We start from the raw sequence: 122,417 nt of genomic DNA on the forward strand, positions 1-122,417 counted from the left end.
AGAGGCATACACACTATTAGCTAGAATATAAGACAGGACAATCTTTCTAGAAGGTATGTGGTAGGCTCAGTCGGTTAACCATCCAACTCGATCTTGGCTCAGATCTTGATCTCAGGATAGTGAGTTCAAGCTCCATGTTGGGCTCCATGCATGGAGCCTATTAAAAAAAAAAAAAAAAAAAAGACAGTACAATCATTCTAGTGGCCAACTTGGCAATATGTATCAACATTTTAAATGTACATCGCTTGGTGCCAGCATTTCCACTGCTAAAAACTTACCCTATGAACATATTTGCACAAATCTGCAAATGTGTAAGTATATTCATTGCAGCCATGGTTGAAATAATATAAATTTAAAAATGGTTACATCCATACCCTGGAATTCCATGCAATCATTACAAAAAATGTAAGAGGTTAAATGTGCTGAAGAGAGACAGTCAATATATTATTAATTGAAAATTCAAAACACTGAAGAGTATTGTTTAATATTATCCCATTTGTGTAAACAAATAATATATACATGTATTTGTATATGTATAAATATTACTAAAAGGATATGCCCAAAATATTATCAGAAATTATAACAATGGATAGTATAAAAGCCAGAAAGAAATAGGAGAATTTTACTTTTTAGTTCATACTCTGGTAGTGTTTGAATTATTTTACTATAAAATATATTATTGTTATGATTTCTAAAAGTGCCTTCCACCTTCTCACCACCTTCTTATTTTATCTATTTCAGTTTAGCCAACTCGATTTTCTCAGGACTAAACTTATTTATTCCATATTAACTCTGAAATTCATATGTATTTCCCAAACTCATTCTCTCTAAGCCACTCTTTCACTTTAAGTATGACCTTTCCAAGATCTTTAGCTTATTGTTAACCAGAGGAAACTATCAGCACATGGGCCCCCAATCCAGGTACTGAATTACAAAAGTACATTTGGTGGGAAAAAAAAAAGCTTACTCAATTGCATCAGTGAAAACATCAACAAATGTTAGCAATGCCACAGTGTCATGATGCAGGAGGTCAAAGACCCATGCACTCTGCACCAGGAGTCACAGTGGGACTTAACTGGGGCAGTTCTGGTTCTGCGTTAGGACCAGGAGCACTCCAATCTCAATGAAAGTGCGTAAGACACCGCTATTATCCCCGGATCATTGCCATGGTAGACCCAAACAACTCCAGTCTATCGTGTCAATGTGTATTTGGGGAGTCTTTAATGCACGGATCATTGGCAAGCTACACCATAAAAGCCCTGTAGGAGCCATGGCCGAGCGTGGAGTCAATGCACACTCGGGGACGCCCCCATGCCTGGATCATTTGCAGCGCATCGTGTCAATGCATACTCGGGGAGCCCTTACTCCGCAGCCTGTGCGTGCCGAGGCACAATGTACACCAAAAATCCTTATGAAATAGTAGTTACAGTGCATACACAGTATTCACTCTTCTAAACGGCATGTCAGCAAGTTTAGTGTGCCACAAATAACTCCTAAAAGGCACAAAACACTCCTAGCGGCCCAACTTCACGCACAGCCGGCTGGTCCATGGAATTGTTGCATGACTGTGGCAGGAGTGTGGGGCTCTCTGTACGGTGAACAAAGGGAAAGGGACAGCTAGTTCTTGCAGTCTAAGCCCCGGCTTCTATTCAGTGTTTCATTCCGAATCCCCACTATTTTCCAATCATTTTCCTGGGCGTCTGCTACTTAAGATTCCAAGAACCTTCCCTCTCTCTCTCCCTGCCCCGTTCCAGAGCATCTGAAGAGTCAGGTGAGAAGGATGGCTAGAGGCAATCTCCTTGGGACCTAAGGCTCTATCTAGACCACCACCTTCCAACAGAAATACAATGGGAGCCACTTAAGTCATTTTAAATATTCCTTGTAGTCACACTTTTTAAAAAGAAACAGATTTAACAGATTTTAATAATATATTTTACTTCACACAAAATACTATCTTGTCAATATCCAATCAATGTTTTTAAATGATTGGGAGTTTACATTCTTTTAGACTGGCCACATTCCAAGGGCTCAATAGCCACACGTGGCCAGTGGCTGCCCCAGTGACAGCTCGGCTACCGGCTACCGAGGCCCGGGAAAATGAATCCCAGTAGCTCGGGGTTCGCAGGCAAGTACCTATTTCCAAGCAGGGGTGCGTCTCTCCTTCCACCTCATTTCCCTACCAGTGCACCTGCTGAAGAGCCTTTTCTTAGCACCCTCAGCGGGCGGCCCTGTGTTGGTTTTGCGATCATAAAAACGACCGCAAAGATGCGCTCGGGAAGGGGAGAGAACTACTCTAGGCCCAAAAGATCCTGTCCCCAGCAGGTCCTCCTCGGAGACGGTGACGGAGAGGAGGAGGAGGGGGAGCTGCCGGGGGAGGGGAAAGGGAGCCCAATGGTGCCAAGCCCGAGGGCGGCGGCCTCACGGCCACTAACTTCGTCCGCAAACGTGCGGGCCGCGGGGCTTGCGGGGTCCCCGAACGCCGGCCCGGTGGGGGGGGGGGGGAACGTGCGCTGGTATCTGAGGCCGAGTCTTCCCGGAGACACAAATGGGGAGGGAGGCGGAGACAAAGGCGCGGGGAAAGAAAAGGAGGAGGGCGAGGGCGGGGGCGGGATGGGGGGGCGGCGGAGGCGCAGGGCTGCGGGGCGCGGGGCGGGGGCGGGGTGCGGGGCCGGGGGCGGTCAGGGTGGGGATGAGGCGGCGGGGCGCAGGGCTGCGGGGGGCGGGGGGCGGTCGGGGTCGGGGGTGGCGGCGCAGGGCTGCGGGGTGCAGGGCTGCGGGGGGGTCGGGGGGCGTGGCTGGGGGCGGTCGGGGTCGGGGGTGCCGGCGCAGGGCTGCGGGGTGCAGGGCTGCGGGGGGGTCGGGGGGCGGGGCTGGGGGGGTCGGGCTGGGCTGCGGGGCGCGGGGCTGCGGGGGGGGGTCGGGGGGCGGGGCTGGGGGCGGTCTGGGTCGGGGGTGGCGGCGCAGGGCTGCGGGGGCATCGGGGGGCGGGGCTGGGGGCGGTCGGGGTCGGGGGTGCCGGCGCAGGGCTGCGGGGTGCAGGGCTGCGGGGGGGTCGGGGGGCGGGGCTGGGGGGGTCGGGCTGGGCTGCGGGGCGCGGGGCTGCGGGGGGGGGGTCGGGGGGCGGGGCTGGGGGCGGTCGGGGTCGGGGGTGGCGGCGCAGGGCTGCGGGGCGCAGGGCTGCGGGGGGCGGGGCGGGGGCGGCGGGGCAGACAAAGCGCGGGCGGGGGGGCGGGCGGCCGGCGGGAGGGGGCGGGGGCGCGCGCTCATCCGGGGACTGGCGGGCCGGCGGGCGGCGGAGGGGGGAGGCTGGGCGAGGCGGGCAGGTCTATTTGAATATCAGGCTCTGCCACACTCCGGGCGCCGCTGACAACTTCATTACCTCCGCGTATAAAAATGACTGCCGGCGAATGCAAATGGCTCGGCCGTCTCGCCGCCTGCCTCCGCTCTGCCGCGGGCTGCGGACCGAGGCCCCGGGAGCCGCCGCCGCCGCCCGACCCGACGAGCGGCCCGCGGCAGCCCGGCTCCTCCCCCCGCGCCCCCCCCGCACCGCCGGGACCGGGACCGGGACCGGGACCGGGACCCCGGACCCCCGCCCGACGCCGGCTGGGAGGGCCCGGGCGCCTGAGAACGGCTGACCTAAGAGGTGCTCGGGAGTGTTTAGCAAACGCCCTGCCTCCTAACTGTCATCTAATTAAAGTATGGCAGTGCCGGGAAACAGCCCTCGGTGGGTGGGTGGATGGGATTCGTAACCTTGAACCCTGATGGAAGAGGTTGGACCCCACCGGTCCCCGACCGCGCGGGCCCGTGATTAATTTGGACGAAAGCATCCCTAAGGCCCCATTTGCGCCGAGTGAGCAAGCGGGGAGGGGCGTGTGCTGCTGCCTGCCCTCCGCTCCCCAGGCCTTGGGGTGTGCCTGCCTCCCGGGAGACGGGGTGCTCCATCGCTGTGCGGGACCTCTCTCCCAATCCATGTGGGAATAGAGGCAAGTCTTGGACAGAAGGAAACACAGTCCTTAGAGAGCCTCCCTCCCTCCTTGGGCATATAGAACCAGAGGAGAACTCATTCCTTAGCAAGAAGTCACCTCCTGCCTTGCGACAGCTCCAGTTATTACATGTGGACTCCCTGAGAGCTCCTCGAGGACAGGGGCTAGGTCATTTTTATTGATAACATCAACAATAGTAAACATCTGCTGAGGGCTTATTATGCACAAGACATTATGCTACTCCTTTATCTAGATTATCTTTGCAGCAACACCCCTATTGCTCCCCTGAAAACCGAGGCTTAGGGAAGCCTTATAAGGGGCCCAGGGTAACCCAGCAGGAAGGAGTGGAACAGGGATGGAAAAGCAGGCCTGCCTCCCTCCAGAGCCTGTGTCCTGGACCATTCTGCAATATTCATTTTATGGGCCTTGCAGCTGGCACTGCTGTTCTGCACCCCCTTCCTTCAACTCCCGGTTCCCTTCAAGACAGTTCCTAACCTTATGGCCCAGAGTAAATCCCAAATCTGTTACATTCCACCACTTCTTTTGTCTGGGGCTTGGTTCAGAAAAGAACATGTGACCAGTCCTGGCCAATGTCATGGGAGGGGACATCTCTGGGGGATTCTGGAAAGTGCTTCCTTGCCCCAAAAAAGGGACACACAGAAGCAATTCTCATCTCTTCTGCTGGATGATATCTTGGTGCTCTGAGAAGTCTGATGGTGTCTACCACCTAGTAGCAATGGAGGAGCCAGCCAACAAAACTACTTTTTGTAGAGATAGATTTGCTGGATTCAGTGATGCAGGCAGGCCGAGTCCAAGGCCTCAGAGGGAGGGTCCTGTAGGACCAGCTAAGAGGATCCTTGGCTTCATACATGATAGAAACCAAACAAGCCAGAGAAAGTGAAAGCAGTTTATTGAATAGGGAGAGTGACCGAGGGTAGCAAACAGGGTGTCTGGGAGACTCAGAAAGGAAAGGAGAGTGAGTCTCATCATCACCTGGGTTGAGGGGTTTATCCTGGAAAGGAGTCTAGGGTATGTGTTCCCTCAGGAATCAAGGATAAGGTCCAATCAAAGGCTAGTTTTAGGTGAACAATAGGCATTATTCCATAGAGTACTGAAAGTGGGGGTACTGATGCCAGCGTCAGCTGAGGCTTGTTTGAAGCTAATGTCCTGGAACGTTAGAGATCTGGCTCTTCTTCCGTGTTTTAAAACCTAGGACAAAACTCAGAGAATGATTAACGGCCTTGCTTCCGCCTTGAAGTGGGAACATAGCTTCTTTGGCATATTCAGACGCAAAATATGGAACATGAGTAAATAGGTCCTAGCAGAAAACCAGCAAAGATGGAGCCTTTCTAAAAGGGAGTCCCTTCAGCTTCCCTACCACCTCAGTAAACTCAATAAGAGCTAAAGCTTAGGAAAGTCTCATTCTTTTTTGTTTTTTTAATATTTTGTTTATTTATTCATGAGAGAGGCAAAGACATGGGCAGAGGGAGAAGCAGGTTCCCTGCAAGGAGCCTGATGCAGGACTCCATCCCAGGAACCCAGCTTGAACCGAAGGCAGAGTTTCAACCACTGAGCCACCCAGGCGCCCCGGGAAAGTCTCATTCTATCCCCATATCTACTAGCAGTGAAATCATGCTGCCTCATGTATATTCAGGCTATATTTAAGTTCATTCCTTTCTGGAATGAGAGAAAATAAGAAGAAATAAACAAAAACCCCAAAAATTTGGTCATGTCTCTACCCTGTTCTCTTTCCCTTTCTTCATCAGTAAAATGACGGAAGAGAGTCGGCTCCAGATACTGAAAATGGAACCTCACCCTTCCAACTCCTCTTCCTGGGCACTCACCTCCAACCCCATTCAGTCTCAGGGCCCTAAGCAGCTTTTCCCCAATTTCCTTTTCCTTCAAGACAGTCCTTTGCCTACACAGGCAAAGCATCTCTTCCCTCCCGGAGCATCAGACCTTCCATTTAACTGTCCTGCACGCACACATGCAGGTGTCTGACCTTTGAAATGTTCTTTGCTGGCATTCAGGCAGTCTCTTTAGAGAATTTGTGTCTGCTTTTGGACATTTTCAGAAACAATGGCTACTTAACCAGTCACTTAGTCATTTCCTTTGTCAGCTGCTTTAAAACATAGAATTCAAATTAGAATGGAAAGTTGATTTTTATTGTTTCTGTTTCATTAAAACCATGCACACTCTTCACTGAAATATGCACAAAAATATACAAAATACATGCTATGTGCTTTAACAATCCTTCCAGAATCAATATGGTGACTGGCTCCAATATCTCTAATATTTCCCACTGCCGAGGAAAAAAAGCCCTGACCCATTAGCAAGACATTCAACACCTGCCATGATCTGTACCTAACCAGCTCCAGCCTTATCTGTCTACCATCATAAACCCCTAAATCATGCTCTTGCATTTCATCTTCCTTAGTACGTTCATTGCCCACAGTCTAGAATGCCCTTGAACCCTATCTCCAACTATTCAAATACAACTGCTCTTTCCAGGTCCAGATTAAATACCACCTCTTCCAAAAATCCTTTCCCATTCCTCATATTTAGTAACACAAAATTTTGTTACTTAGTGTTTGTTCTTAGTAATATTTAGCAGATGTTTTGAGTGTACACCCAATACTCTTAAAATAGTGTACATGCCCAAATAGCATAGGCCTAAATATTATCAGCAGAATATATAAACCTCATTCCCAACTTAAGGATGGTCTCTTAGATGTGATAAAGTTTCTTGCACCTCTTGTTTTCATTAGGACAAATCTGATGTAAAGAATAGAAAACTTGCCCCTACTAGTTCAAGCAACAAGGAAAATGTAGTATCTCATGTAGGAATTCTCAAGGTGGCAGGTGCTGAGGCTGATTAATTTAATGGCTCCATAATGTTTAGTGTCCTCAGGGACCCAAGCCATCCTCAGCTTGTTGGCCTTGTCGTTAGCTAGTTCTCCTCAGGGTCTCAAAATGGCTACTGTAGTTCCAGGCATCACCTCAAGACAAGCTAACAACCAGCCAAAAAAGTGGAACTGTTCTTATCTTTAATTTCTTCTGAAGAATCGGAAAATTATACCAGAAAATTACCTCAGAAGATCTTTTTTCATATGCCCTTAGCCAGAGTTGGATCATATGCCTATCTCTAAACTTTTACTGGCAAGGGAGATGAAACTATCATCATTGATGACTAACCAGGATTTATCCCTGAGTTATATTGGGGGACTGGGGGGGAAGGCAGGGGATAGGACAGGCAATATCAAAACAAAAGGTAAGTTTTAGCTAGTCCCTCAAGCATCTGTTATGCATATAAACCATCTGAAAGCTTACTGGCTTAAACAATCTTCTTTTCTCAAGATACTGGACTGGATGAGGAAAGGGGTGATTCCCAAGGGAGAAGGGAGGGTTGGTGGGTAGGCAGCTGAAAGTATCTCTTCCATGCAACTTATGATGGTTTATTTGAAAGTCAGAAATAGTCATTGAGATTATTCTTGTAGTTTGTTCTTTCTACAAAATACGTGTTAAGATGGTATATATTAGTTTAGTCAGTAGCAAATTGATTGGCTAATTCAACTGATAATTTTCTTAGTGGGTGGTAAAAATCATGTTTGCTCTTTTGCTTTTCTTTTTTCCTAAATATTTCCATGTTACAGACTCCACATAGGAGTTTGCCTTTAATAACACTAATGCTTGACTGTATTAAGCCATTTCTGCCCTAAATTCTTTAGGCTGTAGACATCTGAGAATTAAGGTCAGGAGGATAGCAAATAATTCCTTTGATTGAGCAAATAATTTGATAACTGGATTATTCACCATCAGAATATTACCATTTTGAAAGCCTGTAAATCACAGAAGCTTTTGAGGATAAAATTATTAAACAAGCATTCCCCCTTTTAATCAGGGCAGGCAGGAAATCGCAACATAACATTCTTTATTTTGTAAAGTCACTTCTTTGCCCTAAATAGGCTTCCAATTCTCTTTTAACTTTCATATGTATGAGGCAAGAAATTCTTTGGTGGCAGCTATAGTTAGATTCATATCATTTACTAAAATAATACATGGACTTCTTTTGTGATGGTATCTTCCATCTTCTAATAAATGTATAACTGCCTCTATAACAATACCCAGTCAGATGATGAATGTCCGTATAATAATACTACCTCTCTCCCCCATTTTTGTTCAAGAAGCTCATGGAACTGCTTGCACAAAATCAGATGTATTTCAGCGTCATCTCTGTGAATCGTAGACCATGAGAGCCGGAATCACAGCCTTCTAATCTGATCAAGTGAAGAAAGTGAGGCCCTAGAGTTCAGAGAACTTTCTGGAAGTTGTCAGGCCATCAGTGGCAGAATAGGATCTCATCATCTTGTTTTTCTGGTTGATTGTCCTCTACACGACCCCATGCTATTAATGATTCTATTAATGATTAACGTTTAAGGACAGAACTAACTCTACTCAGGTTATCAAGTCAAAGTCCTGAATAAGAGTAGGCTCTGGAGTGCCTGAACAGCACCTTGGGTTAAGACTCCAATTCTTGATTTCGGTTCAGGTCGTGATCTGATCTCAGAGTTGAGGGATCTAGCCCCACATGGGGCTCTGCGCTCAACAGGGAGTCTGCTTCTCTCCTCCCTAGCCCTCTCCCTCTGCCCCAGCCTCCTCCCCTCCTGCGCATGGAAACACACACTCTCTCTCCGTCTCTTACTCAAATTAATAAATAAACAAATCTTGAAGGAAAGGGTAGGTGGCATCCATTCAGCCAGGTCCCATCAGGGGCAGGATCTAGATTATATCCTCCGGGTGTACTCTCAACCCCGGCCCGGTACTACCTACATCCCCACCCACAGATATCTAAAGTCTCCTCAAGTCCCTGTTTCATTACCTGTCCCAGCAGCCCAGGGAAACCCAAGGTCCAAGAAATGTCCTTGACAAGGTGCTTCTTTCCTCTACTCCCTTTCAGTGTGAGATGAAAGGGACAAACGGAAGAACACAGCTGTAATCCATTCCTTGCCATCATATTACCATCACCATGAAATTGAAGACGAATTTTAAGAATAGATGCTTTCAGTTCAATCATAAAAGTGGGTATTTACTTCTCAATGGTAGTTGAATTTTCCCCCTTCAATATTGTTTGGATTTAGAAACCCTGGGCCTCTATTTTTTCAATCTAGAATTATTCCATTTGCGGCATTCACTCAAACCCACAACTCGTTTGTTCAAATCATACATTTCTAAACAGCAGAAAGGAAAATGTGCTCCAATACACGAAGATTTTTTAAACAATTCAAGCACAACTAAGAAAATGAAGCCTAATTTCTCCTCTTCATCCCTTGCCTCCTCTTCTTTGACCAACAATTGCTATAATCCACACTAATGAGGTAGACTGTGTTAAGAATTTTCTTCACTTAACATTTCTCATTATTAATAAATTTTACACTGACAACTATAAAGTGAACACTTTGGATTTATGCACCTAACCTAATTACATATGCTGCATGTACGCATTTCATTATTTACTTGACAGATTCATTCCTTGATATCATAAATAATTAAACAAGAATCAAATATTAACAATCAGATACGTGTTAATTCTCCTCAAATCTGTAGAAACAAACTATATTTTTATCTTCAGTTCAACAAGCACTGATTAAAATTTCTTCATTAGTCAAATTTCGTAAGCAAAGTTCTTGATCTACTTTTCTTACTTTCACTGAAAATTAAACCTGGAAAAAATTATTCCAGGATTACTTTATGGGGGAAAATGAATATAACTGTATTTCAAACAAGCCATTCGATTTGTAATATTTCTCAAGCATGGCTGTATCTTTTTATGAAACATTAATCTGTGTGTTTGTTAGGAATTTTCAAATACAGGTTTTATTATAAGCCAGGAGACAGCACCATATTGGTTGCTGGTAGTATATTACCAGAGCTTCTTGTCTAGTGGGAGGATGGTTTTAACTAAACAGTTATTTTTATAACTTGTTTAAAGAATAATATCCAGCCATTCTGGATAACAGGAGAACTTAATAATGGGGCTGAAAATTTACCCTTAGGTCAAAGGATAGCTGTTGCTTTTTCTGCTTTAATGAGCTAGGTTTAAAGTTTTTTTATTCAAGTATATCAGCATCTTCATTGATCAAACTATTCTCACATTTTATCAAATTTGCTTTGGTAGAGCATACCATACAATTTCATCATTTAAAAAATATTAAAGATTCATAGATAGCCACATTACTCATAATACAAGATTAATGCCAGGCTGACAGGTTTTTGTAAAGATCTGACTCTTTTTTTTTCTAAGTGCATATACCATATCTATGTGAAATGTACCTCTGATGTTGCATATTGATTACTCCCTTCTCTTCTCTTCTGATGCTAAAGAGAGAATATTATGGAATGATTGTCAGGGTTAGTGTGTCTCTGACCTACACATGTACTATAAATAATTTATGAGCTGATTTGAAATACAGCACCAAGGAACCAAGTGAGGACCACTGCCAGTGCCTAGAATGACACACACCCAGGGTTGACAGCATGTATACCCAGATTTTGAGGTTCTGTTAAAATACACAAAGAGACACAAATGCTCTAAGTGCCAGAGCTGACTGAATGAAAGGAAGCCATGCTTCTTTGTTAGAAATTTCAAGTAGCTACATTTATCTCTTTTCATCCTGTCCTTTCTATGACATTAGATTTCCTTTTTAAATTATTTAATTAGATTGTCAAGTGAGTTCATAATGTCTAAAAACATTAGAGGATCTAAATTCGAGGAATATGAAGGTATATAAAGCAAAAAGATCAGGGCTTTCTTCTTATTTCTCCCATGCTTTCACAGCCAGAGGTTGTCTGCTGAGCATTCTTCCAGACTGTTCCATGCTCATTTAAAGATACAGAAGGTGGGGAAGAAGAGTCCCCCTACCCTCAAAAGTGGTATCACACTCTGCATACTGTGCCGCAATTTGCTTTTTTTACTCAACAGCCCCTGAATCAGCACATGCATTTGTAGTTCATATTTTAAACAACAGTATAATGCTCCATTTTATAGAGGTGCTATGGTCCATTTATCCCTTCCCTCATTAACAGATTGTTAAGCTGTCTCCAATTTTTCACGATTAAAAGACAGTGCCACATACACTGAACTTACATACTCATGCACTTGCTCAACTATTTCACTAAGAGAGAGCACCAAAAGTGGAATTGCCAGGCCACTAACTGATTTTTAAAATCTCCTTGATCCAGAGTCCCCAGCCAGCTCCGTCAGTAGAGCATGTGACTCTCCATAGCAGGGTCATAAGTTCGAGCCTTGCATTGTGTGTAGAGCTTACTTAAAAATAAAAATAGGGCAGCCCGGGTGGCTCAGCGGTTTAGCGCCACCTTCAGCCCAGGGCCTGATCCTGGAGACCCAGAATCCCAGGTCGGGCTCCCTGCATGGAGCCTGCTTCTCCCTCTGCCTGTGCCTCTGCCTCTCTCTGTGTGTGTCATAAATAAATAAATAAAATATTTAAAAATAAATAAAAATAAAAGCTCCTTCATCCATTAATTGGGCAGGATAAATTAATATTTCTATTTAGGATTTAAATACAACATTGCACGAATAGCTTTGCACATAACATGGAAGTGCATTGTCTTACAAGTATAGTTTTAAAACTTTAATAATACAAAGTAATTTGGGAAAATATCATCTAAACTTTTAATTACATCAATTTCATGTGTGAGTAGCTTTATGAAAAAGCAAGCTAAAATCTAAGTTGTTCCTCATGTTTTAGCAATATGTCATCAAGCCACACGTCTGTCTGTATTATTTTCAATATCAGCACCCAAAGCAGCCAGTCTTCATTTTATCGCTACTACATATAATAACCACTTTTATTTTTATTTTTTTAAAGATCTTATTTAGTCATGAGAGAGACAGAGAGAGAGGCAGAGACATAGGCAGAGGGAGAAGCAGGCTCCCCAGGGGGAACCCAATGTGGGACTCGATCCCAGGACCCTAGGATCACAACCTGAGCTGAAGGCAGATACTCAACCACTGAGCCACCCAGGTGTCCCTCATGACCACTTTTAAAGTGTGTTTATACAGATTGACAACTGTTAAATGACTGAATTTTAAAAAAATATATTCAAAGAAGTTTACGTTTAAAAACATTTCATCCACGAAATCTGGTTAAAAACAGTATTGTGTTTATTTGCAACCATTACAAGTTAAATATATTTGTAAAGTTCTCTGCTTTCCCCCCTGAATTGTGCAAAGCTTCCCTGCAAACAGCATAACGGTTACCTAGTGTGTCTGTCAAGTTCCATTATATGAAGTAGAATATGCTTTCAGAAAAGATGCCTTGCATCCGATGACAGGCACTTCCTATCTGCTAGGATTCATAAAAATTGGAACATTGATCATTTCATGTAGAGATTTTCTTTCACAAGAAGATAAAGGGAAACCTTGTTATGCCAAATGACTTACTAGTCAAAAGTATCCAGGACACTGAAACCTGGAAACTAGTTAATGGTTTGTAACAAGTCAGAAATAAAGATGTTCAACCAAGAAAATGACATAAAGCAGCAATGGCTACAAGAGAAAAGAGCAGCCTGTCAGAATCATGCAAGGGCTGTGGTGACAGGTAGACAATAAAATGGGATGACACCCGTTCCTCTCACTGGGGGTGTTTTCAACAGCTTCCTCTTGAGAGTTTCCATGCACTTCCTTTGCAGGACACCTTCCCTCCTCTAAAAAATGGCAGCAGACCCCTTGGAAGTCTTATTAAAATTCTCCTTCTGTGTCATAAGATATATTGTAGGAGGCAGAGGGCTGTACCTGAACAGTTAATTCTTCATTGCGTAAAGGAAAGTGGGGACAACAGTCATTCCAGTAAGGTAGCTCCTCGGCTGACACATCCCAGCAATACTGCCTGGTGGACATCAAGAAACAAGAAACGAGTCAGGGGGAAAATCAGCCCACAGTGCCACCGAAAATGGCAGACAGCACGCATCCCAACAGAAGCAATATGGTACATAATTAATATTTCATACTCGAATTCATATCCATTATATCTGCAAATGAATTCCACATACTAGCTGAAATCTCCACTGTGTATAGTCCAACAGCACATTAGGGTGAGCACTGTTTGCATTTTTAAGCTAAATTTTCTTTCATTTACTCTCTTCACAAAACAGCAGTGGTTAAGAGTGTACCCCTACTTACCCCATTATGGGCTCTAAAGGCTTTGCTATCCAAGAACAGAAAGAAAGCAAAGCACCTAGCTGGTGCCCCATGAGTTCTTTAACAACAACAATTTCAAGGAATGAATCTACTTGATCTAAAATAATACTAGCGATGTTTTTTACTTAACCCCATGTTACTGGAAAGTTATATCATTTCATATATGTCTATTTTTTTTCATATACATCTATTTAAAGTTATGATACCACTGAACTAATTTCCAAGACAGTAATAGCTGTTAGTACAGTTTTCTAAGCCATTTCTCTTTTATTTTTATTTTTTTCATTTCTCTCTTTTTAAAATTCTATTCCCAACATATTTTAAGTTGTATGACAAAGGGTTTTATAACCCTTCCCAGCGAATTTCTTTTTCTACTATTGTCATTTCAACCAGTGGGAGGTCCGTATTTCCCACACCGCAGTTCTACATCTAAAATTATTTCTGATATAGATTAGCTGTCCCTTAGTGAGCTATGAAAGACAAAATCTTAGTGTCCTTAACCCTGTCTTATTTGACAGCAAATACATATTTACATGAAATAAAAAGCACATATTTGTTCTTTTCGTACAGCTGTCAGCACAAACTCGGGTTGTTTAGAAACCTGTCCATACAAACAGAACTGGTGTTTAATACGTGACATATGATAAAAGGGCAACAATAGGAAAAATCAAAGATTATTTAAAAAGAAGAGTTGACACGCGTATTTGGAACAGAAGGTGATCGTGTTATGCCATAAATTATATAGTCCATTGACAACGAGAACTTCATTATTTATTCATTTGATTGTTTAAGAAAACATAGGTTTGATTTTAGTGGCTCGCTTTCCAGCGTATCAACTTTGGGTCCCCTTGCAGGGAAAGGTATAAGAAAATGTTATTTGTTGCCTTAAAATATTTCCAGTTAGAGTTTCTTTTCAGCTCTCTCCTCCAGCAGTCTTTCTAATAGCTAATGGGAACATATTCTGAAGTCAGGCGGGCTGAGCCTTCCAGTTATTCCTGTCACCTACCCAGGGCCCCTGAGCCATACCACCTCCACTTACCCAACAAAGTCACACATCTGCTTTAAGAAACTGGCAGCTCCTGAATCTGCAGAAGCAGTGATTTACCAAAAGATGGTTTCGGGGGTAAATTTACCTCCCCCAGCCTTCAAGATTTGCCCTATCCTGAGGACCAACTTCACCTGTCCCTAGACCCCCCTGTTCTGAAGCCCCAAGGACAGAACTTGTTCTGCTTCTTGTGAACAGCGCCCCATCTGCTGAACACACATTTTAATAAGTAAACTCGATTTCCCGGGAAATACCTATTGGTATTAACAAGAAAATAGCATCTCTACAAGATTCTCTGAAAAGAAATCCTGTCAGTGCCACTCATTCTACCTTCAAAGACAAGTCCCTGTAATTACTTTCTCCCCTTCGTTTCCTTGTCTGGATAAAGCAACAAGATCAGAGAGCCCATCCATTTTCCCCAGATACCTTCCAAAATGTGCGTCTGCTTTGCAGGCTGGGATCAGAAATTTCATTATCTGTATTTGTATTAGTAATTCACTGCACAAAGAGAACAGAGGGCAGAGGAGGAGAGCAAGCATGGAAGCAAACATCAGACAGACAATTGTATATATGCAAATGCTTGCAAATTTCTGCCAGCATCTCCATATCTATAACCAAGCAACATGGAAGCCTATTCATCCCTCATCTTCCTTGCTGCCAAATACGGTTGTGGTTTTGGAGGAAAATATTGAGAAAACGTTGAACTTTCAACCACTGGGACTAAATCTAACTCAAAGCCTACTATATAAAAGGCTAAATATAAAAGGCATAAATATAATCAGTGATTTTCTAGAAAGGCAGGAGAAATGCAACCTCCTGGCTACAAAGGGTGAGAAACAATATGCCCTGGGAGGGGGCAGGGGAAGAGAATGGTTGCATGCAGCTCTTCAGCCCAATTGACAGGGAACTGAAATGTTGCCTCTTGGCTTGGGGTTCTGTATTTGCATAAGCAGCCTGAGCAAGAAGGGGTGTGGAAAGCCTGAATTAGGCATGATGAAGAAAAAGCCCCAAATTCGAATTCATAAGTACAGTGTACTCCCTTTCAAATGAGAATGCACCCTGATTGAAAAATGACAGCAAAAAAAAAAAACAAAAAAAAAAACAAAAAAAAAAAAAAGAAAAATGACAGCAAGACTCATCCTGTATTTTGTTCTGTCTTGAAATCGATGAATCCCAAAAAACAATGGTTATAGAAATCTTGGTGACTCTCTTTTTCTTGTACATTTATTCTACTCACTGCAAGTCAGTAATAATAGTGATAATTCAAAGTACACCTGCATTTCACATGCAGTAATTCAGCTCACCTTCACAATCATGCTCTGAGATAGGATCGGTATTATACTCATTGTACAGGTAAAGAAAGCGAGGCTCAGATGTTCAGAGATTTTCATCACTAATAAATGACCGGACTGGAACTCATATTCTCATGATATACTGAGCCCAGGTGCTACCACATTCTGCTGCTGAACAACATTACCAAAGAAAATTTATCCCAAATATAATGGAAGCGGATTTTTTTTTTTTTTTTACCTCTCAGCAACATTGGGCCCTGCTGCCAGCCCATTCCTGCCTTCTTGAAACCCTCTGCTTTCTTTATTCTTGGAAATTGCTCTTTATTGATTTGCGTATTGCCTCATAGACTTTCTCAGTCTTTTCCCAGATTTCCTCTTCTTGGCCTTCTGTCCCTTTCCCTCAAGGTCTGCCATCAGTGAGCAACCTCATCCACTCCTCTTTTTTCATTTATTCATTTAACAAGTATCTTTTTTAGGCACCTCCTATGTGCAACGCACTCGTCTGGCCACATGGGATAAGACAGGGAATAACAGTCATCTCTCTGCACAAGAAAAAGTTTATATTGTTGGGTGGGTGCAGAGGAGACAGAGAAAAACGAGTTGGTAAGTAACATGGATATAGGTGGTGAGTGCTGCGGAGACTATAAAGAAGAGAAGAGGGATAGAGAGGGACAGGGTAAGGGAGTTGAGAGGACATTGCAATTTTGGGGTCACAGCAGGTCTCACTGACTAGACATTTGTGCAGAGATGACCTCTGTCAATTCTCCTCTCAGACGATTTTTGAATTTCCATCTTTGACCTCTCTGCTGATCTCAACCCCACACTGGAGCTTCAAAACACACCATCTCTTCCTGTATCCCCACCCCAAAGTCATCACTGCCATACTTGAATTTCATCCTCTCCTCCTCTTCCTCCTTCACCTCCTATGTGCTCCCTACTCTGATTAACAGCACCACCACCCCCCTTATATCACAAATATACAGTCAATAAATGTGTAAGAGGCTCCTTCGAAGCAAGTGCACTATGCTAGGTGCTTAGAGAATCCATTGGTCAATAAGAGCTATTTTCTTAAGAGCTGTGTCTAGGGAAATCATATAGGGAAATGAGTTAGGATTTATAAACAGACCTGTGTTAAATTCCAACTCTTCCATTAATTAGCAGTAGGTTCATTTATATACTGGGGATAATGGTACCTATTCGTAATAATGTTACAGGGATTAAATGCAGCCAATGCCAGAAAAGTGAGCAAGTGAATGAATGAATGAGTGAATAAATCGGTGAGTGGTGTGCTTCCTGCAGGGCTTGAGGTGGGAAGTATTTAAGAGATTTACAGTGATGTCATCAAGGCCCACTCTCTTCTCTCTCAGCTCTGTTCTCTTTCTTGTGGCTTTATTCTCAGGCAGGCTCCCTTTACAGTGGCAAGATGGTGTCCCAGGGTTCCAGGCTTGCACCCTCATCTACCCTCCAGAAGATAAAAGAGAACTTCTTTTCTCTATAACTGCACAGAAACCATTGGAGTCTTGTACCCTCTCCTGAACCAATGACCTGGGCCAGGGAAATAGCATTGTTCTGATTGGCCAAGCATGGAGGTTGAATCAGCTCCACTATGAACTGAGAGCAAAGAGCTGTTGCCCCTGAGGAAAAATCAAGACACTTGTAGGAAAAGAATGGACAGTAGGCAGGTAGAGCGATGCGTGCCCACTACTCTCAGCTGTGGCACCCAATTCACTCTGTCTCGTTCTATGGTCATGCTTCCATGTGTATCTGCCCCCAGATTGAGAGCCCCTGAGAACAAGGACTATCCATTTGTTATCCTTGTATCCCTGAGGCCGAGGACAATCCTTGGATATAGCACAAGCTCAATAAATATTTCTTGGCATGAATTGATTCATTACACTAGTTTAAACTAGTTCTTCTTTTGCTCCTTTTAAGTTCTCTGGTGTCTCATTCCCTCTCTATTACACAAAGATACACAAGGTCTCAAACAAACCTACACCTTTTAACACCTTACAAAGACAGAATTACAACAGTAGCAGCAAACAAACCATCTTCATAATTCATAAGAGTATATATTGACTCTTCATAATACATAAGAGTATAGAGTATATATTGACTCTCCTCTAGAATCATTTTCTCAGCTAATTTTACACAGTTGAGAAAAAAAGCAAGATTCTGTGAAGACTTTCTAAGCCACTTCATCTTGCTGTTCTGTTTTTGCTCAGCAAATGTTGCATTAGCTAAAAATTCAAGAGCAGAAGATTCACTATAGCCTTGATATAGTCGTCATCGTTTGGATTTTACTACCGTCTAGAAATGTCCTTAGTGTTTCCTGTGCATTTTCACTTCAATCTCCATGGCCTCTCTCAAGCACCCCCTCCCCCTAAATCCTGTGATCTCAAGTGCAGCCTTTTCTCCTCTGTCCTGGGCACACAGCTGCCCCTGGGACACTCTGCCCAGCCTTGCTCACCGCTAGACGTGGCCTGGTGACGGAGTTCTACCAAGCAAGACAAGGATATCTGCAACTTTCAGATAGCTGCTTGAAGGGGTCTGAGATTTTATTTAAAATAATCCAGCAGAGGGGGAGGGCATATTTGGGGCACGTAAATGGTACATGTTCTACAACATGAAGGTAACTTTCAGTGATGGGCACATAGGGTGGGGGAGTGTATCATACTCCATTGTCTTTACATGTGTGTATGCTTGAGAACTCTATTGACAAACAGAAATAAAGTAAAATAAAAGAAAATAATTTAATTAATTAATTAAAAAGTGCTTTGACCCAGTTATTCTCGCCTTTCCATCTCATGAGCTAGACATAGGAGGGAGTGGGGCAACGTTGGAAAGCTCCTGTCAGGGACAGCAGGACCACCTGGCAGCCTGTGTCCCCGGATGATTTCCTGGAGCGGGCCTTGCCTACCTGTGGCGGAGAGTTATTGAAAGAGAAATAGATTTCTCGCTCCCTGGAGCCACGCTGCTCCTTGGGCTCTCTTTATTATAATGACAGTGTGTTCTTTACATAATTCCAGCTCCTAATTTACTTACATTCTATTTCAAAACTGCCTCCTTCCCTCTAACAGACAGTATCATACACCTGCTTCCACCATTCTCTTACTTTTCTTCTGGTCCTCTTCGGGGTCGGAAGAGCAGCTCAACTCAATCCATGTTTACTCCTGGCTATGGTTTTTGCTCCTCTGGAGGTCCGGCTCCACAAGCTCCAGGAGTCCCTAGACTGCACGAAAACTAACCTTAAATCAAATTGCTCATGATACCACTCACTGTCGAAACCCTTACCAAAATGTCATGTTTGAGTTTGGAGGCCCCCTATTTACTACAGTTACAGACAAGCTCGATTCAGAAAAGAACCATCAAGTATTCCAGCAAAACTTAGGATGAAATAGCAATGTTGGGAACATTTCAACTAGAAAATAAAAGGTTAAGAAAAACATTTAATTTTTTTCCCCCACATAAAAATATGGCTGTATTCTAAACCCCCGTTGGCTGCATCCAACCCATGGACACATGCAGCCTTCCCCTCCCTAGATCCTGCACAGTCCAACCCTGCTTGCAGGATTTTGGAATTTCTGTGCATGGAGGGCATACCTGTTCCAGGGACAGACACAGAGTCTGCCCTTCCTTGGCATCACCCATGCTTCTTACACATTTACCCTGAGCTCAAGTGATCCAGCCATAGACTGGGCCTCACAGGCAGCATGAGGCATGTGGATATATATTTTTTAATTTTATGTATTTAGCACACACCCCCCCTACCCCCGGTGGCTCAGCAGTTTAGCGCCGCCTTCAGCCCAGGGCCTGATCCTGGAGACCCAGGATCGAGTCCAACATAGGGCTCCCTGCATGGAGCCTGCTTCTCCTCTGCCTGTGTCTCTGCATCTCTCTCTCTCTCCCTCTCTGTGTCTTTCATGAATAAATAAAAAAATAAAATCTTAAAAAAAAAAAGATTTTATGTATTGATTCGTGAGAGACCCAGAAAGAGAGACAGAGACATAGGCAGAGGGAGAAGCAGGGAGCCTGATGCGGGACTCAATCCCACGACCCCAGGATCATGACCTGAGCCAAAGGCGGACGCTCAACCGCTGAGCCACCCAGGCGCCCCAAGGCACATGGATTTAAAATAATTTTCTAAAAAAAGTTGTTAATCCTTTGGGGATTAGCAAAAGTCACAGACTCTTTCTCCAATGGTCTTTAGAAATAAGGTTGATTTTTACATCGTGGCTTTAGGTGAATTCCTCTGAAGGTCAGAGGCTGAAATTGGTAGATAGACCCACAGAAAGGAAAATAAAAATGGGATGCCAAGCTACCGTTTATTATTATTGAATCTAAAAAATGAGGAGTTTCAGGAAGCTGCATTGGCAGGGTTAGACTGCAGGTTTGCTCTGCTCGCTTCTGCGACGGGGGAAGAATACCTTGTGAGTAGAGCCAGCCGGCTCCCACCCTCTGCGCCCAGCACACCCACATCTACACTCTCATCCCCCCTTGCCCCCACCCCGGCCCTCCTGCCCCCCACCCCACAGAAGTCTGTCTTTGCCAGACTGCAGGAACTCTGGTTGGAATTAAAGTGGCCAGAAACCAAGAGGATTGGAGATTGCTGTCACCAATTTCCATGAGAGAAGAGCAAGGGATGGGTAGGACAGAATAGAGAAGAGGGGGAGAAAGACAAGAGCCAGTGTGGGCTGGGATTTGGAAGCTTGGACAGTCCCTGAAGTTGCCAAAAGTTTAAAAAAAACTGACAAGGAAAATGAGGGGTGTGTGTGTGTGTGTGTGTGTGTGTGTGTAGAGAGAGAGAGACAGAGACAGAAAGTTGGGTGTTAAAATTAGATTCCTTTGGTGCTTTTTAGGAGATGTTAGTAAAACCCTAAATTACTTTTCAGTTCCTCTTTAAAAGCCAGTCTTGGGGATGCCTGGGTGGCTCAGCGGTTGAGCTTCTGCCTTTGGCTCAGGCCGTGATCTCAGGGTCCAAGATCAAGTCCCACACTAAGGTCCCTGCGGGGAGCCTGCTTCTCCCTCTGCCTATGTCTCTGCCTCTCTCTGTGTCTCTCATGAATAAATAAATAAAATATTTTAAAAATAATAAGAAAAAATAAATAAAAGCCAGTCTGGGCTTCAGCTTTATATAGGGTTATATATGACACAGCAGCAGACATTTGGAGAAACTGCTAACCTGTCCACACAGTCAAATCTTTCAACTTGAAATCACCACCACCCCCAGTTTTTCAGATGTCACTCTACTGTATACACACTGCACAAGGCACAGTGTCTTATCAGAAACAAGTTGACCAAAAGAAATATTTTATCAAAATGTTTCATTGAATGGTCTCATTGATCAACGAAAACAGTAATCTCCAGCAAAGCATTTATTGACTGTCATGCAGACGTCACGAAGGGACAGTTACGTTACTTATCATCTCCAGGCCTACTACAGACGAGAAATAAGAAACAAGGCACTTGCAACAGAGGGTTCTCTCTCAGGAACCCCCAGGGTGACCAAAGTTTCCAAGTTCAAGGAGGTAAACATCTCTGAATTACCTGCTCCTGCTCTCTGAGCTCTTCTACTACTACTTTTGTTGGTTCTGCCGCAGGAAAGAGGCTTTAGGAGGGTCTGCAGGCCTTTCACCCACCACATGGCAGTAGTTACTTCATCATTGACTGTAGAATGTGCTCTGTATTAAACTATAGGCTGGTGCTGGGTAGTGAGGGGTGGGAGGCAGAGATGAAATGCAGTCCTCACCCTCCAGGAGCTTCTGCCTAAACAGAGGGACAGACGAGTGACCAATCATGCAGAGGAGAGGAGGGCAGAAAGGCACATGGGGATATGAGGTTGGTCATGGATCTTACTACAGAAACACCACGGGGAGGGTACTTGACCTGTAGTGGGTGTGGTCAGAATTGACATCAGTCATAAGCGCATAGGAGACATGACATGAGTGCCAAATAAATAGTAGGAATGAGCCAAACAATAAGGCATTGGGAGGGAAAAAGAAAAGACCCATCCAAGCAGAGGGAACATGCAGTGACTTCATCAGCACTCCAAACCTAGCCTCACGTTGTATTATTGTCCTCATGCTATAAAGAAAGAAAAAAATGCCATGAGGTTGAGTCACCCATTCTCAGGTCACTTATCTTGTAAGCATTGAAACTAAGATTTAAACTTTGTACCATACGCCCTGTCTCTGTATAGAACTTGCTCTCTAAAGGGGAATGCGTCTTACTTAGTGATGCCCACACCCCACCTCAAGAACATCTAGGATGAAAGCAAGTGTCCCTTATTCATTCTGGGAAGAGATCCAAAATATTACAGATTCAAAAATCATAGAATTTTAGATTCTCTTCTTCAAATCAGTTTAAGGAAACCGCATAAAGAAGACCTCCCTGCCCCCTCCCACACACACATAGAGATTCACAGTGTATATTAACATATAAAAAGCCCCAACAAGTCCTGCAGAAAAATTAATGTTAAATTTTGTTTAATGCAATGTGTCGAAAATGTAACTGACCATGGAAACTTCAACCTAATTTTCTTTTTTTTTTTTTAAATAACACCTTTTAAAATTACATGTTTAAAGACATTCTGCATTCTGTATTCAATCTTCTTATTGCAGTGATGAGGAAACTGCAGTCCAGAGGAGTTGGGAGCTACCTTTGGGTATGTGCTAGGGGCAGAGCCAGAACTCAATTCATCAGACTTCCTTTCAGTCAACACTCTCTCTGACAAATCATGCTTCAATATGTCCATTCCATACTTCCAATATATAAACAGTACACACAGCACATGAGTTGATAACCTTGTAATCGTCAACTTACAAATTACCCTTAAAAAAAAATACAAAGAAATCCGTAGGTGAGAGCTGAGATCATGTATACAAGTTTGAAGTGTGTTTATATACACTATTAATCGCCCTTGTCATGGTTTATATTAGTTATCCAAGTCTGGCTGATATCAACTGTTTATCTTCACAGCCTTCCCACTGAAATAATAATACCAATAACAACTACTAGCTCTCTCAATGTGAAGGATAACATTAATATACTGATGCCAATTTCTAGTGTTTATCTTTATGCATTCATTTAAATGGAACCAAAGCTGAAGAAATCAGTCGTTAACAAGATAATCACAAAACAAATCTTTGTACCAAGTACTCCGTTGCTAGATCAAATCCCATTATCAGTAACTAAAAAGAAAATTCTTTACTTTGGAATTCAGTTGGAACCTGACAGCACAGAAAAGGGAGGCGGGGAGGAGGGCTGGAAATCTTTCTGTTTTGCAAAGATTTATATTATAATAATATTTGTCATATTAAAATTTAAGTCATGCTCAAATGAAAGTTTTTAAAAGATAATATACAAGTGAAAAAAACACATTTCAAGAGCAATCAGCACCCAGCTTTCAAGAGTATTTATGAATAATATTGTATTAGGAAAGGTCAATTGGGCTTCCTGTCTAAAAAGTTAAATATTCAGTGCCTGCGTTCTGCATTTGTTACCAAAGGCTTCTTTATCAGTAGAAGGAGGCAAATGATACCCTGAAAATGTTTTAAACGTGCAACTTTGCTTATCTTCCTGTATTAATGATCCCTACGGCAGTTGTTATATTAACCTTATCACATAGCACAGCAATAGGGGAAAGTGTTATGAAAGGAAGGAAAAGAAAAGACATTTAGTTTAATCTCAAGACCCTTTTTTCAACCTAGCAATTTTCTGATTGTCAAGGGGGAAAAATGAAAGTTAGGTCTTTACTGGGTTTTCTTAAAATCTCAAAAAAGAAATTAGACATTTCCAAAGGGGTGATTTACTAGACATCGTATCCTGTGAAGAGGACAGAGATTAGATGATCAATGAAAGGCTCATTATGTGAGTCCTGGGTTTCGTGAGGTCCATGAAAGAGCTCTGAGCAGGAGACAGTGAGTGGCTCCTAAGAAAGCCAGGCTCTCCTTCAAGGCTCTCAATTGCTCATTTGTGGATATGACATTACAAGAAATACCATTTGCCCCTCAGAGGACTTCTATATCCTTCTCCACACAGTCTCTGTGTTCACATAGAGGAAATTCAAAGGCTCCATTTTTCATCCCTTTTAAGTTTGACAAAAATACCAAACCCGACCCTGAGACCCCTCTACCTTCTCATTCTCTCAAGGTGCTTGGGAAACCACCTAACTTTATGATTGAAATTAATGTTTTCATTCGCCTGCAAATGCTGGAGCTCAACACACATACCAGCAGAGTGAACACAAGCCCCTTCGGCTTCTTCAGCCAGGTAATAACGCCTCTTCCTTTTTTTTTTTTTTTTCTTTTTTTCCTTTTTTTTTTCATTATCCCTTTAATGCAGAGCAGGGCTACTGATTACAAAGAGGCAGTTTGACTCCAGCAATAGGTCTTCTTCACTAATCCTCACTGTCATGGAAATTCCAGCTGCTACAAGAATAAGAGGTTCAATCCATATTTGCCAGCTCTAATATGAAATCTGTCAGAGCCCAAATTAATGAGTTCCAAATTCCTTACATCACGATAACAGGTTAAGACTGGTCAATTAATTACATAAATCCTTCCCGATTCATTGTGCGTTTGCAGCCTAGATTGTGTCTTACATTACTCCATGACACAAGGCCTTTCGGCTCCTGTTGTTCTGCAGAAAGACCCCATTTAAGTGGAGGCTGCCTGCCACGGCAAAATGTTAAATGTCACACGTTAAATTTGCACTTTTCTGTAATTGCTTTTGTTAAAAAAAAATTAAATTAAAGCACAGGGCTCCCAGTACACCACGACCAGAGGGCTGGGATGGTACTGAATGGATCCCCAGGCACGCAAGTAGCTCCCTTTTACCTTTAAAGGCTCGTACAGTCTCTCGGCCCCAGCTGCCCAGGAGACGGTGGAGCCCAGAACGTGCATACTTGTGAAAATCAACCAAGGTTCCCTAGGATCTGTGGCTGCAAAAATACATGTTTGGAAGACTCTTTCCTTTATGAAAGGATTTAAAACAGCAGTCTTTACACAACCAGATTCCCTTCTGTCTACCAGCAAAAGTTAGATAAAACACTGTGGATCCAATCACCTGTCCAGGAACATACATTGTACGAATGAGGGGGTGTTACACTCGTGTGCGTCTTTGCCTCCCCAAAAAAGATGTGGCTGCTGGCTCTGCTACTTGGATTTGTAACTGGTCCACATCTACAGAAGGAAACTCATTGAGGATTAAGATCTCAAAGGAGTTCAAAAATCATCCAGGTCAAACGTTTTCCTTCTTAAAACATCAAAATGGGCTTGGGATCCCAGCTCATTTGAACTAGACCTAGATCTGCGGACTTGCAGCTTCCTAGCTGGGGCAGCCGGTCTTCACCCCAGGACATTTCCTGGTGGGTTGGACTTGCGTGTGCTTAGGTGCTCTGCACCCAGTGGAACCAGTCCCAGGTTGGTTCCCGCATCGTCTTCGCGTGGAGGGCTGGGAGGGTCCGCGAACACACGAGCGAGCAGGCGATGCTCCCCTAATCTATGCGAGGCGCAGGTTCCTTCCGCCGGGAACCCCGAACACCACTCCACCCCGCGGACGGCTAGCCAACCCCGGCGGCGCGTTCTCGGGCGGCAGCGGCCCTCGCAGCGCCGGCCCGGCAGCGCCCCCCGCTGTCCTCCCGCGGCCTTGCACCGGGTTTGCCGCCCGCCGCGCGCCTCCTTTTTTTCCCAGGCGGAGACCCGAGCGGCGCTCCTGGGCCCGCAGCCCGAAGCCGGGGGGAGGGGGGGGGGGGATTTGTGTCTCCACCCCCGCCCCCACCTCACCCCACCCCCACCCCGGCACACACAGGCATTAAACTCTGACCCAGGCCCGTTTCTGGGCCCGGAGGCACGGCTTCGACCCCGAGGCCCCGTCCCGCCCCCAAGCGCGACTGTCCCCTCCCTCTCCAGGCGGGAGGAGGCGAACTCCGGCGACGGCGCGTCCGCCCCGCAGGTTTTAAGGTCCTGGGGAGACTGGAGAGGAAAAGGGGTTAACTAATGGGTGCGGTGCGGGCGCAGATGACCCATGTGGGGCGCACGGGCCGTGCCCCAGGGGCGCCCGCGGGGGCCCCGCCAGGCCTCGCCGCCTCTCCCGGGCCGGCCGGCGGGGCCGGGGGGCCGCAGCGCCGCGAGCATCTGCAGAACAAAGCCTCGGGTGGGTCGAGACCGAGCATCGCCGCCGCCGCCGCCGCCGCCTTCGCCTTCCCGGGGCTCCCGCGCGGCCGACCCCGAGCCCACCGGAGCGGCGGGGTCGCGGCTCCGCGCGCGCTCGCAGGCCCAGCGGGGGCCCAGGAGACGACTGAGCCCGGAGGCCCGGGAGTGGGGGGGGGGGGGCGTGGGGTCGGGGTGGCGGAGGGCTCCGCTCTGCAAAGCTCCCTCCCACACCAACCTGCATCCCCACCGCCCAGCGAGGTCCCTCTGCCTTGCTGTTGTATTACTACTTTTCAGGCCGCCAGAGCTGTCACTGTCACATTGGGAAGGGGGCCTCGCGCTGCCCACGTTGGCAGCAGGTGGGGCAGGGGACAGGGCGCTGCAGGTTTGTGCTGTAAATCGCTGTCATTTCGCGGTGGTTGTTCCCACTCACCGCTTCCCCCCACCCCCCCCTCCACCCGGGTTTTTTTTTTTTTTTTCCCTTCTTTCTTTCTTTCTTTCCGCAGCGCAGTTGCTATGGGTTACCAGGGCGGTTGCCATGGGTTACCGGACCGAGGCCGGCTGGCTCGCTACCTGCCAGCCAGTCGCCGCCGCAGCCGCCGCCGGCCGAGCGCCCGGGCGGGAGGAGGCGGGAGCGCGCGTGTGCGGGACGCGGCGCGGGGGAGTGTGCGCGAGCCGCCGGGGCGCCGCAGCCAACGGGCGGCCGAGGCTGCAGCGGCGGGAGCGCGGCCGCCGGTGGGGAGGGGGCGCGGCTATAAGAAGACCCCGAGGTAAGAAACGACCCGACACAGCGACCGCAAGCGCCGCCCGCGCGGTGCCTCCGCGGCGCCCCAGGCCGGCGGCGTGGGGTTTGGGATGAGGCTGCCCTTCGGTGGGGGCGCGAAAGGCTACTTTCCTCTTTAGCATAAGCCATTTGCATAGTGTCTTTGAGAGTTGCCGTGCAGCAGAAAACTGTAGCTGATTTTTTTTTTTTCCCCTCTTCTCTTCTGGACCTTTTGAAAAGAAGTCTTTGGGATTTTGGAGATAGAGAAAAGGGATCATTAACTACCAAGAGTTTGCGCAGCTAAAATAAATTAGTGTCCGATGCACTGTTCATAGTAACGATGTAGGAAAAGTTTGCAACAAGGGCGGAGAGCAATCGGGTCTGACTTACAGGGACAATGGGGACTCGTTTGTGAGATGCATATGGCAAAGAACAGAGGCGAGATCCTTTGTAAATGTTTCAGATTTTAGAGAAATTGTTGCTTACACTCTTCGACAATTTTTGAACTTCCTGTTAACAGTGTATTAATGTCTTATGACCTTTATTTGCAAAGGACATTGTGTCTATGCTTTGAATGTCAAGTTGCAGTAATTAATTTCAGACGGCATTTCTTTTTGAAAGTGTGCGTATATATAATAAAGTAAGAAAAGGTCTGTATTCCAAACAAAAACAGAATTATGTTGAAATAAATGGTTTTATCCATTGAAAAGATGCTACATTGTATTCACAGGACATCGACTAAGCAATTTAAATGTTAGGAGGAAAACTAGAAACAGAATAAGCCTTTGTCTTGTTATTTTTGTCTTAAAACTGTAGAGGCCCTTCGTGGAAAAAGGGTCTTCTCCTTTTTCGCTGAAATACTGAAAACCTTATTTGTGCCACAGCAGCTCAATAGTGATGAATCCTTAAGGCATCAAAAAAACAAACGGAGTTCACAGTGGCATTCAATTTACTGTTGGCTATAACAGCAATTGTGACTAGACTAAATGAATTTGTTTATGTTCTGAATAGCCATAAAAGAAATTTTATTCTTTTACCTTACTACAGTAAGGTTATTGCATATCACTTGTATTTAATTATTCAATAAAATGTGCATTAGGCTTGAAAAGCTCCTGCAAGATATTTAATATTTTAAGGGATATAACTACTTAAAGACAAACATTTCTGGTTTTCCTTAGTAATTTTTAAAACTTGAAATTTTAACTGCTATCTAAATCACTTTCTTCCAAGTGAGACTTTAAAGAAGCCCTAAGTAACAGGTTGTTGATTTTCATTGTTGACACCTCTGGGTTATACATAAAGTCAGTTCTCCAACAATACACATAAACTGGCTTTATAGGTGAATCATTTACCCTTTCAGAATTAGCCAGGGAAATACAGTGTCGCTGCGTGTAAATCATAAAGCATCCAAGATTAGAATTCTTTAAATTTAAGTTACACTAAAAATAGTTTTAAATAAACATCTATTTAATTTAGTTACTTAGTAATTATTTTCTTTTCCTAAAGAAAGCTTTGTAAAAATATGCCAGAGAAAAGTAAGAGACCAGAACAAAGCAAGGAAGCCACAGGGGGCTGAAGTTCACCTAAATATCTCAGCTGCAGAAAATGAGTTTTAAGAAGCCAACGCTTAGATATCACAATCATCAAACCAAGGCTAAAAGCTTCACTTGTGCACAGCTATAGGGACTATTAAACCGAATCTTACCAAAGTTTCTCATTAAAATTTACTGCTCATTCAGAAACACCCCTATTTAGGTGTTAGTCAGAAGAAATATATTCTCTTGTATAAAATAAGTGATCCAACAAACTGAACTTGATTTTTTCACGTTTAATGTGAAAACGATGATCTTGTGAAGTTTACATACCACAGTATTAGGCATACTTAATATCAATTTTGATGGCTATGTTACATCATCTAAAAATAATACGACAATCGGTGGCACTTGACATGCTTTTCAAAACTGCTGTTTAAACAAATAATGTGAATTCAAATACATATTGCCAGCAAGCTAAGGATCGCTCTTAAATGACTTGATGGCAAACTTTACATGTTAGCAAGATAAAAAGAAGTTGCTAAATCTTTTTTTCCTCTGTATTGAAATAATAAGTCTTAGATGAATAAAGTAAAGTAATGAGATCCAAGATACATTAAATCAATATTTACAGAAGCTCAATGTTTTAGACCAAATAAAAACAAGAAGGAAGAATTAAGGAGATCATTCTTATTCTAAATTTAATTTTTTTTTCTGTTCTTTGTTACCAGCATTTCAAAGACTTTTTAATAACATGGTAACTTTTAAACTCCCAGTTAAAATAAAATGAGGTGAGGTAACATTTAATTAAAGCAACAAGTTATTCCAGTGTTGTAAAAACATCTTCCCGGTAGTTTCAGAGATATTTCATACCATTCAACAAAAAAGAAACTTGGATATTTATCTCAAGAAAATGCTGCCTCGTCTGAAATTTGAAGTTCACTGTAGTTTATCTCAGACCTTTTCTCTTTGAGTCACTAAAAAAAGGCAACATTTTATTAAATGATACCAGTCCTCGGTAGATGCTTTAAAAGAAAGGGCTTTTTAAAAATGAAAAAAAAAAATTTAAATTAGCAAGTTGATATTCTTTTCTAAATCACAGGAATATTTACTGATAAATTTACTAATTTTTATAAGATCCCACTTCTAACGTAAAAATAAGTGACAAGTAGCCACCACTGACACTGAAAGTTACCTAGTGGTAAGAAATTGCACATTTAGTCAAAAAATAAATAGTTAACCCGTAAATTCTAATCGCACAACAATAATGAAAACAAACTACTTGTTTCCAGAAACCATGTGTGAATCTGGATAATGAAAATGTATTTCTGAATCCATATATTGCAAATATAAGCAAAATGACTAACACTATTTCTGTTTTTGTGTAAGACATCAACATTATTTTAACATGTCTCTATGCATAAGATACACTTTCCATCTAAATGTGAAATAAAATACTGGAAAGGTGAAACTTCTTAAAATATTCCAATCAAACAGCGCAAAGCTAAGTGTTTTTCCCCAGTGCAGGGGGTGGGTGCCCACAAAATATCAGCCACATGTCTGAGAGAGGCGGCCTGGTCTATGCTGTCAATTTCCATCGTGGTTAAGATCATACAGGCTGTATTGATGCTAACACTGTCCCACTGATGCAAGAAGGAATGTGCTGTCTGGAATTTAAATGCAGGCTACCTATATACCTATCTTTTAAAATTCAGTAAAAACCAAGGAGATTTTTCTAAATGCATATATCATTTCATTCCAGGGCAGGATCTTATTTTACCAATAATGTTTGCCTATAAGGAGACTGCATTCACAGGCCTTTAGCTTTTTACAGGAGCTTAGCCAAAATAAGACACAACATAAAAATACCACTAATAAACAACCCAGCGTCTTTAAGAATTTAAATTCCTAATATCATGACAGTGAGCTCTAGGTAAGGATATATTAGCAAGCTTTCTTCTCCATGAGTGGACATAATTTGCTATTCCTAAGATGGTAACATTAGAATTATTTTTCAGGATTCCTGTGGAGCTGTGCTCATCGTACATCCATGTGAACTGCTGTCATCACTACTGTGTCCAAACCCAGAGGATGAACTGGAAAAGAAGAGAGGGGGAAAATAATAAAAAGAGGAAATTGGTTTTCACAACACACTCAAAGCCTGAGTAACAGAGGAGAACTTTAATTATCTCCAGTCACAAAGAGAGACAGGAAATTTGGACTTTTAATTAGCCATTTGGAGTGCAGTTGGATATTTTTTTAGCTAGATAATTTAAACGCGAATAATTCAAGTCTGACTAAATGAAAGTCACATAATCAGAATGCAGATAATTGAATTTCTACTGCATTCATTAATTCAGTGTGGAGGTGTGTGTGAAGACTACTATGATGAGCTGTCACAGCTCAATAAAATCTCAGTCAATTAATTTTTTCATTATCTTAGTATTACATCAACAAAAAAGTGAAGTGTGTAGATATATCTATACACATGCATATGTGCACTCTGTATTATGCAAACACATATACATTACATCGAAATGCAAGGAAATACCTTTCTGAATCATAATCTATATCGTTTTCTTTTTTTCCTTCTTCATCTTCTTCAGGGAAACGTCTGTTCATCAAGGCAAACTTGTGAATCGCGTCTTCTACAGAGTACTTGGTCTGCCCAGAAACGCAAGCCTCAATGTCTTCTGAATTCAAGTGGCTCTGCAAGAAGAGGTGAAGGCAGCTATCCGAGAGCAGGAGTGCGTTCTGTAGGACCCTATGGAAAAGGGAAAAAGGAGAAATGATCGGTGACCAGGGATGGACAGAGGGGTAGGACAGAGAGAAACGCTAAAAATGTGCCACTGAAGTAATCTCTTCACTATGGCAAACTTTGCATCAATTAAAGACATTGCCTATTAAAAGGATGAAAGCATATGTTAACTTTTATTCAATTATTTGGAAATTTAGGTGGGTAAAAACATGAAGCTAATAGTTAAGAACATCTGTTAAAAGAATAACTTCAAGGACATTTCTTCAATTTAACCATCTGTTGTGACCATGTGGATTAATTATGGAAAGATTTTGCTTATACTCCTAGAAATTTATTTTCCTTAAAAAAATTTTTTTTACTGCCAACCAGTACGTCTATTCTGTGATCTTTATGGGCTAGGCTGTCATGAAACATCAAAACTTTGAACAACTATTAAAAATTGTATTAAAAAGTCAATATATTTCTCAGCATGTCTTATATTTTAAAACTTTACAAGTATGCTTAGGTACATGTTTACAAGGGCTAACCTGAGAAGTGGCTTTTTTTTTGAATACCTAAGACTAACTAAAAATTTCTCCATAATCTTCGGTGGCACTGTGTTTCTATGTCGTTAAAATAAGCCACCAAATAAAATTACTCCCAGCCAATTTTACCATATATACACTTAAAATATGATAATTTTGTGATAAGTACTTATTAGCCTTCCCACATTCAAGGTCAAAGTTTACAGAGAGTACAGATTTCAACCAGTGAGTGCATCAGAACTCCAGGGAAAGCTAAAAACAAGTCCAACAAATCTGTACCGGCTCAAAATCATATTATCACCGAATGTGGTATTTTTTTTTCTGACCTGCATGTCTTCAAACAGGAAATTAAGTCAAAGTACACCCTTATTTTTAAACTAAAACTGGTTTTACCATTTTAGGAAAGAACTTGATATACAATAATTTAGTCTCTATAAATAGTTCAGTAATTATATAATACCAGGCACTCAGACCAGAGACCAGATAGAGGGGACAAAACTAAAACACTAAAACCGGAGTATAATTTTGCCCAACACAGGATTTTGCATAGAGAGCTCTATGAAAACCGGATCATGTATGTCAGACCAAATGAACCTTACCTTATATTCTGCATTTTTACACAAATAATTAGGAAAGCATATCTTTTTTGGGCATTTATGTCAATGTGCTTAAAACTCAAGGTCATTAGAAGATTTCCTTTCCTCCAAAATAAAACAGAGTCCTTTTCTTCAAGAAGGCAAAAGTCTAAACACGTAGAGCATGAAAACCAAAAATCTAGCTTCAACAGGCTTACCAATGTAGCTTGGGAAAATATTTTTACAGGCCTACTAAAAGGAAAAGTAAAACCTTTGTGCCTTTTAAAAGGGCAAAATCTCAAGCAAAGCAGCTAAGTACTTCCCCTCCCCTCCGTGTCCTCTGCCCTGGCTTCTCCCAGAAGATGACCATATCACATGATGAAGATTAATTTACCAAGTACAAGTAGTAAAGTAGTAAATCCCTTTTACTACTTTTTGAGATTTATTTTCTACATTTACAAATGTTTACCACTCTTGTTTTAAATACTTCAAGAGAGGATTTATATGGCAACGACCCATTAATATTAACTTGTGCTCGCCGTTTGCAGAGTTTCCTGTGTCTGCCTGTCAGTGGTCTTCCTGCCAGCCACGGTACAAGGAACTGCTCATAGGATTATACTCACTGCTTTATTTCTGTTGGAAATGTGTTTTATTTTCTTTATAAAATAATAGGTAATCTTTAAAATTGATTTTAGATGGTTCGAGGCATTACACCACAAAAGTAATGAGCACTAATGCCAATGATATTGGACACAAATTCATTTTAGCTTTATTTCATGTCTAAAGCAATTCTACTGAGCCTTGAACTGCTCACGCGCAGTTATTAACTTGCTAGTAACCTAACACATGGGTGCAGCAAACAAAAGTGATCAGAGTCCAGGTTGATCGGGACCTCAAGGCTACTGTCCTTTTTCTTGAGCTATAATTCAATTTCCAATTTTACTGTACATTAGACTCATTATTTCCCAGTGTTTTCTTTTCTGCTTATTACTGCCATCTGGAGGGCATGCTGGTGAAAAGCAAGAGGGAGCCTGCACACACCCAGCTCAGGATTCTGAAATGGAAGATGTGACCCCCGCTCCCAGGGAGGCAGGATCTGAACACTACATGGCCCTGGACTCACAAAACAGGACACCCACTAGGCACAGTTTGGTTATTGGAATGCCCTCTGCCTGGCTGGCTAAATTTACGTGGCCGTGCTCCATGGGTATGGGTTTTAAATAAGCAAAAGAAATTTTGAACATATTTATGATTTTTACTCTCAGGTATTTCATTTCGCAATTAAAAATACCAGATTTTGTAAATACTTTCCCATCTGGTTCGGTGAGCGTAGCTCATTCATTTTAAGTAGTATCTGGTATTTCAGAGAATGTTGTGACTGCCACCATCATAATATTAAATCCTATTTTTACTGTAGTCATATTTGTGCCACATTTTCCACAAACAAATCTAATAGCAGAAAATCAACTTCAAACTTAATACAAAGAGTACTTTGTAAAACCGTCAATAAAATGTCATCTTTATAAGCTTCCATAAAAATAAATGTATATAATTTTCAAGCCTTTATAAAAGCAGCAAAAAAAAGTCTCTGAAATTTTAAAGAAATTTCTGAAAAGATATTTACAACATGAGTCAAAAGTTATTCCTTTCCCCAAAACAACTTTAAACTAAACAAAGCAAATCCTGTTTTTCCCTTGAACTGGACACAGTAGAAAATCTGGTTTTCTTCAGCATGATTTTATTAGGTGTATTATATACTGGTCCAGCTGGGAACAATATATAGCTATGCAAAACCACTTAATCCTAACTAAGGATGCCCTGTCTACTGAACCCAATATAATGATATATACACATGTGTATAGAGTATGGAAGGTTAGCAGTGGGATGTAAGGGGAAAAAATTAATTCAGCCTGTTTACCTCTTACCAGGAGAAAAAATAAATAAAACCTACAAATCCTCACTGAAGACATTCATGATCTGTGCTATGGTGCCCTCTATTGAACACAAAGATTTATAAAAATGTGTGTGTGTGTGTATAAAACTAGTCTTTCCATGGTATCCTTTTGTAAAAACTCTAATATTCCTTAAATTTTTAAGAAATATAAAATTCTAATACAGAAGTTTACACTGTAAGGGACATGTAGTTATATTAATGAGATTAATTCAATAAAGAAGGAAAGCTGGCTCCCATTTGTGGTATGAAGCAAACATAAAAAATTACTAGGACTGCCATGTTTATAGTTGGTTACTTACCAACAGTTTATAATTTTAGTCTATAACTTTCTTTTTCTATGACTATTAATAGAAGTGACTTACAATTTGTAATTAGCCAGAGGGGTGGGGAGGAGTCCAAAAAAGGAGAGATGATACCCAAGATTGAGAGAAAATGAATATATCTGAAAAATGCCACAATTATACTTGCCAAATTTAGCCAGCATTTAAGAGTTCCACTAATTATAAACTTGCCAGTTCCTGGAATTCATATGATGTCTCCACCATTCCTATAATTTCCTTGTCTATAAAATTGAGATGACACCCAATTCCTAATATTATTGTAAGAACTGAGATAAAACATGTAAAAAGCTAAACACAGAGCAAGTGTTCAATAAATGGTACAACTTATTACTATTTGGCACCTAGTCAAAGAAACAACTTCCCAGTTCCTTCATAAAGGCTAGTCTGGATACGTACTTTGTTATTAAAGATGTATGATTTCACCTCAAGATGAAAAAACATATATATACTTATATGTGCACATATGCACAAAGACAGCAGCATTTTGGTTTCAAAGGGTGTGAACATATATAGTGTTCTTGGTTTATAACTTCAAAACCTCCATAAAAAAAACATATTTTAAAAATACATGCTAGGGGCGCCTGGGTGGCTCAGTCAGTTAAGTGTTTACCTTCAGCTCAGGTCATGATCCCAGGGTCCTGGGATGGAGCCCCACATCAGGCTCCCAGCTCAGGGGGTAGTCTGCTTCTCCTGCTCCCTCTACCCCTCCCCCTACTGGTGTACCTGCTCTGTGTCAAACAAATAAAATCTTTTTAAAAATAATAAAAATTAAAATACATGCTAAAAATCTACAACATAAACAATAATAATAAAAATAAAGTAAAAATCTACAACACAAGCATATTTCACATTTTAATGCTCTGGTGTCTTCCCTCTCAAGTTCCTAAAAGCACTCTACAAAAAAAAACAAAAAACAAAAAACAAAGTGCAGGCTATTGACAGTGGCCTTACTTAACGGGTAGCCAGTGGGGCCCCAGGGGATGTCCAGCTGGGGTCAGGACACAGTGCAGAAAACGTTTCCCAGACTGGGCCTGAGCTGAGGGGATTCCAGGGGCCAGGACCTGGAAGGCTGCTACTTCTACACAAACCAGACAGAGACAGGAGAGCTCTGCATCAGAATCTGAGGGTGAGGAGGATCAAGAGGAGCCCCAGTGTCAAGGACACCTAGGTCAGGCTTGAATCCAACCATGTGTTATCAAAGACTCCTTGCTTCCTTCGGGTTCAAACCACGTAGAAGCACCGGCTTTCATTTTTAAAGTGAAACTCATCAGCTTGGAGACTAATATTCACATACTAATAGTGGGACAAATAACAACACAAGAGAACGTGGTGTCTGTTCTATGACTGGACTTCTGGATGATAATCTGGATCCAATTTTAAGGAAACTAGCGATCCCCTGATAGGTACACAGCACTTTCCCACTGGAATGGGTGCTTCAAGAGGAGAAGGATTGTTGTCCCATCTGCCCAGTACCCAGGCTGGCCCAAAGTAGACACTTGACAAACAGGTTATCAGAGGCCTTTCCAAATGCATCATCCTAATGACACAACCAATGAGGTCAAGCAGCGTTTTGTGCTACATTATCACACCCTTTAGAGCAAACCAGGGCACATGAGAATTAAGTGATTTTTTCAAGGTCGGAGAGCCAGAAAAAATTGAGAAGCTGCGATTCATGGGAGACCTGGAACCCAGCTTCCCATGCTCTTGCTCCAGGATACCCCCTGCTAGGAGGACTGTATCACATTCAATCAGCAAGCAGCCAAATGACACAGGATGCAAAAACCACCAGGCACGAGCATTAACTCCTCTGCAGCCAAGTCACACTCACTCAGGCATCAATTTGGTAGATCAACTGGGGAAGGAAAGGTCATAGTCAAAATAGTGAAGTGATTCCTGGTCAGAAACACATGCCCTGTGCTGAACTCACAATATAAATACAGGGACACATGCTGTCCTTTGACCTCCAATCAGGAGACTCCTCTACAGAAGACAAGCAGCTTCCCAGCGCTGACAGGGACCACAGGATTTGCCTGTCCCTGTCCAGGCCTCACTGCTGACCGCCAGTCTGCAGCTCCCGAGCAGCATCTGCACTGACAGCCTAGTCGGCAAACTTGAACCACTGAAGCCACATCTTAAGGGAGACGCCATCAGCCACCTGGGTCTCATAGAGGCAGCAATTAAAATCAGAGCTGTCTCCCAAGGGAATGGGCAGAAAAGACTTGACCAGGTCTTTGTTCTCCATGCCTGTGATACCCAAAAGAATACCCCCATAATGGCTCCTGAGGACTTGGCTCACTTAATAGGTTCTTCTGGTGTCTTGTCATTTTTATTCCTCTGGCTTCCTTTTCCTTTCTGGTCCTCCCTCAATTTATAATCTCGCACGTTTCTATATGTCTCCATGACCCCTTCCAAAGAAAGACACTATATCAACCTAATTGAAATAAATATTAATATTCATGTGCATACTTAATATCCAAACCCTTTATGAGTGAGCCATATGGGGAGAAGGCAGTATGTTATTTCAGGCTAGCTCTAAGGTATTGTGTAGTGAACTCCAAAGGAGATTACTTCAGATCCTGAAGTCAATGGAAAAAGAGAGGTAGCTTAGGAAACTAGGCCCTGCCACTAATAGTCATAGGACTCAGCCTATTTCCTTATCTATAAAATAGGAAATTAGAAAAATTAGCTCAAAGCTAATTTCATGTCTAAGTGGATTAAAATAATAACGACCAATACCATACATTACATGTAGAACTGTTGTGAGCGCTTTACGTTCATTAACTCACCTAATCCTCTCGACAACTTTACAAAGTACACACTATTATTAACCCTGTTTTATAGATGGAAAAACACAAGCACAGAGGAGGTAAAAGACTTGTCCACATCTCTGGCTAATAAGTAGCAGGGCCAAGATTTGAACCCAGGGAGTCTGGCCTCAGTGTCTGAGTACAAATCAATGTGCTGTTTCACGGGATGGACATTCTAGCATTCCAGAATGGGGAAAAAAAGAGAAACTAAATTACAGTAATGCAAATTCAAGTCACTTTAACTGCAGTAACTACCATCACCAAAGAGCCCAGGGTTAGTAACCAAGATTATTCAAACACCAATAAATACTCCCTTATAAACATTCTCTCCAAAAGAATACAGTTAAACTCTTTCTTTAGAAGAGCCCAGAAACGATTAATTAGCAGCCCATCACAGAGCTGCTTTTTGGTCAATCCTAAAATGTTGTAAATTAAAAATTAAATAAATAAATAAATAAATAAATAAATAAATAAATAAATAAATAAATAAATAAAATGTTAATAAAGACAGTTTTTAAGAAATACCTTTTTAATAAAGCACATTTGCCTCTTGGCAAATTTTCCTTTTGCCAGCTAAACTCCCCAAGTAATTTGGCTCTGCTTTACAGCTGCAGGGACTACAGATTTATTATGTGACTCAATTAGCCATTGTTTTCCTTCTGGAAGATGTGGTCTGGGATGTGTACCATATGATGGGAGCCACAAGATGGAGCTCTAATATAGGAAATGAACTACTGAGCCTGGCCCTAGATTATTATCATTAGCATTTCAGAAGAGTCATATTTTCCCCCACATAATTATAGGACACTTGACTGTTGCAAAGCACTTTGCTCACAACTCCCATCTGGCCACAAGAGTTTCTGTGCACTTACTTTCTGAGGAAATCCTCCAAACCCTGACGCCGCTGATCTACATGCTGGCGATTATTCATGTTGAAAAATAGGTTTTTAGATGGAAGTTCTGGCAGTTGTCTTACGAGAAAGAAAAAAAAAAGTTTTTAATCATCAAATCAAGGTGGTTTGGTGAAAGCAAATTATATGATAATTATTGTGTAACTATCATATAGTTGTATATGTATCTTATGTCACATATGTTATTATAGTTCTATAATAAGGGTATGAGAAAATTAATTAAGTTAAAGAAAAACCCATTTTTAAACATTCCTGAGGCCTTCCATGGCCAGTACTTATCAAGTTGAGGAAATTTAAGTGGTAAATTTTGAATTCAGATGCAGTAACCACAGAACTAGCTAAAGCTAATATACTGCAATAAAAAAAAAAAAGCCTATGTACTATGTTGTCTACTGCACAACAAATTTTAAAATATTGAATGTAATAATAAAGTCTCCTCAATATCACTTATTTAAATCACTTACACCAGCAGTGCATTATTTTGGAGTCTCTGCCTCAGCCACACAAATTCTCTGTATCTTCTTCGCACACAGGATGTTTTCATTGTAAAACACATGCTATTGGTCTGTTTAAAGAAAAAAACACATATAAGTTTTCCTTGAGGAAAAAAAAAAGTTTTTTCTTGCATCTCTTACTATATGCACCCATATACATTTTTAATAGGATTTTTTAAAACCAAAAATACATTGGCATTTATGCTAGACTCCCATTTTGCACAAAACCCACCAATATAACATTGCTGAAGACAGCTGGGATGACATCAATGAGCAGTGTCATCCTGGGGCGAAGCATGACCCCACCAACTCCCTGAGTCCTGAGGCAGCCTCTTGCTCACCTATTAGCACTGCTATCAAAGATGAATCATAAAAATTAAACAAATCCTGAAGTCTAAGTGACCAATAAAAACTCAGGGTCATCCTTTCATTTTAACACCATCCATCCATCCGTGTGTGTAGCTGCAAAAGACCTTTGGGAATGAGAGACACATTCTTACAGCCCTTGACATGATGCAAGAAGCCGTCATATCCTTGATATGGCCATCGGTACAGATCACACAAATCACCAGGCATCCTGAAATCATTTGGGGCGGGGGGGGCTGAAATTACCATAGTTTAATCACAAAAGAGCTGCTACAGCACCAATCCAGACATTTCCCTGCACCCAAACCATGTTTATACTCTGAGCATCCTCAACAAACTGTTTCCCCAACAGATTTTCTTCCAGAGCCTATTGGTATCATCAATTTTACTTCCAATGTTCTAACTTGCCGAATGGTGGGTCTTCTCTCCCTTATGTTTATCTCATGTCTGCATCTTGGGGTCTTCTCTGACTGTACTGAGCTTGAAGCAGCAGCCCCCTGAGAACCATCAGGAGGATCAAGGTAGGCATGCCCACCCGGATGGGATTCTCCACTGCGTAATCTTGGTTGTTTGTGGCGGTGATCAGGATGTCTTGGGACAGGGGATACCTGGGGCTGATCATGTGGAGGAGTTTGTGTTCACCATAGCATCTGTACTGGCCCCTGTGGGTCGGGTCTACACAGCCCCAGAGGAAGTCAGAACTGGGCTGCCTGTCTAGACAGTGGGGAGTTCTTCGTCCTGTGACCCCCAGGTGTAGAGGGTCACTGGGGTGTACTGAAATTGCTTTTAAAACAGCAGTCTCCTCTACTAGACATGCAAGGTAGAGTGAGGCATTCAGTGCATGGGGACAAACATCTACGTGGGGAGCCTGCAAACCAGTCCCACTCTGCCACAGGACAAATCACTTCAACTCCAGTTTACCAAATGGTAAAATGCGGACCAAGTAGTACATACCTATTTCACAGGGTGGTTGTAAGGAGTGAGATAAGTACCTGGCAAATGTTATCTATAAATATTATTAATAGATAATACATGTTGTGTGTCCTTCCAGCTACCGTAAAGTAGACTTCGAAAAAGTGACCCATGGAATCCCCATCCTAAGCAAAACAGCAATGCTTCTCCTTCAGGTAAGACTGAACCCAAGACTGGTAAATACAAGTGTTTCTCCTTTCTCCTTTCTCTAAACAAGAGACTGGCAAATATCTGTCTATTGGTGTTGTAAGGAGATCTCTATTCTCTGTATTTATGTCAAAATTCTATTTCATAATCTTTACATTGCCAGATGAAAAAACTGTTTGCCCCAAAGATTTATATTCTCTCAAGATTATTATCATTCTACCACTTAATAAGCACCCAGCACTTGTTTTCCTTGGCAAACGTAAGTGATTATGTGCCTGAGGTCTTAAACTGTTCCTATGAAATGTATGGCATGGTTCCTGATACTCCTGAACTTGATAAAGTTCGGAAAGCCTCAAAAGGAAGAGGGGTTAAGACATCTGTCCCCAAAGTAACTACTGGTCTAAACCCCATCACCTTTGACAATATGGCAGCAAAACGTTTGTGGCACAATCTGTGCGTGGATTTCAAAGCACACCAGGGCCTCACTCTATAAAGTGATCAAGTGACAGCAGACCATTTACATCAGAACGAGGCCCTCACAAGGCCTGGGCAGATATCTTCTCAGTGCTCCCTCCCCAGAGGGGACCAGGCCACTGCAGGGACTCCTGATGCCTCACCTACAACTGAGTCAATTTCAACTCCCTTTCATTTCTCTGTTCTGAATTACTATGGATGTCAATGTCATGGATGTTGACTGAAGATCCATCTGGTACCTATACCAGACAGAGGTCCATTCATAAGTCCTTCATTTGCAGGACAAGGTCAGGAGAATATATATAGTCCACTAGTTTAAAATACCAAATAAATGCTAAGATGCCAGAGTCACCTGGTATCATTTCCCTTGAGGTTAATTTAAAAGGGTTAACCACCAGTTTCTCTACCTGCAAAGCTCTATGGGTATAGCATCTGAGGGAGGCTGACAAGAGCCCTCCAGGCCCTCCCACCCATTCCTAATCATAAACAAGTATGGACAGTTCAGACCAGAATATGCTGAGATCACTTATTTATTAAGCTCCTCTAAATCTATTTGCTTATTTCTGCTATCTACCAAGCCAAGATTTATACAATGTCAATTTATTAGCATTTCAGCAGAATGCCAGAAAACCATCAAATAATACTTGTGGAACCTATCATTTCTGGCTTGAGACAGACATTTCTGAATTCACCTCAAGCTATTTATGTAGCAGAGAAAAATCTATGCTTTCATTTACTCTCTGAGGATAATTAAATTTCATGTCTACCATAAAGAGTGATAAGGATCCACATATTTTTTAGAGGAAGTTAAAAAGGTAACTAGAGAATTTCATTTCATTTTCAAATGCTTAGTCTTACATACTCATGTTATAGTTTTCTACACAGAATCCGTATCTGGTGTGACTTCAGGAGTAAAACCAAAACAAAATAAAAATACAAGGCATACACTGGCAGTGACCTTCAACACAATCAATAAAAAGTAGTTCTAAAAAAACACAAAACAACCACCACCACCAAAAACAAAACAAAACAAAACAAAAACAGTTCTGAGTTTTTACTTTATTTTCTAAGTTGGGGAACTTGGGAAGAAAAAAAAGGGAAGAAAGGAGGGGGAAAAAAAGTTTTATGGCTGATGCTTGGGTGTCCAATATACCAGGTTAAGTATTTACAATGGGAAAACTAAAGGTGGCTAAATTTTACTTCATTTGAACTATATAGTCACAGATAAAATCTGAGCCTGTTTCTATGTTCCCAAGAGAATTCTGGACTAAATCTGATGGGGAAAGTGACATCTCCATGATCAGGGCCAATAAACTATAACCTGTGGGCCATATCCAGCCTGACACTTGTCTTTGCAAATAAAGTTTTATTGGAACACAATTACATGTACTCATTTACATACTGTGTATGGCTGCTTTCACCTACAAGAGCGGAATTGAGTAGATTCAACAGAGAATGTATGGCCCACAAAGCTGAAAACATTTACTACCTGGCTCTCTACAAAAAAAGTTAGCTGTTGAAGATGATCGTAGAAGGCCACACACCACACAGCATTATCCAAGAGATTATAATAAAGTATTATTTCCAAATAAAATACATCATTTCTATTTATTTACTTATGTTAATTACTCAGAATCTAGATTAAGGCAAAATAATTGCACGTATTCATTTCCTACTTCCTTATTCTACATATAAAACCACAGCACATCAGTTTTTCAGAGAACTCTATATTTCTCAAAACCTAAGATTTATCAGGTAATATATTACACAGAAATATGCTATAACAAATCATAAAGAAATACCATTAATGAGCTATAAATACTCTTTAATGGTGAATTTTAGATGTATTCACATATTCATACATGTAGGCAATAAACATTAAAATATTAATATTAGTAAAGATACAATAAGGAACTCAAAGGAGTAATTTCCCAGCTTTAGGAGCCATCTGACTACCCTGTTGGAGATACAGGCATTACTTGTCATCATTCAAATTCCACTCTTTGAATTAGGAAAATTTTTACAGATTTCAATTTTTAGTATAACAGTGCCCCTTAAGATGTATACCTAAAAATTACTATGACCTCTGTAGACTCTTGACTGCATACTTACATGAATACATATCTCATAGTCAATATAAGAATGCCAAAAGTCCTCTTTCTGAATCCGAGGATCTCGAACCCAGACGCTTACAAACTCCTGTAAAGGCATCATAAGAAAAGAGATGTTTCAGAATCGCAAGGAGGTCTGGAAAGAGCAGAGGGAAGTGATGCTACCAAAACAAAACTGAAATGAGCTGTGGTCGTTAATTCTTAAAAAAACAAGAAGTAAGGTTAATGAATCAGGCACCACAGGAAGTCCAAAAGTACTTCTGCCACAAATGGAATTTTCAAAATGATGCAAAACCAAGCTGGGTGTCCTTAAAGTCTTACAGGTTATATAATGACAAGAAAATATACTCGAATACGGATTTTTCATTTTTAATCATGAAAAGTATGTTCAGGGTTTTCTCAAATCATAAAAGCGGCCATTTCTTACTTTCTTCATCCCTCTACATTAAAACTAAGTCATTCCCTAGAACAAAATATAAAAAACTAGTGAAGATCATGTGAAGCAAGCAATGGAAGATGAAAATGACTTCATGTATGCAGCCCAGCTTCATGAGATTAAGCAGCAATAACTTATTAATAAAAAAGATAAACACCTTTTACTCAATACTTTTCTATTTTTAAAATATATTTTTCCATTTGGTGAATCATTTCGTCTTCATAACCTCATGTTATAGATAAAAGTTAGCAATGTTAAAAAAAATACACGGTAGATAATCTTGTTCCTTTTTAAATATAGTAAGAATTGGAAATAAAATTTAAAACACAATACTTTCCAAAAAGTGCCCTTTACTACATAAGCTTAGTTTAAAAATATGAAATCACGTGCAACAAACAATTATTATGTTTGGCACAATAAATTTTAAAGTAAGTTATACTCACTTGGTGATCATAAATTTGCTAAATGAATTATTTTATTTAAAGATTCCATTTATTTTAAAGATTTTATTCATTTATTTGAGACAGAGAGTGAGAGAGAAAGTAAGCGTGAGTGGGGGAAAGAACACAGGGAGAGGGACAGAAATTTCCCAGCTGAATGCAGAGCCCCAGTGGGGCTCAATCCCATGAGCCTGAGGTCATGACCTATGAAATCAAGAGTTGGACACTAAACCAAATGAACCACCCAGGCATGCCTAAAGATTTTACCTTTCAGTAATCTCTACACCCAGCATGGGTCTCAAACCCAACACCCCAAGATCGAAAATTCCACGCTCCACTGACTGAACTGGCCAGGCATCCTGAATTTTTTTTTAAGATTTTCTTTTTATTTATTTTTTTTAAAGATTTTATTTATTTATTCATGAGAGACACAGACAGAGAGAGGCAGAGACACAGGCAGAGGGAGGAGCAGGCTCCACGCAGGGAGCCCGACGTGGGACTCGATCCCAGGATTCCGGGGTCACGACCTGAGCCAGAGGCAGACGCTCAACTGCTGAGCCACCCAGGTGCCCTAAAGATTTTATTTTTAAATAATGACTATACTCTATATGGGCTTGAACTCACAACTCCAAGATTAAGAGCTGCATGCTTTACCAACTGAGCCAGCCAGGCACCCCTAATTGAATCTAATTTTAAATATTTTAACCTTTTGTCTAAAGAATGGGGTATCAAAGCTGAAATTTTAGGCATTTGTTACTGCTTTGTTTTGGTACATCGGAAGGACAGGCTAGGAACGCTCTAGAGCAGAAGCAGAAGAGAGATTATGGTGTGTTCTGGACAAAGCACCTCCATTCTGTTACATAGATTGTAAAGTGAGACTCAGTACAGAGGATTTTTTTTTAAGGTGAAAAAAATAGTTCGTATCCCCTCTTGCCACCTATCAAGTGTCACCTTCTAAGGCAACATAATACTTTATTCTTGAATTTGAGATTTCTGCCTCACTGCCTCCCCTCAGTATAAGGGGATTAGGAGTTCATCTTTCCAAGCTTTACTTTAAAATCTCTTCATTATGTATTTTTAAGGTCATTTAGAAGACAGACAATAAAAACAAGATGACCATACAGTGATGCTCTACACATTTTTGGCCTTTATTTCCCAAAAGCACATTAAATTATAAGAGAAGCTGCCCAGAGATGGAAACTGGAACGAAACCCAGGCATGATGCCTGAGTCTGTGCACATTTCACCTTGATCTCCTGTCTGTGGGTGTGTGTGTTTTTAACTCATTTCCCTGGAGTATTTTTCACATACCCAGCATTCTTAGAAGGAATGAACCGGTCATCAATGAATCAATGAACAGAGGGCAAATAGGTTAGGAAGAGAAGACCGGCATCCAGGGCAGACATTTACTTTTCCAAATCCCCCATCCACACATACACTCAGGGCTGCCTTCTCACTTTCCTGGTCCTGGGTACTTTCTGCCACAAAATATATATATATATATTTGAAAAAATCATACTTTATGACTACACTGACATAAAGATGAATATATCAATATTATATATTAAAACCTTTACTTTCATCTAAAAGTACATTTTACTTTTCTGATTTTAAAAGAAATCAAAACAGAGGCGCGTGGGTGGCTCAGTCAGTTAAGTGTCTGCCTTTGGCTCAGGTCATGATCTCAGGGGCCTAGGATGAGCCCCCACATCACGCTCCCTGCTCATCAGGGAGTCTGCTTCCCCTTCTCCCTCTGCCCCTCCCCCTGCTTGCTCTCTCTCTCAAATAAGTAAAATCTTTAAAAAAAAAAAAAATCAAAACATTTTCTTGGATCCTGGTCACCACTATGCCTAATGGAGAAGCCAGTGGAGCCCACACTGAACAAGGCACAACACGGGTAACAGCAGCCAAGGTTTCTCTATGCCACCCCTTCTGGCTCTTCAAGCCAGAAAGCACCTAGTCATCAGGTCACATGTAAGCCATGTGCCCTCACAGGGTGCTGGCAGCTCCACTTTTCCACTTGGAGAGGCAGGAGTTCTTGAATTTACCAAAAGGGAAATTAAAAATTTCCAATAGCGGAATGTTCTATATTAACAGCAGAAGCCATGTACCTGTTACTGAAATAGTGGGCTTTTACACAGATTTTTAAAAAATGAAAAGAAAGGAAACCCATTTGTCAATGTGCTGCAAACTTATGATTTAAAAAAAAATTTTTTTAAAAAGATTCTGAACTAAAACTATAAAACCCACAGCTACTACAGTGTCACAAACCCCCTAACCACTCAACACACTATTAATTAATAATGGTAGCAATGACAAATAGTTCTGAAAAAAAATCAGGGCTCTTTTCCCCTATTTGCTTGCTACTGTCCAACTGTTAACATGTAAGCTGAGAGTAACATATCCCTTTTCATGGAAAGAGCAGTGATTATGGTCACAAGACTAGGAATAAATTTTGATTTATCCACTTTCTAAATTATTAACTTACTCACTGAGCCTGTTTCCACATTTGGAAAATGGGAATAATGCTTGTTCCAACTTATCTCAGCTGTTTGTTAGGAGTATCAAATTATAAAACACTGGTGAAAATGCTAGGAAATTTTTCATTTAGCACTATGTGAATATAGGGGTGCCCCAGTGGCTCAGTTGGTTAAGTGCCAGACTCTTGATTTCTGCCCAGGTCTCAGGGTCACAAGATCGAGCCCATGTCAGGCTCCGTGGTAGAGGTGGAACCTGTTTAACCTGTTTAAGCTTCTCTCTCTCCCTCTCCCTTTGCCTCTCCCACCACCCCTGCTCATACCCTTCCTAAAAACAAAAAACAAAAAGCAAAATGTTTCAGTGCTATGTGAATGTAAAGTATTATTACATAGAAAGGAAAATGCTTATAAACCCAAAGCACTGAGACCTTCCCACAGACACAGGCAAGAAGCAATTAAGCTAAACCAACTGTATATATTTTTAAAGTACAAACTATTAATTTAAGAACCCAGCAGCAAACACTTTAACACTGTAATTTTTCAGTAAAACACTGACCTAAAGATTTCACAGTACTTGCTCAGAGCAAGCCCCTCATAATATTTGTAGAAGGAATGGACAGCATAATGACAAATTACAGTAAAAAAGTCCTTTCTTCATCTCCGTGGGTTGGAATTCTCAGACTCTGCTATTATTATCACTCATTAAGTCTAATCTTTACATAGGGTAGGGTATGCTGAATACATATTCTAAAACTATGCCGGGTGGGGGAATGGGGGACAGTCTTCTAAGAACAGCGATGCAGGGGATCCCTGGGTGGTGCATCGGTTTAGCACCTGCGTTTGGCCCAGGGCGCAATCCTGGAGTCCTGGGATCGAGTCCCACATCCGGCTCCCTGCATGGAGCCTGCTTCTTCCTCTGCCTGTGTCTCTGCCTCTCTCTCTCTCTCTCTCTGTGTCTATCATGAATAAATAAAAAATAATAAAATCTTAAAAAAAAAAAAAAAGAACAGCAATGCATTTTAAATGCACAAGTTTGGGGATGTCTGGGTGACTCAGTGGTTTAGCATTTGCATTTGGCTTTTAGGTCATGATCCCAGATCCTGGGATCTCCCTCTGCCTATGTCTCTGCCTCCCTCTCTGTGTCTCTCCTGAATAAATAAATTAAAAAAAATAAATGCACAAAATTAGCTATGGTGCTAAGATTCTAAATATTTTTTCAATCTTGAAAATCTTTAACTTGGAGTGCTAAATATCACTATTCTTTTGCGGATGGTGAGCTTTTCCCTTCTCACTCTCTTAAACACTGCTGTGGCCCCCTGAGTGTCATCCCCAGCTGTTGTTCCTCACACCCTGCTGCACTTCCAGGATGATCTCATCCAAACATATGGTTTCAAGCACCCAGCATGAGCTGATGATTCCATCTCCATCCCAGCCCAGGCATCTCTCCACATACATATCCAGCCTCTTGCCTAGTGGTCCCATGAGCACAGAGGCCACACTCTTGCCACACCCTCTTGCTCTCCATCTCATTTCCAGCCAACCCACCAGAAACCCAGTTACCCTAGACTTCTCTCTTTGACTCACCTCCCAAATCCACACTGACCAAGTTCTCAAGATTCTCTTTTTTTTTTTAAGATTTTATTTATTTATTCAAGAGAGAGAGAGAGACAGAGAGAGGCAGAGACACAGGCAGAGGGAGAAGCAGGCTCCATGCAGGGAGCCGGATGTGGGACTCGATCCTGGGACTCCAGGGTCACGCCCTGGGCCGAAGGCAGGCACTAAACTGCTGAGCTACCTGGGCATCCCCCAAGTTCTCAAGATTCACCCTCCTCTGAACTACCCACAACTCTATTCCCCCTGCAACTGCTTTAGCTCAAGAACCACTTGCCCAACATCAGTGCATAGGTGGCTAATTGATCTCCGGGCCTGTACCCAATTCATCCCCCACACTAAGAGAAGAATGGCCCCAAAGCACACATCTAGTAATGTCACATTGTCCTGCTTAAAACATGCCCCTTCAAAACCTGCCCCAAAATCTTCAAGATCAAGTTCAGGCTCCCTAGCTAGCCCAACAGAGTCTTTCATGATTTTCACTCTACTCATTTCCAAAGGCTTAACAAAGGTCCCCCTATAGGACATGCCAGTTTGCACCTCCATACCTTTGAATATACTATGCCCGCTTCCTGGGCTGCTGTCCCTACCCCCCCTTTCCTCTTTTTTGCCATCATCTTTCTCTTGCCTTCATTTTCTTCTAACGCAAATTCATTTTTCAAAATGCAATTCAGTGTCTGGAAATCCTTTGACTCACCTAGTCTGATTAAGCTGATACTTCTCTAAGCCGCTAATGCCTCTGGGCCCTGTCCCTGCTCACCACAGCTTACTGGGCTGCTCATGCCCGAAGGTCTCCTCTACCAGATGCTGAGCTCCTTCAGGGGAGTGCAGGCTCTCATGTAGGACATGAGTGCACAGCCAATGTACTCCATTAATATCACTTAATAAATAAATGAATGCCTGCAGGAATGAATGAACTGCCTTTAGGGAAAAAAATGAGATCAAACTTCAATTGAAATAAAATCCTCATCCACTTGGGTTCTTGGAGTCCGTGAATTAATGATAAGTTATTTAGCAGCTGGTTTAAAGTTTATCTTAATTTAACAAACCCCTTCCTCTAAGGGTGTGCCAATTAACAGCATATGGCTACGGGAGCAATGTTTAAGATCTATGAGAACAAACTGTTTTTGAGCACCCTAAAGAACTCCAGAAGCACCTATTTACATAGAAATAATTGAAAATCATTCTGATGGCTTCAATAACTTGGGTCCCCTAAGACCTGTACCAGACAACAATTTGTTTGCCTAGTTGGAGTTAAAATATGTACTTGAAAGTAATAAAAGTACATTTATTTTAAAATATTCTATGATTCAGATGGGCCTCCCCTCCCCCACCTTGCAATTAGTAGGAATTAGTGAAGTTTCACCATGCTTCCAGCTATGAATAGCACACCCAGGAAGCCAAGGTTCACCTATAATCTCTTAATTAGACGCATCCCTCACGATGCTGCCCACCATCCTTCAAAGGAATGTTGACAGTCTGTCAGCCACAGAGGACAGCTCCGAGTTCCATACCTAGAATCATATGGATTTCCTATGAAAATTGCTTCAGCAGCAGCAGTTAGTCAATTTAATAACCTTATTAAACACTTTAATGACTTCTTGGGCCTAATGACTATATCTAGTATGAAGGAAGAAGCCAGGCAGAGTAGAATTAAAAATTTAAACTAACTGATTCCTACTGTTCTCCATGTGGGAAAAGGCTTCTGAAGAAAGAAAGACTGCTAGACTCTGAAAAATCTAATTCCTGTGTTCTCTTATAATAATCACTCTTTGATTTCAATACACCCTGTCCCCCATAGCCCCCAACATCCCAGGTTCAACCTTTGTCTATTTATCTGTCTACCTGGTCTTTTTTCTTTTCCTTAGCCTGGACAGGAGATGAAATTAACAATAAAAATAATCGCACTGCATAGGGTACTGTGAGAAGTGTTTTATATATGTTTCTCTTTCATCTTTACAACAATCCTAACAGGTCAATAATATTAACATCCCATTATACATATAAGGAAAGTAAAGCTTCTAAAGCTTAAGCAACTGGCCCAAAGCCAAATGGCCAATAAGCTGAGCTAGGTTTCAAACTCAAACCTTGCTCCAAAGCCTGTGCTCTCAAACATGTTCTATCTAGCGGTTCTTTTAGCAATGATAAATCTCAGATAACCTCCATTTTCACTGTAATCGTATTATTTTGGAGGGGGGGAAAATTATCATCTTTGTTATCAGCTAAAATACCAGTTCAAAAAACATGCATCTTTCCAAGGCTTTCTATTCCACCTTTATATTTCTAGCCCCAAGCACAGCATTAGCACATAAGTCGTCATGAAATGTTTGAGAATTAACCAACCAACTGATTACAAAGATGATTCAAAAACAAAAGATGTACAAATGCTATATGCTGAAAATTACACGATGCAGTTGAAAGCAATCAAATCAAAGAGGTTTATACTTCTTTGTATATATCCATGTAAGTATATGTCAATACTGTGTTCACGAGCTGAAAGACTCAACACAGTAAGGAGATCAATTCTCTGCAAATTGATCTATAGGTTTAATGCAATTCTTGTATAGATCCCAGTAAGATGTTCTGAAGACATAGATGAACTTATTCTAAAATTTTCATGGAAAGGGACAGACCCTAGAATAGCCAAAATAATTCTGAAAAAGAACTAAATGAAAAGAATACCTCTTCCTGACATCAAGGCTTACTAGATAGCTACAGTAATCAAGACCATATGGTACTGGAAGAGGTACACAGATCAATGAAATAGAACCGAAAACCCAGAAATAGACCCATACAAATATGCCTAACCGATTACTGACAAACATGTAAAAACAATTCAATGAAGGACAGATAACCTTTCAACAAGTGGTTCTGCACCAATTTAACATCTACAGGCCCAAGATGAACTTCAACCTGACCCTCATACCTTTTACAAAAGTTAACTCAAAATGGATCACAGATTTTTTTTTAATTTTTATTTATTTATGATAGTCACAGAGAGAGAGAGAGAGAGGCAGAGACACAGGCAGAGGGAGAAGCAGGCTCCATGCACCGGGAGCCTGACGTGGGATTCGATCCAGGGTCTCCAGGATCGCGCCCTGGGCCAAAGGCAGGCGCCAAACCGCTGCGCCACCCAGGGATCCCTGGATCACAGATTTAAATGTAACCATAAAATGATTAGGAAAAAAATCTTTGGGACCTAGGCCTAGACAAAGAGTGCTAAGACTTGATACCAAAAGGATAACCCACATAAGGAAATGGTGATGTATGGGACCTCACCAAAACTAAAATCTTTCCCCTGCAAAAGATCTTGCAAAGAAGTTGAAAAGACAAATGACAGATGGAAGAAAATACTTATGAATCACACATCCTTCAAAGGGCTTGTACCCAGAACCCGTAAAGAATTCCCAAAACTCAACATCTGAAGAAAGGATTCCATTAGAAGATAGGCAAAACACCCAAAGAGCTATTTCACCAAGGAGGACACACAGAGGGCAAGCAAGCATGGGAAAAGGGGTGCCAGGTCATTAGCTATCAGGGAAATGCGGGTGGCCACACAGTGCAGTATCACTGCACCACCACCTGTTACTGGTGGTGGTATTGCTACAGTTTATGTTAGCCATTTTGATAGGTGTGTCTTTTTTAAATTTTCACTGTAGCCCTGCTTTATATTTATAGTGCAGTAAACATAACTATGTGCTAACTGTAAGAGTCTTTACTCAGATTACAAAAAGATGAGTAGGGGGGACAAATGCTAATAAATCAAGACCTCTAGGTATTACTAAGTATTCATTGTTCAGAGGTTTAATGAAAATTTTCTTTCACAAAAACGAAAAACTTGTTTCATTTTGTGTTCGCTTTCTCAGGACATTTCTTTTTCCCCTATTCCAAAGTATGTTTTACATGGTTATGCATTTAAACTGAGGACTCATTCATTCATTCAATTAAAGAGCACTGACTCTGTGCTAGGCACTGTTCTAAATTGCAGAATTTAACCAATATCTTATTCACCAGGGTTCTGTTCAGGACTCCCACATAACAAATCTTAAAACTAAAATTTAGCCCATTTTACACACTGCATTCTTTACAAATAACAAGCTTGAAAGGCAGAAGGAATGTATCAAGTAAGCTTCGTATTTCCTAATAATAGTTATGACAAATCACCTAAAAGATACAGTACAAGGGATGCTACTTGCCACTTTATAGCTTGGGGTATTTAAATACCATGCTCTGGCAGTTTTGAATGATGATTTTTTAAGAAAGCTTTTATTACTTCAGGAGAAATAACTTGGATGAGATTCACTTAGACCTGCCTTTTGTAGGACATACAACGGAGACCCAAGCCAAAGGCAGACGCTCTACCACTAAGCCACCCAGGTACCCCAATGAATAAAATCTTTAAAAGAAATAAAATTACACTGAATTATATATGCTCACATATAGAGGTTTCTAAAAGATTGTGCAGTAAATAAAGCAAGGTATAAAACAATATTTATATTATACTCCCATTTGTGTTAAAAAGTATAAATATGATATATAACATATGTGCCAATGACATTTAATATATGTAATAATGTATATATAATATAAAAATATATATTACATAATATATAACAAAAAATACATAAAAGTCCTTGTTTAGTTGGACAAAAAACTGGGAGTCTAGTAAGGAGGGGGGGCTTCATTTTCATGGTGTACTCATCTGCTTTTGAAGTTTTATATATATCCTTCTTTAATTACATACATGATTTATCCTTACAGTAATGAAGGATTCCTGATGTTGCAAGCTTCTTTACACAAGCAGTGTCCCAAATTAAGGAGTTATCTTTATATCTCATAACACATTAAGAAAAGTGCAGTGGAAAAAACTCATCTTTTGCAATAAGAAGTAATTGCCAACCTGTGTTAAACCACACCACAAGGACACAATAGGCAAAACTCAGTTTGTGAAAACCTCTATAAACAAAAGATGCAGTTTCTTCAACAAATAAATTGCAAAAGGGAAAAAAATGCAGAATGACAGACTTTAGTAAATATATGAACCAAATGCCATGTGTGGTCCCTATTTGGATCATGATTAGAACAACCAATATATATTTTCCACCCCACCAACAGAATCAGAAAAACTTGAACACTGACTGAATATTTGATGGTATGAAAGAATTAATATTAATTATTTAGGGTGTGATAATATGGTTGGTTCCTAAGAAGGGTCATTTGTTAGACATGTATATGGAAATATTTACAGATGAAAATACACAATGTCTAGAATTTGTTTCAAAATAATTCACTGTCTGATAGGAGGAAACAGATAGGGGTGGGGCATAATTTGGTCATTAATTAATAATGTGTTAATTGTTGAATGCTTAGGTACATAAGGGTTCATTATATTATTCTTTCTGCTTTGTGTATGTTTAAAATTTCATAATGAAAAGTTAAAACCAGAGAAAGTAAAAGGAAAGAAGAGTGGGAAGAGGGGCGGGGGGGTCATCCCAAGCAAAGTGCTTGATGAAAAGGAACAAATGTGGCGCTCGAAGGTGAAAGCAAGTCAGAAATCGATCTGAAATGTTAACCATTGTTCAACATTTATCGATGCCATTATCATAATGATAGTCTAAAACTTATCTATCTTTAAAAATAGGATTTTTTCATTACTGTAAGGATAAAACATGTCTGTAATTAAAGAAGGATATATATAAGACTTCAAAAGCAGATGAGTACACCATGAAAATGAAGCTCCCCTCCTTACTAGACTCCCAGTTTTTTGTCCAACTAAACAAGGACTTTTATGTATTTTTTTGTTATATATTATGTAATATATATTTTTATATTATATATACATTATTACATATATTAAATGTCATTGGCACATATGTATATATCATATTTATACTTTTTAACACAAATGGGAGTATAATATAAATATTGTTTTATACCTTGCTTTATTTACTGCACAATCTTTTAGAAACCTCTATATGTGAGCATATATAATTCAGTGTAATTTTATTTCTTTTAAAGATTTTATTCATTGGGGTACCTGGGTGGCTTAGTGGTAGAGCGTCTGCCTTTGGCTTGGGTCTCCACAGGGAGCCTGATTCAGGACTCGATCCCAGGACCCCAGGGTCACAACCTGAGCCGAAGGCAGACACTCCACCACTGAGCCACCCAGGTGCCCCTCAGTGTAGTTTGTTTTAAAAGTTTTAGATATAAAGAAATATCTCCATATATCCTACATCTAGTTTCCCCTATTATAATATCACATCACAATAGCAAGGAAGGAAGGAGGAAGAAATGACCAAAAAATTCATTTGGGGGAGTAGGAGAGATTTCTGTCTTGTCACTTCCCTTCAACGTCCCCAGGATCACAGGACCTAGGGGGAAGACTTGCTTATGGGATATTCTTTAATGATAGTCATTGGTTCCAGCCCAGTCAGTTTCCAGCTTCCCAGTAACAAAAGCATGCTTTCCTAGAGGAAGCCCAAAAGAGTACCATTAGTCAGTGCAAACATATCCCAAATATGTAAATGTTACGTTTTGAGGCAACACAAACAAAATAGCAGCACATCCCTCATATCCCTCCCTGCATGGCCCTGTCTTCTCCCTCGCTGACAGGGTCCTTGTGGCACCTGGAATTCTCCTGGGTCCACCTGGGTCTGCTCCATTCAGGATATCTGCTGCCATAAAGCTGCAGGATTTATTGCCACTAAGGTGCCAATGACCGATAGTTGCTGTCCAGTATGAAGTATGTACATTTTGAAGAAAAACCCTTGCCCTAAAGATATAAATTTCTCAAGGGAGAATCTGGCCATGGTGATCCAGGGCAGCAGGGGAGATATACATCCACCCCGACACCCACATACACAGAAGGGGTTTCAGCCCACCCTTCTGGTCATATCATATAGGCAGAACCATCCCATTTACACCAGGGGCAGAGGGACAAACCCAGTGCCTTGGAGGGACCAGAATGTGGGACCTTATAAAACATCATCCAGCAGGAAGGAACTGTTTATCGACACATCACACAAGAGGAGTTCAACATGGCAGGAAGCGAGGGTCTTTAATAATGCAGAAAAACTCAACTGCTTGCTCTGGACACTGGAATATAAAAAGAATGAAAATGCCTGATTCCATGGAAAGACAGTCTGAAACATGTTTTCTGACACAGTCACCTGCCTTTTCATTAGGATTCTGGGTTCTATCTCATTAAACAGGAGAGTTGATTCAGTTGGGCCCATCTAATTATTCTTATTAAAATATGTAACCATAATATTTTAATTGTAAATTAAAGTTGCACGCATGAATGAATCTGAATTCATTTTGATTTTACAATGGCCCAATGCCAAGGCCTTTTTATGGGAAAGATCCATCAGCTTGGATACTGCTCTCCTGGGAATCCAAACCAATGTGCAAATGGAACATGTTTAACTAACAAGGGAGACTCTCACTCCCTGTTCTCCTCTCTCTATAGATTTATTACAATAATAAAGCTATTTTAACGAGAGAGACTACATTTGGTTATCCACCCCCCACCATCTATAAAAAAATTTACCAAACTTCTAGGCTAGAGCTACCAGTTAGGTAGAACCAACATATCACTCCTGGCTGTCTCAGTTTTAAACAAGGATGGTAAATAGGTCTCAATCCATGTGCCAATGTCAAGATTAATTAGTAAAGTCTGCTATGGGCACCGAGTGGAAAGTGCTTTACACACATTGCTGCCTGAGTCTAGATACTAGAACAATCAGTGATATTGCATTTAGCCTTTACATATGCAGTCAGGTGGGACCTGAATTATTTCCACTAAACAACAACCAGGCACCAGGAGATTTAAAGGCTCAACCAAAATCTCCTCCACTTCTAACTACATTGACTACAGAGTAGGTGGTGAGATGAAAATACATTTTGTAATTGAGGCTTTAGAAAAGCCTCTTCTTGACTTCTAAGTGGAAGCCTGAGGATAAGGAGGAGTTAGCCAGTCAACATGGAGTGAAGTCTAGAGGAAGAGAGATTATTCCAAGCAGTGGGGAAAACATCTGTGAAAGCTCAGGGGCCCAGAGCGCACAGAACATTCAAGTCTGCAAAATAAGCTCCAAAATAAGAAGTGAGAAGTGCATCCGGGTAGAGAGAGAGGCAGAAAATGAGCCTGGGGAAAGAAGCAGGGACCGATCATACAGGGCTTTAGAAACCACATTTAGGAGTTTTGACTTTGCTCTAAGAGTAATGCGTTAGAAACCAGGAGATCATTCCAGCCACGGGTAGACAATGGACTGATACGCGATGAAAAGCACTATATTACAATACATCCAGAACCTAGCCTGACTATGCTTAGGTTCTTGCTGTCAGAGGCTAAACTTCCAAATATTAAACCTCTTTCTTCTTACTGTATTTTTTTCCTCTTCAGTTGAAGGACTTTCTAGTTTAAAATTTCTTAATGTTATATTATTATATAATTATTTATACTACAAAACTTTGGGGGGTGCTTGGTGCTCAGTCAGTTAAGCATCTGACTCTTGATTTCGGCTCAGGTCATGATCTCAGGGTCATGAAATCGAGCCCCAGGTCAGGTTCCACACTAAGCACAGTCTGCTTAACATTCTCTCTCCCTTTTCCTCTGCCCCTCCCCACTCCTCAAATCAATAAATAAAATCTTTAAAGGACTTTTACAAGATCAATAAAATACTTTATGTAGTTGGTTAAAATCTGAGTGGCTTTTATCAATTGAAGTGAGTTTATAATAAAAATCAAGTGATTAAATTATTAAGCAAAAAATTTAGAAAGTTAAAAATTTTTTTAATTTAAAATAAATCTTCTAATGAAAAAGAAAGTCTTTGTTGCTTTCATTGGCAGTTTTTTCCCCTTTGGAGAACAACTTTTAAAATGTGCCTTTGTGGGATGCCTGGGTGGCTCAGTGATTGAGCGTCTGCCTTTGGCTCAGGTCGTGATCCCGGAGTCCCAGGATCGAGTCCCTGCATCAGGCTTCTTGCACAGAGCCTGCTTCTCCCTCTGCCTATGTCTCTGCCTCTCTCTCTCTCTATCTCTCTCTGTGCCTCTTGTAAATAAATAAATAAAATCTTTTAAAAAATAAATAAAACGTGCCTTTGATATGTGCCAGTGAGCACACACTCCTACTCCCTTGGCACTGCCTGCCCAGCGGTCAGACCAATGCCTGCGTATAGTGAAGAATTCATCTCACCCAGGGGAGGTCTGGTCTCTGCCCTCAGCTACTAGAAGGTGATCTCTAGGCCCCTAGAATGTCCTGCCTAACAAGAGTACCTGCTAGCCCAGGTTTTGGCCACTAGACAGTCCAACAATGTGAATATGATGGGGGTTTAGGACCACATTGTACCAACTGCAACCTTTGGAGGAACCAGAGACTAATGATATTAGCATGACCCCAGGAGGTATTAGCATGACCCGAGGAGGACTGAAGACTAAAAAAGTCAGCCACAGTGTATGACCGAGCCCCAGTAAAAACTGGCCACCAAAGGCCCTGCTGAGCTCCCCTGTGCATATCATCACACATCAATAGGGGCAGCATAATTCCAGCAACTCCGTAAGGAGAAGACAAGTGAGAGCTCCACATTTGGACTTCTCCCCAACTCTGTCCTCTGCATCCCTTCCTTTTGTTTTTGTTTTTTTTTTTAAGATTTTATTTACGTATTCGTGAGAGACACAGAGAGAGAGAGGCAGAGACACAGGCAGAGGGAGAAGCAGGCTCCCCACAGGGACCTGATGTGGGACTCAATCCCAGGACCCTGGAATCACGCTTTGAGCCGAAGGCAGGCACTCAACCACTGGGCCACCCAGGTGCCTCTCAATCCCTTCTTTTGAGTATTTCTAATTTGTGTCTTCCCTGTAATAACCACAACTATGAGTATAACAGCTGTCTCAGGGAGTTCTGTGAATCTTTCTTGTAAATCATCAAAACTGAGGATGGTTTGGGGAAACCCTGAAATTGTAATTGGTGTGTGAAGTGAGAGAAGTCAGGTGGGGACTTGAAGTTTGGCCAACTACACAGAGAAGGTATTTCCCGAAACAAACAGCCTGATCTCAATATTATTTAATAGAGAGACAGGAGAAGAGTCTTGGTCCTGTATGGGGTTACCTCTGTAGAGAAAATAGAGGGACTGACTGGAAAGGGACACACAGTACCTTCTGAGGTGCTGGAAACATCCACACCTCGACCTGAGTGTGGTTACGCAGGTGTACACATAAGAGATAATCTGCTGAGCTGTACATATAAGATTAGGGCATTTGATGCGTTTTATAGTATACATGCTATACTCAGAAAGTTAAAAAACAAACCAAAACAGTCTTTGAAAATGGGGAAGCCAAAAAAATAGATAAGAAGAAGAAAAATTAAAAAAGAAAATGGGGGAGCCCAACCTGGAATTAAAGGGTCAAAGTGGGCTAGACATTAGAGGACAGTCTGAACCCAAAGACAGGGCTGAAAGAAAGGATGTGAGATCTAGCAAAGAAGCTTCTAGAAGGATTCTCTGAAATGCATTTTTTGGATTGTATAGTGCTTTAAACTTGGACAAGACAAAGGGCCACTTGGCCGTGTTTGTGTGTGTGTGTGTGTGTGTGTGTGTGTGTGCGTGTGCGTGTATATTCCCTAAAAAGCCCTTCTGCTACTATTCAGTTTCATTAGTGACAATGTATGTGGTACAATAGTAGGCAGGGTAGGACAAATGGGTACTTTCAAGGGGCGCCAGGGTGGCTCAGTTGGTCAAGCGTCTGACTCTTGATTTCTGCTCAGGTGATGATCTCAGGGTTGTAAGACAGAGCCCCTCATGGAGCTGTGTGCTAGTCATGGAACCTGCTTAAGATTCTCTGTCTCTCTCTCCCTCTGCCCCTCCCTCCCCCTCTCTCTGTCCCTCTAAAACAAAACAAAACAAAAAAAAAAAAACTTTCCAGAGAGGGCCACTCAGCAAAAGGTTGGTGTGGTGGCTGTCCTACCCACCTCCCAGTCAGACAAAGCTCTGGAAGCTGGGATTAGAGGCCTGGGAGATCAATCAGGCTTGGCTCAGGAAGGGACAGTGTTCTCTGAATTGTGCGAAACCAAGCCAAGAGATCTACTAGGCAATACATAAGGCAATACTGAAACTAATGGCAGACAGCTCCCCTGGGTTGTTACTCAAGGTGGGGAGATTCACATATGAGGCAACTGAGTAGAAATCCAAGAAAGCCAGAGGAAGGCTGTTCAAAGCAAAGGGTGGGAGTCAGAGCCTGGGAGAAATCTGAGTCATGGAACAAGATACTTTTATAAGCAGTGGGTGGGAGTGAGCTAAGAGCCAGCTCAGTCACTGGAACCAAGGAATGAGAGCCAAGAATGTGCCAATGCTGGGGAGTGGGGGGAGTGGGAGCAGGAGGGCAGGTGTTTTATTCTTTCGTTAGCCCTCCTCTGGGATGCCCTGGGAGTATCTTGACTCTCCACCACAGACTGATAGTTGATGAATGAAGAACTAACCTTTAGTGAATCAAAATGCATGGATTATTTATTTTCGAATTTGTGATGACATACCTCTTTCTGTTGTTCTGGAAACATCTTCAACACAGGACACAATCAATCTGAAAAATAAGATACCAATACTCAGTGATTTGGAAGTTCCGTACTGGAGCAGACATGCCTCTCATGGCCTCCCACCCAAATGCTCTAAGGAACCATCTCTCTGCATATCCACAGTCTCTGAACAATGAACCTCTGCTCTGTCCGACCTCCTGTCCACTGCTGCCCAGACCAAGGTGAACAGCAGTCTGCACTAGGGATTGGGAGTTTGCAACATGGCAAGTCCAGGGCAGTTAGATGATGACAAGCACTCACACTGGAAGGCCACGCAGACTCTGGTTGGATTTGGAGCCCTGGTGAGTCAGAGGCTGGAGGTGGGGAAGCAGAGTGGCCACGAGGGGCCAGCAGGGGACACTGATTGGCAGTGAGATGGAGAGAATGGAAATGCCCAGAAAGATCCACCACTGAGAACAGTTCTGATCCCTTTCCCAGCAACTAGACCTTCAAGAAATAAGTCATTCCTGTGATAGCTAAACTACTCCAGAGTTCAGACAAGAAATGATGCAGCACCAAGAAGGATGAAGGTCAGCACCTTGATTCCAGTCAGTACAACCAAACCGAAGGTTGATTCCAGGCCCTGAATGTCCCTGGGGTTGTCTACTGCATGTTAAACCCCTTACATAAGCCCACTGGAATTGATGCCTGGTCCCTGTTAAAGAAAATTAAAATCCCCTGACTATATTCATGCATATGTATTCTTACAACTGAAAGGTGGCTATGACTGCATGGTCACTATTTGTCTTTATTTTGTGACACTCTTTACCAACCATAAATATTTCCCAAGTCTACCAACATCCTTGGCACTATAGGGAATATGAAGAAGTAAGAACACTAGCCTCAGCCTCCAGACCTGCATGATGCTGCTGATCAGATGCCTCATGGCAGGCAGGGGGGAAGGACGTCTTACAGGAAGAGTGGACTGTAGGGAGAGGCTGGCAGATTTCCAAGGGGAAGACAGCTCCTGTCACCTGAAGGGCACAGGAGAACCCACAGAGAATGCAGGAATATCAGCATTCATGGAAGTAAGAGGGATTTCCAAGGAAACAGAAGTGGCAGTGGTGTCCACAAGGATGGAGAAAAGCGTGATGGATAGACAAGAGATGGTGGACAGGCCAGTTCCATTGAGGGAAAGGGACAATGGAGGGTGGGTTTGGTTGAATTGTTGCTACCAAAAAGATATATCCATGTCCTAACCTCTAGAACCTATTTGATAAAAGGGTCTTTGCAGACATAAATAAGACTCTCACATTTCATCATCCTGAAATACCAGTGTGGGCCCTGAATGCAATGGCAAACGTCCTTATGAAAGAAGAGGAGAAAAATCTACACACAGGGGAGAAGGCCACATGAAGATGGAAGCAGAGATTGTTGAGTTGCAGACACAAGCCAAGGACACCTGGTCACCAGAGGCAAGGAAAAATCCCCTAGATTTTCCTCTAGCCTCCAGAGGGAACACCATCCTGCCAACACCTTGATTTCAGGCATCTGGCCTCCAGGACGATTAAAGAATAAATTTGTCTTGTTTTAAGCCACTGTTAAGTGGTAATTTCTTTTGGCAGCCACTGGAAACTAATACAGAAAGGGTCTGCAGGGATCAGATAGGAGAGCAAGGCCAGGGTCACAGCTGTGGAAGCGATGAGAATGCGTTCATTTGTGCAGCACGCAACGAATACGGCGCTCCTAGTACGGGCCACGTGCTGGCTGGGAATGGGCATGCAGTGGAGTATGGCCTACACCCGGAGCTCCTAAAGAGGACCTCGGAACTATAATGCAGAAGCAACAGGAAAGGAAAGGACAGCTGTTGCAAGAATGGAGAGACAATATGGGGGTGGGGGAACTGGGAAGGCTTTACTGAGAATGTGGCCCTTGAGCTGAAGCCCAAAGGTTGGGGTGACTTAGCCAGGAATGTAAAGAGAAAAATATATTCTAAGCAGAGGGACTGGCATGCGCAGAGGGGCAGAGGCTGGAGGGAGGAGTAGCTTGAGAGACGGGCTCTTGAAGGGATTCCTGTATTGGATAAACCTTAGACCGAGGGCCGCCTCCGTCTCAGGACTGGTCATGATTCCCTACCCAGGCTGCCCTGCTCCACACAGCTGAGCCGCTGCCTTCACCCCTTCCAAGTCCCCCTGCAAACCCCCACTCCTCCCCATGATTCTGCTCAGAAATCACTCCCCCTCTCCTGCCCCAACTCGGCCCCTCACCCGGTTTCTGCCATCCTCAACTTCACTCACACCATAATACTTGTATATTCGGTCTCCCCAACAGATTCAATTTCTCCAACACAGCATATCTGTGTTTTCCTGGATAATTAAACTTCACAACCATCCTGGGAGGGAGATGTGAGCATCCTCACTTTATGGGTAAGAAAACAGACGGATCAGGTGGCCCAAGCTAGTGAGACAACTCCAGTCCACTTTCAACCCTGCAAGTCAGTCTCCTTCCCCATGCTGTTCTTTCCATTGCCTGAGGCTACATCCATGACTATGTCATATGAGCCAATGGGTCCAAGTCTGGATCTTAAGCCTCCTTAAAGGGTTGGAGCTTTTCCCACCCAGGCGGAAAGACTCAGCAATCTCAGCAGGGTGCTGGCCACCCCAAGATGTTACAAACCAAGTAGCACAGAAGTAGGAAACAGAACATTTAAACCAGTTCCAAAACATCACTGAGAACCACACAGTCAACCTTTAACATTTTTTTTCAAATATACTATTTATTCATGAGAGACACAGAGAGAGAGAGAGAGAGAGAGAGGCAGACACACAGGCAGAGGGAGAAGCCTACTTCCCACCAGGAGCCTGATGCGGGACTCGATCCTGGACCCCAGGATCACATCCGAGCTGAAGACAGAACGCTCAACCGCTTGAGCCACCCAGGCGTCCCAACCTTTAACATTGTAATCCACAGGGAGAAAGGTTGTTTACTCTACAGACTTCCACAATGTTCGAATTTTTCTAGTTAACACAAATTCATTTTATACTTTTTGAAGTAACAACTGTTTAAAGTAAATTAAACACCAGAACTCTATCAGGAACAGGGACTCTAACATAAATTATGGAAGCTTTTTATTTCACGTAAAATAAACAGCAGATTCAAATTATAGAGATGCTACCTTTATAACAGAAAATGTTATCTGGTACTAGACCTTGCCATGGCATTTCCTAATAGAGGGAAGGAAATTAAATGATTGTACATTAGTATGGTTTCAGATAAGAGGTCAGTTGTCTATAATTAAGCAAACCAAAGATGCTAATCAGAAACCGTCCTCTGAAAAACCAATGCCCTCCTGATGGGTTGTAGTATTAGATTTGTTTAGATTTCCAAATTCCCCAAACTAGCCCATGTGTCTGTCATTATGCTGTTCATAGAGAACTCTTGCCTGCCCAGAATATTTTCGTTCCAACAATTATGGAACTCTACTTCCAGGTGACCATCAACAAGGCTGTCTTTGGAGCACATTGTCTCCCCACCACCAATAGGGAACCACAGCACACCTAGATACTCACTTACTGAGACCCATTATCCTTCCTACTTACCTTCCTAGAAAGAATTATTATTAAATCTCGGGGTGCCTGGGTGGCTCAGTTGGTTGTGCAACCAACTTGACTTTAGCTCAGGTCATGATCTCAGGATCGTGGCATTGAGCCCTGCATCAGGCATCACGCTGAACACAGAGTCTGTTTATCCCTCTCCCTCTGCTCCTCCACCCTGAATTCATGCTCCATCCCCTCCCCCTCTCTCTAATAAATAAAGAAGTAAAATCTTAAAAAATAAAAAATCTTTAAAAAAAAGATTAAAAAAAATCTTTAAAAAAAAAAAAAAGAATTACTAAATGTCACCACCATTCCAAACAACAGGGATGACTTCTCAAACCTGTTGTTCAGGTTAGAATTGAGTACAGGGAGATGGCAGATACATGGGTTGTCCCCCTACTGGGAAACATGACGGCCATGGAGAGTCATCTGAGAGACTCATGATGTATCTTCACAACTCTATCACTGCCTTGAGAGTATGGTTTGCCAAGCGGGAAACTTCAGGAGAAAACTGCCTTCGTTTTCCATCTTGGAATATTTCTTCTATAAAATACAAAATGTCTGTGAAACAAAGAGTTCTGTAGAGCAGGGCTTGGCAGTTTTTTTCTGTAAAGGGCCTAGATAGTATATATTTGAGGGTTTGCAGGTCAAATAGTCTCTGTTGCAAACTCTTCAATTCTACAATTTGCAGTGAGAAAGCACACAGATGCTAAGTAATTGAATGCACATGGCTATGTTCCAGCAAAACTTTATCTACAAAAACAGTCGGCAATAGTTCACAGAGCCTTCCTATGGAGCAATCACGTGGTGTGTTTTCAATTCTATACCTTAATAAAGCTCTCTCTTAGATCAATAGGAAAAAAAATGTCACAATGTTAAACTTGGTCTATATGGCTATAAGGCAATCTCCTCTCTGATAAGCAAACTCCTGACTGAGAGTCTATGGACTATATACGTGAATGAGAGGGGGATTACGTACTTTTACAAAGGTGAAATAAGGAATGAAAGTATGGCTTACATCATTCTCTAAAATGAAAATGGGGGTGGGGTGAGCTTTCAGGAGCGTAGTTTTGGGTTTCCTTTACCATCCTGTATCAAAGGCTGATTAACCCAACAAACTTGTTAATCATGAACTAGATTGGAATTTTCAAAGCCATAAGGATATCCTAAACAGAACAAAATTGGTTTTATTGAGGATCTACAGTTATTGACTCACTGTAACAATATACAATTTCATAGACCAAATGGATATATTTTTCCGGATTTCCCACAACAAAGCCTAGAGAAATCTCATGTGCTCCTAGAGGAATGTGCAGGAAGATTTTTAACTAACCTCACAGTGGGCAGAGCTTTTATATGGGGGCAGGAGTGTATTTTTATTAGGAAACAACTGCTACAGCTTTCTTGCCTTCTTATTTATTTATTTATTTATTTACTATATTAGAAGGAGTAGTCAACCCTCCTTCAACAAATACACTTAGGGATCCCTGGGTGGCGCAGCAGTTTGGCGCCTGCCTTTGGCCCAGGGCGCGATCCTGGAGACCCGGGATCGAATCCCACGTCGGGCTCCCGGTGCATGGAGCCTGCTTCTCTCTCTGCCTGTGTCTCTGCCTCTCTCTCTCTCTCTATGACTATCATAAATAAATAAAAATTAAAACAAAAAACAAATACACTTAACCTCTTCTCCCTTCTGGAGATGTGGCCAGGTTCCAGGAGCTGGAGCTGGAGACAGGCCTGCAAGCTGGGTGTGGAGGAAGCAGTAAGTAAAAAAGATACCACCGTTCCATTAAGTATTGCCATGTCTCACCATCTCACCTGGACACAGCTTCTTCTGATGCATTTTCACCCTAGTCTTAGAGTCTTCAAAACAACACACTACCACTTTAATGTTGAAGAGAGTCCGCCCTGGGACAGCAGTGCTTAAGGAAAAAGGCATCAGTCCCCATTTCCTTTCCTGTTACAATTCTGCCTCCAGACAGAGTTTTTTGTAAAAACGTCAGACAAAAGCCTTGGTATTGAAGGGATGTAAGGGGAGGAACCCTGCTGAGCACTGGGGGGCCCACATGAGGAGTTGGCTCAATAGCCTGGGCCAGTTTCAGAAGAGGCGGAAGGATGGCTGCTTTCAGGGCACCCAGGAACTATGCTGTTTTGGGCTTCTAAAAAGCTTATTGCCCACCCTTCCAGAGGAGAACCTCGGTCCACCTATGCGCAGTCTGGTACCTATGGCCCCTGCAGTGTGCACAGAGGAGGGAGTGGTGTTCTGTGTACACCTGGCTGGCCAGCTCCCTGCCTTGCAGGGGAAAGGTTCGCCATGCCAGGGGATTTATGCTGTGACCACTGTGCTGCCCTGGGAAATGCCCTAGGGTGCTGAAGGCCCCAAGGAGTTCTCTAGGACCCCCTGGCATTACAGTTAGGAAATACCCCTCCACCCTCATGAACACGTAAGAATAGAAAAAATTGGGGCAGCCCAGGTGGCTCAGTGGTTTAGCACTGCCTTCAGCCCAGGATGTTGATCCTGGGGACCCGGGATCGAGTCCCATGTCGGTCTCCCTGAATGGAGCCTGCTTCTCCCTCTGCCTGTGTCTCTGCCTCTCTCTCTCTCTCTCAATCTCTCTCTGTGTGTCTCTCATGAATGAATAAATAAAACCTTTAAAATTTTTTTTATTTTTTTATTTTTTTAAAAGAAAAAATTTTGAGAAAACAGTGATAGATATGACCATATAAAAATTTCAACCTGCTGTATACTCACAAGGAATATAAAGACAAATGTTATATAATAATAATATTTATAATACATATGCCAAAGGATTAATATTTCCTAATATATGAAAAGCTCTTATAAATCCAAAGAATATTTCTGTAGAAAAATAAGCAAACATTATCAATAATTCACAAAACAAAAACAACAAAGGTCACCTCAACAAAAAACAAATAACATGATTAAAAACTGGGCAAAGGACTTGAATAGACATTTCCCCAAAGATGATATACAAAATAGCCAAAAAGCATATGAAAAGATAGTATCACCAATCATTAGGGAAATGCAAATCAAAACCACAATGAGATATCACCTCACATCCATTAAGAAGACTACTATAAAAAAAAAAAAAAAAACAGAAAACAAGTATTGGCAAGAATATAGAGAAATTGGAACCTTTGTGCCGATGGGAATGTAAAATGGTGTTGCTTCTGTTAAAAAAAAAAACAGTACGGAAGTTACTTTAAAAATTAAAAATAGGAGCATCTGGGACATCTGGGTGGCTCAGTGGTTGAGCATCTGCCTTTGGCTCAGGGTATGATCCTGGAGTCTCAGGATCGAGTCCCACATCGGGCTCGGGATCCCTCCCACATCGGGCCTGCTTCTCCTTCTGCCTATGTCTCTGCCTCTCTCTGTGTGTCATCTCTCATGAATAAATAAATAAAATCTTTTAAAAAAAAATAGGGGCATCTGACTGGCTCAGTTGGAAGAACACGAGACTCTTGATCTCAGAGTCATGAGTTTGAACCCCATAATGGGGGCAGTGATTACTTAAATAAATAAATAAATAAACCAACCAACAAACTTTTAAAAACTAAAATTAGTACTATTATATAGCCCAGCAATTCTACTTCCAAGTATATCTCCAAAAGAACTGAAAGCAGGATCTAAAAGAAATATTTATGCACCTGTGTTCATAGAGGCATTATTCCTAAAGCCAAGAAGGGTAACCAACTCAAGTGTCCATGGACAAATGCATCAGCAAGATGTGGTATGGTACATATACACAATTGAATACTACTCAGGTTTTAAAGGGAAGGAAATTCTGACACATTCTACAATATGGATGAACCCTGAGGACATTAATCTAAATGAAATGATCAGTCACGTACACAAAAACCAGGTACTTTATGATTCTATTTACTTGAGGTTTCTAAACCACCCAAATTCATAGATACAGAAAGTAGAAGGGTGGTTGCCAGCCGCTGAGGGGAAGGGGAAATGGAGAACTCTTGTTTAATGGGTACAGAGTTTCAGTTTGGCCAGAGAAACGGATGAAGGAAGCAGGAAGCGGATCTGGAAATGTTACACACCAATGTGAATATACCTACAGCTGAACTGTACACTTAACATGGGCAGGATGGTAAATTTTGTATGTTCTTACCACAATTAAACGTTTTGGGAAAAAGGTCAATGATCTATTTAAAATGTTTAACCTTAAAAAAAATAAAAATAAAAATAAATAAAAATAAAAAATAAAATAAAATAAAATAAAATAAAATGTTTAACCTTGCTATAAACCAAAATGCAAATAAAAAGTAAAATACCATATTTGTGTCTATTATATTAGAATTTTTAAATGATAATATCCCCACTGGCAAAGATCCTGCAAAATAGACCAATCGCTGCTGGTAGGAATATGAGCTATTTCAATATTCCTTAAAGATGATGTGGCCATATGTTTCAAAAGAATTTTTAAATTGCTCACGTTCTTTGACTAAATTATTCCACATCTGGGAACTCAACCTCAAAAACCAATCTGATATGTGAAAAAAAAAAAAAAATTCTGTCTGAAAAAATGTTTGCAACGCAATGTTTTTTAAAAATATATCAAAAAATGGAAACCTAAATGTCCATCAGTAGATTAGGAAAAAATGAATTATGGTAGAGCTGCCTAACAGACCAGCTTGTACCACTACAAATTATGTTAGAGAAGAATATTAAATGATAGGGACTGTTCAAGAAGTATTGTCAAATGATTTTTTTAAGTATGTTTCTATTTCTTTTTTTTTTTAAGATTTTATTTATTTATTCATGAGAAACACACAGAGAGAGAGGGAGAGAGAGAGAGAGAGAGGGAGAGAAGGCGGAGATGCAGGCAGAGGGAGAAGCAGGCTCCATGCAGGGAGCCTGACGTGGGACTCGATCCCAGGGCCCCAGGATCACGCCCTGGGCTGAAGGCGGCACTAAACCACTGAGCCACACGGGCTGCCCCAATGTTTCTATTTCTTTACTTATTTATTTGAGAACCGGAGCTTACACATGAAAAGTTAACAGTTGTCATTTCTGAATGGTAGGATTCTAATCCACTTTTTTCTGTTATTTTTCCAAAAGTTTACAATGCCTTACTTTTAAGTCTGAAAAAATACTTTTTTAAAGTACTTTTAAAATAACACAAAAAGGGATCCCTGGGTGGCGCAGTGGTTTGGCGCCTGCCTTTGGCCCAGGGCGCGATCCTGGAGACCCAGGATCGAATCCCACGTCAGGCTCCCGGTGCATGGAGCCTGCTTCTCCCTCTGCCTGTGTCTCTGCCTCTCTCTCTCTCTCACTGTGTGCCTATCATAAAAAAAAAATAAAAATAAAATAACACAAAAAATAATACATTTTTTAAAAGTAAAACTTTATGTGCTCAGTTACTTTTATATTCCCCTTTCCAAGGAAACAAACAACTACATTAATTTCGCTGGGTTTTACTTCCTTCTATGATGTTCATCAATTTTTCTATATAAATGAAAAATTACCTTCATCTCATAAAGATATGCCATCAGTGAGGTTGTTTTAGATTCAGTTTAACTCCATACCAATGTTTCTCATACCTGTTCTCAGTACCACCACCTTATGTCCTTCATGCTGCATTGGGCAGGTCTGGGGGTAGGACCATGGTCTCCCCAAAATCTTCTCTCGGGGGAAAGTGTCAGCCAAGCTCCTGCTGCAGGAGCAGCTCTACAGGGGCAGCCCTGCTCTGTATCATGGTGGAGGTGGGGCAGGAGCACCCCATACCTAGATACAGGCAACAGCATCAATGATAAGCATCAGACTCCAGTGAAGCCAGTCCATAGGTTAGTCAGGTGCCCGAGGCACCACCTGGCACCTAAAGAAGGAGTGGGCACCCACTCCTTCCCATATTTGGCCCAGGAAACACAGGGAGCCTTGCCAGTTCCCTGGGAAAGGATGAAAGAGAAAGGGAGGGTAATGACGTCACAGCTAGAGTTCTGAACACAACAGAAGCCATGGTGAAGATCAAAGTTCTCATGAGATATGAAAGAAGCTGGCCACCAGAAGAGCTGAATTACAGTGCAGGCTTCAGCTGCTGACATCCACAGAGCTGCAGCGCCCAGGGTGCCCAGTGACTTAATGCTCCAGCATCTCCTGGATTCCCCATGCACCCTTTACCTAAGGTAGTTTGAGGTAGATCCCAACTTGGGCAATCAAAAGAGCTCATCCAAATCAGCTATATTCTCCGTGAAAGAGCATGGCTGCTCCACTTTAGTCCAGTTTATGGGTTTGGTACAGCTTGTGCAGAACCACTATAGTTCTTCCCAAGCCCACCAAGTTCTTCCTCACTCCGATCTTAGAACTTAAAAAAGACAAACTAAGGGGTGCCTGGGTGCGTCAGTCAGTTAAGCGTCCAACTCTTGATCTCAGGGTCATGAGTCCAAGCCCCACATTGTGCCCCACGCTGGGTATAGAGCCTACTTTTAAAAAAATATGGAAAAACAAGCCGAAATCTGAAGTCCAAAGTTAGAAGCACAAATAAACTTACCCTTTAAGTTTTCCACAATTTATCACAAAAGAAAAAAGTTAAAGAGGATAAGGCATTTCTTTTTAAGGTTTGTTAGCAGCCAAAAAATACTGGTTCATAGTACCAAAAAAACAATGAAACCACTAACTTGCTAATCTCGACAACACAGGGGTTCTATTAATGGTCATGAAGATGATGCTAGGCCAAATTTGGGGGTTGAAATCCAGGGAGAAGAAAAAATACATCTATTTTTTTTTAAGATTTTATTTATTTATTCATGAGAGACAGAGAAGAGAGAGAGACAGAGACAGAGACAGGCAAAGGGAGATGCAGGCTCCATGCAGGGAGCCCAATGTGGGACTCAATCCCGGGTCTCCAAGATCATACCCCGGGCTGAAGGCAGCGCTAAACCACTGAGCCACCCGAGCTGCCCAAAATACATCTAATTTTAACCTCACAACTATTTTGGTGTATTTAGGAAAAGTACTACCTTAGATTTAACCACTCTGGACATATAGGCATGGATGTTGTGGGCCTGACCTTTACCTCCCATTATATACACACCAAGGACAGCCACCTGGGGGATAACGGGGTGGGGGAAGGTGGGGAAGGGACAAAAAATAAAATAAAAACCATGACCAGAAGAAACAGAATTAAAAAGAAGCCATAAAAAGCAGATGTAGGAGAGAGAAGTTGACACTAGAGCAGACACACAGGTAATACTACATTCTAACTTGTGACATCTTCTCTCCCCCAAAACAACCCCCACTCCAAGATCAAACTCAAGAATATTTTTCACATTTCCCAAATGGTACCCTTCCTTTTATATGCTACTAATGTTCTCCTAACTAGTAATGTGCCTGGGCTACTCCTTTTCCTCTTCTAAAGTTACAGTTAAGGGCTTATCTTCTAAAAAAAGCAGATAAGTCTTGAGGTTAGGGGAAGGGGTATTAGTAATTTAAATATTAGTGTGAATTCGTCCAATCAGATTGCACTCCTATTAGCCAGAAGCTATCTACAGCTATTCACTCCCCTCCCCTACCCCATCACCACACAGTTTGGATTAGGATGGAAGAGGGGAAACCATTGGTACTTAGGGGTGTGGAGTTCTTTGGAGGTTGATGTATCCCCTCAGTGCCCTGCCACAGAATCATGAAAGACCTGAGAACACAGCCCCCTGAAGAACAGCAGAAAATGCCCTGCTCTTCTTTCCTGCCAATAATTGGGAGGTCATTTTTTCAACTTACTCTAGCCCTTCACCTGGTAAGGGGGCTTTGCACAGGTATGATCACAACTTTTCATCAACATACTGCCTGAAAAACAGCATTGAAAAGATAAAATACCTATGATTAAATTAACAAAAGAAGTACAAAGTGTATACTCTGAAAATTACCAAAGATCATTGAAAGAAATTAAAGAATATCTAAGGGGCAGCCCTGGTGGCCCAGCGGTTTGGCGCCACCTTCAGCCTGGGGTCCCGGGATCGAGTCCCACGTCAGGCTCCCTGCACTGAGCCTGCTTATCCCTCTGCCTGTGTCTCTGCCTCTCTCTCTCTCTCTCTCTCTCTGTGTCTCTCATGAATAAATAAAATAAAAAGTAAAGAATATCTAAATAAATGAAAAAACACCATACTCATGAACTGGAAGACTTAATTAACATGGTTAGGGCAGCAATTCTGCTCAAAATGATCTACAGATGCAATGCAATCTTTATCAGAATCTCAGCTGACTTCTTTGTACAAACTGACAAGCTGATTCTAAAACCCCTAATTGCAAGGGACCTAAATTAGTCAAAACAACCCTGAAAAAGAAGAACATAGTAAGCTAAGACTCCCACTTCCTGATTTCAAGACTTACTACAAAGCAGCAGTACTTAAGACAGTGTGCAACTGGCACAAGGATAAACAAATAGATTAAAAGAATAGAATTAACAGTCCAGAAATAAATCCATACCTTTATGGTCAACTGATTTTCAAGAGGGTGCCAAAATAATTCAACGAGGGGGAAAAAACAACAGTCTTTTCAACAAATGGTGCTGGGTCAAGTGAAGAGCCAAAAGCAAAAGAATAAAGCTAGAAGTCTACTTACTTTATACCATCTATAGAAATTAACTTGAAATGGATCAAAGACCTAAAGGTAAAAGGAAAAACTATGAAACTCTTAGAAGAAAACACAGAGGTAAATCTTCATGGCCTGAGATTTAGCAAAGAATTCTCAGATATACCAATGCATAAGCAACAAAAGGATAAAACAGGTAAGTTAGACTTTGTGAAAATTAAAACTTTCTGTGCTTCAAAGCATACCATCAAGAAAGTGAAAAGACAATGCATGGAATGGGAGAAAATATCTGCAAATCATGTATCTGATAAGGGACTTATGGCTAGAATACATAAAGAGCTTGTTCAATTCAATAATAAAAAAAACCTTAAGGACCTAATGTATAACATGATGACAAGAGTTGATAACACTATATTATATAATTGAAATTTTCTAAAAGAGTAAAGCTTAAATATCCTTGCCAAAAAAAAAAAAAAGGTAAAAAGTGAGGTGATGGATGTGTTAAGTAACTTGAGAAGAGAATCCTTCCACAATGGATGTGTATTATCAAATCTTCACATCATACATTTTAAATTTCTTACAATTTTGTCTGTCAATTATACCTCAATAAAACTAGAAAAATAATAAAATATATATTACACATTACATATATAAATACAGTAATAAAAAGATCACTGATAATAAAGATAACAGATAACTCATTTCTTTTTATTTTATTTTATTTTATTTTATTTTATTTTATTTTATTTTAAGGATTTTATTTGTTCATGAGAGACACAGACAGAGAGGCAGAGACACCGGCAAAGGGAGAAGCAGGCTCCATGCCAGGAGCCTGAGTTGGGACTTGATCCCAGGTCTCCAGGATCACGCCCTGAGCTGAAGGCAGCACTAAACCGCTGAGCCAACCAGGCTGCCCAATAATTCATTTCCAAAACAGGCAAAGGATCCTCAACAGACATTCCTCCAAGGAAAATAGAAAAATGGCCAATGAGCACATGAAAAGATGTTCAATATCATTAGTCATCAGAGGAAAGCAAATCAAAACCACAATGAGACCCCACTTCACTCCCACTAGGCTGGCTAGAATCAAAAAGTCCAATAATAAATTTGGGCAAGGAAACAGAGAAATTGGAACCCTCAAACACTGTGGGTGGATTTATAAAGTGGTACGGCCATCTCAGAAAACAATCCAGCAGTTTCTCAAACCACTCTACACAGACTCATCATTTGACCCAGCAATTCTCCTAAATTATACCCAAAAGAAATGAAAATGTATGTCCATAGAGAAACTAGTATATAAATATCAGCATTATTCATAGCCAAAAGGTGGAAATAACCCAAATGTTCAACAACGGATGAATGGATAAACTGTGGTACATCCATATAATGGAATGTTATTTGACAATAAAAAGGAATGAAGTATTGATACAACTTGGATGAACCTTGAAAACATCAAGTTAGAAAGATCCACAAAATTTCACATATTACACATTCCATTCATATGAAAGTCCAAAATTGCGAACTCTTTTATTAAAACAGAAAATAGATTACTAAGTAGGTTGCTTAAGATTACTGGGTGGGGTGGTGGGTGGAGAGTAGAGGGGTGGAGTTTAGGGGTTCAGGGAAGTGACAGCTAAAGGGCAATGAAATGAGATGATAAAAACTTTCTAAAATTGGCTGTGGTGACAGTTGTATATATCTGCCAATATACTAAAACCAGTGAATAGTACACTTAATTGGGTAAGTTGTACAGTATGTAGATATTTCAATAAAGCTGTCTTTTTTTTTTTTAAGTGTTACCTGAAACTCTGAGCTTGACTCATTTTATTCATGGCCCCAGCATCCCTCATCCTGCAAACCACAATGTCTGCCAAGCTGAAGGCCCTCCAGGCATCATCCACCTCTAGGGTTCTCTCATCCCTGTCCCTACTTGGCTCTGACCCCAGCCTTGCTCTGCCATCCCCTCTTGCAACCCTTCCTCCCACTGTCCTTTGGGAACACTCCTCCTAGAGCCAACAAGTGCCCCACATTTGCACCTATCTCAACAGCTCTACCTCGGCGGGGCCCTGGCTTCTCCACTCTCCCCTTCCCTTGTGACCCTTACAATCAAAGCTGCTCATGTCCTCAGCACTCCCACTTCTAAGGACCAAGAGAAAACCAAATTCCCCTGGTCACTACAGTCTCCAGACAATAACCTACCAACAAGTACCTGGAACCTAAGAATGTGACCAACTCCCTCCTCCTCACTTCCTGGAGTGACTTCCTTCTCTCCAGTGTCCTGTTTCTCCTTTCTACATTTTTAAGAACCTCTGTATTCTTTCCCACTTTTTCCTGATTTCTCCAAGGAGGACCTCATTCATGAGTCATGACCTAACATCTCCTGGCCTTGCCTTAGGCTATTCGTTCTTGTACCCTAACCTCTTACCAACAAGTGCTTACCATGTAACCAGACCCAGACCAGGAACTGCTTTTTAAAATGCAAAATTAAAGTCTCCTCTGATTACCACACAGCCCACCCTTCCTTTTCTCACTTCCTCATTCTTATCCAATTTGTTCTTCCACTTGAATGAAAAACCTCCAGAACTTTGATCCTTCCCTTCCTAGACTTCCCTCCCAACTTCACTGCTCTGAACCTTTCAAATACTCTCCGTCCAGCATTCCTCATTTCCACAGACACACTTCTATTTATCAACCTCCAAAAATGGACCAACTTAAGCTGTCACCTCCATTTTTTCTTCTCTCCCATCTACCACTGAAGAAAAATCCCATCGTTCTGTGATTGGTTCCATTACTAGGTTATAAATTCCAACTTCGGTGAAGTTCTCCAGGGAGGAGTCTTCCACTCATGCCAGTATCTTGGGACCTTCAGCCTCCTACCTCCTACCTCCTCCCAGTCTGCCACCCCTCTGTCATCTGATAACTCTTATGTCCTACTTCATCAAAACAGTAAGACAACCAGGTATACATTCTTCATCTTATTCTCTGCTCCCTTGAAATCTACCCATATATTCACCCAGTTCCCTCAGTCTCAAAGAAAAGGATCATATTCTCCCCTGTCTTCATGATCTTATTTCTCCTCCCTCCTCTAAGAAATTGGTTCAATTGCCCCTCACCCTTACTAACTCCAACTGCTTCCTTCCCCAACAAACAAGTGCAACTTTTTCTCATCTCAGTGTAGATGGGCAATCCTGGTTAGTTCATTCAACCTAGTAAGGACCAGGCCCTGCTGCAGACATCAGAGATAAGGCAATGAACAAGACAGCAGGTCCCTGGTCTTACTGACCTCATAATGGGAAGACAGAAAGCAAACATGTGAGCAAATAAATGGACAAGGTAATGAGCGAGCTTAATGAAGAAAACAACAGAATGATGTAATAAAGATCGACTATGGGTATTTGGTGGGGACTACTTCACATTCAGGTGATCAGGGAAGGCTTCTCTGAGAAAGTGATATTTGAACTGAAATCTGAAAGGCAAGAGGGAGCCAGACACAAGGCAGTCCTGTGAAAGTACACTCCACGGAGGCTCACAACGGGGCAATAGGCTTTCTTCTCCCTACTTCTGCACTGACACCCCCAGGGCTGTCCTTGAATATGTAGTGAATAGTATGTTCCTGGTGGGAGACATGAGTAGTTTCCTTGGTGAGGCACACACGTGGCTTCTCAGCGGAAGCCACAGACTTACTGTCACCTTCCACTTTAAGTAGGACAATTCTCCAAGGAGCCATGAGCAGCCCTCTCTTCTCCCACTCTACCCTCATTCTGTTTTGGCTACCACTCCCCTATCACACACGCAATGGAGTCCAGAATCAGAACTGCCTTTGAGGGGACAGCCTGGCCACCTCCTAGTAGACATTTCCATCCAGACATCTGGTAGGCACCTCTCACTTACTCTGTCCAATCCAGGCTGGCTGTCACAGGATACCTTTCCCTGTGCACTTCTGTGGCCTAGCCCATTTAATGATTTTAATGATAATCGTGTCACCATCCACACAGTGCCTCAAATGGGAATCCCAGAAACTGTCTTTGATTCCTTCCCTTCCCTTACTTTCCAAATCCAATTGGTAAGTAAGCCCTACCAAGCATCTCTCTGAAATGCTGCCTTAGTCTAGTCCCCTCTCTTGGCCTCCAGTATCACTGGACTAATTCAGGATCTTGTCATTTCTTTCCTGAATTCTAGCTGGAATAATGTAGATTCTCAGCACCCAACACACTTTGCAGATACTCAGTAAATGATTTTCAAATAAACAAAAGAAGGAGCATGAATGAATGAATGAAATGACTGCATGAACAAATGAGTGGGAAAAATCAATGAATAGATAAAAGAATAAATGCATTCTATGTGCAAAGAGGACTAAGGAATACACAGTTTAATGGAGGAGATGGAACCAAGCAAGCACAGGGTATCAGGTGATAGAGTGTTGGGGGTGGTTGTGGCAGGGGGAGGTGGGGATGAAAACTAACACTTGTTCAGTTGTTAAGTACTAAACCAGGCTTTTCACACACACATGACTCACCCAGCAACTATATGATATACTGTGCTTCTGATGGGGAAAATGACATTCAAAGGAGTTAAATAACCATCTAAGGTCATCCAACTCATACACGGGTGGGTTCAGATTCAAACCCAGGGCTGCAGGCCCCAAATCCTATCGTGATTAATGGTCATAGACTTACAGGACAGGCTGGACCTCAAAAGATGATGATAATAATAATAATAATAGCCAACACACAGAGAGTGCTTCTGACACAGTCACCATTCTAAGAACTTTGCCTATATCCTCAAAAAAATCCTATGAGGGGCACCAACATGGCTCAGTTGGTTAAGCATCTGTTCAGCTCATGATCCTGGAGTCCTGGAATCGAGCCCCATGTCCATCCAGGCTCCTTGCTCACAGGGAGTCTGCTTCTCCCTCTCCCTCTGCCCCTCCCCTGGCTCCTGCTCTCTCTCTCTCTCACTCACTCCCTCTCTCTTAAATAAATAAAATCTTTAAAAAAAAATCCTGAGGTAGGCATGAATGTGATCCCCATTTTACAGTTAAGGAAACAGAGACACCAAGAAGTTAACAAGTAATTTGTCAAAGGTCGTAAAGCTACCAAGTGACAGAACTGGGATCTGAACCCAGGCAGTCTGGCTCCAGTGTCCGTGTTGCTAGTCCCTTTAACCTCTGTCACGCTGCCTTCATGATGGGGGTAAGATGGCAAAGGGTGGTTCCAGGTAGAGGGAACACACAATTACAGGCAGTGAGGCCTGAAGATGAGAACAGGAAGTGGTCCACTGTGGCTGGGATTGAGGGGGTGGTAGAAAGTAAGGTCCCAGAGAAGAGATGGGGCCAGACACGCAGCTTCCTGTTACCTGGTCCAGGGCCACTGGCCGGTCTCATTTGGTAGGTAAAGTGCCTCCATCTTTCACAAGATAGTGAACAGTTAGAGGAGCATGTTCACTCTGTTTTCTTAACCAACATATTTAGTTCTTTTGAATTTGAAGGTGGAAAAGCTAAAAGGCAAAGGAATCGCTGATTCATTCAAGGTCTTACTGTGAATTAGATGGTATAACCTCCCCCACAGTCCATGGAGTTAAGTATCAGCACCCTAGGGCAGCCCCGGGGGCTCAGTGGTTTAGGTGGCTCAGTGGTTTAGCGTTGCCTTCAGCCCAGGGGGAGCCTGCTTCTCCCTCTGCCTGTGTCTCTGCCTCTCTCTCTGTGTGCATCTCTCATGAATAAATAAATAAAATCTTTTAAAAAAAATGTATCAGCACACTACCCCACTGGTACTTATTTGTGATACAGTATTAGTCCAAAAAGATTACATGTGTTTTTTCACTTGACGGGATGAGCACTGGGTGCTATTCTGCATGTTGGCAAATTGAACACCAATAAAAAATAAATTTATTATAAAAAAGGATTACATGTGTTTTTTAAAATTTTATTTTATTTTATTTTATTTATTTATTTTTTTTTGCCAGGAGAAGAACGGAGGGGCAGAAGGAGAGAATCTGAAGCAGGCTCCACCCCCCAGCACCAGTCGAATGTGGTGCTCATCTCAGGACGGAGATCATGACCCAAGCCAAAATTAAGAGTCAACACTTAACTGACTGAGCCACCCAGGTGCCCAGAAATCTCTGATTTTGTTTCACAGTACTTTGAATCTGAGCCAATAAATTGCCATCCTGACGCCCCGCTGCTGTGAGGTTATACACAAGTCTATCTTAGGAAAACTTTTGTAGAAACAAATTAAAAGGCAGACCCCAAAACTAACCACTTGCTCTAACACTGTTTTGGGAAGGAAAAGGAGAAGAGGCCTCACGAATTGTCTAAGCAACCCCTTGGGTCATTCTGATTCAGATTCCTAATCTCATCACTGGAAAAGATCACCTTGGAATCTGTAAGTGCTTCTTTCGTTCCTTTCTACCTGAGACTCTAGGAGGCCAAACAATAATCACACTTCAGCTCCAAGGCCTCCCAACTTGTAAGAATCCAACAGGGTAAAAAAAAAAAAAAAAAAAAAGAATCCAACAGGGTCATTCCTCACGGTCAAGGGGAGACCTAAGGATGAAGTGAAAGAACCCAAAGAAATGTCCTCTGACCTCTGAAAGTAAATACTCTAGAAGGTTCGTCAGGCCCCCTGGGAAAGAGGCAGGATCAGATCACCCACTGCCCTTTCCCATGGTGGGGGCCAGGCAGGGAGGAGATGGGAGATAAAGCGGAGGCACAGTGACGTGAGCAATGCATCTGACAGAAATAACCCTTGCCCTAAGCCTCATCAGAGCCCCATGTTAAAACCTGGTAAATTATAAGTAAAAAATTAAAGTGACTTGTTCAGGCCCGTAGCATAAGCTGTGCGGGAACCCAGGAATAGAGAAAGCGAGGTCGCTAGGGCGCCCAGGGACCTGCTGGCCTGGCTCACTCCTGGTACGTGAATCATTTCCTGCCCCAGCATAACCCGGACAGGCGGTCACCATGGGATCCGGGACGTCATGGGTCTCCGGTACCCCTAGAAAGGGGCCTGGGCCCAGGCACTCTGCCTAGGAAAGGGCTCTGGGACAAGGCCTCACCGAACTGCCCAAATTAAAGCCAGAGGGAGTGTTTTTGAAACCACACTAATCTTGTGATCTTGTCAGCTATTTAAAGTCCAAAGATTAACAAAATACCAGGAGAGCAAACAAATGTAGGTGGTTGGGGAGTGGGAAAGAAAACCCAGACTGGCTCTGCTCCAGGAGCAGACCTGACAGATTCAAGTTCTCTGAGAATACCCGGATGGAAACAAAAGTCAAGGTTTAACCATTGCTAAATTGTTACCTTCGTAAATTTGCAAAGGGTGAGCTAGCTGGGAGAATCATCATGCCCAATAACTAGCTCTGTCTCGTGGCTCTGGGCTGGGTACTGCTCTGCTTGCCTCGTCGGCACGGAAGACATGACTCTGTGTGAGTCAGAGCAGTGTGCACCCTCGACCCTGACCTGAACACAGGGTTACCGGCTCCAAAGTCTAGGGCTCGGGGCCCCTGGATGGCTCAGTGGGCTGAGCATCTGCTTTTGGCTTGGGTCCTGGGATCGAGTCCCGCATCAGGCTCCTAGCAGGGAGTCTGCTTCCCCCTCTGCCTGTGTCTCTGCTTCTCTCTGTGTGTCTCCCATGAAAGGATAAATAGGGCACCTAGATCGCTTAGTGGCTGAGTGTCGGCCTTCAGCTCGAGTTGTGATCCCAGGGTCCTGGGATGGAGTCCCGCATCGGTCTCCTGACAGGGAACCTCTTTTCCCTCTGCCTGTGTCTCTACCCCTCTCTCTGTGTCTGTCATGAATAGATGAAATAAATCTTAAAAAAAAAAAAAAAAAAAAGCAAAGTCTAGGGCTCATACTTCCTTCAACCCAGCACCCCCACTTCTAAGAAGGGATCCCTGAGAAAGACGAGCACCCAGGTGCAAAGCCACATCCGTGAGGCTGCTCACCTGCAGCCGTGTTTCTAACTGGAGACTGAGACACCCTGCATGCCCATTAGTGAAGAACGATTAAATAAAGTAAGAAACATTCATAGAATACCTCACAGTTGTTCAAAGAAGGTGGGGGGCGGAACCTGTAAAGGCTGAGATGTGGGATCAGCCATGATGCACAGGGTGAGAACAACAGATTGCAGAACAATATGTAGTGTGACTCCACTGCTTAAGTGTGTCGAAAAGAAAACCAAAGGCCCAAAATGGAGTCACTTCCGTTAGACCACATCACCAAACCAGGCCTTACTACCTAACCTAAATGCAGTTTAAACACCTCCACCCCCACGCCAGAAATGTAGCCTTAACGGGTCAGTCAGAAATTTTTTGGTCAGCACCAATAAAATAATCCATCACATGGGCCCTCTTCATCCCACTCCCCTGCTTCCTGTCTAAAATAAAGGTAATCTGCACCTACTCTTCCCAAGGGGAAAAAAATGACCTTGCCTGAAGCAATTCTTTGTTTTTTGCTAATAACTTTTCTCCCCCATCCTCCTTCCTATAAAAACCTTCCATTTTGTACAGTTCCTCAGACCATCTCTCTACTTGGTGGGTGGGATGCTGACCAGTTGAGTATTGTTTTTTTTTTTAACAACATACATGTGTATACTCTTATATGCACTGAAGAAAATTCCAGAGCATGTATTGCCAAAGTGAATGCAACTGGGGTGTATTGCAGGGGGACCACTTCCTTTTTTCTACTTTATATACTCCTGGATTGTCAACAACTCTTACTTTTTAAAATACAGTACTTTGGTGATTTGAAAATACAGATAAAATAAAGGTGTAAATGCATATAGCATATGTAAATACATAAAACAAACTGGGGCCCCCAGGCATCTTTATTTCTCCTTTGCTCAATCAGATAAAACCAATTACTAGGAAAGTAAACAAAGCCTGGAGAAGAGACCACTCCACTTCCTCCCTCCCTCCCTCCCTCCCAGAGTTTGATATTTCTCCCTCCCATAGCTGACACACCAGGCTGTACTTGTATTTGGTTCTGATCCGTCAACAACACTTTTTTGAAGCAGGATTTGCATTAGCAGAAAAACAAAACAGGAACTGTGGAGCAAATCCAGCCAGTTAGGAAGCCAGGTCAGCCAGGCCCAAGCAGGCTCCATCAAAGTCTGGGACGGTATCAGGCACTGAGGGCCAGTGGCTTTATTGGCCAAAGGTCTCATTGATATGTCCTTCCAACTCCATCCATATTGTCTATACCCATTTCTGAATATATTATTTATCTCTAATTCATCTTTCCCTTGCTTCCAAATGGATGGGAAGCAGTTCCCAAAGAGCTTTAAGGCAGCAAACAATAGTTAACCTTAAGACAGTAAAGCTATTAGTTAACATAGGAATTGTCATACAGATATGGTAAGAATGAAGAAGAAGTAAAAATGTTATTTTCAGTATAAACTCCTAATACTTATAAGCATATGTAATTTTTGGTTGATGTACATTAGTGCTCCTTAAGATCCGTACTATAAAACCAAGGTTAATAACAATCAGGAAAATAATCCAGAAGAACATCACTACAATATCCACTTCCACTGACTCAGTGAATAAATCTAAATTCAACAAGCTTCCCCATGCTCTTCAGAGGCCACTGACATGTTTAATTAGTCTTTTTCATGACCATATAAGTCTAATTAATCTTCTGACATATATCTACCGTGTTGGCACAGTGGGTCGATGATTTTCAGTAAGTAGCTCAAAAGGCAGCATGGAAGCATTTAGAGCTCAGATTTGGAGCCATTCACATCCAGGTTCAAATCCCAATTATGCCACTCATGGCTGTGAGAACCTGGGCAAGAACCTAACTTCTCTGGTCCCCATTTTCTTGCAGAGGGTGGGGAGGGGAGAAGGGGAAGAAGGATTCTTCATAGTGCTTGTTTCATAGGGTGAGGATTAAGTCAGGTAATATAATGTACTTAAAGCACTTACCAAGTGTACAATAAAAATTAAGCGTGACCACGGGCTGAATCCTTGATACCTTTTTCTTCAAAATCTAAGAACAATAAAGGATGCAAAAACTCATTATTTCAGTAAAAAGCTGGACTATATACATACACACGTATATGTCCCAGAGCAGAGAGAAAAAAGCAAAACTTGCCATTCTCAAAGCACACACACAGGGACCACTACACCTTTAGCTCTAAGAAATATCTGTGCAAAACTACAAACACTGCAGCAAAAATCACTGGGCAAATAGAATATGCTATTGGTATAGAAAATACACATTAGCCTAGCTATTCACGATTGACTATCAAGAGAAATAGAAACGTAGGTGACGTGATCTAACAATATTGTGCCTTAAAATCCTAGTACATTACAATGACCTCCAAGGCAGCCCCATTCTGAATGTGTTTTCACACCACCTTGGCTCTGTATGAGCTTTTCCCAGGTTTTAGGCACCAAGAACACTTGGCCTAGTTGAAGACCATCAATAAACCTCCCTTTAGGCCTCCATTTTCCATCCTCAGGTATTTAGTAGCTCTCGCTAACCAGAATAAATTTAAGCAGGTATTTTTTCCAAGTTTCCAAATGAATAGAAAACACCACATTGATAAATATTGCTACTGTTTATGAGTGTCAGCTATGCGCTGGTATTGTGTGGAGTATATTATGTGCACTGCCTCATTTCATTCCCACAACCACCCATATAGATGAAGACACTAAGGCTTAAAGAGGTGAAGTAGTTTGCTCAAGGTCATCACAAGGTCACCAATTTGTCCAAGGGCAATGCTGGAATTCAAACCCACCTGTCTAGTTAACCTCTATTCACTTTTCTGATCTGGGTTCCAATCACACCAACCCAGAGCAGCTTCCCTAACTCCCTCCAGCAAAGTCAAATCCCCCTAGGTACACTTCCCTTGCACTATTGTCTTCCTCTGTAGTTCTGATCACAGTGACATTTTTATCCCTATCTGCGTCAATATTGATTTAATGTCCGTCTCCACATCAAATTGTAAGCTTGAGGATAGCACAGCTCCTCACTGTGCTTGTTTACTTAAAATCCCTGACCTCTTACCATAGTACCAGGCACATAATGGGTTCTCCATACACATTTACACTGATTGCATGAATAAATGGGGAAAACCAGTACTCAGAAATCAGCCAACCACTTGGGTACTGTACCAAGCACAGGCAGCCCAGTGGACATCCATCCACAACACCATCTGCCCATTCTGAGAACCAAGATAACAATAAGACAGAAGTGGAAAAGGATCTCAAGCATAAAACCTCCCAATGGTGAGACACAGCACCATCTCCCCATTTGAAAGAGGGCAGTACAAGAGCTGGACTCTTCATCAACCCTCATTAATCATCATTAATACATCATTAACAATAAATCATGTTTCTGATTCATTCTGGTGGATTCTTTTCCCTACATATGGCTTATTTCTGTTTTGATTCTTTTAACTAAACAATTTTTATTATGATTTTATTTTTAAGTAATCTCTACACCCAGGGTAGGGCTTGAACTCACAAGCCCAAGATCAAGAGTCACACGCTTCACGGTCTGAGCCAGCCAGGCGCCTCCCCCGCCCCCACCACCACATTTTGATTATTTTTCCTACTATTTTAATCTGCTTTCCAGTCCCTTCCTTATCTGTTTTCTCAAAACACTTGAAGCAGAATCACATGGTGTTCACAGGCTATTTTCTTAACACTCAGCTACGAAAGTGAAAGCAACTGGAAATAAAGGAAGTTATATTCACAACAAAAAATAGTTATTAAATCTCGGCACTTCTTCGCAAGTCACTGTCACAAGGAAAATCCCAAGGGCTTCAGAGCAAAATTTTTTTGTCTTTATTTAAGTAGGCTCCACGCCCAACATGGGGCCCAAACTTACAACCCCGAGATCAAGAGTCGCATGCTGCACCAACCGAGCCAGCCAAGTACCCTGATTTTTTTTTTTTTAATGTTTGAAGTAATCACTACACCCAATGTGGGGCTTGAACTCACACCCCTGATATCAAGAGACATGCTTTACGGACTGAGCCAGCCAGGCGCCCCTAAGCAAAATCTTGTAAGCAAACCATATAGCACCGTTCCATATTATAGTCACTCATAATATTAAAACGTAAAACAGTAGAAGTATTAGGTCCTTAACAAGAGTGGACTATATTTTGAGGTGCCTGGCTGGCTCAGTCAGTAGAGCATCATCCAACTCCTGATTCCAAGGTCATGAGCTCAAGCCCCATGTTGGGCGTAGGGCCTACTTAAAAAAAGAAAAAAAAAAAAAAAGATAGTATTTGAGAAGGGACTATATTTTGAAAACACATCCACAAGTGATTTTAGTCCAAGATAAAAAAGGAATAACTTTTAAAAAAAATTGCTACCTGTCAAAAAATCAGGTTTTATAAAGGGCTCAGGGCCTAATTATTAGTCTGATGACAGCTCAAACTTTGCAATGTTTTTTATTTTTATACCACAGGTGAACACTGAGCTCTATGAGGAGAGAGGAGGTGGAGACAATCCGAAGAGGGGAGTTTTGTTACAGAAATGCTCAGGAAAAAGAGGGGAGAAAACAAACTTAGCCACATTGTGTTGGCAAAGCCCCAAATTCATTAAAGCCCTACACAATTTAACCCTTTTTAAATATGCAATCTTTATAGGTATAGAATTCTTCTGAAAATTCTTTTCAGAGGGTCATAGATACAGCAGATCTTCCCGGCCTGGCAAAACAATCTTGGAGAGACCAGCTAGGCAACCTCTTAGCCAAGAAAAGTACTGCAGGTGAGTGAAACAGCAGCCTTGTGGAGGAAAGACATCAGCTTACGGGTTCTAACACCATCAAGTATATGCTCGAAGAACCAATCTAGAGCACTGCTGTTCGATACAGTATTCATCATTAATACCATCCTAATACCACATCACAAACTTAAAAATTTGTTAAGGAGCACTTGGGTGGCTCATGGCTCAGTCAGTTAAACTTCTGACTCTGAGTCTCAGCTCAAGTCTTGATCTCAGGGTTATGAGTTCAAACCCCATCCTGGGCTCCATGCTGGCCATGGAACCCACTTTAAATTAATTAATTAATTAATTAATTAATTAATTAAAAAAACTGTTAAAAGGGTAGATCTCATACTAAGTGTTCTTACTATAATTAAAAAAAAAAAACATTTTTTTTAATGATTAGATATCTGCTAAATGGTTTTCAGCTAGCCATACAGGAAGGACTGAGAAAGAGAAACTGCAAGATTCCCAAAAGATTGCAAACATGGGGCAGCCCCGGTGGCTCAGCGGTTTAGCGCCGCCTTCAGCCCAGGGTGTGATCCTGGAGACTGGGGATCGAGTCCCATGTAGGGCTCCCTGCATGGAGCCTGCTTCTCCCTCTGCCTGTGTCTCTGCCTCTCTCTGTGTCTCTCATGAATAAATAAATAAAATCTTTAAAAAAATAAAAAAAGGTTGCAAACAAAGATGTTCCTTCATGCCTCTTCTGTGAACCTGCACACACACGTGTGCACCCACACACAACTAGTTTTTTCCACCTTCTGCCAGTTAACGTCTACATCTTGATTCCCAGGTGTGCTTCATGCATCTTCTTCACAGAAATACCCCGCTCTTCCCTGAGAGGCAGCACCTTGCGTAAAAGAAAAAGAGGTTCTGTTTCCCACATCTGCTACCACTTGGGGTGGAGTCACCCCAAGCCTGTTCCCTAAGAAGAGGAAGCGATGTGAAGCTAAAATCATGATCTCAAGGGCCCCACACGAGCCCTCATATGAAAGCTTTAAGAACTACGTGTAGCCTTGCTTCGAATGAAGTAACCCACAGCCAGACCTATGCACAACTGTTAGCATCTTGAGCCTCCTCTGAATATAATTTTAAGCAACTCAAACCGCTTTATCACAATGGCCCTAAACCTCCAGTTACTCCTCCTGGCAACTCTAATAAAGTCAACAGGGACCAAAGCTTGCTTCTGTTTGCTGCAAAAGCCAAGTTCCTCTCTCCTCTCCTGCACATAGAACCGCAAAGGAAGTAGCCCTGTGTCCAGGGAGCACACCTGTGCACTCACCTGTCGGGAGGACAATGCTCCCCGATCTCATTCTGAGAAGACAGTGATGAGAAAGGCCGGGCGCCTGTCCAAACACCACTCACACGCCTGCTGAAAGCCCTGGCAGAGGCAGAGAGACCTCCGCTGTGTGATTAAGCGAAAGGAAAAGCAAAGCACTCACAGGTGTTTCCTCACCCGCCACCCAGAAACGCAGGAGACCCTGAGCCCTGACCCCTGCTTCACCAGAAGGCCTTTGTCTGGGTAAACTGAAGGCCGTCATTTCCAATGACAACTTGGCCCTGTCAAAGACATTACGACGTACCCATAAGCCACATATGTTTTTGTCTCTTGTTTGTGATCTGTCTCCACAAGAGTAGGGCAGGCACTGTGTTTTATCATGAGTCTATACCGGCTACTTGGCATAGTACCAGCCACTATCCAGGTACTCAAGGACTATGTGACGGATGAGTGAACAAATAAACGAATGAGTGATATCCTAGTCAAAACAATCCTGTGAGGCGGCGAAGGTATTACGGTCTCTGTTTCTCAAATGAGAAGAGATGCCTAATGGAGGTGATGACTTATCCAAGGATAGAGAGGCGTGGGCATTTCCTTACATGATCATAATAAATCCATTCACAAGCACCTACCTGTCCCTTTGCACAAGTTCACCTACCAGATAATGTAGCAGAGAAGAGGCCTTGAAAGACCAACACTCTAGCATCTAAATTTTGAGGGGGTTAAAGCAAAAGTGGGAGGGGCAGGAGGAGTCAAAAGCATGGAGGTCTGGGGGGATGGTTTGGAAGGACATGCTGAGGATCCCCTATTTCAGGGACAGCTCCCTGAGAGGCCCAGGGCATCCCAGAGTCAGTGAGAGGAACCTGAGCTGTGAGGAAAGAGGGATTTCCAAAAAGCAGAGAACACACAGGACCAAGCAGCTGGTCGGGAAAATTCAGATTCCCATTTCTGCTTAAGGGAAATGCCCTACCTCAGAATCATTCTCCCCAAGAACTCTGAAGGTTTTGGTGGCTCACCTGCTCAAGAACCAGCTCTACATGTTGAGAGGACACAGACCCCAAATGGCCAGAAGGGAGCTGACTTCTGAAAGACTAAAGGGATAGGCCGAGGCTCCCTCCTGGGCCCAGTCATTAGCCTGTGGGGACCTGCCGAAGCCACATTGGCCAGGTGTCTGCTCCTCTGTCTATGGGGACACAGAAGAGGCTGAAAGCTGGCTTTGAAGAAGTAGGTTGACTATGAGTATCCACACCTGAGAGCCAATGACAGATACTGGAGTGTTCTCTAGTGTTCTCTGAGCCCTGATGATCTAGTACTGATAAGATTGCCCCTGAATCCAAATCCTGCAGAGTGGCAGAGGGAGCACAGAGGGGAATGAAGACTGATCATCTTGGTTAGAGGTCAGACCGCCCATTGTGAGGGGATAGAAAAGACAAGGTAAGTGGGAAGAAGGCTCTGGAGTTAGGGCTCAGAAACCAAACCCACCTCCCTGCTTAAAGAAATCTGATCAGCACCCTTGCTGTACTCATTGTCATCCCACATGCCAAATCCTCCAGGGCACTAAGCGACTGCTCTTCAGCCAGGTGCCAAGGCCACCATCATCTCGCTCCATGCTCCTTAACAGCCTTATTGTCTGCTCCTTCTCCCCACTCAACTGGAAGCAGTGGGCTTGCTGTCCTCAGATGGCCCACCATCTCTCTCTCTGCCTACCTCTGCCTTCCCCATCCATTAGGGCAAAACATCAATAGTGAACACTTCTACAGCTTTTGGAATGGCCAGGACTATACTGCAAGCACTTGACACACATTAACTTACTGACAGGTGTGCAGCAGCCCTTGGAAGAGGCATTAGTATCCCCACTTTACAGATTAGAAAACCGAGGCACAGAGAGATGGACTGTCTCCAGGCCCCATAGCTAGGAAGAAGCAGAAACAAGACTCGGGCCCACAGTCAGGACCAGAGTCCTTCCCAACCAGCAAGCCGCACTGCCTCTCACAGCACAATCCAGGCCGCACATGCTCCCCAAGCCTTCCCCGACCCCTTGGTGGACAGCTCTTTGCAAATCTTCATGGCACTTTCCACATTTGCATGGCATGATTATTGACTAGATTCTTGTCATTGCTTCCCTCCTAAATGAGAAACCCCGTGAGAGCAAGGCTTCAGGGTAATTTCCACATCATCTTTGTATTCATTTCCTATAGCTGCTGTTACAAATTGCCATCGATTCCGTGGCTTAAAACAACACAAATTTATTATAGTACAGCTCCGCAGCTCCTCCAGAAATCCCACAGCGATCTCTCCTGGCTAAAATCAAGACATCTGTGGGGCTCTAAAGGGGAGCCTGTCCCCTTGCCTTTTCCAGCTTCTAGAGGCTGCCGGCACTCCTTGGCTCCCGGTTCCTTTCTCCATCCGCCAAGTCAGGCACATATCACCTTCTTCTGTGGGCACATCTCCCTCTGATCACAGCCAGGAAACGTTCCCTGCTTTTTAAGGTCCCATGTGATTAGATTGGGCCCACCTAGAAAACTAGGATAATCTTATCTCAAGACCCTTAACTTAATCTAAACATTCATCCTTCAAAGTAAGGAAACATGCACAGGTTCTGGGGATTAGAACATGGACATCCTTGGGGCCATTATTCTATCACAATCTTTGTGTACGTGTCTTGAACACAATGTCCCCCTGACAAATATGAAACTGAATCCCCGCCAGACTTCAGCTGCACCAACCCGAATGCTTGGTTATACGGTCCTTCCCCTGCCTCTGATTGTAGCATACATTAGTCTTGTGTCCCCAAGTGGCCAGTAGCTCTTTGAAAGTGTCCCCCCATCATAGCCCCAAACTGTCAGTGGCAGACACAAAGATGTTCAATAATCTGGGGATCAAACACACTGTTAATGAATCTACAAGAAGGTTCAATCCCTATCTCAACTATTTTATTTTCTATTTTTTGTTTCATAGTTGGTATTTATTAACTCTTAAAATATAATGCTTACTTCAAAATGTAAAAAAATAGAGATGCCTGGGTAGTTCAGCAGTCAAGCAACTGCCTTAAGCTCAGGGTGTGATCCCAGGATCCAGGTTCGAGTCCCACAGGCTCCCTGTGGGGAGCCTGCTTCTCCCTCTGCCTGTGTCTCTGCCTCCTTCTCTTTCTCTCATGAATAAATAAATAAATCTTTTTTAAAAAGTAAAAAATACAAAATGGTATAAAATAAAAACTCTTCCTCCTACCTCTTAGTCATTTTTTAGTATCCTTCTAGAGCTATTTTATGCATATGCAACACATACACATACTTATGATTGCCCCCCTTCCTTTTCTGTAAATGGTGGACTCACATATGACCCCTTCTATGCCTCACTCTTTACTTAACAATGTAGACTGCTCCACAGCTATCCACAGAGCATCCCTGTCTCTTTTCGTGGCTGTGTACTACTCCCTTGTGCAAATGCACCATAATTCATGTCCACCAGCTTCCACTTATAAACACTCTTGCTATTATAAAGAGTGAACATTGAATTTATCTGGAGGACAAATTTCTTTAAGTGAAATCTGAGTCAAGCCAGACCATGTGAATTATTAACTCTGATAGACACTGGCTCGGTGGCCCCTATGCAAACTAATACACATTCACCAACCCTGTATGTGTGAGTTCTGTTTTCCCACAGACTTCCTAACATGGATGGTTTTCAAAATGTTTTTCTCTTTGTCAATCCCAAATAAATGAAATGTGGTAATATTTCAGTGCAATCGAATTAGAATTCAAAAAATTACACGCGAGGTCAAGCATTTTTTATACATTTAGGAGCCACTAATTATTTTCTATGGATTGTTCATTCACAGCCTTTGACCATTTTCCTCACTGATTTGTAGGACTTCTTTATGTATTAGGAAAATAGTCCTTAATACATAACATGAAATGCAAGTATATTTTTCTAATATGTATTGTCTTTTGCTTCTGGGGGTTCTACGATGCCAACTGTTTTTAGGTAATGAATTTTATTGATCATTTCCTTATGGCTTCTAAGTTTTGCACCATACTTAGAAAGCCCATGCCTACTGCAAAGTTATAAAAACATTTTCCTTTGGATGTTTCCAGAAACCAATCATCCATAAGCAGTGAAAAGTTATCTTCTATGGTCATGAATTACATCGTGGCCATAATGTACACAAATAGAATTTAAGGGTTGTTTTTTTTTTAAGATTTTATTTATTTATTCATGACAGATACACAGAGGGAGGCAGAGACACAAGCAGAGGGAGAAGCAGGCTCCCTGCAGGAAGCCTGATGTGGGACTCGATCCCAGGACCCCGGGATCACACCCTGAGCCAAAGGCAGACACTCAACCACTCTGAGCCACCCAGGTGCCCCAGAATTTAAGGTTTTTAAAGTAACTTTTATTTTCTAATGTGCTCAGTTTGTAAAGCACTGTCCCACTGACAGCCAGTGAGGCAGGCAGCTTATCTGTCTCATTTTACGGAAGAGGATACCAACACCCAGAAAGGATAAATGACCACGAAAGCCATACCGTGTGGTCCAGACTCAAACCGAGGGCTCCTGAAGGCCAGAAGTTGTGCTCTCCTCTCCCCTATACCACCTCTCTTAACAAAGGAACATCTACATGCATTAAAAATGTTATTTTATATAAGGGATCCCTGGGTGGCTCAGCGGTTTAGCGTCTACCTTGGGCCCAGGGCCTGATCCTAGAGACCCGGGATTGGGTCCCACGTCGGGCTCCCTGCATGGAGCCTGCTTCTCCCTCTGCCTGTGTCTCTGTCTCTGTCTGTGTGTGTGTGTCTCTCATGAATAAATAAATAAAATCTTAAAAAAAAATCTTAAAGGACATCTCCAAAGTCATTTCTAAATAACTGCAAAAGTAAGTGAATAATAAACTTCCTATTTTAAAAAAAGTGCTTATTTAAGTGGGTCGCACAGTGATCCAATTAAACAGTGACTCATCCTCAAATGCCCGTGCCAATGTTCTCACCAACTGTCAGAGTTCCATGTTCTATAGTGTGCCTATATAACCTCACAAATTTAATTGAAAAAAAAAAAAAGAGAGACGTAGAAGTTCCCAAGAGGGGCACCTGGTGGCTCAGTGGGCTCTGCTTTTGGCTCCGGTCATGATCTCAGGGTCTTAGTGATGTAGGAACAAAATAGGGGCAGGCAGGGCTAGGCAGGAAAAAAGAAGGGAAAGGCCCCAGAGTCAGGCTCCTACCCCAAGAAAACAGAGATAAGACAGTAAAAACAAAAAAAAATAAAATAAATCTGGCTCACTAGCTCCAAAATGTTAGGGAGTATCCTTCTTTTAATGACTACTAAGCAATCACAGAAACCCCAATGTAGGAAATGTTATAGAGGAGATACTAACCTGAGAGAAGGGAACACTTGGTTTGGGCTCATGACATTTACAAAAAAAATCTTGTTGGCTATTATGATAGTTGTAAGTATACCATGTTTCTTCCAAATATCCACCCTGATATCAATTAGAAATTTGCCAAGTACCCTGGTCAGTTTCCTATAAAAGATAGACCATAAAAAGCCCCTGCTGGCAACCCTGTCGGGACGCCTCTCATTTTTGAGTTTTCTCTGTATCTCTGCTTAATATTAACTTCAATCGCTTTGCTCACTCTGGGGTCCCTGAGATTCATTCTTCAGCTGCGTGAGACAAGAACCAAGCTCTCCCGTATCAGTAGGATGGAGCCCAGGTCGGGTTCTCTGCTCAGAGGGGAGTCTGCTTCTCCCTCTCCCACACCCGGGCTCATGCTTGCTCTCTCTCTCAAGTAAATAAAATCTGAAAGAAAGAAAAAGAGAGTGAGAGAGAGAGGAAGAAGAAAAAAGAAAGAAAGAAAGAAAGAAAGAAAGAAAGAAAGAAAGAAAGAAAGAAAGAAAGAAAGAAAGAAAGAAAAAAAGAAAGAAAGAAAAAAGAAAGAAAGAAAGAAAAAAGAAAAGGAAAAAAAGAAAAGAAAAGAAAAGAAAAGAAAGAAAGAAAGAAAGAAAAGGAAAGAAAAGAAAAGAAAAGAAAAGAAAAGAAAAGAAAAGAAGAAAAGGAAAAAAAGAAAAGAAAAGAAAAAGAAAGTGAGAGAGAGAGAAAGAAAAAGAAATGAGAGAAAAAAGATAAGCTCCCAAGATTCCACGGCTACTGAATGGATCACAATGAGCAGCACTTCTCATTTTGGGGAAGGGGAGAAAGTGAGGAGTATCCCAATCATGGGGGGCTCTTTTCAACTTTCACATACCCCTCGGCCTTCCCCATCACCAACCCAACAGGCTCACCCCAGAAGGTCACTGCATGCCCCCTCAAGTGCACTGATGATAGAAAGTTTTTGAAAACCACTGTTTCAGAGGACAGGGTCTGTATCTGCACAACCCCTATAAAGCACACTCCTCTGGTTCTCCAACCAACCCCTCGTCTCAGCTCCTCTGCACACTCATGGTGTCTAGCTGCCCTACAGGTCAGTTCTGAAACTCCCACCTCAGGCCCTTTGTGCCTCTTGTTCCCTCTAATGTCCCCCTTGCCCCCCTTCCCCAGCTACATCCCCTCCAATCCACCAGGGTGGCTCCTTCCCCTCCTGCAGGTCTTGATTTAAATACCTCCTCGGAAGGGCCTCCCCTGACCACCCACTAGAGCAGACTCCCCCAGTAATGCTCTACTCTTTTATTTCTCCTTAGAATTTATCACAGTCTGTATTATTTTATCTATTAATCTATTCTGTTGTTTATTATCTGTCCTTTCAAAGGTCCCAGGAGGGCAGGGACCTTGTCCAAATTATTCAATGCTTTATAACCCAAGTACTTAGCAGAGTGCCTGGCATATAGTAAGTGCCCAATAAATATTGGGTGAATTAAATTTGATTGAATTAGTCCCAACTAATTTTCTCCACATCTGCATCGCCATCAGGTTTCCAAGCAGGCCAACCTCGTGGGCTGGGAGGAGGGGCCCCGAGAATAAGGCGCCTGCCTCTCCTGCCAGCCCTCTTCTCACTCGTGGTTCACCATTCACCTTGGGAGAAAAGAAAGCTTTTAGCCAGCAACAGCCCAGAGGGAATGTCTTCAAGACCACATGTCTTCCTCTCTTGTTTTCTGTCTTCCTCCTGACCTAACTCCACTGGACAGCAGAGGATGAAAATGGGGAATAACGTTAGTTATGCCACTAATAATCAGAAATGGTAATCAAAGTAACAACAGCAGATTGCTAACTATGTGCCAGACACTGTGAGGAGCTTGTAACATGAATGATCTAATCCTCAAGATAGCCAAGTATCATTACTTCAGTTTTACAAATAAGGAAACTGTGCCCAAGGTCATGTGGCTACTAAGTGAAGGAGCCAGGATCCAAACCTAGGTAACCAGCCTTCCCCCAACTCACCACACACTACCCCCTACGCCCAGCATGGCATCCCTGCTACATCCTTAGAAATAAATGCTTAAAAGATAGCAACCAGGACAGTCTGGGTGGCTCTGCGGTTTAGCGTCACCTTCAGCCCAGGGTGTGATCCTGAGGACCCAGGATCGAGTCCCACGTCGGGCTCCCTGCATGAAGCCTGCTTCTCCCTCTGCCTGTGTCTCTGCCTATCTCTCTCTGTGTGTGTCTCTCATGAATTAAAAAAAAAAAAAAAGATAGCAACCAGTCTCAAATGCTTTAGAGAGGTGAGGTGGCGGCAGAGTTCTGTCTGTATATGAACCTGGGAAACCAGCAACCAAGCATCTAGACATGCCTTTCTCATCCTCAGAAAGGAGTTATACTGAGAGAAGGGTAGTACATTCCCATGACAGAGCTCTTTAGTGCCAATGGCTATAAAGGACCCTCTAAGAATAGAGGACAATGACAATTCAATTCAGTAAGTAATTACTGAGCACCTACTGTGTGATACTTCTAGGTCTGGTCCTGGTGAGGGGTATTTTTTTTTTAATGGTTAAGTTACACTCTCCGAGTTCTATGACCTAAGGATGGCCAGACACAGATATGAAACAGTTCACTTGTAATGCAAAGCTCACTGTATGTGAAAAAAGAAAAGTAGTACTAAGAACAAGGCTATAGGAAGAATGGAGAGGGAGAGGCTTTGTGGAGAAGGTAGGGCTTGATGAGGCTTCAATATTTGCATTAGGACAAGCACAGAAAACAGGACCAGGTGATTAAGAAGCAGTACCACTTTTGGAGATCTAAGGCCCAGTCCCCCAGGAGTGGAGAAGCTGTGTTGGTAGAAGAGTTCAAGGGAGTGTCTAGAAGGGCTCCAATGGGCATCTAGGATGGGAAAGTCCCTGCAGGATAAGAGGAGGAATTTGAACTTCGACCCTGCTGGAAGGTAGAGAGGAATGAATTGCCATGATACGATCACTAGGATACATTTGGGGATGGGGTGGAGGATGGATTGACAGGGAGAGACATTACAGGCAGGGAGCTTCATCAGGGGGGTGCTAGGATGCTCCAGCCAGCAGGAGAGATCATGGACTGAAGGTGGGCAGGGGCGATGGAAAAGCACTTGAAAGTAACAAAAAGCAGACACAGAGGGTGTTGGGGACAGTGAAACTATTCTGTAGGATACGGGAATGGTGGACACACGTCAGACCTTTGTCAAAACCCAAAGAGTGTACAACACCGTGAATGAACCTTGATGTAAAGCATAGACTTTGGGGGCACTTGGGTGGCTCAGGTCATGATCCCAGGGTCCTGGGATCAAGTCCCGCATCAGGTTCCCTGCAGGAAGCCTGCTTCTTTTTTTTTTTTTAATTTTTTAAAATTTATTTATTTATGATAGTCACAGAGAGAGAGAGAGAGAGAGAGAGAGGCAGAGACACAGGCAGAGGGAGAAGCAGGCTCCATGCACCAGGAACCCGATGTGGGATTCGATCCCGGGTCTCCAGGATTGCGCCCTGGGCCAAAGGCAGGCGCCAAACCGCTGCGCCACCCAGGGATCCCTGGAAGCCTGCTTCTCCCTCTGCCTGTCTCTCCCTCTCTGTGTCCCTCATGAATAAATAAATTAAATCTTAAAAAAAAAAAAAAAGTGTGGACTCTGGGTGATAATGGGGGAGGTGAGGCAGGCAGTATATAGGATCTCTCTGTGCTCTCCCCCAGTTCTGCTGTGAACCTAAAACTGCTCTTTAAAAAAAATCTATTTAAAAATATGTATCTAGTGAGAAAAACTTAGTTAGACAAGAGCATGATAGGGAAAAGAGAGTCAAGGATGACTCACTAGCCAGGTGACTGGAAAAAGACTGGTCACCAGCAGAAAAGAAGAAGTCAGCAAGGGGGCGCCTGTTTTCAGAGCTGAGAGAAAGATGAGGTCGGGTGGGACCACGCTGACATGCTGGAGGACGTCCACAAAGAACAACAAAACCACCTCAGGCCTCTGGAGAACAGTAGGGACAGAGAAAGGATGCAGGCAGGCAAATGAGAGCCAACAGTGAGCATTCAATGTTGCTCTTTCAAACCGAGTGACAAATTCCCTTTCAAAAAGGAAAAGCGTTGCAACACACTGGAAACTGTGTTTTGGTGTCTTCACCACGCTGGCCACCTCTGGCGCAAAGAAGCGCAGCCTGACAACACCAGCTCAGTCACTTGTGAGAAGAGTCGTGACCTTCTGGTCAAGTTCAAATCTGCCCAAAGTGACATCAGTCCAGGTATGAAGAAGTGGCAAGTAAGGTGAGGGCCACGCAAGAAGGGAGACTTCACATGTAAGCAAGACTTCACGGACTCCCCCTAAGAGGAGTTGGAAGGGCCTGGTGTATGGGAAAGCAGAGCTGCTGTGAATTCCCGTGCTGCCCTTGGTCAAGGGAAAGTATTTAACCTTCTGGTGACTTCGCTTCCCTCATCTGTAAAAAGGGGGACACCTGCCCACTTCATGAATCTGCTGCAAAGACCGAAGGAGCCAACGTGGAGGCGTGTGTGCCTAGGGCTCACTGTGGCAGCCACTGTCACCGTTCACTACTGGCCTTCCTGGACTCTTCCAAGACCCCTGAGGGAAAATCCTGAGGTCTCTTCCTCAGGGTCACAGAGCATTTGCTCCTTTAAAAACTGTTCTCTTGGGACGCCTGGGTGGCTCAGTGGTTGAGTGTCTGCCTTTGGCTCAGGATGTGATCCCGAGGTCCTGGGATCGAGTCCCGCACGGGGAGCCTGCTTCTCCCTCTGCCTGTGTCTCAGCCTCTCTCTCTCTGTCTCTCATGAATAAATAAATAAAATCTTTAAAAATAATAATAATGAAATAAAAACTGTTCTCTTCAAGTACCTGTTTTGTCAGATGGAACAGTAACATTTTAGAGGCAGAAAATTTTAGATCTATACGCTCTGAAACTCAGCCCACATGTGTGCAACACGTCCCTTGACCATGGCCTGCAGCCAGTCATTTCCCCAGGGATATCCAGTGCCTGACCCTGATCAAAGAAGGTGAAGATAAGCCACATAGAGAGTCCTTTTTAATGTGGATAGAATACCAAAGTTATTATTCCTTATTGGTCAAAGCACTGACTGCAATCCAAGGGCATCTGATGTGTGTTTGTTTACAACCAGTGTAGCAAAATTCTCAAAACAGAGGTCACAGTTTTTCAAGGTTTCTCAACTGTGAGGGAAATGAGCTAACTAAAACAAAAAACAAAAAAAAAAAACAAACCCTGCATCCGGTCTGCGTTTCCTTGTAAATCATTGCATTGATTTCCTGGCATAGGAACTTACATGTGTGTTTGAGCAGAAGGTAGCCCAGATTCTGGGGGTCTGGTCATCCAGAGGTAGCTGATAATAAGCCTCTGTGTCTCCTGCTCTGAGATACCAGAACCTGGAGCTATGATCACACCACCCCCAAACCAGCCAGAGACCTGGGGCTGCTGCAAGGACAACTGCCTTCTCCCCTTTTTACCTTCCTCCCCAGATCTTCCAAATGCTACTCTACTATATGGAGAACTACTGTGATGGTAAGAAAAGGGAAGAAAATTGCCAGGCAATAGAAAACTCTTCTTTGCGTGTTTGTATTTCTAATTCTTAAGGAGCCCAGGTCTCCAACATACAAAGCAGCTTGTTGTGCTCTGCGCTTTGAACTGTCTGGGTTCATAAGTCTGAGGAAGGAACTGGGGAGTAGCCATAGTCATAGAGGGAAAAGCCTGGAACTCAGAGGTAAGTGAGGCGGGAGGGAGGGGCAGGGCTCAGAGCAGAGAGAGGGTAGGTTAGGAGCCCCATGGGCTGACTTCTCCCTAACCTAGTTAAGTCTACTGAGCCAGCAACGTACACGGTGGCACAGATCACTCCATCAGTACATCAGCGCTGACACCAAGGTAGAGCAGAGACAGCAGGGGAGCCCTCACCCACTCGCACCCTAGGGTGCACCCACTTGCAGAAAACCTGAGAGGACTTTGGAACTCCTTGGGCCGTGGGCTTGTGGGTTCTCACCAAGGTTTGTTAGTTTTCTAAGAAACAGGAGGCCCCCCAGATGCCACTTGGGTTAAAAGAGAATGTGCCTTTCTTCCCCTAAAACTAATTAAACAGCCTGATTATCCTGCTTAACATCAAACTACCACAGGAACGCATCCCAAAGCAAAGAATGAAGGGACATCCACCCCGACTTTGCTTGCACTCCACAGGTCTTATGTGGCACCCAGCTTCTCTCAGTGAAAGGTGGTAAACTTGGACAGACCCAACAAGCAGGAGTGGACAATGCCTCTCCAGAGGCACCCCGACCTCTTTGAAATTAGTCCTCAAAACGTCAAGCTCCTGTAGTGTGACCCCACCCTGACCCTCTCCCACCCACCCTATACTCATGGCCCTGCCACCAGTCTCAGCCACTTGCAGGGACCATCCAGTCCACCCTGTGGGGCTGGGCAAATCAAGGGGATGACAGGTTGCAATGTATATTCTTAAAAAGATTGCTCTGGGGGTACCTGGGTGGCTCTGTCATTTAAGCATCCAACTCTTGGCTCAGGTCCCGATCTCATGGCTCCTCGGGCTCCATGCTCAGTGAGAGTCTGCTTGGATATTCTCTCCCCCTGCCCTTTCCCATACCACTCCCCCTTCTAATAAATCTTTAAAGAAAAAAAGATTACTATTGGGGCACCTGGGTGGTTCAGTCAGTTAAGCATCTGCCTTTGGCTCAGGTCGTGATCCTAGGTTCCTGGGATCAAGCACCACATCAGGCTCCCTGCTGAGGGGACCCTGCTTCTCCATCTGCCCCTACCCTTGCTTGTGCTCTCTCTCTTTCAAATAAATAAATAAAACCTTAAAAAAAACTACTCTGGCTGATTTGGGAAACTAGATTGTGTGGGGAGCAGAGTGGAACAAGAGATGGGATCAGAAGCTGAGACGAACGTGCATGACGGCAGCCTGAGCTCAGGGGGACCTGGGGCAAGGAACTGAGCACAGGTAGATGGGAAAATCAGCCACTGAACTGGCTCAGAGATGGGGTGAGGAAATGGCTCCCCGAGCTAGCCTGGACAAATGGACGGATGGCAGTAATAGTATCTTCAGATGGGCAAGGGAGGAGGCTGACAGGTTGGGTGAGACTGGAGAGCAGAGGAGGGATGACCAACAAGTTAAAGAAGCTCCAGTTTCTGAGGTCACAATCTGCACAGACACCTCCATGGTCCTGTATTGCATTTTGCATTCAAAATGCTGTGTTCTCCTTCTTAAAGAGGGCCCCCAAACTGCCTAAGTGTTAGGCCCTACAAAACTGGGGAGGGGATGATCAATACTGCTGGGCAGGTTAATTAAAATGTGCATGACACATCCAAGGAGTCAGATTCAATGTCAACTGCATCATCCTGGAGCTCACAAGAGAGCCAGACATCCAGGAATTAGTGGTTTAAAATCACGGAAATGAATAAAACTGGCTTGTCCAGTGTTTGTCACTGCATCTGGATCACATGGGAATCAAGATACGGATTCTCAGGTCTCATTCCAGATCCACTGGACTATTTGGAGATATGGCCCAGAAATCTGTTTTAAGAAGTTTCCCAGATCATTCTTATGCACAAAAACATCTGAAAATGGCAGATCTCAGGAGAAAATGTGGAGAAACAAAAGAGGACCCAGGATGGGCCGAGGAGCCGCCAAATGGAGGGGACAGTGGGCACAGATCATTTATCTGGTTATTAATAAACTTAAACATTTTCATATTACAAATGTGAATTATCTATTAATAGCCTTTGCCCATATTTCTATCAGATTTTCTTTTTTCTATTGATTTCCAAGACTCTATGCCTGTTATCTGTCTTGCAAGTATTGGCTTTACTAACTTGTCATCTGCCTTTCAACTTTGTTTATGACATCTTTTTTCTTACAGAAGTATAATGTTTCATAACATTAAATCAATATTTTCCTTTATGGTTTCTGAGTTTTATTAAAGTCGTCAAACTCCAATAAATAACTCCAAAGTTATTTTTAAAAACCATCCTAGGGGCAGCCCTGGTGGCTCAGCGGTTTAGCACCACCTTCAGCCCAGGGCATGATCCTGGAGACCCGGGATCGAGTCCCATGGAGCCTGCTTCTCCCTCTGCCTGTGGCTCTGCCTCTCTCTCTCTCTCTCTCTCTCTCTCTCATGAATAAATAAATAAAATATTTTTAAAAACCCATCTCATCTACGTATGTATTTTAATGTCTGTAATTCGGTTTTGACATTCAACCTTTAAATGGAATTCCTGTATTTTTATGAATGGGGTAAGGCAACCGTCTCAACAGACTTAACCATAGTCATTTCTGACATACCTTCAATTCCTGTCTTCACAACACAACCATTTCTGGACTCCCCATCCCTGGTCCCGTAGGCTACATCTTGAAATCTGGGTGAACAATTCATTTCAGAATGTACTGCCTCCCAGGACAAAGCTACTTTTCCAGGTAAACTTCATCAGTCTGTAAAAATTAAAGTTAAAGGGCTGGCTTAAACTAATAAAGATCTCAAGACCTTTCAGTCTTGCTTAGTCATTGGAGCATCAGCCTTGGGCCAGAGGATGGCCTTACTTCCTAGTGACTCACATGCTACACAGAAATCTCAGACTTCATGGAATTTTGAATTTACAAACCTCGCAAGAAAAATGCTCTGACACTACAATTTCGCCCAGAGGCCCACACAGCCTCTTTGTGACTCAACTAATGTGTGTTCTGAACCTTGCCCCATTTTCTCCCCAGTTTTTATGCTCCCGGCTCATACCTTTCAGAGCTGCTGATGCCCTTCCTGAGTCACAGTAAAGTGGTTCAGCTAATAAAGTGACATGCCAAAGGATGTTGTATTTTGAGAGGCACTTCCAGAAAGATGTGCTGGCCTCACATACTGCGGCAACCCAGCAGGAGAGGAGGGAGTCTTTTGGCATCTCATAATTTCTTCACCTGGCACCACTTACTTATTCCAAAGGGAAACAAGTGTGAGGGGTAGAAGAGCCCAGCAGACCTGGGTTTTAGCCCCCTTTCCATTTCTAACTAGCTGTGTAGTTCAGATTAAGTTACTCTGCCTCTACAAAGGGCCTTTGCTGCCTCATTCATAAAATGAGATTATTGGAATAGAATGATCATTTCTAACCTTGCTTTCCACCACAGGTGACCCTTTAAGAATCGGAAGCAAGCTGTGCACTCAGAATAATGCCCCTTTGCACTTGAGTATAAAATCAGACATTTTCAGGGGACTCATAGATCCCCTAAAGCCTGTATCTGTATTCCTAGGCTCAAGATCACGGAGACCTACCACAAGCTGTTAAAAATAACAGAGAATACAACAAATATATACAGAATCACAAAACTTGAAGTGAAGTTGAATCATTTGCAAAACTGGGAGCATCTCCTCTGCAGATACTGGGAGGAGGGAGGAGTTAGTTAGGGAAAAATAAATCAAAGTGCCATTAATACTTGCCCTTGGGGAGCCTGGGTGGCTCAGTGGTTGAGCGTATGCCTTTGGCTCAGGGCATGATCCCGGGGGTCCTTGGATCCAGTCCCGCATCGGGCTCCCTGCAGGGAACCTGCCTCTCCCTCTGCCTATGTCTTTGCCTCTCTCTCTGTGTCTCTCATGAATAAATAAAATCTTAAAAAAAAAAAAAAAGACTTGCTTTGATTGAAGCCTGACTCAGCCTTTTCACATACATTTACAGGGGACTAGTTGAGAGCACCCATTCCAGAACCAGGCTGCCCAGTTCAAATCTTGGCCCCATCACTAACTAGTTGTCTGCCCTGGACTCTGTGCCACAGTTTCTTCATCTGTAATTAAAAAAAAAAAAAAGAAAGAAAGAAAAAAAGGAGGGTGAGGGGTAGAGGTTGTACCAATCTCAAGGACTGTTAATAATATACATAGGGTATTGAAACAGGGCCTGGTCTATAGTGAGCCCTAAGTAACTATCAGCTATTACAGAAAGGTGGCACACATTTGCTGAGTGGTTAAAACTGTGAGCTGTGAAGTTTAGGGAAGTCTTAAATATCTTGATGCCTTAGTTTCCCCCAAATGTAAATAGGATCTGCTTCATAAGCTTTTTGTGGGGATTAATGAGGCTGTCACATAAAAACTCTCACCATGCCTACCATGTAGTAAATGCTCAATAAATGTCAGCTATTGCTATTAACAATTCTGGGAGGGAAAGGTGATCATTACCTGTTTTTAAATTTCCGGATAAAGGCTAAGTTAGACAGTGTGCCCTGCCGATATAGTACCTCAGCTAGCAAATGACTGTGTCAAGACTTCAACTCTGATGAGTCTGAAACCACAATTCGTAATCACAAACCTGTACTATCTCTTATTTGAACAGGGCTAAGAGAGCATAAATGCTGATTCATACTTACTACTTACCAAGAGAAAGAACAGAGGTGGGCGGTAACAGTCTAAAATTAGGGGTATCCTCCACAGAGGTCAACCCTGACTTTGACAAAAAGCCCTTCTTGCCACTCTCCAAAATGAAAGACTACAGAGGCTGGACCCCAGTCTCAGCCAGTTCTAAGCTTTTCGCAAGTGGTTGTTAAACCACAGCAATGACACCAAAAGAGGAAAAAAGAAGCCATTTCCTACAATAGCTTCACTAACAAAGTGAACCTTTTTAAAACGAAAATAGAGATCCTAAGGCTGAAAAAAAGATATCAAGACTGCTCTGAAGCCACGTGAAAACTGCCATCTAGAACACAAACGTCAGTCTTGCACTAATACATTTTTATTTAGCAGAGAATGACAGTTTATATCTACTTTGGGGACCTCAAGCTCCAGGAGGCCTTCCCCTAAGTAGAAGAAGAGGAAGTTCTCCCCACAGCCAAGAGTGGCCCGGAGAAAAGTGCAGTGCGAAGCAAGGACCCCTGGTGAGGGGCCGCCTCACCTGAGCAGGTGGGTAGGTCCCCAGGCTTCTCACACCAATTTCCTCACCGGGGAGCCGGGATGGTCGGCACTGGGACCTTGTGAAACGGGCGGCAGAAGAAACAGGATGATCAGCTCAATAGAAGTCGGTGCTCATCACGTTGCTTCCCTTCTTCATACACTGACTTCTAAAGGGGATTTCATTTTTGGACCTTTATCCAGAGCATCCCCAGTGGTCCGTCTTAAGTCTACCGCTGCTCGGAACAAAAGAGGCCCGAGGAAGAGCCAGCCCTGGAAGCGACTGGCACAAGGGCAGGCGCCCTCACCTCCCGTGCCCAGCGCCTCCCTCCCGCAGCTCCCGCTGGCTCTCCCCGGCCTCCCCCCCACCCCTGCCGGGCGCAGCAGCCCCGGGGGAGGCCAGCGAGCTCTGCACTCCGACCCGCCCCTGCCCGAGCCCGCGCCCCCACCCCCGCGCCCCACCCCAGGGTGGCAGTCAGATGCCCCCTGCAATCTAGGCCTGTCTCTGCTTCCATCTGGGCTGAAAGTCTCCCCCCACCCCTCCCCGGGCCTTAGTTTCCCCGTCCTTAAAACGGAAGATTTGAAGGAGGTCACGTGAAAGCCTCGATCCTGCTCCAAATGTCCAATTCCATCCTTCTTACAAGTGAACGTGTCTTGCAAGGAGCAGACGCCCTTCCCTTCGGGCGGGACGGGTTGCCCCGCGGGCCGGTGCCCACTGCCCACAATAACCCGCGTAACCTCACACAAGTACGACGCATCAGAACTGAAAAACAGGCTGTTGCTTTCCCGCGGCACCAAAGCTGCTCATCATCACCATCATCACCATCATCACCATCACCACCATCACCATCATCACCAGTCAACGTGGGTTTTCGGTCGGGCCTCTTCCCTCAATCCCGCAATCCCAAACCCCCGCCTACCCTTCCCGATTTCTAAACTCAGAGCCACCCCTTTGGTGGGTTTTAAACAAGAAAAAAACAAACCCACCCCACCCGGCCTGGTGTAAGGTGTCCGAGCACTTTTTCTGGCACCCCGGCTCCCGCCTCCGCCCTCCCTCTCCCCGGGGTCCCTGGACGCTCCGGAGCGGTAACGCTCCAAGCCCCCGCCGGCCGGCGACCGAGCCGACCACGTCTTCCTCCCCCCACATCCCTGCCGGGAAGGCGGCAGCTCCCGCTGCGATCCCGGGCGCCCCAAGCTCTTCCCAGCCCGCAGGCAGCGGCTCCGGGGGGGTGTGATGGGGGCGCAGCGGGCCCCCCTGGAGAGACGAGCGCGGCGGGCTCGCCGCGGTGCCCACCCCGCAGGGCTCCTGCCACTTACGGCTCCTCCGCGCAGGGCCGAGCCGGCGGACTCTGCTGACTCAAAGGCGCGGCGGCGGCGGCCACGAGCGCCCAGGAGCGCCCCCGAGCGCAGCCCCGCGCGCCCCGCGCACGTAGCGGCCCCGCGCCCGCGCTCGGCGCCCGCAGACCTCGTGGGGCCGCCCGGCCGCCCGCTTCCGCCGCCCCGGCCGCCGCCGCACCGCCCCGCGCAGCGCAGGTGCAGCCCCGCGCCGCCCGCGAGCCCCGCCCTCCCGCCGCCGAAGGCCCGCAGGGGCTGCCGCGAGCGCGGCGGCCGCCGGGGGGCGCCCCGGAGCCCGGATTCCGCGCCCCCTCCGCGCGTCCCCCGAAGCCCGCGAGGGAGCGGCATCCTCCCGCATCGCCGCCAGCCGGCCGCCGGGAGCCTCCTAACCCCGCCCCCTTAGTGACCCGGGGGCCTGACGCCCGGGGAGAGAGACGGGTGGATAGATCTGGTACCAACTAGAAAGGTGCACCCTAGGCGGTGGCCCCTATGGGGGTGTTCGCTGTAAAATTCTTTCAGCTTTGCTGTATGTTTGAAATTTTTCGTTAATAAAACTTCTAGGGGGCAAGAAATGAGATGTGCCAAAGGGGCCCGAATCAGGAAACCATCTCCCAAATGGCACCCTGGGCTGAGTGTGGCCCACCTGTTCGCTTGGGAAACCCCCAGAATCGCTTAAACAGCACCTGGATGACCACGGGCCAGAATGCTAACGTAGCTTTATACATCATTTTTACAAGCACGAATTTTCCCGAGCGACACAGCCGGCTGCAGATTATCATTCAGGGCCATTTCAGGCCCACTAGAAAAATGTGCGTATCTGTCCTCCACACCTAAACTGACTCGGCATAACAAAACTTCTAAATCTACAATGTTAGCGTATTAACGTCCTGGATCCTGAACATGCATGCACTGGTGTTGACAAAATTTAACAGAGTAAATTTTAAAGATTTTCTTGGCTTTATTCACCGATTCACAAATCGGGCTGCATCCCAACTAGCAGCTAGAAAGGAGCTCTGAGGAGCTATACCCTATGAAAGATTTTGTAGGCAGAAGGGAGCAGGACAAGTTATGGGAACAAAAAGCAGGTTGGTTGTGCACGGGTTATTTCCCTTTAGGGCTTAGCAGGGGCCTCTCAAGCAGAGTCCCTAGCCGGTGCTAACCAGATTATTCCTGATTGACTGGTTTAAGATTACATTTCTGGGAGACAGCAGAACTGTAAGGAGGTCTCAGTTTGGTGGTGTGGGGCTTAGCATAACTGACTCCATCTGGGGCCTGTGTCTTGTTTTTAACATCGCTATTTAACTTCTAAAAATCGCACACAAGTCATAATACACAGTGAGTGTAAACATGATCGCTTTTGAAAATCAAATTAAAGTGTATGTTTCAAATTCTTGTTCCTGTGCCCCACAAAAGCATTGACTGGAAAACAAAATGCAGTGTATGTCTAAGATCCCAAGAGATTCTGGAAAATTAAAAACTTTCTGAATATTATCATTTCCAAAGCACAACTTTACAACCGTAGACAGAGTAGCAAAAAAATCTTTGGGGAGTCTATAGGAGGTCATTTAAATATCTGTTAGAATTATGACCCTCAATGGGAGAAAAAAAATTATCATATGGTTTCACCCATATGTGGAATATAAGAAATAGTGAAAGGGATCATAAGGGAAGGAGGAGAGAGTGGGGGAAAATTAGAGATGAAGATAAACCATGGGAGACTCTTGACTCTGGGAAACAAAAGGAGGGTTGCTGGAGGGGAGGTGGGAATGGGGTAACTGGGTGACCGGCATTAAGGAGAGCCAGTGTTGTGATTAACACTGGCTGTTACACTATATGTTGGCACATTAAATTTTAAGTAAGTAAATAAATACTTAAAAAAAAAAGAATTATGACCCTAACAGAACAGAAGAAAACAAAAAGAATTCAGAATAGAATGAAGCAATAATGGAGTATTTTAATCCATTCCATGGGTGTAGCAGCTGGATGGTATTACTGATGTTACTGGCTTAAAATTATAATGTGCAACCTGAATCCAGAGGATGGAGCTAAGTGACTACCACCTTTTTAGGTTCTGACTTTGTTGGGACGCCTGGGTAGCTCAGCCGTTTAGCACCTGCCTTCTGCCCAGGGTGTGATCCTGGAATCCTGGGATCAAGTCCTGCATCGGGCTCCCTGCATGGAGCCTGCTTCTCCCTCTGCTTGTGTCTCTGCCTCTCTCTCTCTCGGTCTCTCGTGAATAAATAAATAAAATCTTAAAAAAAAAAAGGTAAAATACTTCAAAAAAATTTGTATTTAATAATCCAAGTAAAATTCTTGGAACTCTTCTGGGTACATAATAAGTACTTAATATGTTTATTACTATGACACTATTATGATTTTATTACAATTGTTATTATAATTTGATCCTTTCTCTAATCCCTTCCATCTCCAAGCTGCCCTTAGTTGACATATTAAGGAAAGCCACCTCCAGTACCCTGCCTCTAGCTCAAAAGTCAGTAAGAAGACACTGAATTCTTCCTCCAACCCCTGGGCAAATTACAAAATCCACAGACAGTAAAAATGGAAGTTGCCTGGACTCAGTGTTCAGAAATTTTAACTAACTGATACTATACATAAACATTAAAAACTCTTTATCTTTAAATTGGCATGAACGGTCCTGCCTGCCTTCTTGAAAAACATTGTCACGGTAGATATAATGTGCAGAAAACAGTTTTTATCATTCATCAAACAATAAGGGATGTGAGCAAAAAGAGTAAACAAATTGCAAATCACTTGGATTTTTATTTCTGATCTTACAATCATAATCTTTTTGGAATAGTATAAAGACAGATTAACATGAATAAAAATAACGACTCTGACCATTAATCTAACATGTTTTTTCCAAATACCTGTCTTATGCACCCCTGCCAAACAATGACTAAAGAAAACTTTTGAGCCTGATTACCTATTTGTAAGATAAAGGGGTTTAGACTTCTCACCCATCAACCCATCCACTCCATCTTCCTTATTTTTGTTAGAGAACTACCTTTCTCTCAGTTAAAGGCCTCAATTCTACCAACATCGGCACTGCCTTTGACCTGCTCCCTTCCCCGATCCACACAGACCCAAGTCCCATGCATTTCACTGTGGTCAGATCTTGCTGCTTCCTCACCTTCTGCTCTCCATTCTCCTATCCAGCTCTACTCTCTCAGAATCCTACAACATCTTCTTTACTATGGTCCATGTTAGTGGTTCTCAAATGTTTTTAGCAAGAGATCCTTTTTAAAATAGAGCCCCCTTGGGGCACCTGAGTGGCTCAGTGGTTTTAAGCATCTGCCTTTGGCTTAAGTCATGATCCCAGGGTCCTGAGATGGAGCCCCACATTGGGATCCCCGCTCAGTGGGGAGACTGGTTCTCCCTCTGGCTCTCCCGCTCCCCCACCTCATGCTCTCTCTGTCCCTCACTCTCTTTCAAATAAATAAAATCTTTTTTTAATCTTAAAAATAAAATAAAAATGAACCCCCTTTATAAAACCAGTATAAACAATATTGCATTACTATACATTTATTTGAAAATTTTGATTTTGTAACATTTGTATATCACAAAGAAATCCAAGACCACCGGAAGCTGCTTTGTTGAACACCAGCATTTGAAATCAGGGACTTGTGAATGATTTTTGGAATGTCCTATCAGGATCAACATCCAATTTATTTCTGTATTTGATGACTCAATATTGAAAATATCCTAATCTACTTAGAGAGCTGTTTAGTCAGTTTGTAAACAATTTAAGATTTTCTTCAATCTAAACTATTTAGAAGTTTGAACGAGGGCTAATCGAAATTTTTGTTTCAAAGATGAAGCACTAAGAATATAGAACACATCCTCGTGTTTTATTGCGAATAGAAAACACAGGTCAGGGGGCGCCTGGCTGGCTGGGTCAGAAGAGCATGTTACTCTTGATCTCTAGGTTGTGAGTTCAAGCCCCACACTGGGTATAGAGATTACTAAAAATAAATAAATAAACTTTAAGAAAAGAAAAGAAAATGCAGGTCAGAAGACCAGTATTTACAGTAGGTACTAACACGTATATAATGGGAATTATCACCATACCACATGCTATGTGGTCACTTGTCTTTACACAACCGTATAAAAATAAACTCTCCCATGTTTCTCCTTTACTCTCACGTGACTACCACATCCACAGCACTTCTGACACCAGATGTGTGGGTTTTCCAAGCAATTCTGCAACACCAGATGGGTGTCCTACAATTCAATTCAGCCCTGACACTATTTCCACGGAGTGTCAGATGCCATAGGTTAAGTGTTCAGTCCCTTGAGAGACTGCCTGCACTTCAGGTGCCAAGTGCAAGTTCCAAGTTGTCACCTGTACAGATGGTTCCTGACTAATGATGGTTCAATTTAGGATTTTTAGACTTAACGGTGGTGCAAAAGTGATATATCTTCACCAGAAGAAACTGTACTTCAGATTTTGAATTTTTATCTTCTCCCAGGCTAGTGGTATGTGGTATGATCTTCTCTTGCAACACCAGTCCCTTTCCCCTTCCTAAAGGATAGGAAATAGAGTGGAAAGTTCCAAGCTTCTAACCATGGTCTGGTCGTTCTGGTGATCAGCCTCCATCTTGAAGCTATCCATGAACCCACCCAGAGTTGCCTCATTAAAACAAAAGGCACTCCAAAGGATCTTGGAAATTCCAAGGGATTTAGGAGCTCTGTGTCATGACCCAGGGTCGAAACCAAATATTAGAACAGATTTCCAAATGTTCTTATCACTTAGGAAATTACAAAGATCTTAGGAATCCTATGCCAGAAAGCTGAGGCAGAGATGTGTGTATGTGTGTGTGTGTGTGTGTGTAAATTTTTTTTGTATTATTTCACAACCAACAGAAGCACACACCAAGCAGAGCGGTGGGTACCTTGCCTCGTACTCCACAGGCCCCACCCATGGATGCATGCTGCAGTGATGGTCTGTCATCCTGCTCTATCAAAATAGCTAACAGTTTCATTCCCTAAAAACGAAAGAACCAAAAAAAAAAAAAAAAAAGCTTTGTATTATTAAGAACTCCATTTTGCTTTTTATTTATTTATTTTTTTTTAATTTTTATTTATTTATGATAGTCACACAGAGAGAGAGAGAGAGAGGCAGAGACACAGGCAGAGGGAGAAACAGGCTCCATGCACCGGGAGCCCGACGTGGGATTCGATCCAGGGTCTCCCAGATCGCGCCCTGGGCCAAAGGCAGGCGCCAAACCGCTGCGCCACCCAGGGATCCCTATTTATTTATTTTTAAAGATTTTATTTATTTACTTAGAGGGAGCAAGCAAGAAAAAGAGAGCACAAGCGGTGAGGAGGAGCAGAGGGAGAGGGAGAAGCAGACTCCCTGCTGAACAGGGAGCCTGTTGTGGGGTTCGATCCCAGAACCCTGAGATCATGACCCCAGCCCAAGGCAGATGCTTAACTGACTGAGCCACCCAGACGCCCCAAGAACTCCATTTTAAAACCATTGGTTTTACTAACAGAGTTTATTATTACAAACTAAAAATAATAAATTGGTTGGCTAAAACTGACCAAAAATGAACAACAAAACTTAGGGTGACAGGGCATATCTTTATCATGAATCCAGTCCCAAAACATCTAATTTCCTGGCCTTTGATACAAATTGTCACATGGTATAATTAGCACCAACAGTCAACCAAAGAGCAAGAGGACAATGGAGAAGCCCCCCTCTTGGATGGAGGAGCTAGTAGAGGTTCCTGCTCTGCAAAACGGGTAGCCTCTACTTTATCCACGTGGTACTAGTTCTAGATTATGGGTGCATTACAGCCAATCGCCATGTGGAGGTAGTAGAGTGCAGTGGTTCCAGAGCCAAAAGCTCTGCTTTTATCCCAAAGCTTTTACTCAGCAGCCATGTGACCTGGCAAATCACTTTGTCTCTCCAAGTCTCAATTTTCTTATCTATATATAAAGTAGTATCTATCCAAGGGTTGAAATTAAAAGTACTTAGCCTGGCACTGCAACAGAGTAAAATGGAGCTTCATAAGCATTACTTACATATTTTTGCTTTTTTTTTTTTAAGATTTTATTTCTTTATTCATGAGAGACATAGAGAGAGAGGCAGAGACCTAGACAGAGAGAGAAGCAGGCTCCTCATAGGGAGCCCGTTGTGGGACTCAATCCCCTCAATCCCTGGACCCTGGGGTCACGCCCTGAGCCAAAGGCAGATGCTCAACTGCTGAGCCACTCAGGCGTCCCCATGTTATTGCTTCTAATGCACACCTCAACTTTCCTGAATAACTGGTTGCCTAATATCTAAATCTCATTGTGATAACTCTTGCAGAAGAGGATACTCTTATATTCATGTATACAGTTTTCTGTAAAGGGACATACACGCACTTACATTTTAAAAAATAACCAGTCAAAAATAAATAGATAAATAAATAACCAGTCAGTGTATATGTATAAAATACCTCTGGAAGGATACACTTTGGTGAGGAGAAGTAGGGAGTTGATGGGAGGAGCAAAGGTGGGAGGAAGATTACTTCTCCCTCTATAGTCTTCTGAACCTTTTAAATATTAAAGAGCACATTCAAAAACATGTAGACAAAGTAAGAGGCAAGCTCTAAAGGCATGAACAGAAAATTCCACAAAAGTAGCAAAAGCTGATAAACCATAAAAGGAGAATCCATTTTTCAACACTCAGCTTAGTTTAAAAATTGTAATTGAGGGTATCACATGTTGACCATAGATATTCTCATGCTCTACTTATGAGAGTGTAAATTGGAAAAACAGTTCTGGAGAGTGATTTGGCAGTGTCCTATCAAGTTGTACATACCCTGTAGGCCAGCGGTACCGCTTCTCGGCATCTCTTCTACAGAAACCCTTATGCACGTGATTGAGAATATGTACGTACAAGGATGGGAATCGCAGCATTGTTGGTAACAGTAAAAGACTGGAAGCACATTCGATGTCCACCAATCAGGGAATGTTTAAATAATCTACGGTACATGCACAGCAATGTCTGTATGCATTGACATCGAAAGATCTTTAAGACATATTACGTGAAAAAAGAAAAGTGGAAAATAGTATATAGTATGCTACTATTTACATAAAAGAAGTTGTAAGTTTATAAAACTTGTTTGGTCGGTGTGTGTGTGTGTGTGTGAATAGTTGGTCTAGGAGAGCTTTAAACATTTATAGAAGTTTTCCTCTGGGGAAAACAATGACCCAACCCTACTGCAAGCCCTTTGTGAGGATTTCTTAAGAGCTCTCTTTCATCGAGACACTTTACTGCCATCTGCGGCCAAACTATCATTTAAAATATGTGAAAACTTACTACCCTGTGAAGTGTGCCCCCTAGAGTTGCTCAAAGGTACAACCTACATAGTCCTGCTCTGTGGCCCTAGAGGACAAGCCCTTTATGGGGAACAATGGAACCTTTTTGCGTGAGACTGAGATCAGGTTTAAACCTGAGTTCTATAGAAAATAAGTTAACAGTTAACCTGGCCACATGGATAAACATCAGGTAGTTTTCAATGTGTTAGTATTTAGCATGTAACACATTTCAGCCTGAAGGCAAAGTGTCAATGCAGTGAGGTCTGCAGGTGATATCATTGCCGACATCCGACATCTGAGACCTACTGCTTGGGGCACCTGGGGGGCTCAGTCAGTTAAGTGTCTGCCTTCAGCTCAGGCCACAATCCCAGGGTCCTGGGATGGAGCTCACACATCGGGCTCCCTGCTCAGAGGGGAGTCTGTTTCTCCCTCATCTTCTGACTCTCCCCCTTGCTTGCTCACTCTCTCCCTCTCTCTCTCAAATAAATAAATAAATAAATAAATAAATAAATAAATAAATAAATAAATAAATAAATAAAATCTTTAAAAGAGAGAGAGAGACTTACTGCTTCTAAGTGCAGGAAGAATTTGAGCAGCAGCAACCTTGGGTAGCAGACAAGATAAATTAATAACCTCTCAAATCTGTCCCTTTAGTTGATAGGAGCACAATAAATCCGCATAACAAAGTATCACTTCTCAGTAGCACCAGGTATCCATTTTCTTGCTTCTCTTTGTGTTTCAGACCATGTTTTGGAGGCCCCGGGAAGGAGCAGTATTTGCAGCAATTGCTCATGGCAGCTTAGATGTTTTTGCAGTATTAAGCAATTTGAATTGCTATTAAATTTCTATGTGGGTTTAGATATACCAGAGAAAAATGTGATACTGATTATTTGTAGTGGCAATTAAATTGGCATTGAACACTGAAATTGTGAAGAATTTTGTTTGTATGAAAATATTAAATATTTCATTAATTTTCAAAAAAATCAAAAAGTGTCCCTTTACTTAAATAATTTAATAAATCTTATGTTTAATATATACACTTTATTTTTGCTTTTTTCATTTCTTTCCCTTTTTTTCAGCTTTTTTGGTTTTTCATGTGTGTTTTTTGCTTTTGGGTTTTTGGGGCTTTTTGTTTTTTGTTTTTTTCCCCATGATTTTGTGGAGCAGAAATTCAAGTAGGACTCAGCTAGGTGGTTCTTCTTCTATGTGTGTTGTCTGGGACCATTCACTTGGTTGTATTTGGCTAGTGACCTGGCTGGCCTCTCTGATGTACAGATCTCAAGTAACTGACCTCTCTAGGTTAGTTCCCTTTCTTCCCATCTTGGATGCTCTCTGTTGCCAACAGTATATGTGGGACAGGGAGTCTCCTTGGACTCATTTCCAGGAGAAACCATGTAGTCTCCCAGAGAGAAGTTGTCCTTGTTGTGCGAATGGCAGGGCTTAAGGCAGTCAGTGAGCATCTCTGCAGCCAGGACCCATCTGCCCATCACAGGGAGCTCAGCTTCACAACCTGTGGTGGGAATCTCTGGCCACTCCTGCCACTGACTCCACCAGCCTCTCGAGGTCTATTTTTTTGCTTTTTAACAGGTGATAGTGAATGTTTTAGAAGAAAAAGAACTTTTGGAAAACAGCCGAAACTTTCCGTTCTAATTTTGGTCATTTTGACTATAATTACATTTGTTTGTTTGTTTGTTTGTTGCTGTTTTGCTTTCTTTTTCTTTTTATTCTTTTTTATTTATTTTTTGACCACAATTACAATATATGTTTAATTCTTTAGATTGTTGCTGTCAATAGAAGACAAATTATGTCAAAAATCTTCATTATAGTAGTAAAATTAATGATTTAGTTGAAATAAAGTTAAGAAAAATAACCTTATGGGATAAATATGCAAAAATTTATGAATTGTGTTTATTTTATCCTTCATATAAACATCACCAGTCCATCAACAGAACCCCAGACATGCCCAATAACAATTAAATTTAGTCATCTTGGACATTTTACCAAATATCAATCACATAAAAACATGATTATGAACATATTTTTCAAGTTTGACATTATAAAAGTAGATCTGTTGAGGTAGAAGAATTATATTTCATGTAACAGTTTGTCAGCTTAATTTATAACTTACAAATATTTAGACATATGTATATATCCATTATATGCTTGGCCTGGGCCCCATAAATGTTGGGGGCACATTTATAAAATATATATATATTTACATTATATATATATGTAATGTATAATAAAATTAACATCACACCACACAGAAATATTTCAAGATGCATCATAGGCCTAAATGTGAAAGGTAAAACTACTAAGCTTCTAGTTGAACATTTAGGATACTATTTTTTGGACTTAAAACAGGACATAACAAGCATTAATCATCAAGAGCAATTTGATAAATTGGACTTCCTTAAAATTAAGAAATTCTATTCATCAAAGGATACCACTAAAAGAGTGGAAAAATTAACCAGAGTAGAAGCTATTTGAATATATGAAATCTGACAAAGGACTTGTATCCAAGAGTATATAAATAACCCCTTAAAATCATTTTTTTAAAAGCCAGACTGCCCAATAGAAAAATGGGCAAAGTCTTGAACTTCCCAGAAGATAGTCAAATAAACAATGAACATATATACATATAATGTGGTGTTCAGCCTCACAAATTTTCAGAGGAATATACCCTAAAAGTACCAACTAGAATGAGACTAACAATACTAAATTTTCCTGAGGATGAAAAGCAACTACAACTCTCATGATCCATTTTGGAAAATCCTTTGGTATAACGTAGTAAAACCGAACATACACATACCATATGGCCTAGTAAATGCACTCCTGATACATTGCCCAACATAAATGCACATATGTGTTCACTACATATGTATAGGAACATTCATAGCAACACTATTTATAATATCCCCAAACTGTCAACAGCCAAATGATCATCCACATCAGGAGAGGTAAATGGCAATGTAGCCATACAATACTGAGAGCAAATGCACTCTTGCTATGCCCAACAGCATGGATGACTCTTACAGCATAATGTTCTGTGAAAGAAGCCAAATACAAAAGAGTGTATAAAAATCAGTCAGAAGTCATCTACAACATTATTAGTCATAGCATTGGGAAGCTGTGACTGGAAGGAACATAATATTCTATTTCTTGATCTGGCTAGTGTTGACACAGGTGCATATGCAGAATGGACATATACAGGGAGACAAAGGGTCTAATATGATTCTCCTTGCCCATCTCAAGGTTTAGTGCCTGCCCAGCCAAGAGACTGTTTTATATAATCTCCCTCCTCTTGATACTCCTTATAAAGTTTCTTCCTAGGATTCCCTCTAGGGAGTAGGAGACAGCTGGCTCCTAGTGAAGCAGTTTGGTAATTCCCCAGGATTGGGTCCCCGGAGAGGATCACACGCCAAACAGGGCTCCACTGTGTGAGATGTCTCTCCCTTACATCCTATCAAAACCCAGAAACACCACTGAAGTTGAGTCTGTGGTTTTGCTGAGCCTGACAGGGGTCCCGGATTCCCTTTCATGGGAGTCTGTTTGCATTACTTCCGTGTTTGGCAATTTTCTTTTCACCGCCTCTCAGGTGTGCTGATAAGCATCATTAGAAGATACAGATAGAGCTTCAAGAATCTTGCTACTCAGCGTTTACATAAGCATGAATTGCAACAATAAGAACTTGAGCAATAGGACTTCTGTGATCTTCATTTACCACAGGTAGAATTTTCCCTAGGCTAACATAGCCTGGCATTACAGCCCTGTGCAGCATGCTAGAGCCAATAATGCATGATTTTATTTGGTTGAATCCATCAAAGTGGAACAAATGACTTTTGTGAGCAAATGTTCTGCAATCCCAACCAGATGTGACTATTGCATTAATTCCTGCACAGTGATACATTTTTTTTCTCATTTAATATACCCTCTATGCAACTTCCTGGATGCTGCCCAGCCAGCCTGCCCTCCTGACCGGGGGACATAAACGAGAACCTACTACAGATCATGGAGGCATCACTATCATTGTTACTGAAAGCAGAAGCAAGAGCACTATCCTGGGAGCAGATCAAAAAGAAAAGAATGTAGGATGGAGCAAGGCTCAGGGATGGGGTGGGTTAGAGTGTAGTGTATTTTGTGCATATGGCTCAATCCTGTTTTAAAAAGAAAGCTCAACTTTAATGGCTTGCCATTTTGTCTGCATGAAAGTATGTTATGTCAAAACATCAACATCCGCTTCAACTAGTTTGCATCGAGATAAATATGTCAACAAGGTCATATGCTATATAATAAGAGCCTGATTCTTTTTTTAAAATATATATTCTGATAGCTTTTAAGTCTTACATCTTCCTCTTCCCCTTGCATCCCACATCATGGCAAACTGATAAGAAAGTGTGGTGCTCCCCACTTTGGCACCAGCAGGAAGTTCAAACACACACACATGGAATCCCTACCTGGCCTTACCCCAAACATAATAAAAATACCCTCAAGCCAGTCTCTTTTCCCTGCTCTCTCAAACCATTTTGAGACCTGCTTGGGAGACACCCTATTCTCCCCAGTGAGTAGTAAACCTTTTCATACCCTTTTGGGGTATGTGTACCATAATCAGTCTCAACATCCCAACCAAAGGCTGAGAAAATTACTTTGTACAGATGTGCTACAGATGCCCTAGGGTTCAAAATAACCACTGATGAAAGCCCCCAAATGAGCTCCATCTAATAGTCTAAAGTCTAAAAAATGGTACACCTGTATTAATGCCCAAATCATAACACTTTGAGGTGTCACCTACTCACGAGCAGAGCTTCAGTGTCTCTCTTCCCAAATCTGTCCCCTGATTGTCTCTGGAAGGCCCCAATGGGTCTTTATGTGCAACTGTAAACCTGCCATCCTTAGTGTCCACCTGGAATCACCAATTCTTTCTCTCCTCCAATAATCACGAGCTGCTGTCCACTGGCCACAAGGTCGCTTCTCAGAAGTTCACCCTTCATCGCTGTGGTGGAGGCAAATTGGAAGAGAAGCTTTGTCTCTTTCTTCTCATGTGAGCATCAGCCCTGACCCAGCCCAGATGTTCTTCCTCATTGCTCTCCACTGCATGAGACAGACTGATCGAATCCATCTGCTGCTATGTCACCGCACAGGAGAAGGCCCTTTCCTCAATACAAGCCAGCCTGGAGGAGCATTTCAGGGACTCAGACATCTTGACAGCTTCTGGATGGTTTCCTGTGAGCTCCTGACCCACACGTGGTTTCCTCTCCATACCCTGGCTGGCACTCTCCCTACTTACAGACTTTTAAGTCTTACACCTTCCTCTTCCCCAGCAGCACCCGGGCTCTGTCTCTATGGCAACAGGCAGGCCTGAAGGAGCACACGCTCCAGCTTCCCTCCAGAGGGCAAAGTTAGGGTGCTCACACGTAAGTTCGCTAAAGAAACGAAGACAATCAGATAAAAAAAAAATGGGATAAATGAAGGAGCAATTAATCTGAGTAATGACCAAGATGAAGTTAACACAAGTGAAAGACAATATGTAAGGGTGGAAAGAAGCTCGCAATATAACGTCTAGTGAAAAAAAGACAGGTGATAAAATGTACATAAATTATACTTTCATATTTGTTTTCTTAAAGGAGGCACATGTAGGTAGGTCTAACGTGGCAACCGTAACCTTGTTTTTTCTTTTTTTCAAGAAATGACCCACTTCTATATTTTGTCTATGAAAATAAATTAGACTCTAAATTCCAGTGCACTGGATCAGTGAGAAAGTCTATTTTAGGCATTAGGTCGCTTAATGCCCTTCCTCACAATCCAAGACCTGCCTCCATGACAGGCTAAAAGGGAACTAGAGGTCTTCCTCAGAGCTAAATACTTAAAGAAGCTTCAACGGGGATCCCTGGGTGGCTCAGAGGTTTAGCACCTGCCTTTGGCCCAGGGCGCGATCCTGGAGTCCTGGGATCGAGTCCCACGTAGGGCTCCCTGCATGGAGCCTGCTTCTCCCTCCTCCTGTGTCTCTGCCTCTCTCTCTCTCTCTCTCTGTCTATCATGAATAAATAAATAAAATCTTTAAAAAAAATAATAAAGAAGCTCAGGTCTTCAAAAGTCTCCACTGGTTCCCACGGAGACGCCCATTGTCTGGACTCTTGTTGTCTTTCAATGTTACCTCTGTGCCATGGGAATTTGATGAAGCTCTCTGGAAAAGGTATTGTATGTGCTTAGGATGTTTTAAAAGAGGCAAATAAATGAAAAATATCCATTAAAAGGAAAAAATTATAAATCCAAAACAGGCAGAAGAAAAGCAGGAATAATTAGGCACACAAAGTTGCCAATTGAAACTCTTGGAAGGGGGATCCCTGGGTGGCTCAGTGGTTTATTTAGCGCCTGCTTTTGGCCCAGGGTGTGATCCTGGAGTCCTGGGATCAAGTCCCACATCGGGCTCCCTGCATGGGGCCTGCTTCTCCTTCTGCCTGTGTCTCTGCTTCTCTCTCTGTGTCTTTCATGAATGAATATAATCTTTTTTAAAAAAATAAAATTAAAAAAAATGAAACTCTTGGAAGGAAAACTGTAGTCAATGAAGTTTGAAACTCAACATACAAGATAAACTCTAGGCTGGACACAGGTGAAGAGAGGATTTCTAAACTGGAAAACATCATTGCATCTTTTGCCCAGGATGCATCCCAGAGACAGTTAAGAGATGTGGATAATAGATCAAAAGACCCCCAAATACATACAAGTTCTGCTCCAGAAGAAGACACTGGATTGGGAATGGTAGTGAGGCAATGTTTAAGGTGATGACAATTGGAAATTACCCAGCATTGTTGGGTAATTCAGATAGATTTTGTACTTTATAATACAAGAAGGAAAAATAAAACTAAGCCTACACTTCAACTTATAAAAATGATACTGCAGAACATCAGGGATAAAAGAAAGTCTATTAAGCTACCAGAGAGAAGATGCAGATTGTAGGAATGATCAGTGAAGATCATAGGCTTCTCTGCAGTGGCCACAGATACTGGAAATGCTTAGGGAAAACAGATGACAACCTAAAGTTTTTATTCAGCTAAACTGTCATTCAAGAGTGAGGTCAAACTTTAAGGCACACAAAGACTAAGAGAATTTACTACCCCCAAACAAAAATATCAGGGCTCTTAAGTCAAACCGGCTCTGGTTCACAGCAAGATAGATCAGGTGTTGCTGAGAAAGCGCACTGGTTCGGAAAACAGTTGCCACCAATCAGTGTTCCCATGTGCCAGTCAATCTTGTACACCATCTTCCTTCATCCTTTAACAACCTTGCCTTGCAAGTGGCCAAAGTACATGAGTGTCAAAGAGGGGGAGATATAGGTATTCCCTGTGATATGTTACTTTCCCTCTGTAATAACTCCTTTGCTTGACATCCTTGGAGCATAAAGCATTACACATTTTCCAGATGAAATGGAATAAGGAAGAGTAAGGGCCCTCTCACCCAGCGGATTGTGGCCAGCATGGTCATCTGCAACAAAGCTCCGCGGTTATTGTAAGGAAGTACAAGTCTTATTACTAAAGCCCACCACCTCATAGGTAGGAGACCCGCAAGACTCAGTCGGACCCCCCTTCCTTTTATTTACTGCAGTTCTCGAGTAAAAGATAACCCAGAAAACAGAAGAGAAGGGAAAGTCAGAAGTAGACACGACAATACCAGAAAGGAGAGAGAAAAACATTTTAAAAACGAGTCAGAAAAGATCCCTAAAATTCCACGGGTCTGAGGTCCACCTTTGCCACCAGACCGTGAGCTTGCTGAGGACAGAAACTGTGCTTGTACACAGTTGGCTTCTGTAGTTCCAGACACAGTGCCTGACACACAAGCAGTAGGTCCTCAATAAATAGTCATTAGGATAAAAGGGCAAGGGGACAGGGAGGAAAAGAGAGAGAAGAAGAAGCAAGCTGAAGAAACACTGAGGAAACCCAAGAAAGCCCCAGTTAGTTGGCTGACCCTAAAGTGTGTTGACTATATAAAATATTTTCTTATTTTCTGTATTCTTGATGCCAGAGAGACGGTTCCTCCTGGGGTTAGCCAAATCCTAGAGATAGCGAATGAATGACTCCCTTGCAAATGTGCCCTTGATATATAAATCAACCAATCCAGAGGCCACACCCTCAACCATCTCCTTTATCAAACTCTCCCATACCAAGTTGTATTCCTCTTGCCTTAAACCACCCCAGTGCCCCTTACTGGACAACTAGAGACCACCCCTATAGCCCAGAGTCCACCCAAATTATTCAGACCATCCAATCCTCAGTGTACCTACCCTTCTTTGCTGGTTCCTTCCTAAGAGGATTCCAATAAAGGTTCAGGGCCATGCTCTTCTCTCTCCCACTCCTGACCACCCCTGGCCCTTCCCCATGTGGTCCTGTGTGGTGTGGTGTGCCTCCTATTTCTAGGGACGTGTGAGTATAAATTCTTCCTTCATGACAGCCATGTCCATGCCTGCTGACCTACCGATTAAAACAAATCCGGCTGGGGACACCTGGGTGGCTCAGCGGTTGAGCGTCTTCCTTTGGCTCAGGTCGTGATCCTGGGGTCCTGGGATCGAGTACCACATCAGGCTCCCTGTGAGGAGGCTGCTTCTCCCTCTGCCTATGTCTCTGCCACTCTCTGTGTGTCTCTCATGAATAAATAAATAAAATCTTAAAACAAATCTGGCTACATTTTTAACACATCAGGGTAAACTTTTTTTTTCATAGAAATATATCTCCAGCTAAATAACAGAATTGTGTGGAGAAGACAGGCAAGATATATAGATTTTTCATCTATTATCTATTCCATAAAGCAAAGGGAACCTTGAAAGAAAAACACCCACAAATTTTATGAGACGAGAACAAACAGCCCATATCTTTTGCATCCAGCCAAAGATATGAGTCATTCAAGGAGTCTACTTCTCCCTCTGCCTATGTCTCTGCCTTTCTCTCTGTGTCTTCTCTTCTTCCTCAGGTATAGGAAGCCTTTGGTCAAGCCCTAAAGAAGTTATACCTTGATTCTGGAATTTTATTTTATTTTATTTTATTTTATTTTATTTTATTTTATTTTATCTTCTGGAATTAAAAAAAAAAAAAAAAAACCACTTTACTATCCAGCAAGCCTGTTTTAGTCTCCAGCTGGGAGAAAATTAAATTAACAATAGAAATGTTCATTCCTTTTGTAATCAGTACAAGTAGCATTTAATTGTGTGAGGTAGCAATGAGACAAAGTTAATCACAGTTTGTACTGTTCCAGTAGCTCATTTGGAATATTTCTCCTTCTTCTGTCTCACAGTTTGTGATTCAGTTTTCCTGGAAGTGAGTGTGGACCAGATGAAGCCAGTCACAGGCTGTCCTAGAGTATTTTTCCAATACAGACATTAATATACTTGAGCTATATATCAATGCCCTAGTTATAAAATATCACCTCCCCACTCACTTATTTTTAAAACAATATTGAAATGCCTTTCTCTATTTTCCATAATTCCCTCTGTGTAAGAAAGGCCATCAGAATAAACCCAGAACCAGGCACCTGGGTGGCTCAGTGGTTGAGTGTCTGTCTGCCTTTGGCTCAGGTCGTGATCCCAAGGTCCTAGGATTGAGTCCCACATCAGGCTCACTGCTCAGCAGGGAGTCTACTTCTCCCTCTGCCTATGTCTCTGCCTTTCTCTCTGAGTCTGTCATGAATAAATAAATAAAATCTTAAAAAAAAAAGAAGAAGAAACTCAGAACCATAGATGATCATAACCCTGTCCTTTGCCCCTGCTTTGGTTTCTACTTATCTTCTTAAAGTTTGTTCATTCATTGAACAGGTATTTATTGAACACCTATTATGTGTCAGTCCACAAGCTAGTTTGTTCACTAGATATTGTCCCTTTTCTCTTGGAACTATAATCTAATAAGAGTGATAGATGTTAATCTAGCAAAAACAAAAACTAAAAATTAAGTATAACCTGTGTTAAGTGCTGTGAAGCTAAATTACTAAATATTACAATATCAGAAACCAAGAGAACTGACCTGTAGGAATCACAGAAGCTTTCACTGAGAAAATGGAATTTGACACAAGATCTGGAAGGATAGGGAAAGAATGCAGGAGATTGTTCCAAGTGTTTGGAACAGCATATGCAAAGGCCCTGTGGCTGAAGCACAGGGCTGGGAATGACAACAGGAGATGAAGCTGCAAAGCTGCAGAGGTATGTAGCCAGGTTAGGGATCTGGAGTCAAATCCTAAAACATCATAAAACCAGTGAGGGGTTTTAGATAGGATGTAAATATGATCAGCTTTTTTTTTTTTTTTTTTTTTTGCAAAGATTTTATTTATTTATTTGAGAGAGAGCATGTGAGTGGGGGTAGGGGCAGAGGGAGAAGCAGACTCCCCACTGAGCAGGGAACTGGATGTGGGGCTGGATTCCAGGACCCTGAGATGGGTAACCTGAGCTGAAGGCAGCCACCCAGGTGCTCCTTGATCAGCTTTCTATTTTGAGATCACTCTGGATTGTATTTGGAATGCGGATTGGAATGGGAAGAAGAGTAAATGCAAGGAGACTAGTTAAGAAATGATTACAAATGTTTAAGTAGGAGTTAATGGCCTAGCTTGTTGGCAGTCAGTGTGGAGAACACAGAAAGTTTTGAGAAGGATTTAGAAAGCAACGCTGGCAGTCTTGGTTAACTATACTTGGATCGCCTGGCAGTAATTTCAGAAAAGAAGAATATCATTCTCATTATGCCCAAGAGGCAGCAAGTTAAAATGGGAAAAGTCTGGGTTGTGGAAGGAAAAGTATATTCAATTTTTAGCTTTGCTGCTTATTAGCTGTGTGGGCTTGGACTTGTTATTTAACCTCTCAGCTCTTGAATTTATTTACAAGTAACCCATGTTCATGTCACTCTACAAACCAAAGTGCGTGAGAAATATCTTGACTTTCTTCAAATCAACCAACTGGCTCTGGTTCCCCATTCCATTTGACTTGTGGAAATTCAATCTTAGTTACTCTTGCGACTACCTCTGCTGTGGTTGGGCAAAATCTCGGAGTGCTACATAGGATCAAGGCACCAGGGAGGCCTTAGGTCATCAGATGACAGTATATCCTAGTTACCACCAAGGCATCCATTGTTTCAGAGTCCGGAATCTGCTACTTTCATACCTTGTAGGGAGAGAGGGTATCTTTGCTAGAGTCCAGAGGTCATTTTCCAAGGGTCAGCTTCCTAAGGGTACCTCCAATCCAAGCCCTCCTGGGTCCCTGAGCTAGCCAGAAAATGAAATGCAGCTACTCAGTCCTTTCAGACAGGGCTCAGGATAAGGGGTGGTGTGCAACCAGGACAAACTGCCTAGACTGCAGTCTGGAAGAGGGCCTGGGAGCCAAATATGAAGTCCTGTAAAGATTTTATGCTGATGCACCCTTTCAGGGAAACCCCATTTATTTCTACAAGTCAGAACATACTTTTGATGGTCCTTCTTGGAGGACCCATGTACCTGTCATCTGGGGAACCTTTCCTGTCCGTCACATGGCATCTCAAAGGTACCTCCTTCTTTCAATCCCTCTGGGACACAGCAAAGGGTCTCCATACGTGATCTTGCAATGAGGACACCTTCTTGGGGTAACATGAGCAGATCCAGCTAAAAATCTGTCACATTGTCATTCCCCTTCTCTTAAGATTCTGGAAAGGAGCTCAGTTTCAAACAGCAACAACATGTTCAAGACAGAACAATGCACTCCAGATAGTATCTAGAAGGGCAGGGGGACATTATAACTCTTCCCGCCTCAGCTGAACACAATGGCCACAAGGACCTAGTATTGTGGGAAAGAAGCACCAGAACCAAGTGAACAGGATCTTGTTAGGGCTGAGGCTGATGTCTACCAGTTGGTCAGGTAGCAGCTGTTGAAAGAGGAAGTTCAGCAAGGCCAACATGGGGTTAATCCCAACAGGGAAACACACGGAACCAAGGTTGGGTAAGGAAGAAAGACAGAAAGACAGGCACATCCGGTATTTTCCTTCCAGCGTATCACTCTTCCCTTGTGTCCCAAAGTGTCTCCTCCTACACTCCAACATCTAGGCCATTTGTTTGCTCCACAGCAGTTTACACCCAAAAGGTATAGTTAGGGAGGCAGATTATTTTCAGACCTGTTTTGAAATCTGGATATTCTGGCAGGTTGTCAGGTCCTCCCCCTCCACACCGCCCACCCTCTACCAGATGGGGGTGGGGGAAGGAGGAAAGGGTCGGGGAGCAAGAACTGCAATAGGCAAGAGGACTACACACTAGGTGAGGACTGGGTGTGGGGAATGAACCTAGATGCCAGGCTGGCTTCCTGGGTCTAAGCTCCAGCCATGATGAACCATGGTGACAAGGTAATATTTTAAAGCTATTAACTTGTGTTCTTCCTTTCTCTCTCTTCACCCTTCTCCATCCAATGTTTTCCTTTCTCTCTCTCTCTCTCCCTCAAACAAAAATCAGAAATATCATGAAGTCTCCCAGCTTTGGTTTCCAA

General features: G+C 42.7%; 1 protein-coding gene and 3 long non-coding RNA genes across 10 annotated transcripts; 2 read left to right on the forward strand and 2 right to left on the reverse strand.

Moving 5' to 3' along the window:
- Nucleotides 1-12,142: 12,142 nt before the first annotated feature.
- LOC144288715 (uncharacterized) lies at nt 12,143-26,177 on the reverse strand. Its single transcript, XR_013356693.1, has 4 exons — nt 25,924-26,177; nt 21,082-21,300; nt 18,650-18,766; nt 12,143-12,889 (listed from the first exon to the last, which is right to left on the reverse strand). It is a non-coding gene; the product is annotated as an uncharacterized LOC144288715 (long non-coding RNA).
- Nucleotides 15,392-17,424, forward strand: LOC144288716 (uncharacterized). Its single transcript, XR_013356695.1, has 2 exons — nt 15,392-16,140; nt 16,937-17,424. It is a non-coding gene; the product is annotated as an uncharacterized LOC144288716 (long non-coding RNA).
- Nucleotides 26,088-31,194, forward strand: LOC144288714 (uncharacterized). Of its 3 annotated transcripts, none has more exons than XR_013356690.1 (2): nt 26,088-26,455; nt 30,587-31,194. It is a non-coding gene; the product is annotated as an uncharacterized LOC144288714 (long non-coding RNA). The 3 variants fall into 3 exon arrangements; XR_013356691.1 differs by lacking the exon at nt 26,088-26,455 and adding an exon at nt 26,462-30,145; XR_013356692.1 differs by lacking the exon at nt 26,088-26,455 and adding an exon at nt 30,152-30,347.
- SNX10 (sorting nexin 10) lies at nt 28,262-102,739 on the reverse strand. 5 transcript variants are annotated; one of them, XM_077856464.1, is made up of 8 exons: nt 102,599-102,695; nt 80,955-81,018; nt 58,902-58,948; nt 42,416-42,502; nt 38,315-38,415; nt 37,812-37,910; nt 30,532-30,744; nt 28,262-30,076 (listed from the first exon to the last, which is right to left on the reverse strand). In XM_077856464.1, exons 3-8 carry the CDS (start codon nt 58,923-58,925, stop codon nt 29,995-29,997), a joined length of 606 nt encoding a protein of 201 aa, XP_077712590.1. In that variant the 5' UTR covers nt 58,926-58,948; nt 80,955-81,018; nt 102,599-102,695; the 3' UTR covers nt 28,262-29,994. The 5 variants fall into 5 exon arrangements, with proteins under 5 accessions (XP_077712590.1, XP_077712591.1, XP_077712589.1 ...); XM_077856465.1 differs by lacking the exon at nt 102,599-102,695 and adding an exon at nt 101,286-101,300; XM_077856463.1 differs by lacking the exon at nt 80,955-81,018 and having other exon boundaries at nt 102,599-102,739.
- Nucleotides 102,740-122,417: the final 19,678 nt, after the last annotated feature.

Source organism: Canis aureus, chromosome 18 (assembly GCF_053574225.1).
Source record: "Canis aureus isolate CA01 chromosome 18, VMU_Caureus_v.1.0, whole genome shotgun sequence".
Lineage (NCBI taxonomy): Eukaryota > Metazoa > Chordata > Mammalia > Carnivora > Canidae > Canis > Canis aureus.

Bases quoted from the DNA above. Each gene is read 5' to 3' on its own strand.
- SNX10 (XM_077856463.1), bottom strand. From the start codon at position 58,925: ATGTTTCCAGAACAACAGAAAGAG. The intron at 30,745-37,811 runs GTAAGTGCACAG...CCTTTTCCATAG, and splicing joins TTGGAGGATTTCCTCAGAAA to GGTCCTACAGAACGCACTCC. The intron at 30,077-30,531 runs GTATTTCCTTGC...CTTCTTTTCCAG, and splicing joins ATAGATTATGATTCAGAAAG to TTCATCCTCTGGGTTTGGAC.